At 31.7% G+C, this 144,179-nt stretch overlaps 2 protein-coding genes and 1 long non-coding RNA gene across 6 annotated transcripts in view; 1 reads left to right on the top strand and 2 right to left on the bottom strand.

Moving 5' to 3' along the window:
* LOC143047264 (akirin-2-like) overlaps positions 1–2,215 on the bottom strand; it is a 9,559-nt gene extending 7,344 nt beyond the window's left edge. The window contains exon 1 of the mRNA XM_076220291.1: positions 1,795–2,215. Within this exon, the coding sequence (XP_076076406.1) occupies positions 1,795–1,981 (187 nt within the window). The 5' untranslated portion in view covers positions 1,982–2,215. The remainder of the gene's footprint in view (positions 1–1,794) is intronic.
* A 47,920-nt stretch (positions 2,216–50,135) lies between these two features.
* Positions 50,136–103,917, top strand: LOC143047259 (E3 ubiquitin-protein ligase SHPRH-like). 4 transcript variants are annotated; one of them, XM_076220283.1, is made up of 32 exons: positions 50,136–50,225; positions 56,861–57,405; positions 60,589–60,793; positions 61,489–61,692; positions 62,520–62,598; positions 64,530–64,653; positions 64,960–65,673; positions 67,098–67,205; positions 68,412–68,538; positions 69,038–69,117; positions 70,633–70,677; positions 71,576–71,654; positions 72,220–72,383; positions 73,485–73,592; positions 74,054–74,119; positions 74,709–74,791; positions 77,492–77,618; positions 78,050–78,226; positions 78,587–78,694; positions 79,119–79,261; positions 79,852–80,025; positions 80,565–80,633; positions 81,906–82,024; positions 82,485–82,555; positions 90,075–90,218; positions 90,555–90,656; positions 91,590–91,856; positions 92,269–92,361; positions 93,671–93,757; positions 100,085–100,263; positions 100,659–101,069; positions 101,100–103,917. In XM_076220283.1, exons 2-32 carry the CDS (start codon positions 56,887–56,889, stop codon positions 101,191–101,193), a joined length of 5,070 nt encoding a protein of 1,689 aa, XP_076076398.1. In that variant the 5' UTR covers positions 50,136–50,225; positions 56,861–56,886; the 3' UTR covers positions 101,194–103,917. The 4 variants fall into 4 exon arrangements, with proteins under 4 accessions (XP_076076398.1, XP_076076397.1, XP_076076400.1 ...); XM_076220282.1 differs by having other exon boundaries at positions 100,659–103,917; XM_076220285.1 differs by lacking the exon at positions 50,136–50,225 and having other exon boundaries at positions 57,011–57,143; positions 100,659–103,917.
* Positions 103,918–125,316: 21,399 nt separating this feature from the next.
* Positions 125,317–130,879, bottom strand: LOC143047266 (uncharacterized). Its single transcript, XR_012969474.1, has 2 exons — positions 130,739–130,879; positions 125,317–128,641 (listed from the first exon to the last, which is right to left on the bottom strand). It is a non-coding gene; the product is annotated as an uncharacterized LOC143047266 (long non-coding RNA).
* Positions 130,880–144,179: the final 13,300 nt, after the last annotated feature.

A 144,179-nucleotide genomic window follows, 5' to 3' on the forward strand; every position in this document is an offset into this window, starting at 1 on the left:
ATCTGTAAATATTATAAATTTTAAAGTTTATAATATAATATTTTGAATGTTATTAATTACAGGCCCTAGTTCATAACCCCTAGCAATATTATGTAACATCAAGTATCAAGAAACTTGATGGAAGGCCATTCTATTGAATTGATGGGATCTCCTGTAGTTGGTGATCGCAATACTGGTATACCAGTATTGTCCACAATACTGGTATAAAAATTTTGTACCAGTATTGTAACTTTTTATAAAAAAACAGCAATACTGGTACATTGCTGATATACCAGTATTGTAGTTGTATTGTTGACTAGACTATATTGAAGATCAAAGGGAAATTAAATGAACTCAAAATGATTATAGAGGATAATTGTGAAATCAACTAGTTAAAAGTCATTACTATACTTGCACAAATAAAGGATTATTGAAATTAACTCATAACATCATTATTATTTAAACAATTGCTAATAATTTTATCATATTTCTATATTTTATTTAATTCAATAAAGATAAAATAAAATAAAAGCTTGTTATTATCTGAGTAATAATTAAATAAATTCAAGCAAATTATTAGACTTTAACACTGTAAATTCAGCATTTACATGTATGCTATCACATATTTTGACAGATATTTTAATACATGTATACATTTTTTGTGTCCTAAGATCATATGCATTTGTTTGTCTTTATTTTCTTATTAATCTTTGACAATCTTTGACAACAAAAGATATCAATATTATTCATTAATTATAAAAAGTTGCTAGGGGAACCTTGTTATAATCAAATTAACTAGTTTGTCTACATGAATGTTAAGGGTTGAAGCAGTTGATTCAGAACCATGAACAATACAATTAGTAGCAGATACATGTATATCTACTGGTACAAATACTAATACTTGACCAGCATTCTGACAGTAAGATAGCTGTACAAATGCTATCTGAAATAGCTTGTAATCTAGTAAGCACTAGAGAAAGTCCACAGAGACTGAATACCTAAATACCAATATAGGAAGGGGGAGGGGTTGCAGAAATCACATCTGAAGAAGAAATAGACAATACCAATGCTGATGATACAGAAGCTTTAACAGCATTAATGTCAATATAAAATTCACTAAAATATACTACATGAATCTTGGAAAGAAAACATAGAAGAAAGTACAGAGTTTGTTAAAATGCTGGGACAGAATGGTTAAGAAAAAAACATCTGAAGATTTAAAACTTTATTTGATGACAATCACAGTGTAACATCTATGGCATCATCAGTTAAACTCAATCATTCCTAATAAAATGGTCATGTCATAATTATGTTAATTTCATTATGCATATATGTGACAGCTTTAATAAAAGATTAATTACCTATATTGTTTATTTAAAAAAAAGCACAATACTGGTACAATACTGGTATACAATACTGGTACAAAATTTTTATACCAGTATTGTGGACAATACTGGTATACCAGTATTGCGATCACCAACTACAGGAGATCCAATTGATGAGATGAGCAATAATTATTTGAAGAGTTCAACTGGAAAATAAACAAAGTGGTTGTTTTCCAATCAGAGGTGTCCTTTTGACTTGGTGCCGAAGAGGAAGTGTCAGGAATAATTTTTGGTGGTATGTCTGAAGTGAAGCCGAGGTGATGTTGGATTGGACTGTTTACATGGTATCAATTCAATGCCCCAAGGGATATAGAAATGCCATAATAATACATGAAAATTTCTTATTGTTTACTTCTCGGCATTTTTAATGTCGATTAAAATTCAATGCGACTCCTTTGTTTACACTTTACAGCCTTTGATAATTTCTTACCCGATGTCAATTTCTGACCAACTTCTCCAAACGGCGATGGATTTACTTGATGTTGCTTCGTTGGTGGGGTGGACGGCGACATAGTCATTGGCATACATCTACGTCTCTTTGGTGTTGTTTGTCCAGGACTGTGTATAGGATCGAATTCAAGATTCCTTTTCAAAGTTAATGTTGCTCCGCAAGCCATTTTTTATGACTGTAATTCAGTTTCGATAGGTGCCCAATAAAAATTGTATATGCAACTGACCTTCTATAAACAGAAGGTCAAAAACGATTCCCAGACGAAAAATAAATGTTTAAAGATAATATAAGAGGATAATATTGCTGTTTGGCTTGAATTTGAAGCCGATGATTGTTGATTTTTTTTACCGGATTCACTACCATCTAGTAAATATGGCCGTTTCCAGAATCAAAACAATCAAGCCTCGTTTTCAACAAAAACATAAAATTATTTGAACATGCCCCGAACTTGTCCTATAATACCGATATAAGAAATCGTTTCTCGTTACGAGCTCAAATTCTTCTTCCTTCCTGCAAAATTGCAAAAATTATTTATTTTCATGAAAAAAATATTAAACACCGTGAAAATCTCATAATAAAGGTATGCCAAATAGCAGTTTGGTATTGTTGTTAATTACAAATAATGTAGATAACTTTTTGTTATTTTTCTTCATGTCATGTGCCTGTAAACACACGCGCACATTATATTTGCGTTGCTGAACTTTTCACCGACTGCATATTAGTTGGCATAGATGGTTGAAATAGAAATGAGAAATTGTTCTCGGTATTACGTTTTCATTGAATTTATTACCATTCGTTTTTTAATAATATGACGCGTCTGAAGCCATCGCAATAATGTCCCTTTCTTTAATAGTATTACTCCTTGTTTTTCCAACATTCAAAAATCTAACAAATCAATACAGGAACAGGAGGAATACTTGAATTACCATAAGATTATAAATCGTATCGGGTTGTAAAAACATTAAGTTGGTTTAATAACATTGGGTTATTAATGTCCGCAAAAAAAATAATCATCAAAGAGCAGTTTGACTACAAAAAAATATTTAAAAATAACGACAACACCACATGTCTTTGTCTCACTAATATGATATCATGTTGGTTTGGCTTGTTTTATTTTGTTGTTGTCGAAAACCTATTGTGTTTTATTTCCTCCTCAAAATGGAATGTCTTTATCATTGAATAAATAAATTTCGAAAAAAAAATTTCCAAACGAAATATTAAAAGTCGTACTGATCTTAATGAAATTGTTTCCCAAAAAATAGAAAGAAGGAGGAAATAAATGGAGAAATCAATGAAAACTGAATATTGACTAATAAAACAACGTAAATGAGATCTAGGTCAGATGAAACAGGTAGGAGGACTTTAAGTTTTATATACAATCGTTCCATATGTCAAATATTGACACCACATTTTAATTGAATGTCATAGTGATGCATCAGCTAGTAGAACTGAGAAGAGCAAAATCCCTATTTTTTTCCAAACATCACAATACATAAACCAGTATGCACATTTTTTTTGTGTGTTCAATTATTTATGCAATTGTATTTTAAATTTAAAATGTATAATTACTTTCTAATTAAAAAAAAAACTTCGTACAAGTCAGATACAAAACAAAAGTAATAATCAAAAAGCCCGTGACAGGATAGTAGGGCCTTCAGCAAGTAGCAAAACGAATACTAATAAAACTAATAGTTTAGAAGGTAGTCCGAGTGTCATATTTCATTTCATTTTTTTCAAGTTTAATGGCAAAGAGAGAGAGGGGGAAAACAAACTTTCTTTTTTCAAAGCAGAGTAGAAGGAGATTTCAAATAATATTACATTTCACGGGCGGTGTTTCTGAAATCTTATTTCAAAGCTGAGATTCTCGTTTAGTGGGGCAAAAGAATGAGATCTGAAAAATACTGGTGCTTAAATGTGATCTCTTGTATTATAGATAATAAAGAAGGTGCATATTGTTGCTATTGTTGTAAATTCTAATGTGTGTTTCGAACGTCCAATTTGCAATATTTGCCAAAATTACGGGAAACTTGTACTATGACGTCAGATTCAGTGTTCTATAGAAAGACAACTCTTTTTTTGAAAACAAATGAAAAAAAAACCATGAAAATTACTCATAACTTTTCTAAAAGGTCGGTGACATGTAGTTTTGGGCTGTATTTGAAAGATAACACAAAGCTCTTTCTTTCTTGAAATTTTTAAGAAGAAATCACTGGTAGAATTTTTTAAATACTAGAAACTTTTTTCATTCTTATGTGTTAATATTGGCGGGAACGAAATAAATCATACTTCTTAAAACCAAAACACCAATAGTCTTTAACTCTACATTCTTAAATCAATAGATATAAATATACTGATTAATGTGAGAAAAGAACTATGCTCCTAAGTTCGGTATTGTTGGATTATTTGAAATTTTAGATAACAACCGAATAATGTCCATATTTCGGAAACACACAAAACTGAGGTTGCTATAGTGACGATACGAAGTCGGTGACCCCCAATTTTTTTCATCTTATTTTATTCCTAAAGTCATGAAATACCTTCACTCAAAATTTTAAGAAAAAATCACTGGTAAAAATTAATAGGCTGTTTGGTCTAATAAGGACGGTGCATACTCGTAAATTCTTTTTGAAACATTCACGAAAATATAACTGTTGATTTGATAGCGTTCATTTATTTATTTGCCCTCGTAAACAGTTTTGTTAAAATACCGTAATCGGCAAATTCTTATCGTGAAAGAATAAGTCGGGTACACCTTTTAACATCGTGGCGCGCTTAAGTTGCACTTTTTTCTTCTCATAGAAATGATTTTAATTTTAGCATCTATCTAAAGATTAAATTATTTACACACACATAAAAATAAAATCTAATTAAAAACCGATCTCTCATCGCTCCCGTTTTCTGATATGTCGTGTGGGAGCCTCCCGTGACATATCAGAAAACGGGAGCGATGAGAGATCGGTTTTTAATTAGATTGACAAAAATAGGGATTAATGTTTATTTTGAAACACAATTAATTCACATTTATATTCAACCAAACAGATCAGGCCGAGATCCATACCTTTATAAGTTTCAAAACAGAGAAGGTGACTGAACCATTTCAGAAATTGAAAAAAATAAACAATGTATTTAACCCAGCACATACTTTATGTGTCTGTCCGAAGTCTCGTTTCTGTAGTTCGGTGGTTGTCGTTGGTTCATCTCTATCATATTTGTTGTTTTTCATAAATTGTTTTGTTATGAGTTAGGCCGTTAGTTTTCTTGTTGAATCCTTCCACATTTTTCATATCGGGACTTTTTATAGCCGACTATAAGGTACACATTTTCGTTGTTGAAGGTCGTACGATAGCATGTAATTGCTTACATATACTTTAGTTTATTTGATCCTGATGGAAAGTTAGTTATCTTATTTGCTATCATAACACATCTCCACTGTTTATATTTTAAAAAAATCCAGCACCAACAAAAAATGATGATGGTCTTTTTTTTTTATTGAACTGACAAAATTTCACCCTTACAAGAAATATGACAACAGTCGTTAGAAATATAACGATATATGAATGTATTTAGGTTAATATGGTTAAAAAAAATTACAAAGTTGAATAGCGGTACGCAATGACTACTTCTGCACGGATGAAACGGCATATATTTTATAATATTTGATATGTAGTATCTAAAAACGAATCTGGAAAAATAATGAAAAACAATTGAATATCTTGACAATGGGGCCACAGAAGACGATCGACCTCGAAATTTTCCGGTACTTAGTGGCAAGTTTTGGAGTATAACGCAAAATCTGGTCTTAATTTTGTACTTATCGGTCTAATAATTTAAAGAATTATGTTTCAGAAAATCATTTCTTAAGCGGCACCCTCATCAAATGAGTGGACATACTTTAAATTGAATGAATTCTTAACTTGTTCACTTTTTATTTCTATTTCTCTCCGCTTCGTTAGTACCCAATTTCCGGTGGCGATGATACACAGTGTTTATGGTAGATCTTATTTTACTTTTTATTTCTTTTATATTCAATCTATCACTTTAAGGGGCGGCATCAAAAGGTCAATGAAGGATAAAAAAAACTCAATTCAAATAGTTTGGGGGGTAGGGGCGGAGGTGGTAAAAATTGCTTTATTTGACATCGATTTTAGATGTATCTGTATTGGTCAATCAATTTTTTCCCAAATTAAGTTAAGAGGGAGTGGGGTGGGGTGGGGGGTCAGAGAAAAACTATATGAATTAATTTTTTTTTATCCTACATTGAACTTTTGATGTCGTCCCTTAAACATTTATACACTTCTTTAATGTAAAAAACAAAATAAAATCCTAGACTAAAATGACAAAAATGTGGCTGATGTGATGCTTTTATACACAAGATACAGAAGCAATAATGAATAAATACATTGAAAATACCTTTGTTTTTTAAATTCTATCTTCCATATAAAGGAGAAGGTCCGGTTAGGGCCGATTTTGGCCTCAAATTTTAGGTTAATCTGACGAAAGATTTTGGACACTTTTTAAATACTTAAATGTCTATTTCAGTTGATTCAATTTATTTTTGCGTAAGATTTTAACTGATTTACTTATTAAAAACGCTCCGATTCAAGCTTAAATATGAAAAATCTATCAAATATGCCCAAAAATGTCATTTTTCAGATGGTTTTTGTCAAAAATGAAATTGACCACTTTCATTTGGGACGGAAACGGTCTAAAATTTAACTAAAATGCTAAAATTATGACGATTTTAGTAATTTAGCACAACTTAATGATGCTATTACCCGATATATGTGCATTGTATGGTCAAAAACAGCCCATATTTATGTAGCAGAAACATTCAAATTTCAAATAAAAAGTTTACATTTTAACAATTTTGTAAAACTGCTGTATTTTGGGGTAAAAAAAGGGTCGTATACTAGACCTACTCCCTTCTTTTTATGAAGGAATGCCTTATTATGAGTAGTCTTTTATAAGATACAGTGGACAAGCTTTATCAATCAAATATGGATTAAAGGGCAGCATTCCTTTTGAGAAATTGCAATTTTCAGGTTGATCATTTGCGCCAAACATTATGTTTCAATGTCTCGCAAATTTTCAGAATTCCTTTGAATCAATTTGCGACAAAACACCTGTATTGCAAGGGATAGTCCATGCCATTAGTAAGTAAGGCAGCAATCATTTGATTTTCTGGGGGGGGGGGGGGGGGGAGGCTATGGTTTTTTTTTTCTGTACAAACTTTTTTTTTCGCCTGCGGCGAAAAACAATCTATTTTTTTCGCGACAAGTCGAAAACAATTTTAGTGGCAGCTGAGGGTGAAACAAACAATTTTTTTTTTCTCAGAATCAAAAACAAATTATTTTTTTCTCCAAAAACTGGAAACAAACTTTTTTTCCAAAAAAAAACCATAGCCCCCCCCAGAAAATCAAATGGTTGCTGCCTAAGAGTCTGTATGGTGACCAGCAGTGACTGCCATTAGAAATTGATGGTTACTGGATAGACTCGCTATTTATAAGTTCAAGGCGTTACTTGATATGACATCATTTCAATTTTTTATAATGTACTTAAGTCAAGAATTTTATGTTATTCTTTGCAAACAATACTTAAAATGAGCTACCGAATGGTGAACTGAAATTGTTAATTTATATGTTATTTTGGTCTCTTATGGAGAGTCGTCGCATTGGCATTCATACCACATCTTCCTATTTTTTTTATTTATACGAACGTCTTTACAGTGAACATACTGCGTAAAATTTTCATACCAATGCAAATTTCCTTCTTGTTATCGATAGCTTCTTTAGTAGAAGTAATTACAGCCTGCCCATTGTCCTAGCAATCCCATGGTGTTCGGTTTGGGATTTGTCTTTTATATTGGGTTGTTCACTAGGTTAGTGACACTTCATCATTAATCCTTTTGAGCAGTGTACATGGGATATACCGATATATATAGTTCGTCTATATAAGAGAATATATAGTACATAAGTTAGCTAGCCTACATTCAAAACTGTTCATCTTTAAAATATCAAAGGCAATGCTTACATGAATTATGACCTGCCTTTTTTTTTTGCCAAGTTGCTAACATTTAAAAAACTACAAATTACATCCTAGCCCCCTCATAAAAATCTTATGGTAGCTCCCTAAACTTGAATTTAACAAAAACAATTTTTCAACTATTTAGATTCAATTCTGCATTCGTCCTCACCATGCATGAAATATTTGCCACTGGACATTGAGCAAACATCCAATCATTCAATCAATTCAGCATACATATTAAATTAAAAAGGAATAAAATTACTGCAGAAGTCCATCTGCATTAAATATTACTTTTTTTCCATTTCCCTCAAAGAATACAAAACCCTAGTTGTTGGCCACTTTCAGCAACCATGGCAGTTAGTATATAATAGATAGAGGAATAAGGAACAAGTGCCTGGAGAGAACCACCAATCTTCAACAACAACAAAAAAACTCAAGTCAATCCTATCTTATCAAGATCTGAGTTGAATCCTCGCAATAACCAAGTTTCAGATCTGCATCAAAGTCGAAAGGCTATACTTGGTGGGGCCAACTAATTTCCATGAAAACGAGATATGCCAGTGCTGACAACTGCATACCAAATATCATTTTAATTTTATCCATAACTAGTTGTTCCCTATAAACTGACATAAAAACAACTAATATATTGTTGAAGACACCAGAAATAGCATGCCCATGTATTACTTTTCGACTCCATTCAGGCCGACAAAAACCTTCTCATTGTGTTAATTAACCATGACTGGGAGAGTCCAGGCGTAATTTTTAAAGAAATCTTCATTTGTATATGCTTAAGCATACTACCAACTCATTTTCGATTGGTCCTGATAATTTAACCCATCAAACTAGGAAAAAATGCGTTTCCATGGACCAGGGATATAAAGGGGGAAAAGGGGTTGAACACATAAAAACGGATTCATATCACATGTATATTAAGGGGCAAGCTGAAGGACGGCTACGGGTGCGGGAGTTTCTCGCTACATTGAAGACCCATTGGTGGCCTTCGGCTGTTGTCTGCTCTATGGTCGGGTTGTTGTCACTTTGACACATTCCCCATTTCCCTTCTCAATTTTATTTAATGTTGCAAATGTTTACCAAATATCATGGACTTACAATGTACTATTAAAATTATCAACCACCCGTCTTAAACACATTATTAATTAAAAACAAGAGTGCAAACGCTGAAATGTCTTGCTTTCTTTTCTAACTATTGATATTATGTTGATAGTCCTCAATACATTTGAAAGCTTTACTACAACTATCATATAAACTTAACATGATACAAGAAAGTTGACCTATCGCTTATAGTCTGAGAAAAACAAACACAAAAACCATGAATATGAGGTCAAGGTCAGATGACACCTGCCCGTTGAACATGTATACTTACAATCCACCAAATATACTAGATCTATTGCTTATAGCATCTGAGATATTGACTTGACCACCAAAAACTAACCTTCTTCACTGATCCATAAAATAAGTTCGAGGTCAAATGAAAACTGTCTGACGGGTATGAGGATCTTGACAGACAGAATCTTCGTAACATAAGGCATTTATATACAAAGTATGAAGCATCCAGATCTTCCACCTTCTAAAATATAAAGTTAGCTAACGCTGCCGCTGGATCACTATCCCTATGTCGAGCTTATTGCGACAAAAGTCGCAGGCTGGACTAAAATTAGTCTATACACACGACCAAGAATAAATGGCAGGGCTCAAATAAAACTGCAAGCGTTGTAATGTTAAGCACACGAATCTCAATTTTATAACAAACGAATAACAAGAGTGCACACACTGAAATGTCTCGCCTTCTTTACTTATCATGGATATTATGTCAGTCCTAAATATAAAGCTTTATTACAACTGCATATAAACTTGACATTTACCAAAAAACTAAACATAGACCAATGAACCATGAAAATGAGGTCAAGGTCAGATGAATAATGCCAGGCAGACATGTACAGCTAACAATTCTTTCATACAACAAATATAGATGACCTATTGTTTATAGTATAAGAAAAAGACCAAAACACAAAAAAATTAGCACTGAACCGTGGAAATGAGGTCAAGTTCAAATAGAACCTTCTCAACTGACATATCCATCATAAAACATTTCCATACAGCAAATATAGTAGACCTACTGCATATAGTATTAGAAAAAAGCCAAAAACACAAAAATTAACTATAACCACTGAACCATGAAAATGAGGTCAAGGTCAGATTACACTTTACCAGTTGGACATGTACACCTTACAATCCTTCCATACATCGAATATACTACTATTGCATATAGTATCTGAGATATGGACATGACCCCCAAAACTTAACCTTGTTCACTGATTGGACATGTGACTGACGGGAACTTCGTAACATGAGGCATCCATATACAAAGTTTGAAGCATCCAGGTGTTCCACCTTCTTAAATCTATAGCTTTTGAGAACTTAGCTTACGCCGCCCTATGTCAAGCTTTTTTCAACAAAAATCTCAGGATCGACAAAAATTTCCATGCTACTTTTTATTTCATCACTGATTATATTATATTGTTTTGTTGTTCAATTAAAGTTTGTTGATCAAACAATATTCTTGAGTCTATTTTTGTTTTGTTTTCAAAGTCTTTCGTTTTGCACAACATATTCCTGAATCTGTTGCTTTCGGATCTTTATATGTCTCTTCCCTTGCACATCTTGTTCCCGAGTCCATATGTGTTTGTAGTCTATATTCTATCACATCTAATTAAATTCCAGAGTTGTATTTTGTGACACAGTCTCTTTCTCTTAAAAATTGTGTTCTGTGTGATGATGTCCATCCTTCATTTTCACCTTTCCCCAAAAAATCCTGAATTGAACAATACATTTAAAAATAATTTCTATCACAAGGTTCTTAAATATGAAAAGGAGAATCAGTTTTCTTTTTTGCAATAATTATTCTTCATAATCAGGTTAATCATTAACAGTTTTAAGTTTGTTTTGCTGCTTATTGCAGACATGTTCTTGATTTTTATACCTTTTGGTGTCCAACATTGAACAATTACAATGTAAGCCGTCCTAAAGTTTGCTGGAACTTTGCCGCAAACTTTATAGCATACTTAGCATGCTCCCTGCACTAAAATCAGACTTCCTGCTTCTTTGAATTTGAAATAGGAGGGAGTTTTTAACGTTGGTGTTTTCATGTTAAAAGTAAATGGATGTTTTATATATGATAGATGTCTGAGTTATATATGATTCAATTAGTTCCTGGAACAGGCCATGCATCATTGATCATCTCTTTGTAAGTAAATTTAAACAGTTTTTGCATGTTAATTTGCTTTTATTGGTACAAAAATTATGTCAAAGAACCCCCATTTTGAAATAACGATTGTGTTACATTCTTATTGCCCTTAGAGAAATATCATTACAGTTGTAATCTTAAACTTTGTGGATATTAATGATGTTTTGCAGGAAAGGTCTTCAAAACAATTTGCAATTCTATATTGTTTAATCACATTTGTCAGATTTATATTTTAGATCAGATATTTTATGCTTAATGTTGTAATGCCTTAATCATGTTAATCCCAGTTTCTTTATAATTGGCCTGATAAAGACAGATATGTTCTTGATTTTTTCATACATATGAATCTGTTGAGAAATTAATCAGCTCATTCTGAATTATGCAGTGAGTAAATTAATAAATATACATGTACATGTACCTACATTGTTTTTATTGTGGTCACAACTTTTATTTCTCTCTTCACATTTCTTTAAAAATGTTATTTGATCAGAAGGTGAGCAGGTAAATATCAGTTATTGGTCATAATAATTAATTTTGATCCACATGCATGACATGTGCATCATTTTGAATAAGACGTACAGTTTTGAAAACAAATTAAATGTAAAGGTAGTCATAGGGCATCATTATCACTTGATTTGCCAGAAGATCACCGCAAACTATATAAGGCTTTCAAAGTTTGCCGGAAGTTCACCGCAAAAATTACCAGAAGTTCGCCACAAACTATATAAGGCTATCAGAGTTCGCCAGAGGTTCACCACAAATATTCGTCAGAAGTTCACCACAAACTATATAAGGCTATCAAACTTTGCGGAAAGTCTGCCGCAACCTTCATTTGCATGGTAAAAAGTCACGGTGAAGTTGCCGCAAACTATTTGCAGCAACCTTACTGCAGTGTTTGCGGCAGATCTGCCGCAACAGTTCGCCAGAAGGCTGATTTTTCAGTAAGGGAGGCAGGTGGCAAATATTTTGTTTTAAGAATACAAAATGTTTCAAATAGTAAAACTTAGCCATTCTGTGGTTCTTGGATAACAAAAAAGTTAAACCTGACAGCAAGATCAGGATCTTATTTCAGACCTATTAGCAGATCTCACTTGATGATGGTATAATATTGTATAAATTAATCCTGAAAATATAAATCCCAAAAAATTGTCTCCCTTGAAAGAAATATTTTCAGCCATGCATTTTCTCCATTTTTATCAGTATGATTGTGTGATGCACACATTTGTATATAATTATTATGTCTTCAATTGATGATTTATTAATGAAATCAAATATCTGAGCAACTAGGCTTGTTATGTCACTATAATAAATATATATAATATACATGTACTGCTAGAAATAAGGGAAATAACTGTCATCTGAATTCTTTAACAAGAAAATTTGCATACAAGGATATTTGCATAGACCGGTCTCTAAACAATGCATTTGTGTAGTGTTTTTATACTAATGCTGACTTACCTAAACATCAGGTAAATTTCTTCCCATAAAGATTTCATCCAATCATGGCTCTATCAACCTTATTTGTATTTGGCAATTTATACTCCGTTGTGAAGTTTCTTTTCTTCAGTTTAGGGAGCTACCATTTAATTTTTAGGGGGGGGGGGCTAGGATGAAATTTGAAAAAAATAGGCAGGACAGGAGTTTTGAGTAAAAAAAAAAGGCAGGATGAGACACTTGCAAAAAAAAAAAAGTCAGGACGACAATTTAGGTAAAAAAAAGTCAGGATAAACTAAAAAAAAAAAAGACAGGACCGAACAGAGTGAAAAATAAAAAGGCAGGACAGAGATTACAGCTAAAAAAAAATGCAGGACAAAATTTTTCCTCCTAGCCCCCTATCTGCTTAGTTTATTTATTGACCATGTTCAACATTATATTATGATATCTATTAAAAATAGTTTGAAGCTTTCCCTCCACACCAAATATAAGCAACACTCAAATGGCACAGAAATTAGCATTTCAGTGGCGGATCCAGAACTTTGCCTAAAAGGGGGGGGGGGGGGGGGGGGGCTGACTCACCTAAGCTCACCTAAGGGGGGGCGCTACAGTCATGCTTCAGGGATTCCCTATATAATCAACCAAATTTTCCCACGAAAATACGTTTTGGATAAACATCATGTAAATAAAAAGTGTGTTGGGAAATTGTTAACTTCTGTCATTTGATCTCTTGTGGAGAGTTGGTCTTTTTGACAATCATACCACATCTTTTTATAGATATTTAAGAGTTTGAAAATCAAACTGATACAAAAAGGTGTATTATTCATATCAAAAATTATGATTGAAAATTTTGTAATATAATTTAAGGCAAGGATAAGTTTTGTCATTTAATGGCACCTATCACTACATTCATGCGAGAAAAGGCCCTCATATTGATATAATTCATTAAAACACCACTTTTGAAAATTTCAGTTGCAGAAAATAACTAGAGGCTTTAGAGCCTGTGTCGCTCACCTTGGTCTATGTGCAAATTAAACAAAGGACATGTATCTTTTTTTTGACAAAATTGTGTTTTGGTGATGGTGATGTGTTTGTATAGATCTTACTTAACTGAAAATTTTTTCTGCTGACAATTATCTCTATCTATAATGAACTTGGCCCAGTTGTTAGTGGTAAAAATTTACAGAATTTATGAAAATTATAATAAATTGACTATAAAGGGCACTAACTCCTTAAGGGACACCAACCCAACAACGGATTACCTGAATGGTCTGAAAATTTCAGGGCAGATAGATATTCACTTAATGAACAATTCTATCTAGATTTGCTCTAAATGCTTCGGTTTCAGAGATATGAGCCAAAAGCTGCATTTTATCCTATGTACTATTTTAGCCATGGCAGCCATCTTGGTTTGCGCCGCGGTAATCGGACACATTTTTTAAATACCCTAATGATGATTGTGGATAAGTTTGGTTAAATTTGTCATAGTAGTTTCAGGAGAGGATTTTAGTAAGATTACAAAAATTTACGAAAAAATTACTATAAAGGGCAATAACTCCTTAAGCAGTCAACTGACCATTTTAGTCATGCTGACTTATTTGTAGAAATTACTTTGCCTAACATAATTGATGTTTACAGTTTATATCTATAATAAAATTCAAGATGACCAAAAACTGCAAAATTTCCTTAATATTACCAATTCAGGGGCAGCAACCTAACAACAGGTTGCCGGTTCACCTTAAAGTATCACAGCAGATAAACAGTTTTACCCCCATGTCAGATTTGCTCTAAATGCTTTGGTTTCAGACTGAGAGATATAAGCCAGAATCTACATTTTACACCTATGTTCTATTTTTAGCCATGGCGGCCTTCTTGGTTGGTAGGCCGAGTCATGGAACACATTTTTTAAACAAGATACCCCAATGATGATTGTGGCCAAGTTTGGTTTGATTTGGCCCAGTAGTTTCAGGAGAAGATTTTTGTAAAAGTGAACGACGACGGATGACGGACACCAAGTGATGAGAAAAACTCACTTGGCCCTTCAGGCCAGGTGAGATAAAAGGAACTATTAAATTGACACTTTTAACTAATTCTGCTTTCATATATGCAATTCAAACCTCAAACTTAAGCAAGGGAGTTCAATTTCAAGTGCATTTCTATTTTTAAAATAAATATTATGTCTGCTCAATTTCATAAAAAAAGTGTTTATAAGAACTTGCTCATTATTTCTTCTTTTTTTTTAAGTATAATTTTAAATTTCATATGTAAAAATACATGCTACAAGTAATTTTTAATGATCATGAAAAGGAGAAATAGCACAAATATATATCTTTATAAGTATATTCTGACAATGCTTTTTTTTCATCTGCTTTAAATGTAAGACTTGAATATTTAAAATTTGATAATACATTTAAAGCAGAAACCATTAAAGAGCTGATATCATCAACAAATTCTCTACCTAACAAATAAAAGAAAAAAATGGACAAGAATCTTGACAATTTTAGTAAATGAACAATATGCATTACAATGGTAATATAATTAAGAAATAATTACAAAACATATCAAATTGTTTGTAAATCAAATGAGACAAAAAACAAATACCATATGAATAAACTTCAGAAATACATAACTAAGAAACTCTTATAAAACTAAAGAAATCATTTCGACTATCCAATAAAGGAAACCAATCAAACCAGCAAACTAGTCAGAAATAAAGAAATCAGAACTCAGAAATGACCAATGATAAAGAAAAAATGTTAGGTCTGTTAGATTGTAGGTTAAATATTAGTATAGAAATGGCTAGTAAGTGATGTATTTCTGAATTTATAATTTGATATTTATTTGCATTAAAACATTTTTCTGCCAATTTATAATGTAGTGCACATATTCCCCTTAACATAAGATAATTAATTATGGCCATTAACACCAAATAACATCTCAAATTCATTTAATTGCCTATAACTCATCATTAACCAGACATTCAAATATGGCATTACATGTTTCTGAAAACTTTTTTTTTTTAAATTAAGCAATTTGTTGATGATGAATATCTTTGATAGTCTCAGCTAGATTAATACACTTTTTCTAAATAAGTGTATAAAATGAGGGACAAAAGATACCAAATGGACATTTAAACGCATCAATCGAAATAAACTGACAACACCATGGCCAAGAAAAAAAACCCACCTAAGCAACATGAACCCCACCAAAAATTGGGTTGATCTAAGGTACTCCGGAAGGGTAAGCAGATTCTGCTTCACATGTGACACCCGTCGTGTTGCTCATGTCAGTTTAAACCCATTAGTCTAATTGTGTAGGTCACATTCAAGAAAAGTGATTGTAGTTACTATAGAAGGAACATATTCTTTATCATCTGTGAAACGGATATTCCAAAACAAGCTGATAAGCTATAAGCTGAAATTAATCTGTTGATAAGTAAACAAAAAGGTAGGTAATCATTATGCTGAAGTTTCTGATTAACAACATATTTGTTGAATTTGGAGGTAGACTTTTTCTATAACAAGTATATATGTATTCGATCAAAATAACATAAGCAGAATTTAACTTAACATAGAAATTAGTAATTAGTTCAAAGTCGCTTGACAATGACTTACAGGGCAGGTCCTCAAAATAGTCTTCAAAATGTGATTGCAAAGTTAAACTTTTCTTAAATTTGTTAATTATTGCAAAGTCAAAATGTTTTTAATTTGTTAAATATATTGACCTAAAAATATATTTTTCTTGTATTCTGAACACTTTCATTCAATCCTTAAGAGAACATACTTGCTACTCCCAAATGGAGCTCATAGTTCTGTTGTTTGAAGTACAATCCGCTACAAAGACAGTCTGATTAAAACCAGTCCCTACTGCAAGTGAATGGTGGGGCTGGTTTTAATCAGACTTCAAAAAAGAAAGATTACACACAAAAAGCATCATAAATAACAATAATATCATTAACTTATTAAAATATGTGATTCAAAAGTCAAAACTTTTCTTAAACTTGTAAAATTATATTGCAAAGTCAAAATTTTCTTTAATTTGTTAAATTATATTGACCTACAAATATATTTTTCTTGTATTCTGAACACTTTCATTAATTCCTTAAGGGAACATACTTGCTCCTCCCCAATGGAGCTCATAGTTCTGTTGTTTGAAGTACAATCTGCTACAAAGTCAGTCTGATTAAAACCAGTCCCTATACTGCAAGAAAATGGTGGGGCTGGTTTCAATCAGACTGCAAAAAAGAAAGATTACACACTAAACGCAACATAAATAACAATGATATCATCCATTTATTAAAATATGTGATTCAAAAGTCAAAACGTTTCTTCAACTTGTAAAATTATAATGTAGGTCAAAATTTTCTTTAAAGTCATATGAAACGAGTGAGTGGTGAAAAATAATGTTTATCCAATTCTTGAACCAATGCATGTATATATCATAAACTTAGTCCTCTGTGCTAGATTTTTTAATTTTTTACGCAAATATATCGTATAATCTACATTTTTTTTTCTCTCTGTCTGTTATGATTTAACAAATATGGCTGCTCATTAAATGCCGTGTTTTAAAGCCGAAGTTTTCCGTGTGTCACCTTATAGTAAACAAATAACAAAAAGCATGGGCATTGAGCACGTGTTTAACATGTACAATCAGATAATTGTTTATTTTAATGACAGATCCATGCGTATTGCGATCACCGGATTTTTACGAGGAGGGTTACGCTCAGGTCACTATGCATACGGAAAATATGTCGGCGAATTGCTTCCTGGAAGCAAGCAATTGGAAATAAGTAAACTTCTGCTGAATGTGGACAAATTGAAAAATTTTCCTCAGAAAAAAAGTATATGTACATAGGTTGTATAGTGAAAACTATCCATTTAGTTATAAAAAACATGTGCATATTTTTTTTTAATTTGAGGTTTCTTATGACTTTAATTTGTTAAATTATATTGCAAAGTCAAACTTTTCTTTAATTTGTCAAAGTATATTGCAAAGTCAAAATGTTTTAAATCAAAATTTTCTTTAATTTGTTAAATTATATTGCAAAGTCAAACTTTTCTTTAATTTGTCAAAGTATATTACAAAGTAAATGTTTTTAATTTGTTAAATTATATTGACCTAAATATATATATTTTTGTTTTATTCTGAACACTTTCATTAATTCCTTAAGGGAACATTCTCGCTACTCCCCAATGGAGCTCATAGTTCTGATGTTTGAAGTACAATCTGCTACAAAGACAGTCTGATTAAAACCAGTCCCTTCTGCAAGTGAATGATGGGGCTGGTTTTAATCAGACTGCAAAAAAGAAAGATTTTTACACATAAAAAGCATTATAAATAACAAAAATAATATCATTCATTAAAATATGTGATTTAAAAGTCAAAACTTTTCTTAAACTTGTAAAATTATATTGCAAAGTCAAAATTTTCTTTAATTTGTTAAATTATATTGACCTAAAAATATATTTTTCTTGTATTCTGAACACTTTCATTAATTCCTTAAGGGAACATACTTGCTACTCCCCAATGGAGCTTATAGTTCTGTTGTTTGAAGTACAATCTGCTACAAAGACAGTCTGATTAAAACCAGTCCCTACTGCAAGTGAATGATGGGACTGGTTTCAATCAGACTGCAAAAAAGAAAGATTACACACAAAAAGCATAATAAATAACAACAATTTCATTCTTTAATTAAATCTTGTGATTCCAAAGTCAAACTTTTCTTATTTGTAAAATTATTTTGCAAAGTCAAAATTTTCTTTAATTTGTTAAATTATATTGACCTACAAATATATTTTTCTTGTATTCTGAACACTTTCATTAATTCCTTAAGGGAACATACTTGCTACTCCCCAATGGAGCTTATAGTTCTGTTGTTTGAAGTATAATCTGCTACAAAGACAGTCTGATTAAAACCAGTCCCTACTGCAAGTGAATGGTGGGGCTGGTTTCAATCAGACTGCAAAAAAGAAAGATTACACACAAAAAGCATAATAAATAAAAATTTCATTCATTAATTAAAACTTGTGATTCCAAAGTCAAACTTTTTTTATTTGTAAAATTATATTGCAAAGTCAAAATTTTCATTAATTTGTTAAATTATATTGACTTAAAAATACTTTTTTCTTGTATTCTGAACACTTTCATTAATTGTTTGAAGTACAATCTGCTACAAAGACATTCTGATTAAAACCAGTCCCTACTGCAAGTGAATGGTGGGGCTGATTTTAATCAGACTGCAAAAAAGAAAGATTACACACAAAAAGCATCATAAATAACAATAATATCATTCATTTATTAAAATATGTGATACAAGTCAAAACTTTTCTTAAACTTGTAAAATTATATTGCAAGGTCAAAACTTTTTTTAATTTGTTAAATTATATTGACCTACAAATATATTTTTCTTGTATTCTGAAAACTTTCATTCAATCCTTAAGAGAACATACTTGCTACACCCCAATGGAGATTATAGTTCTGTTGTTTGAAGTACAATCTGCTACAAAGACAGTCTGATTAAAACCCGACCCTACTGCAAGTGAATGATGGGACTGGTTTCAATCAGACTGCAAAAAGAAGAAAGATTACACACACAAAACATAATAAATAACAACAATTTCATTCTTAAATTAAATCTTGTGATTCCAAAGTCAAACTTTTCTTAAACTTGTAAAATTATATTGCAAAGTCAAAATTTTCTTTAATTTGTGAAATCATATTGACTTAAAAATATAATTTTCTTGTATTATGAACGCTTTCATTAATTCCTTAAGGGAACATACTTGCTTTAATTTGTTAAATTATGTTGACCTAAAAATATATTTTTCTTGTATTCTGAACACTTTTATTCAATCCTTAAGAGAACATACTTGCTCCTCCCCAATGGAGCTCATAGTTCTGTTGTTTGAAGTACAATCTGCTACAAAGACAGTCTGATTAAAACCAGTCCCTTCTGCAAGTGAATGTTGGGGCTGGTTTTAATCAGACTGCAAAAAAGAAAGATTACACACAAAAAGCATTATAAATAACAATAATATCATTCATTTATTAAAATATGCGATTCAAAAGTCAAAACTTTTCTTAAACTTGTAAAATTATATTGCAAAGTATTGCAAAGTCAAAATTTTCTTTAATTTGTAAAATTATATTGACCTAAAAATATATTTTTCTTGTATTCTGACCACTTTCATTCATTCCTTAAGAGAACATACTTGCTACTCCCCAATGGAGCTTATAGTTCTGATGTTTGAAGTACAATCTGCTACAAAGACAGTCTGATTAAAACCAGTCCCTACTGCAAGTGAATGGTGGGGCTGGTTTTAATCAGACTGCAAAAAAGAAAGATTACACACAAAAAGCACTATAAATAACAATAATATCATTCATTTATTAAAATATGTGATTCAAAAGTCAAAACTTTTCTTAAACTTGTAAAATTATATTGCAAACTCAAAATTTTCTTTAATTTGTTAAATTATGTTGGCCTAAAAATATATTTTTCTTGTATTCTGAACACTTTTATTCAATCCTTAAGAGAACATACTTGCTCCTCCCCAATGGAGCTCATAGTTCTGTTGTCTGAAGTACAATCTGCTACAAAGACAGTCTGATTAAAACCAGTCCCTACTGCAAGTGAATGGTGGGGCTGGTTTCAATCAGACTGCAAAAAAGAAAGATTACACACAAAAAGCATAATAAATAACAACAATTTCATTCTTTAATTAAATCTTGTGATTCCAAAGTCAAACTTTTTTTATTTGTAAAATTATATTGCAAAGTCAAAATTTTCATTAATTTGTTAAATTATATTGACTTAAAAATACTTTTTTCTTGTATTCTAAACACTTTCATTAATTGTTTGAAGTACAATCTGCTACAAAGACAGTCTGATTAAAACCAGTCCCTACTGCAAGTGAATGTTGGGGCTGATTTTAATCAGACTGCAAAAAAGAAAGATTACACACAAAAAGCATCATAAATAACAATAATATCATTCATTTATTAAAATATGTGATTCAAGTCAAAACTTTTCTTAAACTTGTAAAATTATATTGCAAAGTCAAAATTTTCTTTAATTTGTGAAATTATATTGACCTACAAATATATTTTTCTTGTATTCTGAACACTTTCATTAATTCCTTAAGGGAACATACTTGCTACTCCCCAATGGAGCTTATAGTTCTGTTGTTTGAAGTACAATCTGCTACAAAGACAGTCTGATTAAAACCCGACCCTACTGCAAGTGAATGATGGGACTGGTTTCAATCAGACTGCAAAAAAGAAAGATTACACACAAAAAGCATAATAAATAACAACAATTTCATTCTTAAATTAAATCTTGTGATTCCAAAGTCAAACTTTTCTTAAACTTGTAAAATTATATTGCAAAGTCAAAATTTTCTTTAATTTGTGAAATCATATTGACCTAAAAATATAATTTTCTTGTATTCTGAACGCTTTCATTAATTCCTTAAGGGAACATACTTGCTACTCCCAAATAGAGCTCATAGTTCTGTTGTTTGAAGTACAATCTGCTACAAAGACAGTCTGATTAAAACCAGTCCCTACTGCAAGTGAATGATGGGACTGGTTTCAATCAGACTGCAAAAAAGAAAGATTACACACAAAACGCATCATAAATAACAATGATATCATTCATTTATTAAAATATGTGATTCAAAAGTCAAAACTTTTTTTAAACTTGTAAAATTATATTGCAAACTCAAAATTTTCCTTAATTTGTTAAATTATGTTGACCTAAAAATATATTTTTCTTGTATTCTGAACACTTTTATTCAATCCTTAAGAGAACATACTTGCTCCTCCCCAATGGAGCTCATAGTTCTGTTGTTTGAAGTACAATCTGCTACAAAGACAGTCTGATTAAAACCAGTCCCTTCTGCAAGTGAATGTTGGGGCTGGTTTTAATCAGACTGCAAAAAAGAAAGATTACACACAAAAAGCATTATAAATAACAATAATATCATTCATTTATTAAAATATGTGATTCAAAAGTCAAAACTTTTCTTAAACTTGTAAAATTATATTGCAAAGTCAAAATTTTCTTTAATTTGTTAAATTATATTGACCTAAAAATATATTTTTCTTGTATTCTGACCACTTTCATTCATTCCTTAAGAGAACATACTTGCTACTCCCCAATGGAGCTTATAGTTCTGATGTTTGAAGTACAATCTGCTACATTAAGACAGTCTGATTAAAACCAGTCCCTACTGCAAGTGAATGGTGGGGCTGGTTTTAATCATACTGCAAAAAAGAAAGATTACACACAAAAAGCATCATAAGTAACAATAATATCATTCATTTATTAAAATATGTCATTCAAAAGTCACAACTTTTCTTAAACTTGTAAAATTATATTGCAAAGTCAATATTTTCTTTAATTTGTTAAATTATATTGACCTAAAAATATATTTTTCTTTGATTCTGACCACTTTCATTCATTCCTTAAGAGAACATACTTGCTACTCCCCAATGGAGGTCATAGTTCTGTTGTTTGAAGTACAATCTGCTACAAAGACAGTCTGATTAAAAACAGTCCCTACTGCAAGTAAATGGTGGGGCTGGTTTTAATCAGACTGCAAAAAAGAATTATTACACACAAAAAGAATCATGAAAAACAATAATATCACTCATTTATTAAAATATGTGATTCAAAAGTCAAAATTTTTCTCAAACTTGTAAAATTATATTGCAAAGTCAATATTTTCTTTAATTTGTTAAATTATATTGACCTAAAAATATATTTTTCTTTGATTCTGACCACTTTCATTCATTCCTTAAGAGAACATACTTGCTACTCCCCAATGGAGGTCATAGTTCTGTTGTTTGAAGTACAATCTGCTACAAAGACAGTCTGATTAAAAACAGTCCCTACTGCAAGTAAATGGTGGGGCTGGTTTTAATCAGACTGCAAAAAAGAATTATTACACACAAAAAGAATCATGAAAAACAATAATATCACTCATTTATTAAAATATGTGATTCAAAAGTCAAAACTTTTCTTAAACTTGTAAAATTATATTGCAAAGTCAAAATTTTCTTTAATTTGTTAAATTATATTGACCTAAAAATATATTTTTCTTGTATTCTGACCACTTTCATTCATTCCTTAAGAGAACATACTTGCTACTCCCCAATTGAGCTTATAGTTCTGATGTTTGAAGTACAATCTGCTACAAAGACAGTCTGATTAAAACCAGTCCCTACTGCAAGTGAATGATGGGACTGGTTTCAATCAGACTGCAAAAAAGAAAGATTACACACAAAAAGCATAATAAATAACAACAATTTCATTCTTTAATTAAATCTTGTGATTCCAAAGTCAAACTTTTCTTATTTGTAAAATTATATTGCAAAGTCAAAATTTTCTTTAATTTGTTAAATTATATTGACCTAAAAATATATTTTTCTTGTATTCTGACCACTTTCATTCATTCCTTAAGAGAACATACTTGCTACTCCCCAATTGAGCTTATAGTTCTGATGTTTGAAGTACAATCTGCTACAAAGACAGTCTGATTAAAACCAGTCCCTACTGCAAGTGAATGATGGGACTGGTTTCAATCAGACTGCAAAAAAGAAAGATTACACACAAAAAGCATAATAAATAACAACAATTTCATTCTTTAATTAAATCTTGTGATTCCAAAGTCAAACTTTTCTTATTTGTAAAATTATATTGCAAAGTCAAAATTTTCTTTAATTTGTTAAATTATATTGACCTACAAATATATTTTTCTTGTATTCTGAACACTTTCATTATTTCCTTAAGGGAACATACTTGTTACTCCCCAATGGAGCTTATAGTTCTGTTGTTTGAAGTACAATCTGCTACAAAGACAGTCTGATTAAAACCAGTCCCTACTGCAAGTGAATGGTGGGGCTGGTTTCAATCAGACTGCAAAAAAGAAAGATTACACACAAAAAGCATAATAAATAACAATTTCATCCATTAATTAAAACTTGTGATTCCAAAGTCAAACTTTTTATTTGTAAAATTATATTGCAAAGTCAAAATTTTCATTAATTTGTTAAATTATATTGACTTAAAATACTTTTTTCTTGTATTCTAAACACTTTCATTAATTGTTTGAAGTACAATCTGCTACAAAGACAGTCTGATTAAAACCAGTCCCTACTGCAAGTGAATGATGGGACTGGTTTCAATCAGACTGCAAAAAAGAAAGATTACACACAAAAAGCATCATAAATAACAATAATATCATTCATTTATTAAAATATGTGATTCAAGTCAAAACTTTTCTTAAACTTGTAAAATTATATTGCAAAGTCAAAATTTTCTTTAATTTGTGAAATTATATTGACCTACAAATATATTTTTCTTATATTCTGAACACTTTCATTAATTCCTTAAGGGAACATACTTGCTACTCCCCAATGGAGCTTATAGTTCTGTTGTTTGAAGTACAATCTGCTACAAAGACAGTCTGATTAAAACCAGTCCCTACTGCAAGTGAATGATGGGACTGGTTTCAATCAGACTGCAAAAAAGAAAGATTACACACAAAAAGCATAATAAATAACAATTTCATTCATTAATTAAAACTTGTGATTCCAAAGTCAAACTTTTCTTATTTGTAAAATTATATTGCAAAGTCAAAATTTTCTTTAATTTGTTAAATTATATTGACCTAAAAATATATTTTTCTTTTATACTCACCACTTTCATTAATTCCTTAAGAGAACATACTTGTGTTTTCATATGTTCATGTTACCGCTGCAACTCGTCTGCCGAATAGATTTGATGATCGCCCAGGGATTGTAAAATTCAGTCTAAGAAATAAAGATGAAAAGGTCAAAGTTTTTGAGAAATAAAATGAAACTTAAAGACAATGAAATTTACAAAAATGTATACATTAAAAGCAGCAAGTCGCGTGTGGAACGTATAATAGAGATGAACGCTCGTGCTGTTCTTAGAAATCTGCCACAGGGTAAATCGTTCCGTGTTGACGCAAATGGTCGTATTAAACCAAAGAACAACCAATCACCGCCAACTGAAAATCAGCAAAATGAAAACGAGAACCCACATCCATATGACCAGAACCGGCCCATTTCATCTATTAAACTCGGACACATTAATGTTGGGGGATGGACTAGAGAAAATTGTGATTTAAGAAGAGGCATCATCAATGCAATTGAATGTGATATAATTTCGGTGTGCGAGACTCACTTAAAAGCGCAAGACAATATTTTTATTGCGGGTTATAGATGGTTCGGATTTAATAGAACAGAAATACATATCAATGCACCAAAAGCCTCGGGAGGAGTTGGAATCTTTGTGAAAGATCTGATATTTAAAATTTTCAATGTTTCGGTAATTGACAAGTCGGTCGATGGAATACTTGGACTAAAATTCGAAAGCCGCAATACAGATTTCAGTTTTATAGTTTTCGCATGTTATTTGCCTCCTGAAAATTCAAACAGAGGACGTGATGCCCAAGGATTTTTCGCACATTTGCTTGCTCAAATTTACATAAATAATGATAGCGATGACTTTTTTCTTCTTGGTGACTTTAATTCACGAATTGGATCCCTGTCCGAACTGTTATTCGAGACCGATGAAATTGCAAAAAGAATCCAAATAGACAAGTGTATTAACCAGCACGGGCATGAATTTATGGAATTTCTAAACGAATCAAAATTTTGTGTACTGAACGGTAGATTTGCCGACGGGGATAATTTTACTTCAATTTCGAAGAAAGGAAAAGCGGTAGTTGATTTCATATGTGTCCCGCAGGATATTTTTCAAGATATAAGTTACTTCAAGGTGTTAACGGTTCAATCGATTGTTGATGACTTTCAATTACACGATCTTATAGGTGCCAAGTCTAAATTGCCTGATCACTCAGCTATTGTGGCGGAATTCAATATCATGCGTCACTGCATCGCAACACAAACAAAAGAAAAACGCAACTCAAATCTTCGTTATAAACTTAATCAGATACCGTTAGATTTTATGACTAGTGATATTCAACGGTCTGCCTTACTTACTTTAATAGAAAACATCGAGCGTTGTAGAGAAACTCAGGATAATATTGATAAAATCTACAATGAATTGTGCGAAATAATTTTTTCAGAGATGAACGATAAAATTCCAAAATTCGAGGATAATAGCTCTAAGAAACGTTACAAACACAGAAAACCGTATTGGAATGACAATTTGATGAGTCTTTGGAACAAGATGTCGATTAAGGAAAAGGAATTCACCCACTGTAAAGGAAATCGTAATACAAGAGCGTCATTACGGAACAGTTATATACAAGCCAGAGATATTTTCGATAAAACACTGCGACGAACCGAAAGAACATATAGAAAAATGAAAGCGGTAGATATTGAAGCTATGACTACGAAAAAACCGAACGACTTTTGGGAAAAAATTCGCAACCTCGGACCGAGAAATCACAAGTCTATACCAATAGAAATTGTCGACGAAAGTGGGAATATAGAAACAGATGAGCAATTAGTGTTGGATAAATGGCGGATTGACTTTGAAAATTTGTACACCGGAAGCAATAGTGACGAATTTGATTATGAACACTATAGAACTGTCATGTCACACAAATATCTACTAGAGACTAACATGGAGGATCCTTTATTTATACAGAATGAATACTTGAACCGAAACATTACATTAGATGAAATCCACGATATCGTTATGCACTCAAAATCAAAGTCGGCCAGTGGTTTCGACGAAATCCCGTACATTGTACTGAAGTTTCCGATTGTGATAGAGACTATATTAAAACTATTTCAACTCATTTTGGACACTAGCCTTATACCGTCAATTTGGAGAAAATCTGTGATATGTCCGATACTTAAAGATCCTTCATCGGATGCACGAATGCCTATGAACTACAGAGGTGTAAGCCTGTTGTCTTGCATAAGCAAATTATATAGTGCTTTTATGAATAAAAGGATAACATTCTACTTAGAAAACGAGGACATACTGGCAGACGAACAGAACGGCTTTAGGAAAGATCGATCTTGTGAGGATCACATTTACACACTCAATTCTATCGTCCGCAACAATAAATCACTCTTTGTGGCGTTTATTGACCTCAGAAAATGTTTTGACTTCATAGACAGGGATATGATGCTATATAAGCTACTTAAAAACAACATTGATGGCAAACTGTATAACTCTATCAAAAGCATTTATCAGAATTCCGAATCCTGCGTCCGATTAAATGGCAAGCTTACAAGTTGGGTTGACTGTAAATCCGGTGTAAAACAAGGGGACAATTTATCACCAACACTTTTCTCTATATTTATTAATGATTTGGTTAATGAACTGAACGATCTAGGTGTAGGAATCGATTTAGCTGATAAGAACTTGTCAGTTTTATTGTACGCTGATGATATTGCACTGATAGCTAAATCAGAATTGGACCTGCAGTGTATGTTGGATAAACTTCATCGGTGGTGTAAACAATGGCGAGTCTTGATTAATACTGACAAATCGAAATGTATCCACTTTCGAAATGGGAAATCCAAACAAACAGAATATAATTTTAGTGTTGGTAGAAATTCTTTAGAAATAGTGAATCAGTATAAGTACTTAGGTGTAACATTTAGCTATAATGGCAATTTTTTATTGAATGCGGAAATACTTGCTAAAAGTGCTGGCCGAGGACTTGGACACATAATTGGTCAAATACACGGATTCAAAGACTTTGGATATAAATCGTATGAGAAATTGTTTAATTCTTGCATTGTTCCTATACTTGATTACTCGTCTGGTGTATGGGGGTATCGGAAATATCAATCAATAGACAACATTCAGAATCGAGCTATTCGGTACTATTTGGGAGTTCATAGGTACGCACCAAATCTTGCTATACACCGAGATATTGGTTGGATCCCGAGTCAATATAGACACTGGAAAAATATGGTTAGATATTGGAATAGACTAATTCGATTTGACAGAAACCGCATTACAAGAATAGCATTCGACTTTGATTATGAACGATGTGAAAATAATTGGTGTAGCGATTTAAAGGATATTTTCTACAAGCTTGAATTAGGACATTATTACGAACTGAAATTACAGGTTGATATGTCATTGGTGGAACTTAACATTTCTCGTTTTTATTCAGACATTTGGAGTAATTCTATCGAAAGCGTCTCAAAATTACGTACCTATAAGACATTCAAAACTATTTTCGAAACTGAACACTATATTGAATTAAATTTAAGTAAAATTGAACGGTCGTACTTGGCACAGTTAAGATGTGGAATTTTACCATTAAGAGTTGAAACAGGCAGATATTCAAGTGAAAAACCTGAAGAAAGACTTTGTATTTTTTGTAATCTTCAAGAAGCCGAAACTGAACTACACTTTATCTTTAATTGTCCGCTTTATTTGAATTGTCGAAATAACATTTTTGGTGAACTTTTAACTACAGAACTCTTCTTAGTATGGCAAGCCGTTCTCGTCAAAACTATGTTTAAACCCTTTTTTCGAAAAAAATACACACTGAGAATTGAAAACCTAAAATAACACACTGAGAAATTGAAATTACACACTGAGATTTAAAAAAATAAAAAACACACTGAGAATTCAAAATTACACACTGAGATTTTAAAAAGACACACTGAGATGAAATAAATTGAAAAACACACACGGAGAATTGTTAATTACACACTGAGATTTCAAAAATACGCACTGAGATTAATATGCAAATTACTAATGAATATTCATGAGATGAATAATTCAACAGATTTATATCTTGATCTCAAGAACTCTTGTCATTATAATGAAATGCGATTCCTTCAACCAACATTCGTAATAAATTTTAAGACTTAACATCGCTCATATTCATTTGTTGCCTATAATTCAGATCATTACTACCAGTAATTAAACATGTGTCCCTTTTCAAAGTCTTCCCACAGTTTCCCTGATTTCGCTAGTTAATCTTTTATATTTTTGTTACGTTTATATGCTATAATAGACACTTGAGTAAAGATTTCACTGCATTCTTTTGCAGATTGTTCCAATGTTTTCTTATAATTTTAATAAAGTTTTTCACCATTTGGTTATATTTTGTAATAAGAGTAAGTGGGTATTTTTCTTGTTCTTGTATTTCTAAAGTTTTTTTTTATTAATAATTTGGAACCATTAATCGAAGGACTAACGAGTTTTGTCCCCTTGTTGTTTTAAGCTTGTAATAGATTCAGATTAAGTATGCTAATTAGATATTTGCGCATAAAGAGTGCGCACAAATCTCAGTGTGTAATTTTAAATTCTCAGTGTGTAATTTTAAATTCTCAGTGTGTAATTTCAAATTTTCAGTGTGTGTTTTCAGTTTATATATTCTCAGTGTGTCTTTTTGAAATCTCAGTGTGTAATTTTCAATTCTCAGTGTGTAATTTTCAATTCTCAGTGTGCGTTTTTCATTTTTGTAATCTCAGTGCGTCTTTATGAAATCTCAGTGTGTAATTTTTAATTCTCAGTGTGTAATTTTCAATTCTCAGTGTGTAATTCTCAATTCTCAATGTGCGTTTTGAAGTTTTTAAATCTCAGTGTGCTTTGTTATAATTCTCAGTGTGTAAATTTTTCGAAAAATGGTTTAAACATAGTTTTGACGTAAACGGCTTGCCATATCTTAGATCTGAATCATGAACAAAAACTGAACATTTTAATGTCTCTTCACACAAGAAAATTAGCAAAATATATCGTTCGTGCATTTCATATCCGACGTCAGGTGCTATATAATCTATGAACATTTAATTTTTGTGTATATTTATTCTAACTTTTTGAACTTTAATTTCAAATGATTTGAGAAATTGTGTATATATACATGTATAACGTGATTATGTTTAACCTTACTGATATTTTAAAAAGGTGACTTATAGGTCCAATGGGCCGGGTGTAACTTTGACTATAAACTTTGTAATTGTATTATATTTATGTTCACAAGTCACTATAATAAACAAATTACTTACTTACTTACTTAATTGCTACTCCTCAATGGAGCTCATAGTTCTGTTGTTTGAAGTACAATCTGCTACAAAGACAGTCTGGTTAAAACCAGTCCCTACTGCAAGTAAATGGTGGGGCTAGTTTTAATCAGACTGCAAAAAAGAATTATTACACACAAAAAGCATCATAAATAACAATAATATCATTAATTTATTAAAATATGTGATTCAAAAGTCAAAACTTTTCTTAAACTTGTAAAATTATATTGCATAGTCAAAATTTTCCTTAATTTGTTATATTATATTGACCTAAAAATATACTTTCCTTTTATTCTGAACACTGTCATTCATTCCTTAAGAGAACATACTTGCTACTCCTCAATGGAGCTCATAGTTCTGTTGTTTGAATTACAATCTGCTACAAAGACAGTCTGGTTAAAACCAGTCCCTACTGCAAGTGAATGGTGGGGCTGGTTTCAATCAGACTGCAAAAAAGAAAGATTACACACAAAAAGCATCATAAATAACAATAATATCATTAATTTATTAAAATATGTGATTCAAAAGTCAAAACTTTTCTTAAACTTGTAAAATTATATTGCAAAGTCAAAATTTTCCTTAATTTGTTAAATTACATTGACTATAAAATATATTTTTCTTTTATTCTGAACACTGTCATTCATTCCTTAAGAGAACATACTTGCTACTCCCCAATTGAGCTCATAGTTCTGTTGTTTGAAGTACAATGTGTTACAAAGGCAGTCTGATTAAAACCAGTCCGTACTGCAAGTGAATGATGGGATTGGTTTTAATCAGACTGCAAAAAAGAAAGAGTGCACACAAAATACATAATAAATAACAATTTCATTCATTAATTAAAACTTGTGATTCAAAAGTCAAACTTTTCTTATTTGTAAAATTATATTGCAAAGTCAAAATTTTCTTTAATTTGTTAAATTATATTGGTCTAAAAATATATTTTCCTTTTATTCTGAACACTTTCATTCATTCATTAAGAGTCAATACTTGCTCCCCAATGGAGGTCATAGTTCTGTTGTTTGAAGTACAATCTGCTACAAAGACAATCTGATTAAAACCAGTCCCTACTGCAAGTGAATGATGGGATTGGTTTTAATCAGACTGCAAAAAAGAAAGAGTGCACACAAAATACATAATAAATAACAATTTCATTCATTAATTAAAACTTGTGATTCAAAAGTCAAACTTTTCTTATTTGTAAAATTATATTGCAAAGTCAAAATTTTCTTTAATTTGTTATATTATATTGGTCTAAAAATATATTTTCCTTTTATTCTGAACACTTTCATTCATTCATTAAGAGTCAATACTTGCACCCCAATGGAGGTCATAGTTCTGTTGTTTGAAGTACAATCTGCTACAAAGACAATCTGATTAAAACCAGTCCCTACTGCAAGTGAATGGTGGGGCTGGTTTTAATCAGACTGCAAAAAAGAAAGAGTGCACACAAAATACATAATAAATAACAATTTCATTCATTAACTAAAACTTGTGATTCAAAAGTCAAACTTTTCTTATTTGTAAAATTATATTGCAAAGTCAAAATTTTCTTTAATTTGTTAAATTATATTGGTCTAAAAATATATTTTCCTTTTATTCTGAACACTTTCATTCATTCATTAAGAGTCAATACTTGCTCCCCAATGGAGGTCATAGTTCTGTTGTTTGAAGTACAATCTGCTACAAAGACAGTCTGATTAAAACCAGTCCCTACTGCAAGTGAATGATGGGATTGGTTTTAATCAGACTGCAAAAAAGAAAGAGTGCACACAAAATACATAATAAATAACAATTTCATTCATTAATTAAAACTTGTGATTCAAAAGTCAAACTTTTCTTATTTGTAAAATTATATTGCAAAGTCAAAATTTTCTTTAATTTGTTAAATTATATTGGTCTAAAAATATATTTTCCTTTGATTCTGAACACTTTCATTCATTCATTAAGAGTCAATACTTGCTCCCCAATGGAGGTCATAGTTCTGTTGTTTGAAGTACAATCTGCTACAAAGACAGTCTGATTAAAACCAGTCCCTACTGCAAGTGAATGATGGGGCTGGTTTTAATCAGACTGCAAAAAAGAAAGATTACACACAAAAAGCATAAAAAAATAACAATTTCATTCATTAATTAAAACTTGTGATTCAAAAGTCAATCTTTTCTCTTTGTAAAATTATATTGCAAAGTCAAAATTTTCTTTAATTTGTTAAATTATATCGACCTAAAAATATATTTATCATTTATTCCGAACACTGTCATTCATTCCTTAAGAGAACATACTTGCTACTCCTCAATTGAGCTCATAATTCTGTTGTTTGAAGTACAATCTGCTACAAAGACAGTCTGATCAAAACCAGTCCCTACTGCAAGTGAATAATGGGACTGGTTTTAATCAGACTGCAAAAAAGAATTATTACACACAAAATGCATAATAAATAACAATTTCATTCATTAATTAAAACTTGTGATTCCAAAGTCAAACTTTTCTTATTTGTAAAATTTTATTGCAAAGTCAAAATTTTCTTTAATTTGTTAAATTATATTGGCCTAAAAATATATTTTTCTTTTATTCTGAACACTTTCATTAATTCCTTAAGGGAACATACTTGCTACTCCCCAATGGAGCTCATAGTTCTGTTGTTTGAAGTACAACTTTAAATAACACATCGTTGTGAACATCATTAATTTATTTTAAAATATGATTGCAGTCAATTTTGTAAAATTATATGGCAAGCAAAAACACTGTTGAAGATCCTGGTGAATAAGGAAAAAAATGGGGCAGAATTTTTATATTTTTTGTAAACCTTAAAGGACAGATTAGGTTACAAGCACGTCAGAAAACAATCAATTTATCAACTTGTGTCAATTAAAATTCAATTTACTAGAAATTAAGAGAATAAAAACAACCATAATATCAGCAAGGCAGCATAGCATTTAAATGTGTATGCTTATGTATGCTATTAGTAGTGTTATAGTGATGATGCTATGTTAATTCATGCCATGCTTGTGTTTTCTTGTGATTTAAATTGCAAACCAAAGGTTACAATCCATTTTGCTTTCAAACAGATTGTAAACACTGACAAGCAAAAGTATGCGTAACACTGAACTTAACATTATGGAGTGCTTTACAATCATAGATTTTAACTTTGAAATGATTTCTCAAAACCTTTTAAAATATCACTGTTAATAATTGTTTGATTGAATTTTGTGCACCTACCTATAGGTTGAGAGTACAAAGCAATATGAGCTTTATAACTAATACAAAAGAAATTTTGGATTGTTGTCATACGTCATACTAATAACATTCTGGTGTACAAGACCTGTAGCATTCATCTACGGGAAAGCAGGAAATGGTTGCATCCATGCTTTATTCATGAATTCATAATTTATAAAATTAAAACCCATCTGGTGGTCAACATATCTGAGATCATTTATATCTAATTTAAGCATTTTTTTTTTACAGTGGATTGGAAAACAAGTTATTGCAACTTATATTAATCCTCTTTCTACTTTGCGGGTGCAAGTGCTGCCTTGAAGCGGCATTAGCCTGCGCTCTTCTCGAAATATACAAGGGTTTCCTTTTCTTGCAAGAGATATGGGTCCCTCTGAACACAGGTCAGCCATTAATGGTCGACAAGCAATACTCGCAAATGGTTTCAAGGGAGAACTGAAAATTCATTTATAGTAACATCGGATTTTTATCAAGCAAATGTAAATTAGTCAAGTTGAGAAATCCAGAGATTATCCGAGAACTTCCACTAGGCAAAAAAATTAATGTGTGTGTTTCCTATTACAGTCTTTAAAAAATAGGGTAGGTAGGTAGGTATTTTTTTTATTTTACATTTTGTTTTTACACTGAGTCTATAGGAGGGACATTCTGACTTTAACGGTGCTTATTGAAAAATTACAAAATAAACTTTAGGGTAGACTATTCTCGAGCTTGAAAAATACGGTATGTACCATAATAGGAAACATGCATCTTTTTTTATTTGGCCTTACCAATTTCTAAGAAATAACAAAAATCACAATTAGTTTTGACAAAATATAACAACTATACATGGGTTCCTGATTTGGTACAAGCATATTAACAAAAAAACTATTTTATCTATTATATATAGAATATGATTTTGTAAAACAATCTTTTCTTATTTCCCCTCTTTTTAGTTTAATTTAGTAAAGATGTATTCAGCTATTTGGGAAATATTTTAAATATGGGAGATAACTCAGGTTTTCAATCATTATGAAATTATTTCTTCCTTGCTTAATCTGTGCTTAATAAAAATGTAATCACTATATATACTTACCATTCCTTCACCAAATTGCTTTCCTTTATGGCTTGCTGTCTCTTCATTTGTCAATCGGTCATACTGCTTATTCAAATTCCATCTAAAAAAAGTAGTTAAGCAGGTTCCTTAGGAACAAAAAAGGATATAGCTGTCAATGAATTTTCTAATTCAAAAGTACTCTCTTTACAAATTAAGCCATAGTCTATATCATTCATTGTATTTAGATGGTTCATGAAATCATTTGATTGGTTCAAGGATGTTTATAATCAAGACGGAATCTTGAAAGGGGGATGTGGGGGGTTAACAATATATTTTGAAGGAAAAAACAATTCTGGGTTTTTGCCACTAAATTTAAATGGTTAACCAAAGGTCTAATCTATGAAGAGTGCATACGCTGAAATGTCTCGCCTTCTTTACTAACCATTGATATTATGTTAATAGTTTTGATATAAAGCTTTAATACAACTATCACATAAACTTATTAAATGAGGTCAAGGTCAAATAAAACCTGAGATACTGACAAGAACTTCATAAAACATTTCCACAAATATAGTAGATCTATTACATACAGTATATAAAACAAGAGTGCACACCCTGAAATGTCTAGCCTTCTTTACAAACCATTAATATATATGTTGATAGTCCTAAATATACAGCTTCACTACAACGTCAAAAACGAGAATCGAGAAACACTCATAAACCATGTGCACATCAACAAAAGAAAACCACTTAACAACAGGTTCCTGACTTTTGACAGGTGCAAACAATTGCAGTGGGTTTAAACATTTACAGCTATTCCAAACAAACATATAGCAAGCACGTTGACCAAAGGTTTGCTTTGCATGCTTTTATAGTAAAGCTGTAACACGCTCCATCCTCCACCCTGACCTGATTATTAAACATCACAACATATAGAAACACTATATGTTACACTTTGTAAATACAGCTGTTTCTCAAACCACGCCTCTTTTGGGGAGATTTTGAATATTCATAGATAATTAATTTTGTTTACATACTGGTTCCCAGTTCTGATCTGTAGGTTGCATCTCATAGAGACATAACTTAGGAATGTTACCAGTAAATATACATGTGAATATTGTTTATTTTGAAATCTGTGGTAACCCTACAGTCGAGCAGGGGTAGTTAAGAAATTTAGTGTTAGTTTAAACTCTTAGAAGTTCGGGGCATATAAATGTTGAAAATATGCCTCACAGCCTGAGCTCACAGCCCTATAATTTGACCTTTGAAAAAAATAGCAGTGCATTATAAACTTTCATGTTTCCATTCTAGGGTTTGATTTTTTTCAAAACTTCATAGTAAAAGTGGTACAATTTAAGCTGTAAAGGGAGTTCCTATGGGAAAATGCATTGTCAATATTTACAGAAATGCAAAAATAGTTTAAAGGTTAAAGGTAACATAAACAGATTTAGAAAAAACATTACTTGCACTTTATACATGCATTAGTTACAATAAATTACGTTAATAAAACCTAACACTTCAATTTATGGCCATTATTCAATCAAAATAACAGAGAATGTATATATAGTATATGTATATAAACTAGAGGCTCTTAAGAGCCTGTGTAGCTCACCTTGGTCTATGTGCATAATATAAACAAAGGACACAGATGGATTCATAACAAAATTGTGTTTTGGTGATGGCGATGTGTTTGTAGATCTTACTTTACTGAACATTCTTGCTGCTTACAATTATCTCTATCTATAATGAACTTGGCTCAGTAGTTACAGTGAAAAAATATTTTGTAAAAATCGCAATAGTTCCTGAAGGGGTCAATTGACCATCATGGTCATGTTGACTTATTTGTAGATCTTACTTTGCTGAACATTATTGCTGTTTACAGTTTATCTCAATCTATAATAATATTCAAGATAATAACCAAAAGCTGAAAAATTTTCTTAAAATTATCAATTCTGGTGCAGCAACCCAACAACATGAACAACAAGTTGCCCGATTGGTCTTAAAATTTCAGGGCTAGATCTAGACTTAATAAACAATTTTATCTCTGTCTGATTTGCTCTGAATGCTTTGGTTTCAGAGATGTGAGCCAAAAACTGCATTTTACCCTATGTACTATTTTTTTGCCACAGCGGCCATCTAAGTTTGCGGGTGGGGTCATCGGACACATTTTGTAAACAAGATACCCTAATAATGATTGTGGACAAGTTTGGTTAAATTTGTCATACTAGTTTCAGAGAAGATTTTTGTAAAAGATTACAAAAATTTACGAAAAATTGTTAACAAGAGTTCACAAGCTGAAATATCTCGCCTTCTTTACTTATCATTGATATTATGATGATAATCCTAAATATAAAGCTTTATTACAACTGTGACATAAACTTAACATTAACAAAAAAACAACATTGACCAATGAACCATGCCAGGCAGACATGTGCAGCTAACAATTCTTCAATACAACAAATAAAGTTGACCTACTGCTTATACTTTAAGAAAAACAGACCAAAACACAAAAACTTAACACTGACCACTGAACCATGAAAATGAGGTCAAGGTCAGATGACACCTACCAGCCATAAATGTACACCTTAAAACAATCATTCCAAACACCAAATATAGTAGATGTATCGCATACAGTATAAGAATAAATTGTTATCACAGAGATGTGTCTCTTTTTTTTGTAATTTCGATAATGCAAATGTTGAAATTAAAATAGCAACACTTTAATAACATGTATGTTTTGCAAATATTCAGTCAATGAACCATGACTGAAAGTATATGGCTAAAAAATTTCCATGGAAATGAGATGTATCAATGCTAATACAACTGCATACCAAATACCATTGACTTATCACAAACTAATGCATGTAAACTAAGCAACATTTCAAGTCAATAAACCATGACCGAGGAGTAGGGGCCAAAAAAACTCCGTGGAAATGAAATGTGCCAATGCTAATGCAACTGCATACTAAATACCATAGACTTTTCATAAATAGTTCCATTTTAACAAACCTAAACACATACTTAGTCTAATACATGTAAACTAAACAAAATTTCAAAGTCAATAAACCATGACCGAGGGTGTGACACCATATAATCTCCATGGAAATGAGATATGCCAATGCTTATGCAACTGCATACCAATTATCATTAACTTACCACTGGTGGTTCCCTATAAACTGACCTTATCACAAACTAATACATGAAAAATAAGTAATACTTCAAAGTCAAAAGACCATAACTGAGGGGCCAGGGCAAAATAATCTCCATGGTAATGAGATGTACCAATACTAATACAACTGCATATATAAACCAAATATCTTTGACTAAGTACTTCTAGTGGTTCAACATAAACTAGACCTAATCACAAACTTGTACATTGTTGTCACCATCGCCGCCTCCAGAAACAGCATACCTATGTCATGGCTGCCAAGTCTAACGCATTTTCCTTTGATCTATTGTTTTTTTCTCTTTGATCTTTTCAAGTTTGGACAAATCTTATGCATTTGCTTCATGAAAAGTTGGCAGAACTGCTATGTCTCGCTTTTTGACTCTTGTCAAGCGAGACAAAAACAGACCAAAATACAAAAACTTGACTATAACCACTGAACCATGAAAATGAGGTAAAGGTCAGATGACACTTAGCAGCTAGACATGTACACCTTAATACAATCATTCCAAACACCAAATATAGTAGACCTATTGCATATAGTATTAGAAAAAAAGACCAAAACACAAAAACTTAACTGTAACCACTGAACCATGAAAATGAGGTTAAGGTCAGATGACACCTGCCATTTGGACATGTACAACTTACAATCATTCCATACACTGAATATACTACTCCTATTGCTTATCATAGTATCTGAGATATGGACTTGACCACCATAACTTAACCTTGTTCACTGATCCATGAAATGAGGTCGAGGTCAATTGAAAACTGTCTGTAAGCATGATGACCTTGCAAGGTAGGCAAATATCAAATATAGTTAGCCTATTACTTATAATAAGAGAGAATTTAACATTACAAACAATCTTAACTTTTTTTTGCAAGAAGTAACTGAACCATGAAAATGAGGTCAAGGACATTGGACATGTAAATGACAGAAACTTCGTTACACAAGGCATCCATATACAAAGTATGAAGCATCAAGGTCTTCCACCTTCTAAAATATAAATCTTTTGAGAACTTAGCTAATGCCCCCGCCGGATCACTATGATCCCTATGTCTAACAAAAATCAGTACTGTTGTGTTTTCATGTTATTCATGAAATTATCTCCCTTCATTTAAAACTTACCTACAATGGATCTCTCACTTGCTCTATAGCTATAATTTGGTGTTTCATTTACCAAACTCTCATATATCCCTCATAGTTTAGCCATTGAATAATGCTGAAAAAGTAACAAAAAAAATCATGTAGGACCAACTTCAAACAAAAAACAAATCGGTATTGCAATGATTCATACAGGTATTTCAAAGACTTTTCCGTGACACACAATATTTTCACAAAGTGAGTTAAAATAGAATGGAAGAAGATCAGACTTCATGTAATATCATAATCTGAAATTACAAGTAGCAATAGGCCATAGGTACTTGGGTACAGGACAATATTTTTAAGCCCTCCCCCTTTTTTTTCCAAAATCCATCACTTTTTATATATATATTCTATTCATTTCAGTTATTATCGGGCTTTTCTGTGTTCTATGAACATAAATTTAGCTGAGTCAATATCAATATAGTATTAATTCAATTATAAGGCCACGGTTTTTTTATTTGTTGGTTTACGGATCCGCCGACCCGATTTTGCCGATTTTCAGAATAAAAATAAAATTGACTTTTCATGCTTTTTTATTCCCGCCGACCCTTTTAAATGCATTATCCCTGAAAAACAATTAAATTTTTCTTTATTATGAAATGAAATGCATTAATCATTAACAAAGTTGACTGTAACCCTTTCTGTTGTGAAAAATAATTTACGTTTCTAAAAATAGACAAATCAGTTATAACTGACCTTGAAATGTCTTTTGCGCAAATAATTTTGTGGAACGAAACCTGTGTTTAAAACCACTTACAAAATAAGTTCGTTTCCCGTATTTGTCATCAGTTCGTAAGATGCATCATCTCAGAGAAATAGACTTGTCCAAATGTGGACAGGTGGAATACATCAATTAAAGTACTGAATATTAACAAATCATTTGAAATTTTCATGTTTCATAGATAACAAAAAATATCGATCATTGGGATAAAAACCGGATTGCATGACAACTGATTAACCCGATATTGTCGTTTTTCCAGTGGACGAGTCTATTACGTTTTTCGACACGTGTGTTGAAACTTATTTTTGTACGACGTTTTTATATTTTTTCCTTATCAGTTTTTGTGCTTGAAGATCATTATTCACCAAGTTTTCTGGAATTGATTGAGAGCTACGCGAATCTGTTTTTCTTGTTTGTGAAATGACGATTTAATTTCGTCTTTGTCCGTGCAACCCCCCTTTTTTACAGGAAATTATTAAACGATGTCATGCGATGTTCATGATCACTGATCAATAATATTTCAACGAACTTATGTTAAGAAATGATGACAAAACAGCATATAAGACCAACATTTTGTTAGTAAGGTGAAATATATATTTTATTTTGCGTATTTTTTCTGTTTTGAAAGATATTTTTTTTCTTTTTTTTTCCGACCGACCGACCCGACTTTTCTATGCGAAAAATCCGTAAACCAACAAATTAAAAAACCGTGGCCTAATATATTGCTATAATTTTGTTATGTCACATATATATTATGTGTATTGCAAATGTATATTGTTCATAATGATATTTTTTGTATGCTATATGCCCTCCTGAGGCCCTAATTTGGTGAATAAAAATATTCTATTCTAATTCTATACTATTTTCAATAACTTGTATTTGCTATATACTATTAATTCAAAGTTTACTATCCACAGCCGTCGCTGATATATTATTTCTATATCAATGACTGCGGTGGATAACAGATTAAGGAAAAAAGGGGGAGGGCTAAAAAAAAGTCCTGTACTCAAGTACCTATGGCAGGCCAACATGATCAAAGTAGGCCATCACATGAAAATGTATATGCTTTTCGATGTTTCATTTCTATTTAGTAAAATTATAACTTATTTTCATTTCTTTAATGTTTATTTGCTCTTATTATATGCTATAAAAGCAGCAGTAGTTTACATATTATGCCCCTCTATTTTCATGGAATATGAATTGATAAGGAGCTAAAACACATTATAAATTAAGTGAAAATTTAATAAATATAAAGAATTATTATCATTCAAAATTTTTTAACACAAAAATATAATTCAATTTGATCATATATTATATATATATATACTGAACCGCAAAAGAAACGTCACAGTAATTTAAGGCAAACATTTATATGGAAGAATAAATGCTATATTCTTTATTGAATGGGCGTATAAATACCCTTATTATTTAACAAATTCGCATCATTTTAGTTCATTTACTGTTCATTGATAAAGTTTTTCACTACAATATCACAGATTTAATCAATTCAGGTCCACCATTAGCGTTGAGTACGTGGACGGTCATTTGTACTGTTTGTTGCATTGTGGTGTTCATGTAGACGTTGGATGGTGCTTATATTGTAGTTCATAAGTGCGGGCCCACTAACTGACCTAAAAGGGGGCCCACTCCAGTCATGCTTCAGTGATTCCCTATATAAGCAACCAAATTTTTTCCCTAAAAGGGGGGGCCCGCCCCCCCCCCTAAATCCGCCTCTGATGATGACACAAACACTTCGCACCTCTTAAATACCTTTATAGAGGCACAGATTCAACGTGCATCTCATCATCATGAAATGTGAGACCGCTATTAGAACAACTGAATTAATGAACGCAGTCAGCCGTAACGGAGATTTAAACATAATCTTCGCATCATTCTTGTATGACATCATAAAGATTGCATCTTTTAATATGTTGTTCTTAAAGTACTGCTTGTTTTGATTTGCTTATGTAGAGGGTTGTTTGAATAAGTAACTTTTAATATTTTTTTCAAATTCAAAATTCGACATTTTTTGAAAATGACTCATATGGTAAAAACATGTCCAAGAATTGTTGTAATAATGGGACCCCTCAGGTTCTTTTATACAAGTTGTTCCAAATATAATGAATTTTCCCCTTTAAAATTAAAAAAATCTAAGTTTTTCTTTTTTCTTTCGAAAACTGTAAAATGACCCTTTCCTGAGGAAAAGTCCCTCATTTAAGGTTCATCACAACCTTTTGGCTAATATGGCCGTATTTACACCACAAATTTTCCTCTGATTAAAGACAAGCCTATGCACCTGCAAAAGTTTTAAGGGATGGCAGGTAATAGATATATAAATTTTAAATGCATTTTATGTTTTAGAAAATTATAAACTACTAGATTTTGCTATCCAGTTTTTTCGTCCCTGCAGAAGGTGCCAAAATAAATTAAGTTGGGTTTTGAGAATCTCCCCTCGTATAATACATGTTGTGAGTAGTATTGATTTAAAAGGACAATAGATGGACAATAGACATCTGCAGACAATAGGTGATTTAAACTGCTAATTGAGTGGACCTTCAGGTGTTTGTTTAATTTGCTATCGTCTGCAGACTGGAAAAACTGGACATCAAAATTCAGGTACGTTTTTAATTTTCTGAAACGTATACTACATGTAACTTTTATGTATCTTATTCTAGTTCCTGCCATGCCTTAAGGTTTATGTACCCTTCTGTAGCCATTTTTGTACGAATTTTTCAAACCTCAATTGTATCAAAACTAAAGATATAATAAATAACAGAGATAGGCCATTTAGTACATGTTCCAAGGGGAAACTTGATGCAAAGCATTATTTTTTACGGTTTCATAGCATATGATAGAAAAAGAGGATTTTGTGGCAAATAAATCAAGATTTTTATAGAAAATCCACAGCCTTTAATACAGAGATTTTTGTTATAAAATTTGAAACATAAATTACTCTGACACTTGATTTTCTATGATGTGCTTGTGTTTATTTAAAAAAAAAAGAAGTTCTAAGTAACCTGTAAATTCCAAAACACCTCGTGCTGAGTCACTAAAGTCGAGCGCACCCTAAAAGGTGTACTTGATTTTGGCCATATTTATACTTGTCTTAACCAATAACTACATTTATAAACTTGTTTTAAGGAAATCAATGCTAGCACTGCATGCAATAATCCTATATCTATCAGTCATCAAATTGCCAAATATGAGAGTACAAGGATAAAGGCTGTGGATTTTCTATAAAAATCTTGATTTATTTGCCACAAAGTCCTCTTTTTCTATTAAATGCAATGGAACAGTAAAAAATAATGCTTTGCATCAAGTTTCCCCTTGGAATATGTACAAAATGGCCTATCTCTATTATTCATTATATCTGTAGTTTTGATACAATTGAAGTTTGAAAAGTTCGTACAAAAATGGCTACAGAAGGGTACATAAACCTTAAAACTTTCCTAGATGTACCCGTTTGTCTGTACTCATAGTAAATTTTGAGGTGTAAACACGGCCATATTTTGCAATTCCTTATGATGAATCTTAAATGCAATTAAACAAAAAATGATAATGCTTTTCCCGAAGTTTTCTCTTGCTACATGTACAAAATGGCCCATCTCTATTTTTCATTATCGTTGCTGTATTGATACTATTGCTATTTGAAAATTTCACTATTCACATGGCTACATAAGGGGTCATAAGCCTTAATGCATCTATACGTTCCTTCGGGTAACATTTAGCTTTAAACTTCTGTGGGAGGATTACATATGTTGCCCATTTATAAGACTGTAAGACCTATAATGTCACTTTCGTTCCTTTTAAAAATAAGTATGAACACAATTTTACTTACCTTTCGTTATTTTGTTCGTGTGTTTCAGATTCGAAAATGTTGTTTCCTTTGTGAATAAGACATTAACTCTCGAGAATTTTCTATCGATGCTAAACGTAAAATGTGTGTTTCAAATTTCAAAAGTTGCATGCGCAATGTGGTTAATAGAATCTCGGATAAAGGTAACTTTCGCTTAATTTGACCTTGACCACTGACAAAGGTTCATTCGATTTGATTGTTTTTAAAATTGATCAATGATAAATTGATTGTCCTTCAGCTTGCAAGATATTTTTCAAATGTAGCAGAAACTTAACAATTATAGAAGAAGAAAAAATTGGGGGTTTAGGAAAGGGACATCTATTGATCTAAATATAAATATATATAATAGTTAAACGTCTGATGATCTGTATCGTACGTACCCCTAATGTAAGAGAACAGATTTTATAAGTCGTGTTTTTATCCATAAAGCAAAAATAATCTGGGAAAATATATATACCTTGTATGTGTGGCTTAAAAAGTTTCAAAGATTACATCAAGTCTTTTTCTTCTCTAAAATATGTCCGACTTGTTTGTCTAAGGACAAAGGAATTTTGTTAAACATTTCGGCGGGAAGTTTTCCACTGGTCAATAATTGAGGGTCATAAAACATCAAACCAATGAGAACCAACAAAACAAGACACAACCTCGACACGAAAACAACTCACAAATTCATTCGACCAAAGCCTTGTTGATCAATTTAATATCGATCTCAAATCGACCATAATAAGGTAACTTGAACACAAATTATAATAAAGAACGAACATTCATTTTAAATCCATATACTCAACTTAAGAAGCGTTTTTTTTTCATATATTATTTATTTTTAATAGCATTACATGTATATACATATCGAGGTCTTGACTTCAATACGGACTAACAGGCGAATTTGTTCTTGACAGACGTACACCTGATATCTAGATTTCATAACGGCAACCAGATTTGAATCTATATAGAAATAATCATATATTTAAATATTATTTCCTGACACAATTTGAACAACTTCAGTTGCTAGCTGACAATTTACAAGTGACCTTTCTTTTCAGCAAAACAAAGACATTTTTGAGTCCGTACAATCTTATATCAGAATAACACAAAGATTTAAAACAATCAATTAACGTTCTAAATTTCTACTTTACAACCTTTCACTCCAGTCCAGTTGTTTCATTATTATTTCTTATTATATGTATTTTTTTCTTCTTTTTATTTCTAATTTTTGTTTGAAGTATGTATTACATGCATTACTACTATGTTTTTTCTTCTTTTTTTCGCCATTATCTAATGTACTTTGTGTTTATATTTATATTGGGAGAGGACGTCTCTAATGTTGTTATAACTTGTGTCCAATCCCTTTTGGTACTTATGCAAATAAAATATGTTTAAACTTAACTACAAGGGAAAATGTGTATAATATACTTACTCAATAGACACACTTCCGACAACAGTAGACCAAAGTTCTCACCTTACCCAGAGACATATATATATATATATATATCTCTGCCTTACCTTACCTACGTATTATGTTATTCTTGTCTAGAATATGCATGAATATAAATAAGGCCGTTAGTTTTCTCGTTTGAATTGTTTTACATTGTCTTATCGGGGCCTTTTATAGCTGACTAGGCGGTATGGGCTTTGCTCATTGTTGAAGGCCGTACGGTGATCTATAGTATACAAATATAGCCTTTGCATGAGGTCGATACAAGGATATATTGATCTGAAAGAAGTATATTGACTGAGGACGATATATCCTGTATTGACCTCATACAAAGGCTATGTTTGTTATATTATTAATTTCCGACCATATTTGTTCATGTTGTTTCAAAATCGTCATTTGATTTTGTTGGAATTTTATAGATATTATAGTGTCTCCTTGACAATACCAGCATTAAAGTTCTTATTTCATTTCCCTTTTTTTTTTCTTTTCTTTTTTTTTTTTTTTACATCTTATGTATTTGAAGATTTTTTTCGTCAAATAATCGATCACAGATATCCTTTGTTTCAAAACGTTTTTAAAACAATATCCTGAAATTCATTACATGACGTCACAAAGTATTTCGGTTTTTAGATATTCTAAAAATAACCGTGCAATATGCTTTTTGCTGTACAATATGCATTTTGCTATCTGCCGTTTTCTATCTATCTTCGAAAATATAGTTTAACAAACTTTGTTAAAATATACGAATTAATAGTATTATATTATATGCTTAGCAATATATGCATCTGTCGAGTTATTGTATTCTTAATTTTGAATGTGTTTTTAATTTGATAGATGTTTTTCTGTTCTGTTAAATTGTTTCTTTTAAACACGATGATGACTGCTGTAACAATATTTGGACTATTTTATTTATTATGTCTGTTTAGTTCACGCATCATTGTAAATATACCATAATTTGATGAGACTGTGGTTCAAAGTGAGAGGTTTAGCGCTATAAAACCAGGTTTAATCCACCATTTTTTTACATTTGAAAATAACTGTATCAAGTCAGGTGTATGACAGTTGTTGTCCATTCGTTTTTATGTGTTTTGTCATTTGATTTTGCCATGTGATTAGGGACTTCCCGAGTTTGATTTTCCTCTGAAATCAGTAATTTTGTGTTTACTTTTTCCTACCAATTTACACTTTCGTATGTATACATAAGTATTTTTTTACATGCACAAAATACATGTACCTCTAAGAGTGTTCCAGCAATACAACGGATATAATGGGTTGCTGTCTGCATGTAATGTTGATAAAAAAAATTCTAACATGCATATTGGTTATAATCATATTAAAGCATAATTTAAAACATGCAAAATTCATTAACAAACGCAATATTGTGTCAACGAAGCGTAAAGTATAAAAAGGTGTAATGACAACGAAGCGTACACAACATGAAAATAAAGACACTTATGTACCCTTCTGTTGATTCAATGCTAAACATATGGAAAATTTATAGAAAATCCACAGCCTTTATCCTTGTACTCTCATATTTGGCAATGACTGATAGGTATAGGATTATTGCATGCAGTGCTAGCATTGATTTCCTAAAAACAAGTTTATTAATGTAGTTATTGGTTAAAAAAAAAAATAACGTAATCAGAGATCAATATTTTAATTAGATTGACCAAGCACGTTTTATCATTGATATCGTCGTGCGTTTTTCAATGTTTTTATATAAAAATGTCACATATTTGAAAAACCTTTTAGTAACTAATGAGTATTATGGCAAAGAATATATTGGAGCAAAATATCCGAAGAATAGATATTGGATTTTCTTTAAAATTATTATTTTTTGACTGTCTGAACTCATTGTTGGTCATTGTTACATGGTGTGTTAAATTCGAACGCGTCAACGTCCGGTTTCATCTGTATCGGGGTTATACAGGGTGTTTCTAAATGTGAACTACCCGATTGCTGTCTTTCCCTTTTGTTTTTTGTTCACATCGGAATCAAGTTTTTTTTCGTTTATATTGTTTCGTATATATAAGAAGATGTGATATGAGTGCCAATGAGACAACTCTCCACCCAAAGTCACAATTTATAAAAGTCAACCAAGTCCATTATAGGTCAAACTGTGTCATGCTCATAGGTGTTGCTCGTGGTTTACGGTCGTACCACACTACCTAAGATGTAGAACTTATATTGCGTTACGAAGGGGTGTCGTTTTAACTGCACGAACCGCCATAAAATATGCATAGACCACAATATTGTTAAGAAAGTCAGCTTTTTATAATGAAAGAAACTTGCATATGAAGCCTCAAAAACTGCAAAACGGAAAACTAGGGAGACGGGTTTGAGAAAACAGAGCAATGAAAACAACTGCCTCTGCTTGTAGGAAATAGATGATGTTTCAGTTCCTTCCGTGCAATACATTATATGGTACTAAGAGTTCTAAAAAAAGAAATTTTGATACTTGAACTTTCTTTGATAGTTTTTCTTCGCTTCGACATTGCCACCCCGTGTCAAATTTAGCCGACAACCCGCATGTTTCGTTCTACACGGTGTTATTTTTCTCTAATCTTTGTCCTTGTTTTTAAGTAAATAGAAATCTATGAAATTTAAACACAAGGTTTATGACCACAAAAGGAAGGTTGGGATTGATTTTGGGAGTTTTGGTCACAACAGTTTAGGAATAAGTGGCCAAAAAAGGGCCCAAATAAGCATTTTCTTGGTTTTCGCACAATAACTAGTATAAGTAAATAGAAATCTATGAAATTTAAACACACAAGGTTTATGACCATAAAAGGAAGGTTGGGTTTGATTTTGGGAGTTTTGGTCCCAACAGTTTAGGAATAAGGGGCCCAAAGGGTCCAAAATTAAACTTTGTTTGATTTCATCAAAAATTGAATAATTGGGGTTCTTTGATATGCCGAATCCAACTGTGTATGTAGATTCTTAATTTTTGGTCCCGTTTTCAAATTGGTCTACATTAAGGTCCCAGGGTTCAAAATTATACTGATGATTTTAACAAAAATTGAATTCTTGGGGTTCTTTGATATGCTGAATCTAAACATGTACTTAAAGTTTTGATTATGGGCCCAGTTTTCAAGTTGGTCAAAATTGGGGTCCAAAATTAAACTTTGTTTGATATCAACAAAAATTGAATTCTTGGGGTTCTTTGATATGCTGAATCTAAACATGTATTAAGATTTTTGCTTATGGGGCCAGTTTTCAAGTTGGTCCAAATCGTGGTCCAAAATTAAACTTTGTTTGATATCAACAAAAATTGAATCCTTGGGGTTCTTTGATATACTGAATCTAAACATGTATTTAGATTTTTGATTTTAGGCCCGGTTTTCAAGTTGGTCCAAATCGGGGTCCAAAATTAAACTTTGTTTGATTCAACAAGAATTGAATTTATGGGGTTCTTTGATATATGCTGAATCTAACCATGTATTTAGATTTTGATATTTGGGCCCGGTTTTCAAATTGGTCCACATAGAGGTCTAAAGGGTCCAAAATTGAACTTTATTTGATTTCATCAAAAATTGAATTCTTGGGGTTCTTTGATATGCTGAATCTTACCATGTATTTAGATTTTGGATATTGGACCATAATAGGTAAATGTCCAATTTAAAATTTTTAAGTTTTTAAGTTTAAGTTCTTAGACCATATTCATTTTGTGTCAGAAACCTATGTTGTGTCAACTATTTAATCACAATCCAAATTCAGAGCTGTATCAAGCTTGAATGTTGTGTCCATACTTGCCCCAACTGTTCAGGGTTCGAACTCTGCGGTCGGATAAAGCTGCGCCCTGCGGAGCATATGGTTGTTTCTTTAGTAACGAGACTCTATAATTTATATTTTTACATAAATTGTTTTTTTAGCGCTTATATATGGAGGACTCTAAAGTGCGATGGTACTCTAAAGTGCGATGGTCACGCTAAAGTGCGATGGTCTACGCTAAAGTACGATGGTGTATCACGGCGTGACGCTGAAGTGCGATGGTTGTTTTGTTTATTAACGTACGGTTGTATATCACGCTAAAGTGCAATGAACCAATATAGTAAGGTTCGAGGGATTATAGCTAATTTCCTAATACTTGTAGAGTAAGACTTTTTAGTCAGCTTGCTTGCATGTATGCAATATTCGCCAAACTTTCTTCTTCTTCGTAATGAGTACCAATAGATAAAGGTAGATGTTGTATGAGTGCCAATGAGACAACTTTTCATCCAACTGCATTACAAATTTATAAAAGTAAACCATTATAAGTCAAGATACAGCCTTCAACACAAAGGCATCACTACATGTTATATTTTCCTACACTGTACAAAATAATGTTTTAGCGGACAATTTATGATTTACGCATGAATTTACTAAAAACGAACGAAAAGGTGAGAATTCAATGAACTTAAATCCATTCTTAAGCGAGCATGAAGAATTTGACCAAAACGATGTCCTATATAATAATACACTGGGACATTACTAATTTGGGTACTAATTTGTGTTTTGAATAATGACAGAGATTCACATTTTAGATCATAAACGGGTCCGTGTGTTGACATTGTAATATTATTTCTTGCCTTGTATTATGACCATGCCTACTTCCTACTGAATCAGGCAATAAGTCTATTAAATATTTGAACGGGAACCGCAAAGTAGAAAAAAAAACTGCAACATAAACAATAATTTCAATTATCCGTTATAGCTTCTAACATAGAAACAAGATCAAGGATACTTTTGTATCTCATCTGTATAGTAAAATGGTCGACTGCAGGACATAAGTCTTTCCAGAACCCGGAAAAAAACATTTACTTCAGCCAACAAAGCACGGTTAGGTTTAAGTTAAGTTAGTCATGGAAATTTCGTTTAAAGTTATTAATCAAATACATTTTTTTGTATTTTAAACATTTATCTTTCGGCATGTTCAGTTTTCGTTTGTAAACGACTGTTCTCTTCATAATTCATTGTACGTTTATTACGTCTATACTTTCGCGGACAATTGCACTTTAGCGTGTGTAGGCATCGTACTTTAGCGTAGACCATCGCACTTTAGCGTGACCATCGTACTTTAGCGTCCCCATCGCACTTTAGAGTCCTACATATATATTTGACATATTTGTTAGGCAATAAAATATATGCCCCAAACCACGCTCGGATTTCCTATAGATCATTTTTATTTAGTTTTATCATTTCTTCAAAGCTTAAAGTAGCGGTTTTGGATTTCAATTATTTGTTGTTTTTTTCCTGAAGAGACTTTAGTTTTTAGTCGACTTAATGCACGTATGTGCGGTTAATGATGCCAATAAACTAATAAATTTTCTACAGCATAAAGCATAGAAGATTTAAGATCTTCTATGTTCTTATGATGTATGGAACACAGCGAGTAAATAGATTAGAGTGTGGTTTGGTCCTTCATTTCTGTATTTTCACTTTTTTTGCATAATTTTCTTTGAATTATTTTTGTACTCTAGCCCTTAACAAGAGTTCTCTACCTCGCTGTATTTTGTAAAAAGGAGCCGTCTCGGGTTTTTTTTTTGTGCTTAGATATTGGACATCAGAGATGTGCTTGTCAGTTGAATCCACTCTTGATGTAAAGACAAATGTTTAATTATTCCTCTCAAGACTTATCTGGGAACAATTTATCAATATACATGTTCCTGAACTCATAATATTTAAAAAAAAATGCTCTCGAGTTTTGTTTTTTTTTAATATGTTTTTTTTCTTCAAGTAATTTGCTAAAATACATGCGTTTTATCAAGGATTTGTATAGTATACAAATCCTTGGTTTTATTTACTTCTCATTATTTAATTATAATTTAATTCTTCGAAGAAACATAAAGATATTTCTTCTTGCATAATAACCGATGTAGAACTCCTTCCAACATTATAATAAGATAAGGTAAATTTTGGGGTCCGAGGATAAAAAAGATTATCAAAAAGAAATCAAAACCAATAATTATGTTACTTACACGGATTTGTTAAACGTTTTTTGTATTTATTTATTGATTAACCACCGGAAGTAATATTGCACAACCTGTTCCGGCCGGTAAGGAATGCAAATTTCAGAAGTGAAAACACAATTTATATATATGACATCGTTTAATCGGTAAGTGCAGTGTCAACCAAAAAAAGATTTTGTAAGGGAGAGATGATTTTTTTTTACATCAATTTAAAATAAACATTGAAAATAGGGAATGAATACACCTTATCGCTATTTGTCCGCCATTACTGGTCAGTCTGGTGTAACCGTAGTCCAAATAATAGACCACTTTCGAGTTTATCCGTCACCGGCAAAAACTCGTCAATTATGCACGCCTTTATGACGTCATTTACCAGATAGAGGGGGTCGCTTGTATCCCTGCACTATTTACGTTCATCAAGCGTCTTAGTGATCGTCTTTGTGCAGGATAAACTAGAAATAATGGTTGCTCTGTAGGTACTTACTGACAATTCCCTAATGACAGCAGTGTTGATTGTCAATTTTGAGAATTCAATTTGCCGAATAATTCGTATAATATAGATTATAGTTTTCCAACCACTTGCTCAACATTGGAAGGGAAGTGACGACGCCCCAAAACGCACACATGACGGTGATAAAAGCGCGTATAATTGACGAGTTTTTTCCGGTGACGGATGAACTCGAAAGTGGTCTATTATGACGTCTGGCAAGGCTATTTTAATTTTTTTCTGGGACGCCTTCCTGCGACGTCAATGTGGGATCAAAAAAAGTCAAAATCGAAAAATACCCACAGCAGACGGCATGATTATCTGGACTAGTGTAACCGGAGAGCACGAATTTCATTACAAAATTGCTTGTTATATGGATAGTCGACCTTCGTATGGATAGAAACAAGTGCCTGTGCCTAATCCTTCTAATCTATGCCGGCACGCGACAGTCAAGGTATGCGAGATTTCTAATGTAATTAAACAATTGTATTTTCTGTCTATTGATTATCAGTTTATATCTGAATGCTTGAAACAAATGGAAGATTAAAATCAAAATCAAAACGTTGTTAATTCTTTTAATTACTCTGTACATTTAAATCAATTTTTAAAAACAACTATATTTGATTTTGACTTCCGTTTTTTATCAGTAAATAAATATTTAATTTACTAAAAGAGATATAATTGTGTAACAATAAACGGAGACTAACGCTGAATAAATTAAGGTAGTTTAAAGAAAAGTGTCACGTCTCAAAGTTTTTTATACAAGTAAAAAAGAAAATATTATTCACTATCTGTTATGCTAATAAGTCTACGCCATTTCCATTTTACGATTACAAAATAAAAGTTTTAAAAAGCAAAAGGTTGTTGTTAATGCTTTCAATTGCATTAAAGTTTTATAAAAAAAAATCTGTACTTGATTATGACCTCGGGTTTTTTTTATCGGTAATTCAGGGATCTCCATGGATGAAAATTGAACGATGGAGGAACTTTCACCATCATAAATTGTATCTACGCCGTACAGCGTAGCGCGATCGAAAGTATTTCATCCCTCCACATAAGGATAAGTGAACATGCTAATTCATTGCTTATTTCAATTATATTTATTTGAATTTTCATTATAAATACTATGTAAAAGTATATATATTTTCAATAATTGCCGTTTGTAATTCTTCAAAGGCCAAGCCCTCATACCCCCTCCCTTTCCCTTAGTCGAGAATGACCAATAGCTATCACAAAGGTCCCAATGTAGTTTTCTTGCTATTTTTGGTAATTGTTATGGGGTTAAAATTCATGTGGAGCTTATTTTTCACGGACATTGTCAAATTCAGAATTCATGAACCCATTACCGGTATGGCTGGTTTGCAGCAACGACAAAACGAGTCGTACGGGTTATGTAAAAGGTTAAAAAGATTTGTAAAGCAACGTTGTCAAATGAAAAGGTTTTTAATTACTTTATCTAGCAAATAGATGCTATGCAACATGCATCTTTCGAGTCTGAATAGAAACCGGAAACGCGGATGTATCAATTTGATTGTAAACTACGAAATGAATTCAGAATTATGATACAATATTTATTTACAGGAAATATTAAAAGTTTTTACTTTTCAACTTTTAAAGTAATTCTATATTATTGTTACAGTACAGCAAAACTCCAGTTATTTGCGATGAAATAATAATTACTATTTTACGTCTTATTTTGTACTTCTTAAAAAGGGGGATGCTGATTGCGTAAGTCAAAATAAAAGCACGTGTTCTACTTGTTAAACTTTGTAACTGGACTATTAATTTATTTATTTAATCTGAATTATCATAAGCATTTGCGGAAACTTAATTAAATAATTCGACAAATGAATCGTCTATCTTCAGATAATATTCTCCTGTCTGCTTTGTTTGATCTACCTGTACAAGGCCTAAAATAAAATATTGTTTGTTTCCCCAATCCCGACCGACCCTGCAAAATTGGTGCTACTCATAAAATTTTATTGTCAAATTCTAAGTGAAATATTATTTTATTCATTTTAGATTTTCAGGCTTGCCAGATCGTCCGATAATGTAAAGCTTTTTGGAAAAATAAAATTATTTCCCTACCTACCTACCCACACCTTGCTTGGCAGGGTAGGGATTGGGGAAACAAACAATATTTTAATTTAGGCCCAAGCTCAGGTACAAGTGATTAGCGATCTTAATCCGGATATCCCTCAGGTGTTAGAACTGGATTATACTATAAAGAAAGCCTGAAGGTTATGCAATTACATGCATTTGATTATAATTGCTAAAAAAATGGCGTCAGGCTATAAAAACGATCACAGATTTGAACGATGGCGCAAGTCATTTAACGATGGCGCAAGACATTTGAACGATGGCGCAAGTCGTTTGACGATGGTGCAAGAAATTTGAACGATGGTGGGGCGCCATCGTTAAACAGGCCATGGAGATCCCTGTAATTTATATAACTTACGAAAAGAGACATACTTGCGTGAAAATAAACGGAAATTAACGCTGAAGGTATAAAATGTGAGAAAGAAAGAAAATTACGTGTGTTAAAACTTGTATATGCAAGAAAAAAAGAAAATACTTTTCACCATTCCTTATGCTTAATAAGTCTACGGCATTTTCTCTTCACGATTTGTTAGCATTACTTTAGGATAAATAATACATTTCGGCTACAACAGGAATACTTCTATAGCTGCATCAACTCGTCGTTGCATAATATTCATTTATGCACAATGAATGTAAACTTTTGTGTTGTATTTAGAACAGTGATCTTTAAATATTTTTAAAACAATTAATTGCCGTGGGAAGACGATACGCATCTCAGTGATCAACAGTGCGTAGTTGAACTTGAACTTGACTTTGCTCACAATATTGAATGCTAAAAATAGTGACATCAATTTTGTCCACGAGATTTTTATTTGGCGGGAAATAGTATCATTATTGATAAAATATAATTGTATAAAAGTTTACGTTTTCTGAAGACTTTATTTTTAGGTCATGCAGTGTTTTCCATTCGGCATTTAAGCCGGGTGTGCCGACCACCTTCTTTTGTAAGCCGACCACCTTTCTATTTTAGGAGGTGGTCGGCTTTTTTTTTCAAATTTCGGATTTTTTTCGGTTCCGTACCGTTAAAATTTGAATACTATTTGCGCCTCGCTGATTTGTTTTCATTGACAAAGATGGCGTCCAATCGTCAAATTTCAATGTTTTCATTTATCAATCGGGGTACAAAAAAGGCAGATGACGATGATGATAAAGAAAATACTAGACCAAATAAGTTAAATAAAATTGATAGTAATGTTGAAGTTGTGGAAATTGAACAAAAATCAACCAAACAACGGAAAAGACACGCAAGTGAAGACAAATATGAGCAAGACTTCAAATGGCTTATAGTCACAGAGGAAGGATACTACTGTTCTATGGGCCAAAAATACGGCACAAAAGCAAGAAACAGGACATAAAATTGTAAATGAAAGAAGAGAGAAAAGAGATAAATTGTTGAAAAAAATCAAATCAAAGAATATTTGACAATTAATATGACTACGTCTATTTATGTTTTTTCAGCTCCATTAAATGTGAATATTATACTAATCTTTTTTTTGTGACCCTCACGTGCACCCACAGTAAATTAAAAAAAAACCCGGGTGAACATTTAAAAAAAAACCACCCGGTTGCAAGTGATTTTTTTAAAACACCCACCTTCCCTTAGTGAAAAAAGGAAAACACTGTCATGGTTCTAGAGGCTTCCTCACAAATTTGTATAAAATCCAATATGGCGTTCATGACGTGTTTACTTTTGCACTTGTGAAAAAAATATTTCTTACAAAAGTCAGATTTCTCTTGTCAAAAGGGATTTATATTTACATTGCAATAAATTATTCAGAAGGAGGTACATTCTGTTCAGAGTATATTTCTGATTCTGTGAGTATTTAGAGTTTTATTAAATTCTCCCAACAGCAACGTACTGATCTTGTCAACCGAGTCTTATAAATTCAAACCATTTGAAGTAAAAGGGCATCTTATTCACTTGGTTAAGGAAGATAATAAATAAAGACAACAATTTATCAAGAAATAGTTCTTTTTTATTCAGTAAAAACAAAATCTTGTCTGGAAGATTGTAAATTTGCAACTTCCGTCGTTCCGGGGCCATTTCCTGTCAGAAAAAACATTGAAAATATCCAATTGCGCATGGATTTGAAAAAATTTAGCTGAATATTCTTATCCGATTTGCCGATATATTCTTTTATCCGATATTCGATAACACAATGAAATTAACATTAAACATGTAGGGAAGGGTTTGGCGTTTTGAAATAATATTACAATAGCCAATATATTCGTTTAGCCGATATCTGAATTTTTTCGGAAATCGTCAAAAAAAAGTTTAGGGTCGGGATTTTGGTTGGAAAAGAATAGGGTAGGTCGGGTAACTGGAAACACACATATTTTTTTTTGGCCTTATTAAAGTTTGTTTTTTTAAAGTTAACCACGCAATCTACACATTTGAAATATTACAATCTACTGTTGCAAACCTTTCCATAGGTGCTATCCAGCACTTTGATTTTTATTCCCAAAACACAAGTTTCCATTTTTGAAAAAAAGTGCCTGAAAACAAAAGGATTGATAAATCTAAATTAATACACGTAAATTGAGCACAAACAACTGATACATGGCCTTCACTGGACAAGTCAAACTATTCATGTGACCATGCTATGACATCCAGTTAAAAAAAAATAACCTGCCTTCCTGGTCTGTTTACAAAGGGTAGAACCGGGAAGGGGAAACAGATATTCTTTTAAATGTGGCCTCTTTTAAAAATTCAATTTTTCTCAGTGCTCTAGCTAGAAATCAAAAGGGGCAGGGTGCCAGTGGAGGGCAGGGCACTTTTTATGATAAGAAAAGGCACTGGTCATTTTTTTGTCTACGTTTCTGTGTGTATCACGAGTTAACGAATCTCTTTTTTTACTGTATATGTTGTTTTTTTTAAATAAAGATGCTTTTCAACTATAGTCTTTATTTCATCGTTTGTGTAGTTATGAATGATATAGTACATCTTCATCAACATATTATGTTTTTACAGTTTAACTTCACTCTACCCATTATCAAAAGAATATGTGTTTTTTTTTTATCTATATAGGAATAACAGCTTTTAATACATCATATGATAAAAAATGAGAGCATTACTAATTTAACAATGTTTAGAACATGCATTGCTAAAAGTATAATTATCAAGTAGAAATTGCAATATATATTTTTTAATATGTTCAAAGACAGTTTATATCTTTAAGGTAACATTATTATGTTATTATATATTCAATTGGTAAATTATTCCTTTTTTTGATACTAGATAATATTTTTAGAGCACAAATTTGTAATACATGTGTAAGGTAAAACAGGGGAAGTAACTCCAAAATCAATTTCCACCACGTTTGGGTTAATTAAAAACTGTGCTTGTCGCTAACAAGTTGAGATGGAAGGCATTTCTGTAAAGGCATAGTTTTATTTTGATGACTTAAATTCAATTCTAAAGTCATGAAAGTCTTCATTTATATACGCTCTTCCATTGTGACTTGGAGATCGAAAATGCCGACCCAAGCTAAACACACTCGCTGACACATTCATCAAAAGTATGACAAAAAGATACATTGTCCTAATTAAATTACCTAGTTATTAACACCTTTGACATGATTAACCAGGGGGCAATCACACAGGTGTCATATATGTAATTAACTTGGAGATCAGAAATCGATGAAATTTTTTTTACCAAAACGGCACAAGATAATTTGGGGAAAAAGACGTCAGGGCAGAAGGGCGCGGATGCGGCTGAGGGCACCCAGGGCGCGGCGCCCTTCTATTTTGGGCTAGTGATACCACTGTTTCTTCCTCAAAAAAAAAAGTAAAGAAAATGCCTACCTACCTTCCCACTGTCTCTATCAAGTTTGGGTAGGGTTTGAGCAAACCAAAATATTTTTAAGTGTTGCCCCAATTGTTTTCTTTTGATTTTAAGAAAATTTAGATTTGTATCTAAACAAATAGTCTTCATGATTACATGTATATACATGTAATTAACTTTCCAGTCCATAAGCCCAAACTCCTTTTTTGAAAATTTGAGTTGAATTCTGTTGGCTTGTACATGTAGTTAAGAATTTTACGAATCTGAAGGCAACTTTACAAGCCAATGTCATAGGATTTTTGGTTGGTAAGAGTGAAGACGGAACAAATTAAACAAGAGATGAGTCTTACATGTACCACTTCCTTGTTTATATGTAATAAAATACACATGTTTTTTTATTTTATCTCCAGGTTTGGAATAAAGTGTTAATGTAAATATGGGGAAAAGAAAGAAGGCAGTGCCAAAAAGAGCAGACGAAGAAAAAAGAAGATGTTTAACATGGAATTTGTTAGATGGGGCCTCTGGTTCCCTGTCAATATATTCAGACAATGATTCTGAACTCTTGAAGGAACAGGTTGAAGCTGGGGTCAAATCCTCTCAGCCCAGTACTTCATCGGGTGTGGAGTCTCAAGAGGAAAGTTCAGCAGTCAATGACTCTTACGTTCAGTCAGTGTTGAACTTGTATCTGGAAAAGTGTGTACATTGTGTTACAATTCAGCAAGAGCTAAGAATAAAATCAAATGAATGGTGTAAACAAATTGCCACATTCTCGTTGACAATTTCGGAGGAAAAGCCTCTTTTTGAATTAAAAGACGATTGTTTTAGTCGGACAGAAGAATTTTGGTTATATGTTGGTTGTGATGGGTGCAAAAGTTTCATTTATATAGAAGAAAAAACTGCAAATGGACTAAAGAAATGTAAATTTTGGGGCATATCTTGTTCTTTACCTACTGAGGTACTTCATTTATAGATGTAAGAAAGATTTGGTAAAAGTGCCAATGACACAACTCTCCATTTAAGTCTCAATTTATAAAGTAAACCATTATCAAATGATTATAGGTCAAAGTACGGTCTTCAACATGGAGCCATGGGTCACACCGAAAAACAAGCTATAAATTAAGGGCCCCAAAAGTTACTAGATGTAAAAAGCATTCTAACGGGAAAACCAACAGTCTAATCTAAATAAAAAACGAGAAACACTTATGAACCACATCAACAAACGACAACTACTGAACATCAGATTCCTGACTCAAGACAGGTGCAAACAATTTTTATACGACCGCAAAATTTGAGAATTTTTTCGTCGTATATTGCTATCACGTTGGCGTCGTCGTCGTCGTCGTCCTGCGTCCGAATACTTTTAGTTTTCGCACTCTAACTTTAGTAAAAGTGAATGGAAATCTATGAAATTTTAACACAAGGTTTATGACCACAAAAGGAAGGTTGGTATTGATTTTGGGAGTTTTGGTCCCAACATTTTAGGAATTAGGGGCCAAAAAGGGCCCAAATAAGCATTTTCTTGGTTTTCGCACTATAACTTTAGTTTAAGTTAATAGAAATCTATGAAATTTTGACACAAGGTTTATGACCACAAAAGAACGGTTGGGATTGATTTTGGGAGTTTTGGTTTCAACAGTTTAGGAATTAGGGGCCAAAAAAGGGCCCAAATAAGCATTATTCTTGGTTTTCGCACAATAACTTTAGTTTAAGTAAATAGAAATCAATGAAATTTAAACACAATGTTAATGACTACAAAAGGAAGGTTGGTATTGATTTTGGGAGTTTAGGTCCCAACAGTTTAGGAATCAGGGGCCAAAAAGGGACCCAAATAAGCATTTTTCTTGGTTTTCGCACCATAACGTTAGTATAAGTAAATAGAAATCTATGAAATTTAAACACAAGGTTTATGACCATAAAAGGAAGGTTGGTATTGATTTTGGGAGTTTTGGTCCCAACAGAATAAGGGGCCCAAAGGGTCCAAAATTAAACTTTGTTTGATTTCATCAAAATTGAATAATTGGGGTTCTTTGATATGCCGAATCTAACTGTCATGACTGTGTATGTAGATTCTTAACCTTTGGTCCCCTTTTCAAATTGGTCTACATTAAGGTCCAAAGGGTCCAAAATTAAACTTAGTTTGATTTTGACAAAAAATGAATCAGTTAGGTTCTTTGATATGCTGAATCTAAAAATGTACTTAGATTCTTGATTATTGGCCCAGTTTTCAAGTTGGTCCAAATCGGGGTCCAAAATTAAACTTTGTTTGATTTCATCAAAAATTGAATAAATGGGGTTCTTTGATATACCAAATCTAACTGTGTATGTAGATTCTTCATTTTTGGTCCTGTTTTCAAATTGGTCTACACTAAAGTCCAAAGGGTCCAAAATTAAACTTAGTCTGATTTTAACAAAAATTGAAATCTTGGGGTTCTTTGATATGCTGAATCCAAAAATGTACTTAGATTTTTTATTATGGGCCCAGTTTTCAAGTTGGTCCAAATCAGGATCCAAAATTATTATATTAAGTATTGTGCAATAGCAAGTCTTTTCAATTGCACAGTATTGCGCAATGGCAAGAAATATCTAATTGCACAATATTGTGAAATAGCAAATTTTTTTTAATTAGAGTTATCTTTCTTTGTCCAGAATAGTAAGCAAGAAATATCTAATTGCAAAATATTGTGCAATAGCAAGATTTTTTTTAATTGGAGTTATCTTTCTTTGTCCAGAATCAACTTAAATCTTTGTTATATACAATATACAATGTATATTCACTTTTTACTACCAACTGATAAATTAAAATAATCTTTACCATTCAGTGATAACAAGCAGTTTTTTTTACATCTTAATATTTTATGATGTATTTAAATGAGTAGTTATTGTTGCAAACTCCATTAGAAATTTTAATTGAGATTAGTTTTGGAATAAGGGAAAGGGGAATGTGATTAAAAAAATTGGGTTCAATTTTTCTCATTTGAAATTTCATAAATAAAAAAGAAAATTTCTTCAAACATTTTTTTGAGAGGATTAATATTCAACAACATAGTGAATTGCTCTAAGAGAAAACAAAAATTTTAAGTTCATTAGAACACATTCATTCTGTGTCAGAAACCTATGCTGTGTCAACTATTTAATCACAATCCAAATTTAGAGCTGAATCCAGCTTGAATGTTGTGTCCATACTTGCCCCAACTGTTCAGGGTTCAACCTCTGCGGTCGTATAAAGCTACGCCCTGCGGAGCATCTGGTTTATAATTTATTTTTTAAGGTTTTAATGGTTAAAAAAACCTTCACCATTATCTGAAACAATAGTGTAACATCACAACAAAGAAAGACGCACTATAAAATATCAATTGAAATGACTTAACTCAATCAGAAGATGTAATAACACTAGTGAACATACATGTACCAGTACACTGAACCAAAAAAAAATTATATTTATTTACACATGTACGTACATGTAGTCCTTTTCAGTTGTTTAAAAATCAGTCAAAATCTGCTTATCATTGCAATTTATGCATTTATATATAAAAAAAAATAGGTATGGTAAGATTGCCAATGAGACACAGAAATTATGCCCTCCCTAAGGTAATGTACACATGTAAATAAACATTATAAAAAGCATAAATAACATATTTATCTTCCGAATTCTGTGCTTAAAATTTCAATAAGCTCACGGCCTAGGTTGTTTTAAAAGATAAATGTTCATTGTTGATATTATGATATAATAGGTCTTTATATCTTTAAAGTAAATCTTCAAATCTGGATTAGTTTCCTGTGAAGATTATTAACTTATGGATAGCAATCACTCAGTGTTATGTAGCTTTTTAGCTCTTTAATTTACTTATATTCTTGCAGCATACTCAACATTAGGATTTTATCTAGTTACACGACAAAGGAAATCATAGTATATATATGTACATGTATATGAAATCAAAGTGGCATGATTGCCAAAAAGATAACTTTCCACCACAATTCAAATGAAGTGGATGTAAGCAATTAAAGGCAATCTACATCCTTCAACAATGAGAAGAAACCAGACTGTATAACTATACAATGTCAGCTATATAAGGACCGGATATGAAAAAATATAAAACCATTGAATTGATAACGTTATATATTTATTATTCATTTGTAGGTTTTGGGCGGTTTTGAAGCCGACAGAATATTTCAGTTGGTATTGGACAGATATGATCGGAATCGTCAGTCGATGGACATAGTTATATACCTTAGACAGGCTGCCCTTGTTGATTTGAAGTTTGCATGTGAACCTCTGAAAATGAAAAAGCATAGCTCGGCTGTTCAGAATGTTATTGGTCATTTCTTTGGAGTTAAACACCCTGGTAATACATGTAATATGTTTTGATTTGTTGGTAATATATGCATAAAATACTTTTAAACAATTTATTTATAAGAACTTCATGAGTAAAAAGTAATGTGAATATAAGTAATCACTTCTAAGATTCCTTTTATAAAAAACATTAATAATTATAGAAAATCACAAAAATCTCTACATACTGTAAATTCAGAAATGATTGGTCCATGAAAGGAAGCCATAGAAATTTGAAAGTTATATGAAAACTCATTTCTTTTATTTTTGTGCTATTTTCACATTTTCTGACCGGTGTGAGAAAAATGTTTCTCCTCACTAGTGAAAAATCTGTTCTCTGCAAATTATTAGTCTAAATTTGATTATGACGTCTAAATGTTTTGTTTTCTTCTGAATTTTCCTATTGTGTTGTCATGAAAAAAGGCGACCATGTCTGATGACGTCGCATATAAAGAACACAAGTTTCTGAAAATCTTTGAAAAAGAAAGATAAAAATAATTAGAGAAACAGATTCCGACACTATAACTCGTGTATTACGATATTTCTCCACTCTCAACAGTTATATTTTAGTTATTTAAAGAGCTTGGCAAGCCTCACGCTTTAAAAAATTAAATTTAACTGTCTCGAGTGGAGAAATATCGTAATACACTTGTTGCAGTGTAGGAATCTATATTGATATAATAACACAATTTAAGAAATCTGTTGCAGAATACATGAGTGAATTCACAAGAAAACATGATATAGAAGGTCTGTATCTGTCTGTCAAGGAACATCATGGAGTAGAGTATGTAGAGGAGGCAACAGTTGATATCCAACATCCTTGTCTGATTCCTAGTTTGAGACAATACCAGAAAGAGGCTGTTAGATGGATGATGAGACAGGAGTCGGATACAAATATCCATCATGGCAAAGGTAAATAGCAACCTGACTGTGTGAGGGCTTCATAGCCAGTCAAGGTCGTTCAAAACTTCCATCATCTTAAATAGCAACAAGTTAGAGGGATTGTCTGATGGAAGCATGGCAAACACAAATAAACTCTTTTATGTCAAAGATATATAGACCTTTTTCTATTGATACCATAATGCAACTAGAATCAATTTGAATATTTTAACATGTATACTATGCAAAACATTCAAAGTCAATGAATTATGCAAAGTCAAATAACCTGATAACTCCATAGAAATGATACCAGCAAATGCCTATACAACTCATACCAAATAACCTAATAACTCCATAGAAATGATACCAGCAAATGCCTATACAACTCATACCAAATAACCTGATAACTCCATAGAAATGATACCAGCAAATGCCTATACAACTCATACCAAATATAACTGAATTAACATTAGTGGTTCATCTTATAGAAATAAAACATCTTTAGAAATAAGATGTGGTATAATTGCCATGAGACAGCTCTCCACCAGAGAAAAAAATACTGAGAATTATCATTTATCGGTTACCATATGGCCTTAATCAATGAGCAAAATCCATACCACAAAGCACAACAATATACAAAAAAACAAATATGACATACTAATGAATAAAACTTAAAGGCTCCTGTCAGACTTAGGTTATGCTTTAGCCTCATAAAATAAGTGGCAGGGTTAAACTTATTTGCTGACATTTGCAAACCAATTTATTTTATAGCACACGATATATGTATTATTTAAGCAGTAATGTGATGGTAAATGCAATATTTTGTATTATTGTACATGTGTGTATATTATACATTACAGATGCAGACTTACACATGCTGTATAGTGTTATACAACTGCCTGATGGTACAGAATTATATTACAATAAATCAGTAGGATGGTATGTATAAATAATGTTAGAAAAAGAAATAATATTATGATAGAAAAAGAAATAATATTATGATAGAGACAAATCAAATCATCTAGCTAGACATCTCTGTGAATTTTACATCCTGCACCGCCAAGCAGATTCCCTTCTTTGGCACGGTTTTTGGGTAAAGATTGCATGAAATGCAATCAAAACCCTATGTTACTGACTTGATATCTAAATCCTCCAAGACTTATCACTACCTTTTTGATTCAAAAAATATAGTGCATTGATTATAACATTCTATACATTCCATCCATGAAAATTTTCAGAAATTTATCAATTTAATATATGCTCAGATATTCAAGTCACAAAATAATGCTACACCTGTCAAGAAAATTACCTAACTTTTGCAAAGGTGCAGGAATCTTATATCTGTTCTAAAAATATAAATGAAGTCATTGTTTAAGTCATCTTAAAAATGGAGTTATCTCCCATTGTTCAGAATTGTAGTTGAATCAACTAAACCAATGTTTTATACAATAAAATATTAAACTTTACTTCCCACTCATAAATTAAATTAGTCTTTACACTGCTCAGTGCTTACAAGCACTTTGATTAAAACTTTTTTTCTTCTGATCTGGAAAGACCAAGGGGACATGCATATTTCTATATTCTGGAGTGGTCATCTCTGGGTTGGTTATTGTTTGCCAAATATGTGTTTTACATGAAGAATTGAGACATTACTCATTAGGATATTGAATAAGATGCAGACTTCAGAAAATTGTTTAAGGTTCTTTCACCTCAAGTAATGACACATTTTAGCTTCTATGGCAAAGAGTTGCTTTATATGTTTCATTATTGTTATGCTACGAAATTTTCCTTTGATCTTACTGACTGATAATTTCCTTTCTTACCACAGTAGAGTGAGTAGAGTGATATTAAAAATTATTGCTAGAAACTAAGGTATCACGTGCTGTTGTCAATGAAATTAATAAGGTAGTCATAGGTAAAATAGCGATAAACAGATTATCATTGGTCATCTCAACTCTTCTCTCACTTTCGATGTTGAGGATCAAGAAAGAAAATCAATCTGTTTGGGATGATCTATAATTACCATTTTTAGCTCACCTGGCCCAAAGGGCCAAGTGAGCTTTTTCTCATCACTTGGCGTCCGTCGTCCGTTGTCGTCGTCGTCGTTAACATTTTACATTTTGAACTTCTTCTAAAGAACCACTGAATGGAATGAAACCAAACATGGCATGAATATTCCTTATGAGGTGCTGACCAAGTGTTGCTACTTTGTAGCCAATCCATCATCCAAGATGGCCGCCAGTGGGGAACTTAGTTTAACATAGGACCCTATGGGAAATGCATACAAATGACTTCTTTTAGAGAACCACTGAATGGAATGAAACCAAACATAGCATGAATGTTTCTTATGAGGTGCTGACCAAGTGTTGTTACTTTGTAGCTGATCCATCATCCAAGATGGCTGCCAGTGAGGGACTTAGTTTAACATAGGACCCTATGGGAAATGCATACAAAAGACTTCTTTTAGAGAACTGTTGAATGGAATGAAACCAAACATGGCATGAATGTTCCTTATGAGGTGATGACCAAGTGTTGTTACTTTGTAGCTGATCCGTCATCCAAGATGACCGCTAGCAGGGGACTTAGTTTAACATAGGACTCTGTGGGAAATGCATACAAATGACTTCTTTTAGAGAACCACTGAATGGAATGAAATCAAACATAGCATAAATGTTTCTTATGAGATGCTGACTAAGTTTTGTAACTTTGTAGCCAAATTTTATCTTTTTTTATATGATTTCAAAAACCCAAGTAGAGTCAGGTGAGCGATACAGGCTCTTGAGAGCCTCTAGTATTATACTGTTAGAAATTGTAAATGATATAAATACATGTAAGTTTATAATCATCAGGTAAACGTTTTGTTGTTACAGTTTGACATTAAAGAAATTCCCTCCCACAGAAAGACTTCCAGGCGGTATATTGGCTGATGAAATGGGGCTCGGAAAGACTGTTGAAGTATTAGCTTGTATTATACTAAATCCTAGGACTGACATGGTGTGTATTTTAAAACAGTTAAATTTCTCATGCATAGAATTTAATGAGCATACAGCTCTTTGTACTTCAATTTTTAGACGTTCTACAAGAATGAAGTACAAATTTTCTATAGGCTTGTATGCAGACTTAAGCAAAACCTAAAATCAACATGAAAATACAATTTATCATCAATCCTCAAAAATGTATATCTACTAAAATAAATGAATCCAGCATACATTTATATTGTTCTATTATCATATGCTTAAATATCTCAGTATCAGCTGATTTTAGTAATATATATATTTAAAGTCTGCCTTGTTTATTTAGATGGAAACAAAGACAGACGTAAAAGAAATTCAATCTGTTAATCCAGAGACATTAAATGGTTCTTCAGGTGAAGCCAAAGACCAACCTGTAGACATTCCAAGTACAAACGATACTAATAATACATTTGTTTCTTCAAATTCAGTTCAAAATATCAGTGATCAAACTATTGAAAATAATGACAAAACATCCTGTGTGTCATCACAAGAGGAAGTAATTGACAATCGACTGTCTCGCAGTGAATCTGTAAATGGTAGCTTATTGGATTGTGTTAAGACATCTTCTGAAGTATCTGTATCATGTGATAAACAATGTGAAACTGGATTAGGTATTGTTCAAGAAGAACATAATAACCAGTCTACCTCAGGTTGTGAATTGAAAAATAATGATAAGTCTAGTGAAAACTCTATGGAGGATGAAAATAAAGTTATTAAATCAAATTCTAGAAGGAAAGGAAGCAGAAAAAATAGTACTGAACTCAAAGAGGAAGAAATGGAATTCAGAAATATCTTTGACAGTCAGAAAGATGTTGGACCAAAAGAATTTTTTGAGTGTATCTGTGGAACAAAAGAAAGTAAAGCATTTGATCATAAAGACACCAAAAGCAATATACAGTGTATTCAGTGTGGACTATGGCAACATGCAGAATGTGTGAACTTTAACCTTCATGACCCATCCAGGCCAGAGTTCATGTGTCCGCACTGTTTAGTGAGAAATGTATGTGTTTGATGGTATAGCTGCCATTTTTTAATCGGGGTTTTGTCATTAGGATTTCAGTTAAATAATTTAAATGTCATACAAAATTCATGGAAAGGTTTAAAAGTTAGAACCAGAAGAGTTGTTTTCCGTTTGCAATAAAAGGAGATGCAAACAATGATAAGAATGTTATGATGTATGATGCAGTGTTCTCCCCAGGCCGTTTTAGCGTTGCAGTATTGCGACGCTATATTTTTTCCCCGTGATGCTATAATAATTTCCACGACGCTATAATTATTTTCAAGATGCTATTTTTCTTGTTTCAATATCGTAAATCCATGTCCTAAATTTTGAACTTTCATCTGAGTGCTGATTACGATCATAAAAAATATATCACCTTTAATTGTAATCCCTTCAAGTCGGACAATAGAGGCAATTAAGAGTGATAAAATAGGTTTTAATTGCCCTTTGGTTGATAACTGTTTGGATGCGAATACCCCTAGCTGACATTTGTAACTAATACCACGTGATCTGCAATCGGCAACTTCGACATGGAAAAAATGCAATCACAAAATCATAAAACAATTCAAAATCTACGTTTTTTATTACGGAATTTCAAAGATTGAAACGATTTTTCTCTTTAAAAAACTTTAAAAAAGAGGTTTGGTCGTTTATTTTTGCAACTTTTCAAATTATATACATTCTTTCTTTTCCGGTACTACTTGTCTATCGAGAGCGAAAATTTTGATTTTGAGCTAAATAAGTTTAATACTTCTTTAGAAAGTAATCATAATTGGCTTTAGTTAATGTTTAATCCATTTAATGCATTAAAAGCGTCATATTTATTCCCAATCTCTTGTCAAACATTGTTTATTTTCGGACTCAATCTCATGAATTTTTCTTTGGCCGCCTTTGCACATTGTTGTGTAAACTACGGATCGGAACTGGACCAGATATGACAAAAATCTGCATTTTCACGATAATTACTTCAGATGCACAAATGGCACAGAAAAAAAGTACCAATAAAGAAAACTACGCATTAAAGACTATTTGTTAGATAACTTTGTTAAAAATATATATCATTTTTGATGTAAGGATTAGAAACAACTGGGACTAATTCATTGAGTACCATATCATGAAACAATGAACATGATGAATTTCATAGACATGATAAAACAAAAACAAAAACATTTTTTCATTGTTATAGTTTAATTGTATTCTCAGTTATGAATTGAACAATATAAACATATAAATATATATAACATAAAGAAATAGAGTATCGCGGCGCCGCGACAAATGACATTGAAAAAAATACAGTTATTTTTTTTTATGCCAAATGTGATGCTATCCAAAATTTCTGGGAAGAACACTGTATGATGAGTATAATGTCAGTGTTTTGTAAATTGTTATATCAAACTATAAATAACTATATTTTTTTTTTCCAGAAGCCACTGAAGTCAACTGCCACTTTGATTATCTCCCCTTCATCAATCTGTCATCAGTGGGTGGATGAGATCATGAAACATATACATGACCAAACATTAAAAGTTTTTGTAAGTTGTATTAATTTATAATCCTTTGAAATATACATTTTTTCCATGTTATTTATGCAAGTTTTCAATAGAAGTTATTCTTTTCCTTAAGGTGGCTCGGGCGTATTCGAAGTTTCTATCAGAAGTGCCGTATTTTTGGTTATTTTATTCTTTAAAGAAAATGAATCAAATTGGTCGAAAAAAAATAGGGGGTCACGGACCATTTAAGCTCAAAATTTTACTTTTAAACAGGTATGTAAAAGGGACCACTTTTCAATGAAATGATAGGGGAAATAGAGGTGTTGACATATTTTTTTCGGAATATCAAAAAAACGTTCTATGACAATTGTTCCAAATCTGTAATATTAAAAGCTGGAATACAGCTTCAAAGAATGAGCCAATAAAAAACATAGGTCACCGATAAGGGAAAAAAAATATTTTGCCTTACAACCCAAATTTTGGCGGGAAAATGGTAAAAATGGGTGAAATGTCATTTTGACCCTTTAAAAAATACCGATAATAACGAAAATATTCTATTAGTCACATAACTACAATGTTTTAATATTTCTAATCAATCAAAATATGAAAAAAAATTACGACAAATACTTTTGTAATTCATGCGTGAAATTATGCGCAGTCGAATAGTCCCAAGCCACCTTAAGCAGTTACAATTTTGTAAAATGTTTCATTTAAAATAGGGGGGGGGGAATATTTACCTGGTGTTTATTAAAAAAAATTACAGTGCATTTTCTTTATAATATTAGTAATAAAAATAATAAATCTTTTATAGCTGGTAACACAGCATTATAGCTATACAACTAATCTTCCATGAGCCCCCCTGAAAGGCAAAAATATAAAACATAACCTGCAAAAATTAAGAATACAGAAAACATGTATGATAATTACAGAAGAGAAATTGTACTGCATTAACAAAGAAAAAATGGTTAGAATAGAAAATTTTATGTTGTCAATTTATTTTCGACTTTATTATGAGTTGGAATGTAGGTTTGGTATCTATCGCACTTTAATATCTTTCTAAATATATTAATGATTTACAAATTTTGTGTGATAAATTGCATTTGATTATATACATAACTTTTAATAGAATTCAAATGTTTTCTCCTTGGAATGAATTTACATTTTTTTTTTAAATAAATTGTAGCACATGCACATATTTACACAGTTTTTGAAAAATAATTGAGAGCAAACTTTCCTTGCTATTCATAGGTATATAATGGAGTACATAAACAAGGATTTATACAGCCTGATACCCTGGCCAGACAAGATATTGTTATAACAACGTATGAAACTTTGAGGAAAGAGATAGATTATGTGGATCTACCACACAGTAATAGTAAGTAGTAAATAGACTTTAACCTAACATGACTAATGCATTCTTGACAGACACACTATCTTTTTTGTTCATTTTCTTTTCAAATCTAGAATTTTTTGACAAATAGAACTTCTTATTGATTATATTTGTTTATTAATGAAATGCACATTTATACCCCTGGGGGTTGAAGGCATATACAAACAATACAATACAATATACACAATATAAAAATTAACATATCAAACATCATATATAAAGTGGTAAAACAGTAATATTTATGCAGGCGTTGTGTCCACTCCCCTCAGTGCAAATGACTTTTTAATGAACGGAACTTATAGATGTGCAAATGATTTTTTCTAACTAGAGGATCTAAAAACTGTGGAAATGTTTTAAGATTTTATTATCAAAACCAAATTACTTAGTCTTTTACATGTAATAGCAGTTCTGCAAAAAGTAAAATATCAAATGTACTGAACTACAAATAAAATTTAAAATTTTCATTTTTATAATTATTTTCCAGGTGAAAGTGGACGAAAGTTCCGACACCCCAAAAGATTTATGGCTATACCCAGTCCTATAACAGCTGTAGAATGGTGGCGGGTAAGTAATTTAAGTAGTGCTTATAGACCACCTTTCATCATTTGTTCATTGCTGTCCATTTTGCAATAAAGCAAACTTTCAGATTAGAACTTTGATTTTGTATAATTTGAATTAGTTCTCTTTGATTCTATATATTGAAAAAAAGCAGATTAATTATACCCCGCTTTAAAAAAGTTGGGGGTATACTGTTTTACCTCTGTCCATCTGTCAGTCCATCCATCAGTCAGTCCGTCCCATGAATATTTTTGTCGCATTTTTCTCAGGAACTACTTGACAAGGATTTCTGAAATTTGGTTTCAGGGTTTATATAAGTAAGTTATACCGTGTGATGGGTTTTCACATTCATCACTTAACAACTTGCTGTTTACCGAACACTTGTATCATTTTACACATGATAGCCAACTTGAAAATTTTGGTCGCATTTTTCTCAGGAATTACTTAACAAGGATTTCTGAAATTTGGTTTCAGGGTTTATATAAGTTAGTTATACCGTGTGATGTGTTTTCACATTCATCACTTAACAACTTGCTGTTTACCGAACACTTGTATCATTTTACACATGATAGCCAACTTGAAAATTTTTGTTGCATTTTTCTCAGGAATGACTTAACAAGGATTTCTGAAATTGGGTTTCAGGGTTTATATAAGTAAGTTATACCGTGTGATGAGTTTTCAGATTCATCACTCAACAGCTTACTGTTTACAGAACACTTGTATCATTTTACACATGATAGCCAACTTTCGTCACATTTTTCTCAGGAACTAAAATACAAGGATTTCTGAAATTTGGTTTCTAGGTTTATATAAGTCGGCTATACTATGTCATGGGTTTTCAGATTCATTACTCAACTTCCTTTTCACCAAACACTTCAGTCCAGTCTGCACCAAAAACTTTTTCAACTACTAGTCCGAAGACCAATATTCTGACCTTTTTCTTATTGGGCCAAACAAAATTTTGCAAAAACTTACTAGTCCGAATGAAATTTTACTAGTCTGGGGCATCAGACTAGTGGCTAACTGTGCAGACCACTTGTATCATTTACACATTATAGCAAACTTACGTAACATTTTTCTTAGAAACTAGAATACAAGGATTTCTGAAATTTAGTTTCTGGGTTTATATAAGTCGCCTATACTGTGTGATGGGTTTTCAGATTCATCACTTAACTTCCTGTTTACCGAAATATTTCAGCAGGGGTATCATCATTACTTGTTTGTTAAAAATAACCTGTGATTTTCTTTAGCCAAAATATTTTCTCTACATACATATATTTTGATATGGTAAGTATTTTATTTGTAATTAACGATTTTAGCTGAACCATATATAAGCATAAATTTGGAAGATATTTTAGAAAATTCTGTTCAGTGTTGGAGATTTGGACTTTTCTCAAAAGCGAAACTACTTTTAAGATCAGGAAAGTCCTTACTAACCATTATATAAATACTGTCACTTTTAAAAGTTTGTGTATACATGGTAGATTTATATTATATACCTGTTTTCTTTATTGTTTACAGATTTGTCTAGATGAAGCTCAGATGGTAGAGTGTACAACAACAAAGGTATTAAACTGGTTGTTCTATCTTTTTTGACATTTATTAAAATCTCATACATTTAACTCTCATTTCTATTCAAAATACAAGAGTTGGTTTAAAAAAAAACATACAACTAAGATTGGTTGTAAGTCATGAACTATTCAGTATACTAAGGATCAATCTTAGTCGTAATATAAAAATAAGGAGATGTGGTATGATTGTCAATGAAACAACTATCAACTTAAGTTCAAATGAAGTGGATGTAAGCAATTATAAGGTAACAGTACGACCTTCAACAAATGAGAAAAACCAATACTGTATGAGTTCCTGACATGAAAAATATGAAACAGATCAATTGAGAAAAAATAACTGCCCAATTTTTAACAAAACGATTTATGAAAAAAACCATTATGACAGATATGGCCCAACTACAACCACTGAACTACAGTCTCCTGACTTGGAACAGGCACATACAGAATGTTGCGGGGTTTGTTATGTTTGTGAGCTCACCCTAAACTGGGACAGGGGTAAGTTTTTTCAATATGACTTTAAGAAATAGCTCACAACATTGAAAAGAAGGTTTTATTTAGACTTGGAAGTATTTTCATTTACAATTTAATTTCTTACTTTCCTTGTTAGTAAATTGATTAAATGTGTTTTGCAGCAATAAGAAATTAAAAGAGATATTCTTCACTACTGAAAAAATTGACGTAAATTATCTGACGAAGAGAAATTTCAGTAAATATTGGTGTCATGTACTAAAAAATTATTTATTGCATGAAAAAATTGAAAATTTTCCTAAAACATTCATGTCTTTGGACACACAAACATATTATGCTTTTCTTTCTCTTCACACATACCTTATCATAATTCTGGTATGTAATTTAAATACCTATTAGGCAAAGTATTTTTGTATTTGTTTTAGACAGCTTTGATGGCTCTGAGATTGACAGCTGTCAACAGATGGTGTGTTACTGGTACCCCAATTCAAAGAAGCGTAGAAGGTATCAGATGCAAAATTCTGCAGTTATCTACAGCCTTGATATGTGTTTGTAAAGGCCTGTTTATACAGATTTAAACAATATTTCAATTTATCCAGTACACACACAATATGCATATTTAAAATCTTTAAAAATGAGTTTGGGGTATTGAGACCTTTTTTTAGCACAAGAAAACTCAATTTTTGAAAACGATATCAAATTTCCAACTACTGCATTTTATTGCACGAATTCAAGAAAAAAATGTATTATAGAAGATTTCTTATGACATCACAATTACATGATTATGACATGCATGTCGTTTTCATCAAAATGGAGATAAAAGTAGAATTTGTGCAATTTTCACCCATTGTGGAAACACTAAATAATTTTATAAAGTAAAATTTCCCAATTGATGAACTACCATAGGAACAAACCATGATGCTATAAATTAGTTCATGTAAATCTCCAATTTATAAATTTGTTTCATAAACACCCTTAATCATAGTATTGATATGATAAAATCAGGATCTTGTATGGTAACTGTGCACTAATGTATGGGCCAAATATTGCCCCTTCTCCTTTGTTTCAGATTTGTATGGACTATTCCTATTCCTGGGTATAGATCCATTCTGGGTAAAGCAATGGTTTGAGACGATTTTGTTTAAACCCTTGTGTCATGGAGTTACCAAGCCACTGTATGATACAGTGTCATCTATATTGTGGAGAACAGCCAAGAAAGATGTTATTGAACAGGTAAGCTACATCTTTTTATAGCTAATTTCTTAATGCATGTAGAGCAAGACTTTGGTTAGCTTGATTTCTTTGTATATTGTACAATTGTAATTGGGATAACTTCCAATTAAAATTTTAATATCATATATACAGGTTTGTGATTATGGACTTTCCCAATTGATCTTCCTCTAAGTTCAGTATTTTTGTGATTTTACCTTTTAACTATGCCTATATATATTGTTATAGGATGTAAATCTTTATACAAAGCTTGGGTAAACATTTATACAAACAAAGCAAGCAAGCCAACCAAATTTTTACTCTTTAGAATTAGGAAATTAGCTCTAATTGATTAGAAATTTCATTGCTTATTGTATATAATACTGTTAACCCACTTTTTTGAGGGGAAATACTTTATTAAGTGATTATCCCTTTGTAGTACACTTCACGGTGTTATAATTTACTTGATCTAATTGAATAAGACAAGATCCAGGTTGTTGTCAGCTCTTTGGTCAGGTTGTTGTCTCTTTGACATATTCCCCATTTCCATTCTCAATTTTATTTACATAATTGCATCAATTTATTTTATTTGTTATTTTTCTACTCAAAAACATTAACAGGATTATAGTTAGCAAAAACAAATTATTTTTTTTTCCCATGTTTTTTCATTATCATTGTTATTATAGTAATTTATCAGGTAAATTAAATATGATTGCAGGAAGCAATGGTTCTGAATAATGATAAGAGCCTTATACTTGTTAATACATTACTAAACCAATGGCCTCTGACTGCCTCTATGTTCTTGGTATTAACACTTGCCATGAATGTAGGTGTTAGTGTATCCAATCCTGTAGACTTTAAATATGGTTTATGCTGCTTCTCCACTCAGAAAGCATCATTTACAGTGGAGAGCAAGGAAATAAACTCACAGATACCAGGATTAATATTTTTACGCCAAATTAGTGTTTCATCTAGAAAAGATCAGTGATGCTTGAATCTAAAAAGTTAAAAAGGGGAAATAAGGACAAAGTTAAATAAAAATGCATTGAACATTGTAGTTGGCTGTGCATAAAAAATAATGTGTTTCATATAAAAGCTTTGTAAGTACTTGTATTTGTATTACAGATAAACATACCAGAACAAACAGAGCACGTTCATTGGCTGACCTTTTCTCCTGTTGAAGACCATTTCTACAGACGACAGTATCATGACTGTGTTAGAGACTGTATGAAGGTAATTTATATAGGGAAATTAACTGTCAACTAGTTTAATTACCTATATAATTTATATTTTAACCTATTTTTGACCTAGACAGATTTTTTTAAAGGGAATTCAAAAATGCAATTTGATAATAGATATAAGAAGTTTTTCTAAATACTTTGCATAGATAAAATGTGTTTTTTAAACCAGCTTCAAATCTTTAAAGAAAATCATGGGCAAATTATTGAAATTATTAAAAACTTTTAATCGTAAATGCTGCATAGAAAACAGGATAAAACATGGATTCATTATTATTTATTGAATACCAATTTTCATGAATTCTGTTGTGTCCTAGTAGGTGGTTGCTCATGTGGCTATCCTCTTGTTTGCTATTTATAAAATGAATAATGACATAAACTTCTAAAAGTACAATTTTCATAGATTTAGATTATATTTGAAATAAATATACAGAATACAGAAAATATGTATTTCAGAAATTAAGTAAATGGGCAGACAACTCTACAAAGTTGAGCAGCTTAGACAGACAGACAATGAACCAGGTAGTGTATTATACATATAAAACTAAGGACATATGGTATGATAGGAAATGAAAATGCTATCTGCCAAAATGAAAATGAAATGAATGTAAGCACTTATAAGCATTTGTACGTCATTCAACAATGAGAAAAACCCATACCTGATAGTTGGCTATAAAAACAGCCAAGTAGTATCATTAGGTCAATTTCTATGTGAAATAGTGGAGTCTATTGTTTATTTCCATTCATGGTAAAAATTTAGATTCTACAAAACTGTCATAATGGTTTAATAGGATTTATCCACTTATGAAGTCAAAATAGCTGATAATTCAAATTAAAGTAATTGAGTTTACTAGGTATTTAACAATTTAAAAAAAGATAAAAAAAATAAAATTGGTAGGATTAATGACTAGATGAAAATTCAGAGTGCAATTATCTGAATGGGTATGAGGGGAGGGGAATTGTGCAAGACACATTTGAAAAAATATAAATGTGTATATCAAGATTTCTTTTCGAAAAAATAATTATTAAACCGATAAATAGATAGAAGCTCTAAAATTATTCTCTTACTATGAAAACTAATTTGTTAAACCTATAATCTTTTTGATTTCAGCTGTTGTATCCATTATTGAGGTTAAGACAAGCTTGTTGTCATCCCCAGGCAGTCAGAGGAGAATTTCTACCTCTACAGAAAAGGTAAAATATATTCAGAAAACTATAATATTGTTTGTCATTATTCAATTGATGACTTAATTTTTGCTTTATTCACTTTTCACAATTATTATACGACCGCAAAATTTGAAAAAATTTTCGTCGTATATTGCTATCACGTTGGCGTCGGCGTCGTCGTCGTCGTCCGAATACTTTTAGTTTCCGCACTCTAACTTTAGTAAAAGTGAATAGAAATCTATGAAATTTTAACACAAGGTTTATGACCACAAAAGGAAGGTTGGGATTGATTTTGGGAGTTTTAGTCCCAACATTTTAGGAATTAGGGGCCAAAAAGGGCCCAAATAAGCATTTTCTTGGTTTTCGCACTATAACTTTAGTTTAAGTAAATAGAAATCTATGAAATTTTGACATAAGGTTTATGACCACAAAAGAAAGGTTGGGATTGATTTTGGGAGTTTTGGTTCCAACAGTTTAGGAATTAGGGGCCAAAAAAGGGCCCAAATAAGCATTATTCTTGGTTTTCGCACAATTACTTTAGTTTAAGTAAATAGAAATCAATGAAATTTAAACACAATGTTTATGACCACAAAAGGAAGGTTGGTATTGATTTTGGGAGTTTAGGTCCCAACAGTTTAGGAATTAGGGGCCAAAAAGGGACCCAAATAAGCATTTTTTTTTATTTTCGCACCATAACTTTAGTATAAGTAAATAGAAATCTATGAAATTTAAATACAAGGTTTATGACCATAAAAGGAAGGTTGGTATTGATTTTGGGAGTTTTGGTCCCAACAGTTTAGGAATAAAGGGCCCAAAGGGTCCAGATTTAAACTTTGTTTGATTTTATCAAAAATTGAATAATTGGGGTTCTTTGATATGCCGAATCTAGCTGTGTATGTAGATTCTTAATTTTTGGTCCCGTTTTCAAATTGGTCTACATTAAGGTCCAAAGGGTCCAAAATTAAACTTAGTTTGATTTTAACAAAAATTGAATCCTATGGGTTCTTTGATATGCTGAATCTAAAAATGTACTTAGATTTTTTATTATTGGCCCAGTTTTCAAGTTGGTCCAAATCGGGGTCCAAAATTAAACTTTGTTTGATTTCATCAAAAATTGAATAATTGGGGTTCTTTGATATGCCAAATCTAACTGTGTATGTAGATTCTTAATTTTTGGTCCCGTTTTCAAATTGGTATACATTAACGTCCAAAGGGTCCAAAATTAAACTAAGTTTGATTTTAACAAAAATTAAGTTCTTGGGCTTATTTGATATGCTTTATCTAAATATGTACTTTGATTTTTGATTATGGGCCCAGTTTTCAAGTTGGTCCAAATCAGGATTCCATATCAAGTATTGTGCAATAGCAAGAAATTTTCAATTGCACAGTATTGCACAATAGCAAGAAATATCTAATTGCACAATATTGTGCAATAGCAATTAATTTTCAATTGGAGTTATCTTTCTTTGTATAGAATAGTAGTTGATAATATATGTTGGAAATTTACCAGACATGACTATGATGTCATTTTCTATTTTTATTTGCCAATAACTTTATGTAAATAACTTCATTGGAAATTTGCCAATATAAAATGTTGCTGATGAAGTTTTTTTTATTGTTTTATACAATAAACAATGTATATTCACTTTTACTACCAACCAATCTTTACCATTCAGTGATAACAAGCACTTTATTTTACATTTTAATATCTTATGATGTATTTAAAAGAGTAGTTATTGTTGCAAACTCCATTAGAAATTTGAATTGATATCAGTATTGGAAAAAGGGAAACGGGGATGTGAAAAAAAGGGGGGGGGTTTAAATTTTTCTCATTTCAGATTTCATAAATAAAAAGAAAATTTCTTCAAACATTTTTTTGAGAGGATTAATATTCAACAGCATAGTGAATTGCTCAAAGGCAAAAAAAACAACTTTTAAGTTCATTAGACCACATTCATTCTGTGTCAGAAACCTATGCTGTGTCAACTATTTAATTTTAGATTTAAAAAGTTTGAAGAAATCTTTAATTGATTTGTAAAATCTTGACATTTGTTTTGTGTAAAAAAAAACCATATAATGTCAAAAATTTGATCACAATCCAAATTCAGAGCTGTATCACGCTTGAATGTTTTGTCCATACTTGCCCCAACTGTTCAGGGTTCGACCTCTGCGGTCGTATAAAGCTGCGCCCTGCGGAGCACCTGGTTTATTTTTAGATTGAAAAAAAGTTATGTATTTCTGCTTTATGATGTTCTTAATAAAAGAATTTTTGAATGTTCATTTGTAACCAGCAAAGAAATTCAATTAGAACACTTGGTTGATGATAAGATGTTTTATAAAATAATTCGTATTAACAATCTGACATGAATCTAAAATGTATCCATGTATACCAGTGTTCCATGTATACCAGTGTTCTTTCAATTTGTAAACAAAACAATGATGTCATTCTTACACTTCATAGAGTACATGGCATGTGCTGGACATCACAATTGAACATATGATGTCAGAACGACACAAAGATCAAAATAGTCGTTTCTGTTGATGTTGATTCAAGAAATTCAATAAAGTCATTTGAAAAATATGATTATATGTATTTGTACACTTTTTAATCTATTAACTATGAAACTGTTGGTTTTCAAGAAAGAATAAGGTTCTCAATTTTCCTAAAATGAAAAAAATATGTTTTGATGTGACTGTGAAATCCATATTCTGTTTTATGTATTTCAGTACAATGACAATGGAAGAGCTTTTAGAATCATTGACAAAGAAAGCAAAAACTGAATGTGAGGAAGCTCATAGGCAAATAGTAGCAGCATTGAATGGTCAAGCAGGGTTACATATCATTAAGGAACAGGTAAGAAATTCACAGACTGCTGTACTTCATAGAAGATTTCATACAGATATTCTGAATTATTTTTTCTTGAATATGAGAGAAAGATATCTGTAAAAGCAGAAATTATTGCACGCATTTATGAATGCGATTTTGGTAGACTATGCAAATTTGTGTGTTTAATTATTATGATTTTAGAATGCAATATATAAATATGGAGATGTGGTATGATTGCTAATGACACTATTATCCACCAAAGTTCTTCAACTGATGATAACTTATTATTGAAATATTCACCCTGTTGCATTATTTGCATTTATTAAAAAAAACAATGCAATAATTTATGGATAAACAGTATTCATTGAATGACCTAAAAATTTACCTTACCATAAAAATGATTTGTTAAAGTGTGAAATATACTAGTGTATGACCACATATTATTTCCTGTCCTACAGTATCTAGAGGCAGTAGATGGATACAGAGAGGTATTGAGGTCAGTAGAGGAACACAAAGAGGAGTTACGTACTGATGAGTTACAACAGTTACATGCCTTACATAATCTACAGGAAATAATGGCATTGAAACCTAAAGGACTGGCACCAACACTCAGAGATGATCAGTTGTCAGATCAAGTAAGTATAGGTTTTTGTCATGTTCAGTGGGTTGCATACAAAATATACAGGGTAATTTGTACTTTGTTGATTATTTAAAGTTCTGGTTTACATATACCGACAAAATCCATGAAAATTGGTATCCTACAAATAATAATGTGTCATCAGAAGCATCTAATTGATTAATTGACAACTTTTCTAGACTACGAGAAATGTAGAGTTTATATATGATAAAGACGAAATTAATAGTATTGTGTTGAATAATTTATGTAGATTTTAACAAAAAAAAAAATTGGGGATGGTGTAGTTGCTGTGATTTTGAATATTATCAGTTATATATAATTAATTACTTTTAAGAATAAATTATTGTACATTTTACAGGCAAAAGATATAAGACACAAATATATGGCCAGAGCAGAGGCCAAGGTAACACAGGCTCAGCAGCATCTGAAGTCTGTACAGGATAATCTTAACCAAGTCAAAGATGAGGTAATTAATCACTTTTGTTTTTTGATGACCAAAAGTATGTTTAAAGTAATTAATGATATTGTTTTTAGAGTTGTTGTTTTATTTTGATAGATATTTTCAATAAATAATGTATAAAAGGGGAGTATCTATGCCTGTTTTCACTCAAAAAGGATATTTACCAACTACTTCCTAAATAGTATTTAGTGAAATCGGATCTTTCTTAAAAGTACACATAAATAAATCTATGGAAAGAGCATACCAAATATACAGTTGATGACTGAATGCCAGCATTTTTTTCTTGAACACAAAGTCAAAGAATGATACTTAGTTGTTAAGGATTTTTTAATTAGAACTGAGAATCAATAATAAAAGTAAAATATTATCAAAGGCATGAAGGGATCTTCTTCAAAGTTTATTTTACCTTGTACTTGCTATTGTTTCCCAGTTTGCAGAAGGATCAGAGTGGTGGCTAGAACTGATAGATCATTCTGTTGATAGAGGTATTCATGAGGATCTTGTTGATCATGTCAAATCTGACTTATCTGACAACGCTGGAGAGTTAGGACCACACATATCTATAGCTAATGTGTAAGTAACGGACACCAAAATATGACAGCACTGTAGATTAAACACAAAGCAGATACTTTTATTTTTATGTGCAACTTGTAGACCTCAGTTTTAATGCCCCACCTACGATAGTAGAGGGGCATTATGTTTTCTGGTCTGTGCGTCCGTTCGTCTGTCCTGCTTCATGTTAAAGTTTTTGGTCAAGGTAGTTTTTGATGAAGTAGAAGTCCAATCAACTTGAAACTTAGTATACATGTTCCCTTTGATAAGATCATTCTAATTTTAATGCCAAATTAGAGAATTTATTCCAATTTCACGGTCCACTAAACATAGAAAATGATAGTGCGAGTGGGGCATCCGTGTACTGTGGACACATACTTGTTATTTGATGTTATCAAACTGATAAATCTAGTATAGACAAAAAGCTTACATGAATATTTCAGTACACAAGCATTATATTGGAAAAAAGTTAGCAGTAATTTTCACTGGAATTCAAGCAAATTATCTATCAATTAAAAAGAAATATCTTTGCGCAAAGTTGAGGAAATATTGATTGTATATAACTGAAATTTCCAGTTCTTGTTTTACAATGTTTTATCTTTTAATTTTAGGTTTCATGACACGAGAGGTTTGGAATTAGTTTTAGAACAGAGACTAGAGACCCTGGAATCTGCACGAGAGAAACTGATGACATCATTAAATATGCTGAGTCAGGGACTCACTCCTGCCATGATGAATGAGACTGTTGAATGCTGTTTGAGACCAGTGGGTGAAATATCTGGAAAGTAAGTTATACAAAACATATACATATATAGCTGTTTCAGTTGACAGGATAACATAAAATGTAAAATGTCTATGTCTCATCAAGTTCAGGCTAACTAGCTTTCACTTTTTGGGTTGGAATATTCACATTGTTGAAATTTTTCAGTTTTAGTTACTTCCCACTGTTTAAATCTTAATTTAATGGTAGAAAATATTAACAAATTGATGAAATCATAAGAAGAGGGAAAATTATTGATTGTTTTCCGTTGATGTTAAATTTTCAATCTGCGCACCATGTCAAAACCAAACCTGGTATTTAACTTTAATAATTAACATGTAGAGTAGTAACATCATGTACCAGATTTTAGATACTAACAATTGTTGATGTGTCCAAACCCTTAGTAGACAGGTATAGGTAACTTATATCTGCTACTGATTTCAAATTCTTCCCTTAAAAAAATGAAGAGTTTAACATTTGGATTTGTGTAGGTCATAGATAGATATAAATGTGATCATCAGAAACAATATGGAGACTTAAATTTATTTATTTATTTATTTACAGATGTCAGTTTTGTGAGACAGACAAGCACTTCCAGGACTTTGAATCCAAGTTATATTCTTTTACAGAGCAGTAAGTATTGATATTTCTAAAATTGTCTGCCTCATCAAGATAAACAGGTTACCTGTATAATGGGGGGGGGGGGGGGGGTGTGGGGGGGGGGGGGGGAGGGGGGGTCCTGATCCCGAAATCCCAGGCTTAAAAACACCAAATTCCGAAATCCTGGGCTTAAAAAACACCAAATTCTGAGGCCCCAAAATTCACAGAAAAAAAATCCAGGATCCTGAAAGGGTCAATCCCGAAATCCCGAGCTTAAAAACACCCGATCCCGGAGTCCCGATAAGGTCCTATCCCCTCTCTATAATAACTCCTAATAATGCATCCTTTATTCATTTTAAAGCATTTTTTTTTTAGAAAGAAAAGTAAATTATTTTGTATTTACATATGAAGATATGGGGTAAATATTAATGAAAATAAGAAGCAAACAGCCACTCAACCAACAAATCAAATAAATCCAAAGGTCAACATACAATTTTGATGAAATATAGGAGTCTGTGTGACAAAAAAATTATGAACAAGAATGGTCGTAACTATACTGCATTGTTCATAACTGACGACCAATCTTAGTCGTAAGTTTTTTTTTAAACTGACTTCAGGCGTGTAAAAAATATATTGAGCTCTTTTTGTCTCGAGTGTAAAAAAAAAAAAGGAAAATAAATTTAACAGAAAAAATGAAAAATCAGCCATCATGACAGTGTGATAAAGGTGCTTGGATGTTACAAAATTTGACTTTATTTGATATAATATTTACATTGAAATATTTTATAGGTTAGCCTATACCTACAAATGACAAAGATACTTAAATTCATTTTTATCCCCCACCTACAATAGTAGAGGGGCATTATGTTTTCTGGTCTGTGTGTCCGTTCGCTCTTTCTTCCATCCTTTTGTTTGTCCATCCATTCATTTGTTTGTCTGTCCGTCTGTCCCGCTTCAGGTTAAAATTTTTGGTCAAGGTAGTTTTTGATGAAGACTTCAAACTTAGTACACATGTTCCCTATGATATGATCTTTCTAATTTTAATGCCAAATAAGTACCCCAATGTCACGGTCCACTGAACATGTATAGAAAATGATAGTGCGAGTGGGGCATTCATGTACTGGGGACACATTCTTGTTGATATATTAAGTATGCACACCTTAATATTTTTAGGCACTACTTAATGTGTGGAAGCAATGCACAGAGACCATGCAAGAGCTGTATAGCCAGTCAAGGTCGTGAAAAACTTCTATTTGTTGTACAGAGACTGTTCCTAATAATAAATGTATACTTACTGTATTGTAGAGGTGTAGTTATGTCAGGGGACCAGTACCAGGTAGGAACCAGACGACAGGGAACCTGGGCAGATAGTCAGGTGGAGAAATCACTGAAGTCTTTACTTGGTTTTGCCAAACATCAAAGATGTAAGTGAATTCAATACATAAATTAATCATTTATCTGCTTTAACAGAAAATAATGTATTTGGAAGGGCAAGAAATGGAATACCCCAGATTTTGAATCTACCCTTTAAGATAGGATATGAGACACCACAGATAAAAAAAAATGTTTTCTCTACATGTACATCATATGAATGAATTGATCATAGGATAGCTTCTTTCTGAATTTTCAAGGATTATGCTGGATCTACATACATTTATAAGTAAAAAAGGTCAATTTCTAGGAATCACAGAGAAAATTTGATGTCATCTATACATCCTATAATAGAAATGATAAAGTTGAATTGGATGAACTCAAAATTATAAATTCAAACAATCCCAAATAATAGGGATACCCTCATTTCTGCTAGTTTTGTTACATTTCTATAAAATATCAAGCACTATACAGAATTGGTTGTAAACCTCTGGTTGCTTCTTTTAATTTCAGTTAACAGGGATGTAATCAACTCTGGTGTAACACACATAAAGGTCTTTGATTTTATGAAGAAAGAATTTAAGGTTAGTTCAATGATCTGGAAATATCATTAATTATTGTGTCTTTTTAGCTCACCTGGCCCAAAGGGCCAAGTGAGCTTTTCTCATCACTTGGCGTCCGGCGTCCGTCGTCGTCCGTCGTCGTCGTCGTCGTCGTCCGTCGTCGTCCTGCGTTAACTTTTACAAAAATCTTCTCCTCTGAAACTACTGGGCCAAATTTAACCAAACTTGGCCACAATCATCATTGGGGTATCTAGTTTAAAAAATGTGTCCGGTGACCTGGCCAACCAACCAAGATGGCCGCCATGGCTAAAAATAGAACATAGGGGTAAAATGCAGTTTTTGGCTTATAACTCAAAAACCAAAGCATTTAGAGCAAATCTGACATGGGGTAATATTGTTCAACAGGTCAAGATCTATCTGCCCTGAAATTTTCAGATGAATCGGACATTTCGTTGTTGGGTTGCTGCCCCTGAAATGGTAATTTTAAGGAAATTTTGCTGTTTTTGGTTATTATCTTGAATATTATTATAGATAGAGATAAACTGTAAACAGCAATAATGTTCAGCAAAGTAAGATCTACAAATAAGGCAACATGATCAAAATGGTCAGTTGACCACTTTAGGAGTTATTGCCCTTTATAGTCAATTTTTAACCATTTTTCGTAAATCTTAGTAATCTTTTAGAAAAATCTTCTCCTCTGAAACTACTGGGTCAAATTTAACCAAACTTGGCCATAATCATCATTAGGGTATCTAGTTTAAAAAATGTGTCCGGTGCCCCGCCCAACCAACCAAGAAGGCCGCCATGGCTAAAAATAGAACATAGGGGTAAAATGCAGTTTTTGGCTTATAACTCAAAAACCAAAGCATTTAGAGCAAATCTGACACACTGTAAAATTGTTCATCAGGTCAAGATCTATCTGCCCTGAAATTTTCAGATGAATCGGACATTCCGTTGTTGGGTTGCTGCCCCTGAAATGGTAATTTTAAGGAAATTTTGCTGTTTTTGGTTATTATCTTGAATATTATTATAGATAGAGATAAACTGTAAACAACAATAATGTTCAGCAAAGTAAGATCTACAAATAAGTCAACATGACCAAAATGGTCAGTTGACCTCTTTAGGAGTTATTGCCCTTTATAGTAAATTTTTAACCATTTTTAGCTCACCTGGCCCAAAGGGCCAAGTGAGCTTTTCCCATCACTTGGCGTCCGTCGTCCGTCGTCCGTCGTCCGTCGTCTGTCGTCCGTCGTCTGGCGTCGTTAACTTTTACAAAAATCTTCTCCTCTGAAACTACTGGGCCAAATTACACCAAACTTGGCCAAAATCATCATTGGGGTATCTAGTTTAAAAAATGTGTCCGGTGACCCGGCCAACCATCCAAGATGGCCGCCATGGCTAAAAATAGAACATAGGGGTAAAATGCAGTTTTTGGCTTATAACTCAAAAACCAAAGCATTTAGAGCAAATCTGACTGGTAAACTTGTGTAACAGGTCAAGATCTATCTGCCCTGAAATTTTCAGATGAATCGGATAACCCGTTGTTGGGTTGCTGCCCCTGAATTAGTAATTTTAAGGAAATTTTGCTGTTTTTGGTTATTATCTTGAATATTATTATAGATAGAGATAAACAGTAAACAGCAATAATGTTCAGCAAAGTAAGATTTACAAATAAGTCAACATGACCGAAATGATCAGTTGACCCCTTTAGGAGTTATTGCCCTTTATAGTCAATTTTTAACCATTTTTCGTAAATCTTAATAATCTTTTACAAAAATCTTCTCCTCTGAAACTACTGGGCCAAATTTATCCAAACTTGGCCACAATTATCTTTGAGGTATCTAGTTTAAAAAATGTGTCCGGTGACCCGGCCAACCAACCAAGATGGCCGCCACGGCTAAAAATAGAACATAGGGGTAAAATGCAGTTTTTGGCTTATAACTTAAAAACCAAAGCATTTAGAGCAAATCTGACATTTGGTAAAATTGTTTATCAGGTCAAGATCTATCTACCCTGAAATTTTCAGATGAATCTGACAACCTGTTGTTGGGTTGCTGCCCCTGAATTGGTAATTTTAAGGAAATTTTGCTGTTTTTGGTTATTATCTTGTATATTATTATAGATAGAGATAAACTGTAAACAGCCATTATGTTCAGCAAAGTAAGATTTACAAATAAGTCAACATGACCGAAATGGTCAGTTGACCCCTTTAGGAGTTATTGCCCTTTATAGTCAATTTTTAACCATTTTTCGTAAATCTTAGTAATCTTTTACAAAAATCTTCTCCTCTGAAACTACTGGGCCAAATTAATCCAAACTTATCCACAATCATCTTTGGGGTATCTAGTTTAAAAAATGTGTCTGATGACCCAGCCATCCAACCAAGATGGCCGCCATGGCTAAAAATAGAACATAGGGGTAAAATGCAGTTTTTGGCTTATAACTCAAAAACCAAAGCGTTTAGAGCAAATCTGACAGGTGCTTAATTGTTTATCAGGTCAAGATCTATCTGCCCTGAAATTTTCAGATAAATCGGACAACCAGTTGTTGGGTTCCTGCCCCTGAATTGGTCATTTTAAGGAAATTTTACTGTTTTTGGTTATTATCTTGAAAATTATTATAGATAAAAATAAACTGTAAACAGCAATAATGTTCAGCAAAGTAAGATTTACAAATAAGTCAACATGACCGAAATGGTCAGTTGACCCATATAGGAGTTATTGCCCTTTATAGTCAATTTTTAACCATTTTTCGTAAATCTTAGTAATCTTTTACAAAAATCTTCTCCTCTGAAACTACTGGGCCAAATTAATCCAAACTTATCCACAATCATCTTTGGGGTATCTAGTTTAAAAAATGTGTCCGATGACCCGGCCATCCAACCAAGATGGCCGCCATGGCTAAAAATAGAACATAGGGGTAAAATGCAGTTTTTGGCTTATAACTCAAAAACCAAAGCGTTTAGAGCAAATCTGACATGGGGGTTAATTTGTTTATCAGGTCAAGATCTATCTGCCCCGAAATTTTCAGATGAATCTGACAACCCGTTGTTGGGTTGCTGCCCCTAAATTGGTAATTTTAAGGAAATTTTGCTGTTTTTGGTTATTGTCTTGAATATTATTATAGATAGAGATAAACTGTAAACAGCAATAATGTTCAGCAAAGTAAGATTTACAAATAAGTCAACATGACCGAAATGGTCAATTGACCCCCTAAGGAGTTATTGTCCTTTATAGTCAATTTTCAACAATTTTTATAAAATTTGTAAATTTTTACTAACATTTTCCACTGAAACTACTGGGCCAAGTTCATTATAGATGGAGATAATTGTAAGCAGCAAGGATGTTCAGTAAAGTAAGATGTACAAACACATCACCATCACCAAAATACAATTTTGTCATGAATCCATCTGCTTCCTTTGTTTAATAGTCACATAGACCAAGGTGAGCGACACAGGCTCTTTAGAGCCTCTAGTTCGTAAATCTCAGTAATCTTTTAGAAAAATCTTCTCTGATGAAACTACTGGGCCAAATTAATCCAAACTTGGCCATAATCATCATTGGGGTATTTTGTTTTAAAAATGTGTCTGGTAACTCGGCCAACAAACCAAGATGGCGGCCATAGCTAAAATTAGAACATGGGGATAAAATGCAGTTTTTGGCATATAATTCAAAAACCTGGGATAATTCCAATATAAAGTATTGGTATTGAATTAATATTTAAGAAATATTTGAACCATACCATTTACTTAGAATGAAGACCATGTTTTCAGTGTCATGAGTTTTAGTTAGTTGTACTTTGTTGTTTAAAATTTTCTTTGTGGTAATAAGATATAGCAAAAAGAAACTCTTCAATGAAAAGTTAAAATTATACTGCATTTCCTTTTGTGAACAGTCTGGACAAGGTACAATATATGTTTGTGATAGAGTTTGCATAAGTTAAAATATAATGAGGACACACAAACTGCTTAGCATTTTCAGATATATTATCATGTAGATAAATAGGATTTATATAATTATATGAAAAATCTGATTAGCTAGCATTCTAAATTTAGAATGTAAAATTAAAGTATAAAATAATAATGATGATGAAAGGGAAGAATACAGATAAAGGACAGCAAATAATATTAACAGTGATTGAAATAGCTTAGTGATTATTTTGCTGTTTATATTTATTTTACTGTGTTGTGCAGTTGAAAATAAAGTAGCATACAATTAAAATTAAATGTATCTAATTTACAAACACATGTAAATTTAGCATTTTTTGCATGTTCCCAACATTGGCAACAAATTATGTCAATGTTGTTGTCGAGAAAACTTTTTTGTAAAAGAGAAGGATGAAGTTAAAACAAGTTTTTAATGGATATATTTAAATGTTTAATGAATAATCATTATAGTTGCATTTAAATAAATTAAAAATATTTGAAGCATTTGTGTTCTGTTGTAACTTAATTGTGAACTGATATATACTTTATTTGTAGCTCTACAAATTGAAAATTAAAAGATGTTCTTGCTATTATTTTTATAATTTCTAATAATATCTGACTATGTAAAAATAGGATCTATTAGTGATAGATCAATGAAATTGTGTACAAAACGGATTGCTGTCAGTTCATATCAGTTTGGGGAATTATATGAGGCCCTGCCCCTTTGGTCATGACCATGATCTAGTGACTTTAAAGTAGCAATTATTATGGCCCAGCAAGAAAGTTGTGGGGGCCATATATTTTTACCCTTGTCCGTCATTCCATCATTCCACAACAAACCTTTCATACATACTTTTTTAGCTCACCTGGCCCAAAGGGCCAAGTGAGCTTTTCTCATCACTTTGCGTCCGGCGTCCGTCGTCCGTCGTCCGTCGTCCGTCGTCGTCCCGCGTTAGCTTTTACAAAAATCTTCTCCTCTGAAACTACTGGGCCAAATCAAACCAAACTTGGCCACAATCATCATTGGGGTATCTAGTTTAAAAAATGTGTGGCGTGACCCGTTCAACCAACCAAGATGGCCGCCACGGCTAAAAATAGAAGATAGGGGTAAAATGAAGTTTTTGGCTTATAACTCAAAAACCAAAGCATTTAGAGCAAATCTGACAGGGGGTAAAAATGTTTATCAGATCAAGATCTATCTGCCCTGAAATTTTCAGATCAATTGGTCAATCGGTTGTTGGGTTGCTGCCCCTGAATCGGTAATTTTGAGGAAATTTTGCTGTTTTTGGTTATTATCTTGAATATTATTATAGATAGAGATAAACTGTAAACAGCAATAATGTTCAGCAAAGTAAGATCTAACAAATAAGTCAACATGACCAAAATGGTCAGTTGACCCGTTTAGGAGTTATTGCCCTTTATAGTCAATTTTTAACCATTTTTCGTTAATTAAAGTAATCTTTTACAAAAATCTTCTCCTCTGAAACTACTGGGCCAAATTAATCCAAACTTGGCCACAATCATCTTTGGGGTATCTAGTTAAAAAAATGTGTGGCGTGACCTGGTCAACCAACCAAGATGGCTGCCACGGCTAAAAATAGAACAAAGGGGTAAAATGCAGTTTTTGGCTTATAACTCAAAAACCAAAGCATTTTGAGGAAATCTGACAGGGATAAAAATGTTTATCAGGTCAAGATCTATCTGCCCTGAAATTTTCAGATGAATCGGTCAATTGATTGATGGGTTGCTGCCCCTGAATTGGTAATTTTGAGGAAATTTTGCTGTTTTTGGTTATTATCTTGAATATTATTATAGATAGAGATAAACTGTAAACAGCAATAATGTTCAGCAAAGTAAGATCTACAAATAAGTCAACATGACCAAAATGGTCAGTTGACCCGTTTAGGAGGTATTGCCCTTTATAGTCAATTTTTAACCATTTTTCGTAAATTAAAGTAATCTTTTACAAAAATCTTCTCCTCTGAAACTACTGGGCCAAATTAATCCAAACTTGGCCACAATCATCTTTGGGGTATCTAGTTTAAAAAATGTGTGGCATGACCTGGTCAACCAACCAAGATGGCCTCCACTGCTAAAAATAGAACATAGGGGTAAAATGCAGTTTTTGGCTTATAACTCAAAAACCAAAGCATTTTGAGGAAATCTGACATGGGATAAAAATGTTTATCAGGTCAAGATCTATCTGCCCTGAAATTTTCAGATGAATCGGTCAATTGGTTGTTGGGTTGCTGCCCCTGAATTGGTAATTTTGAGGAAATTTTGCTGTTTTTGGTTATTATCTTGAATATTATTATAGATAGAGATAAATTGTAAACAGCAATAATGTTCAGCAAAGTAAGATCTACAAATAAGTCAACATGATCAAAATGGTCAGTTGACCCCTTTAGGAGTTATTGCCCTTTATAGTCAATCTTTAACCATTTTTCATAAATCTAAGTAATCTTTTACAAAATCTCCACTGAAACTACTAGGCCACAATCATCTTTGGGGTATCTAGTTTGAAAAATGTGTCCGATGACCTGGCCATTCAACCAAGATGGCCGCCACGGCTAAAAATAGAACATAGGGGTAAAATGCAGTTTTTGGCTTATAACTATGAAACCAAAGCATCTAGAGCAAATCTGACAAGAAGTTAAATTGTTAATCAAGTCAATATCTATCTGCCCTGAATTTTTCAGATGAATTGGACAACTGGTTGTTGGGTTGCTGCCCTCCAATTGGTAATTTTTAAAGAAATTTTGCCGTTTTTGGTTATCTTGAATACTATTATAGATAGCGATAAACTGTAAACAGCAATAATGTTCAGCAAAGTAAGATCTACAAATAAGTCAACATGACCTAAATGGTCAATTGACCCCTTAAGGAGTTATTGCCCTTTATAGTCAAGTTTTAACAATTTTCATTAATTTGGTAAATTTATGTAAATTTTTACCAAATATAGTTCTCTGTTACTAATTGGCAAAGTTCATTATAGATATAATTGTAAGAAGCAAAATCGTTCAGTAAAGTAAGAACTTCAAACACATCACCATCACCAAAATACAATTTTGTCATGAATCCATTTGTGTCCTTTGTTTAATATGCACATAGACCAAGGTGAGCGACACAGGCTCTTTAGAGCCTCTAGTTAGTAAACTCAGAATTGTTAAACCAGTAAATTGAAATATTGAAAAGTACAGAATTTATTATTTAAAAGAAATAATGGGGAACAAAAAAAAATAGCTGTGGTATGATTGCCAATGAGACAACTCTCAACCAGATACCATATTATGTTAGATGTTTTCAAACAACTATAGGTCGTGGCATAGCCTCAATAATGAACAAAACCCATATAGCATTGTTCATTTTGCATATAGAATTAAGAGTTATGAGTAAAATGATACTGAAGGTGTAAATTATAAAAACAAGCTGTGGATTTATTGATTTATTGTTGGCTTTGAGTGACAATTTCAGCAAGGCTATACCATAGCTGCCAGTAGGAAGAAAGATCAGCATTTTAAAGAACATTTTATTATTCAGATTTAAAAAAAAAACATTTACTGTGGAGAAGTCAAATGTTAACAACAGATATATTCACAACAACTTTTATTTTAGGGATTAAGAGCTGTGTGGATGTCCCTTAGGGAACAGGTATCCAGTGTAGATGAGTTAGAAATGGCTACTACCCGACTGAGGCTGAGGTTTCCAGATGAAGCAGAGCCAACTACAGCACAGATGAATATCATAGAACCAGTTACAGTAAGATTTTGTTTTTATATTTTAAGCTTTATCTCTGTTCTTGTGTTTTTCTTTGTCCAAGGATCAAAAGAATCCTATGAAATTTCATCGTTTAATGCAAAAATGAAGAGAAAGATATTTCATTGGTTAAATTTTCAGTGTAAAGAATATTGAATGAATAATTTTCATTTGAAGAAATTGTTCCAAGTTAAAATTGTAAATATATTTAATAGCAGATTTTGTTTTTTCATTGAATATTGAAAAATTGAAATGATTTTCAACACTAATGCTACACATGAATTGATTATGTGTCAGACAAAAAAAGCATCAAATAATGATATTTTTTAAATTTGACAGATAGAACAACATAGACAGAAACTGAAAGCTGATCAAATTGTAGGAAGGTGTGAATTGAGAAAGAAACTAGGACAGCTGTTATACCTGAAGAATCTTGCAAAGGTATGTTTAGAAAAATAAGTTTGTTTGACTGTCCAGCCCAACTTTTTTGCAGAATTTTGAAGAAAAAAATCTGATCAAATGCAAATATATTAGTAGGCAGGATTTTTTGAGAGATTTTCCAAGTATTATGCGCCTTCAAACTTGAGATTTTTCACCCAACTCAGTTCCTTCCTTGTTCTTCTAACTCTTCTTATACATTTCATTGTTGTAACCTGAATTGCAGGGTGTCAATTGGATGTTCTAGGTCATTGATTTTATTTTAAGCAGTTATTCCCCTTTGATCTGCAAAAAAATATTGCCATATCCTAAACCTATCATTTTATTGCATCAACAATAATTTGGTATTACTTTTATAAATGTATTGTATATATTTCTTTGCTGGGTCTTGTCAAAAATATTCTTTGAATATTTGCTTTGACTGAAATGATTTGAAAAACAATCAACCAATCAACTTTTAGCAAAGTTTTAAAGAAAAATGATACAAGATAAATTCAAATCTTCTAGTGACCATAACAAATCAAAAGAAATTAAGTGTCTACTCAATGTCAATCAGGGTTCTCACTAAGGGATTCCATGAGTCCTGGACTCATCAAAATCTGTCTGGACTCACCATTTTCAAAACTGGTGAGTCCACAGATTTATCAAGATTGAAATATTTTGTATAAACTGAACACAGTTAAACACAAATATCATCATTTTATAGCAAAAGTTTAAAAGTGATATGAATTTGATTTGATTTCATTGCTCTGTTAGGAAATGGAAACTAAAATATTACTTTATATTGCAATGAAATATTTTCTTCTTGCTGCTGGACTCATCATACCTAAAAATGATGAGTCCCTGGACTAGCCTTCAAAAATCCTTACCGAGAACCCTGGTCAATGTTTATCATTTTTATTAACTCCAAAATTTTGATTTATTTTTATTTTTTAGACACAGGGTGACAATGAGGATGGACACAATCCAGAACCATGTCCTATATGTCAAAGAGAACTAGGGGTAGAATGGAGTGTGATGCATTGTGGTCATTGTTATTGTTTGGACTGTATGAGAATATTATTAGAACAGTACAGTTTTGGCGGGAAAAATCGTGTTGTTAAATGTGCCATCTGCCGAGAGAAGACATATAGAAGTGATGTGTCTTATGTTAGTACCAAGAAGTCAGAAGACTCGGATGATGTCCAGAATTTTAATGTTAAGGTATTTTGCACTCATAAATTGGTGTATATTGGACTCATTGAAATTCAGAGGAAAATTCAAAATGGAGATTCCTAAGCAAATGGCAAAATCAAAAATTCAAACACACCAAACAAATGAAAATCAACTGGCATATATTCCTGACTTTGTACAGGCATTATTATATGTAGTAAATGGTGGATTATACCTGGTTTTATAGCTAGCTAAACCTCTCACTTGTATGAGAGTTGTATAAAATTCCATTATATTTACAACAATGTGTCAAAAACAGAGGTACAGCAGTCAAAATTATATGGTATTATATGATTGGTCAATTTATTGTGACAAAAATCTTAAAGATAATAATTTTGAATAATTTACATGTATGGTCATTTATGATTTATCTAACCAATTTATTTTTTATTTTAAATCTTAGGGAAGTCATTCTACCAAAGTTCAAGGAATTGTGAAGCAGATGATAAAAATTCACCACAAAGATCCTGAAGCAAAAATCCTTGTGTTTTCAACAGTAAGTATCTTGCTGCTTTCAACACTTATAAAATATTATAAACCAAGTAATTTTCAGGAGTGCAACTTTTAATTTTAAAAATGGTGCAAATTTAAATCTTCACAAAAAGGTCTTATTTGGATCTTTTCTTATTCGTATACATCAAAAATGTTTGAAAGTCATACAAAAATATGTTGCCCCAAATTCATTTAAAAGGGCTAATGGGAAAATATGCTGGTAAACAGTATCTTACATTGAAATAAACATTATGAAAGGAGTATATTATTCTATTGCACATTGTTTTTTTTTTTTAAGGAAAACAAATCAAATCAATCAAAGATATTAAAGACGATACAGAAAGACACATAAATAGTTAAGATAATTTTATGATTTGTATATGGTGTTAAACTGGCACTTCATCTAATATTATTGCAAACCCTATGATAGTTTTCCATAGATTCACCTGCAAGTTACCTGTCCGATTTAAACTTTTGCAAGTTCTTTTGTCCATCTAACAAATACAACAGGTATTGTTCATTGTGAAGTTTATTCAACAGGACCTTTAAATTTCTTCCAAGAGAAATCTATCACTCATTAATTAATTTACCTGAACAAAAAATTGAACTGTCAATGATGAAAATACATGTTTGTTGATTTCTGATCAAATTACAATATTTTACCCATTAAAATTTGCTTTTTTAGTGTGTTCACAAATAAAAATTTGAAAATGATAATGCTTAAAATTAAGATCTTCATAAATAAATTTGTTATAACGAAACAACCACAAAAAACATGCATATTCTTTGGAACAGTTGTAAAAGAAATCAGAAATAAACTTTTTATAATTGAATCAGTGTTAATATTGAACAGATTGAAAATATATTATTGATATTGAATAAATACTGTATCACATGCAGTTTATGTGAGTTTATACATGTATTTCAATCAACAAAGAGGATACATTAATTAATGAGTGGTAGATTTCTCCTAGAAGAAATTTAAATGTCCCAAATGAATAAACTACACAGAGAACAAAAGCTATTGTATTGATTCAATGGGACAGGTAAACTTACAAAAGTTTAAATACCTTGGTCAAATGCAAATGACTCTGTGGTAAACTTCCATTTGGTTCGCAATAAATACCAAGGTAATTCCGTGTCATGATTACAAATATCAAACGTAGGTGTTTGTACCAGAGTTTGTCTTGTAAATCTAGTGACAATTTAGGTCAGATGTAGTATTGTAAAATTATACTGTTCAAAACTAATTTCATCAAATTTTAAAAATATTTTATTTACTGGTATGATAGCAAAGTCATAATATTTTTCAGTGGACAGATGTACTGAATGTTTTATCTACAGCGCTTACAGAAAACAATGTGGAACACAGAATGTTGTATCATGGAGCTAAATTTCAGGTATTTATTATATAAATCCCAAGTTTCTTCTTGGTGTAAAATTATCAGAATATTAAAAGAGCAGAAATGTCTAAAGGGGAGATTTGAATTACATTTTATTCTGTTTTTAAACGACCGCAAAAATTGAAAATTTTTTTGGTCGTATATTGGTATCACGTCTGTGTCGTCGTCGTCGTCGTCGTCCGAATACTTTTAGTTTTCGCACTCTAACTTTAGTAAAAGTGAATAGAAATCTATGAAATTTTAACACAAGGTTTATGACCACAAAAGGAAGGTTGGGATTGATTTTGGGAGTTTTGGTTCCAACATTTTAGGAATTAGGGGCCAAAAAGGCCCAAATAAGCATTTTCATGGTTTTCGCACTATAACTTTAGTTTAAGTAAATAGAAATCTATGAAACTTTGACACAAGATTTATGACCACAAAAGGAAGGTTGGGATTGATTTTGGGAGTTTTGGTCCCAACAGTTTAGGAATTAAGGGCCACAAAAGGGCCCAAATAAGCATTATTCTTGGTTTTCGCACAATAACTTTAGTATAAGTAAATAGAAATCAATGAAATTTAAACCCAAGGTTTATGACCACAAAAGGAAGGTTGGGATCGATTTTGGGACTTGAGGTCCGAACAGTTTAGGAATTAGGGTCCAAAAAGGGGCACAAATAAGCATTATTCTTGGTTTTCGCACCATAACTTTAGTATAAGTAAATAGAAATCTATGAAATTTAAACACAAGGTTTATGACCATAAAAGGAAGGTTGGGTTTGATTTTGGGAGTTTTGATTTCATCAAAAATTGAATGATTGGGGCTCTTTGATATGCAAAATCTAACTGTGTATGTAGATTCTTAATTTTTGGTCCCGTTTTCAAATTGGTCTACATTAAAGTCCAAAGGGTCCAAAATTAAACCTAAGTTTGATTTTAACAAAAATTGAATTCTTGGGCTTTTTTGATATGCTGAATCTAAACATGTACTTAGATTTTTGATTATGGGCCCAGTTTTCAAGTTGGTTCAAATCAGGATCCAAAATTATTATATTAAATATTGTGCAATAGCAAGAAATTTTCAATTGCACAGTATTCAGCAATAGCAAGAAATCTTCAATTGCACAGTATTGTGCAATAGCAAGAAATTTTCAATTGCGCAATAGCAAGAAATCTTCAATTGCACAGTATGGTGCAATAGCAAATATTTTCAATTGCACAGTATTGCGCAATAACAAGAAATATCTAATTGCACAATATTGTGCAATGGCAAGAAATTTTCAATTGGAGTTATCTGTCTTTGTCTAGAATAGTAGTTGAATCCACTTAAATCATTGTTTTATACAATATACAATGTATATTCACTTTTACTACCAACTGATAAATTAAAACAATCTTTACCATTCAGTGATAACAAGCACTTTATTTTACATTTTAATATTTTATGATGTATTTAAATGAGTAGTTATTGTTGCAAACTCCATTAGAAATTTGAATTGAGATCAGTTTTGGAAAAAGGGAAAGGGGGATGTGAAAAAAAAAATGGGGGTCAGTTACATTTTCTCATTTCAGATTTCATAAATAGAAAGAAAATTTCTTCAAACATTTTTTTGAGAGGACTAATATTCAACAGCATAGTGAATTGCTCAAAGGCAAAAAAAATATTTTAAGTTCATTAGACCACATTCATTCTGTGTCAGAAACCTATGCTGTGTCAACTATTTAATCACAATCCAAATTTAGAGCTGAATCCAGCTTGAATGTTGTGTCCATACTTGCCCCAACCGTTCAGGGTTCATCCTCTGCCGTCGTATAAAGCTGCGCCCTGCGGAGCATCTGGTTTGCAAATATTTTATGCTCTCCTTCATCTGCGTTATGTTAATATATAATTCTTATATGATTTGCATATTAGGGTATACGTTGATATGATTGGTTGAGAGGACTTCTGGTAGATGTTCTTGACCTTGTTTATTTTTCGTTGGACGAAGTTGACCAAACTTCTTTTTGTAAACAAGATGGCGGCAATAATAACACAATCCAGGTGGATGTTACAATATTTTTTCTCACTTCGCATTAATCGTTAAATTACATAATAAACATGAAACATTTATTTCAATGATAAAAAAAGAGTTTTTGTGGTTGATTTAAATCAGAGAGAAAATTTCATGGAGTACATATTTTTGCGGTAACCAACAAATATATTTATGTGCCAGGCCAATTAAATGACACAATTATACTATTTACTTGTGATAGATAATAATAATAATGAAAATTTATAAAACGCCCTATATAAAAAATAAAAATTACTCTAAGGCGCTGTACATACACATGGTAATTAAAACATATCAATGACAATAACATAAAACATAAAAAAATACATCATGTCTGATTCAAATACTGAAATAAAAAATGCCTACCATGAAATAAAAGGTCAATACGAAATACATGTTAAAACAAAGAATAAAAAATAACAATATAGAATAAAAGCATGCAGAACAAGCAAAAACTCAATACAAAGAGTAAAAAGCCCGTAAAAGAGAAAAGAATTCAATCTAATTAAAAGCAATACGATAAATATGAGTTTTTAACTGTATTTTAAAACACTCTAGGGACTTGCATTGTCTTAAACTGTTCGGGAGATTGTTCCATAGAGATGCCGCTACCCAATCAAATTGTCTTTCACCGTATGTCTTCGTTCTCACTTTTGGAACGGTGAGTAGTTTTGTGGAACTTGAACGCAAAGATCGGTTTGGCACGTGTAGATTGACTAGTTCCCGGATGTAAGCAGGGCCAATGTCATTCATAGCGCAGTACACATAAGTCAGTATTTTGTATTGTGGTCTATATTGGACGGGTAACCAATGTAAATCAGCAAGTATCGGTGTAATATGTTCATGTTTTCTTGTCCTGGTGATAAGACGAGCTGCTGTATTTTGTACTTTTTGTAATCTGTTCAATGTAGTCTTGTTGATACCGTTCAGCAGAATATTCCCATAATCAAGTCTGGATGTTACTACACTGTTCACAAGTGTTTTGCAAGCAGTTGTTGTTATGAAGTTGCGAATGCGTCCAATATTACGGATGTGAAAATGACAGGATGTTACTATGGCAGAAACTTGCCGTTCCATCGTTAGGTGTTGATCAAAATATACACCTGGGTTTTTCACGCAGGATACACTACTTATAACAGTATTGCCGACTTTGAGTTGGAGATTTGGTACACTAGCCTTCAGATGTTTCGGTGTGAATATGATAAGTTCGGTTTTATCTTGATTCAGTTTTAACATATTTGTTGACATCCATGAACTAATGTCAGAAAGACATAGTTCAAGTTTCGAAAAATAGTTTTCCCAGTTGTCTAGTGGCTTGATAACCATGTAAACTTGTGTGTCGTCCGCATAGCAGTGATATGTCATGCCATGGCGACGGCATATTTCACCTATTGGCTTAGAGAAAAGACAGTACAATTTCGGGCCAAGCACGGAACCTATGTTAGATGACATTTCTTCTATGTAGTTGTTCCAATCACCACACGCTGATGTCTATTCGTCAAATACGATTTAATCCATTCGAGAGCGCAACCATTTATGCCATATGAAAATGACAGACGTTCTAGAAGAATTCTGTGATCTATAACATCGAATGCAGCGGAAAGGTCCAATAGCATCAATACTACTGATGACTGTTTATCTAAAGCTGCATTGATATCATGATGTACTCTCGCTAATGCAGTTTCAGTTGAATGGCGTGGTCTGTATGCTGACTGAAGTGGATCACACAATGAGTTCGAGTCCAAATGAACATCTAGTCTCTTATCAACTACCTTTTCTAGAGTTTTCGAAATAATGGGTAAATTGGACACTGGTCTGTAATTTTTGTAAATTTCGGAATCAAGTCCAGGTTTTTTCAGAAGAGGTCTCACAAGAGCCTGTTTAAAGTCTGACGGCACGATGTTCTCATCAAATGACGCATTGACGATTTCTGAAATAAGTGGCACGACAACATCGGACACTGTTTCAAGAGGTTCGACGGAATAGGATCAAGCTCGCAGGACTTATTCAGGGCTTTTTGAATGATAGTTCGTATCTCATCATTGGTTGTGTGTTTGAATGACAACAAAGGTGTACCAGTGAATTCAACATCAGCCTGTAAAAATGCAATGTTATCACCATTCACTACGTTTTGGTCTCTTAGTCCATCTCTTATTGTTACAACCTTATTGACGAAAAAATCAGCAAATGAGTTTGACAGTTCTAAATCAGAGGATGAACTTGGCAACGGGGTTTGTTGTTGTTTACGGTTACCCATGAGATGTTTTGTTAGTTTAAATAACTGTTTGTGGTCGTTTCCACAATTCTCAATTTTAGAGGAGTAATAGGTTTCTTTGGCGATATACAACAGTTCTACACTTTTCTTTAAAAATTTGATGATGGACTTCCAATTTCGAATCCCTCCATTTTCTCTCCGCTTTTTGCTTATCTCTTTTGGCATTATTAAGATCGTCTGAATACCATTCTGTATTAGGTCTTAAAACAACTGATTTGATCGTGACTGGTGCATGTTTATCAAAGATATTGGATAAATTACCGCGATAATGTTCCACTTGTTGCTCTAGGGAACTATCTATTCCAGTACATGAAAAACAATCTACAATGTCCTTTTTAAATGCCGTCATGTCGATCTCTCTACACTTTCTCAAAGAAATATCCTTGCGCATACTCTTTGGTTTCTGGCATGTTAGCGTTGCATGAACAGAAAAATGGTCACACGCTAGGTTACCTTGTGCATCACTGATGTTAGGACGCCGAACGTTTGGAACTCCGTTTAATATCTGACTGTCTTTGTTCTATTAATAAGGTCTAAGATATGCCCACGTTCCTGTGTGGCATCTTTAACATGTTGTGTAAGGTTACGATCCTTAAGGCTCTGATGGAAACGTAATGCGTCTGGATTGCTGAGATTATCTAGGTGGAAATTGAAATCTCCGGTGAAAAGAACGTTATGCGCAGGTACAAGAATAGTATTTTGATCAAGGTTTGATTCCCATTCCTCAAAGAAAACAGTATTGCGAAAACCATTAGATTTGGATGGTGGGGGTCTGTATATTACACACAGACGAATATTGAGATCTCCAGAATGTACAGAGAACTCCATATGCTCAAAGTGAGTAAAATGTTTTTCATGGACGTTCAATCGTTTTATGCCAATACCCCCTTTGAACAAAAGTGCTATTCCACCGCCTCGACGATTACTACGACTGTGATGAATTATGCTGTACCCAGATGGTACTAGGTCTTGAATAACACCTTCATCAACGTCAGATCCAAGCCACGATTCCGTGATAGCCAGAATATCTAAATCATGAGAAGTCACAAAATCACAAATGGCAAGAGCCTTGTTTTTGACAGATCTGCAGTTTAGAGTGGCAAACAACATGTTACTTTTAGGATTAGTTCTGTTATTGGGAATGATATTCACTGATGCAAGAGTTATTGGGCGATCGGAGTTTCTTCCTGTGTATGCTCCAACTGGTCTGTGACCTACACATGTCATGATATTACTTGTTGACTCTGTATCAGTAGGTGTGCTTACTATTATACGATTAGAGTCACAGCTGTTTAGATTTACGATGTTATTTAAGTTTATGCCACTTTGACTATATTTATTTACCTTGAAATATCTATTGCCTGTCAGAGCTGTAATGTGTCGTATCACACGCGTTCCTGCCCGTGTACCTCGTCTGGTCCGACGTGACGATGTGGCGAGTAACGTTCGTCCTAAACAGCTTAATGGCTGAGTGATCACCGATGTTATTGTATTTAACAATGTCATGATTAATTATCAAGCTGAATCACAATAAATGTTTTTCAAAATCCACAATTAAGTTCATAGGTAGTAATAGATTGTAACACTGCAAAAAGTTTCATTAGTTTGCGTTGTTAATTCACACAAATTTCAATAATAAATTCACTGTAATGGGAGCAGCCACTAAGCGCTAACCACTACTCACATCATAGAGGTAGAGGTTAGAGTGTGGGAAAATAAATTCCTAACCTCCTATTTAAAGAATTATAAAGATTAAAAGTGTTTTTAAAGGAATTTATTAGTGTATAAACTGAACCAAATCACTCACAAACATATCATAAAAGTCTTTTAGACTTCTATTTGTTTGTGAGTGAATTGGTTTAGTTTATACATTAATAAATTCCTTTAATAAAGGGTTTAATCCTATATTAAGCTGAGTTGCTGTAGCATAGTGATCAATCAATAATTGAAGTGTTGAGTTATTTATACATTTGTAGGAAAGTGTATGTAATTTATCAGTTGTAAAACTTACTTTTGCAGCAAAATTTGGCATCATTTAAAGAAGACAAACACATTACAGCCTTACTGCTTCCCATACAGTCAGGATCTAATGGTTTGAATCTGATAGAGGCTACATATGTTATCTTAGTGGAACCTATTCTTAATCCTGCACAGGAACTTCAGGCCATTGGTCGTGTTCATAGGATTGGGCAAACTAAGTAAGTTTACCAAAGAACTTACTGTACTCAGGGACTCTTATGGTTATTTAGCATAGAAGTTCATAATTGCAATAAGAATTGTATATTTTTGCTGAAGTCTTGCAATCATTTAGTCAGCAACTCAAATATCACAATAAAACCAAATAGACAACTAAAGGCCTAGAAATAGTCATCAAACAGTATTATATCAAAAGAAGAGTTATTGTAGGGGAAATTTCAGAATTCCCCATAAAGCTACTTATAGGTGAACAGGAATATATAGTCTGTATTAAAATATATGTACAACTGCTATAGTTTGACATCAATGCCCTCGCTCGAATAAGAACAAACAAGTCTTATTTAAATGTAAAATTTGCTTCAAATTTAACTGCATTGTTCATATCATAATTTTTTAGGCCTACAGAAGTCCATAGATTCCTAGTAAGAGCTACTATTGAACAAAAGATGTACAGCATGTTAAAGTCTATAGAGACCAAAGCTACTAGTCATGATACAGAGGAAAATTCCCTTACGATAGGAGACCTTACCTCACTTTTGTCTGAAGAACAAAGAGATCAGGATCAAGCAGATGAGGAACCAGAGGAACCAGTTCAAAATCTTGCAGAAGAAATACCAGGACAGGAGGAAGTACCAGTTCAAAATCTTCCAGAAGATGAACCAGTACAGGCAGACGAACAAGTTCAAAATCTTGGGGGAAATGTCCCAATAGAAAATGCTGTTACAGAACAAGAAGTTGACAATCAAAGTTTTCAAACCCCATTGGAAACTATTGAAACAGATGAAGTAGGAGACAATACTCCTTCAAGGTCAGAAGTAGGAGACAATACTCCTTCAAGGTCAGAAGTGAACAGCTTCACTGTGAATATGTCGTCTGAAAACAGTGTTAATATAGAATCAGTTGACAATTTAGTTGCAAATGCACAACTCTGAATAGTCCCAAGTTAAAATTCAGTGAAAACTTTTTTGTGCATGTAACCAGTTGATAATTTGTCTAAAGACAATTTACAAACTGAAGACATGTTGCATGTTGAACATGCTATTACTGAAGAACTAGCAATTGATGGTTTTACCTATTTCCAACCAGTAAGGCCGGAATTAATTCATATACATGGGTTAAATTGTGCAAATAGCATGGATTAAGGTTGCATTTCTGTTAATATTGACAATGCAATTTCCTAAAACTGTACCACTTTTACTATGAAGTTTTGAAAAAAATCTTATCCTAGAATTGAAAGTTCATATGCACCACATTTTTTTTCAAAGGTCAAAATATAGGGCTGTGCAGCATATTTTCAATGTTTTTATGCCCTGAACTTCTCAGAGTTTAAACTTGCACTAATTTTCTTAACTACCCCTACCTCGAATGAAAGGTTCCACAGGTTTCAAAGTAAACAATATGCACATGTTTATTTACTGGTAACATTTCCAAGTTATGTCTCTGTGTGATGGAACACAGAGAGCATAACTGGGAACCAGTATGTAAACAAAATTTATTTTCTATGAATATTCAAGATCTCCCCAAAAGAGGCCTGTTTGAGAAACAGCTGTATTTACAAAGTGCAACCTTAAATGAAATATCATTCAGAAATCTGTGAAACAGTTACATACGATGCTATGGAAACACTTTAAATGTAGTAAAGCTAGAGCTACATAGAAAGCATTGTGGTAGATGAGCATGTAGGGAGATAGTATTATGTATTCATTTATTTTCATTGGTAACAATTTTTGTGGTTAAAAAAAAAATGAAATTCCTAAATTTTTCATAGTATCATTATTATTTTTTTAAATGTCTTAAAATTTTAAGTATTTCTCACTTTAATGTCATATCATCTATGAAAATAATTGCTTTTGAATATAAATGAATCAGATCTTTTTTTTAATTGATACATACTGTAGAAATTGTTATTGTAAAACTACTTTATTATAATCATGTTAAGTGGCATAAGTAAACAAGAGATAAAATTAGAATTGATATAAAAATGTCAATATATGGTTGAAAAATGGCAAAAATATTATGGTAAAGCTCCTTTAATAGTGGCAAATGTTGAATTATTGCACTAGTGGCATTATTTTTTTAACTGGCAAAATTCAATTTTCAAATTTAGCTCAAGATGGCATATTTAAAAATTGACATTGACCATTATCAGGACCATTGAACATCCTTTGGTTAAAGCTTTTTCTATATGGATGGTTGAATATCCTTATATATACCTGAAATAAGCTGTGTAGGAAAAATTCCTATTTTTTTTAGTATTAGTCAGGATTTTCACTGATACATTCAGCAATACAACAACAATTGAACATTATATTAAAGTTTCTTTAAAAGAAAGAATTTAGCTGTTACTTATTCTGCAGATTTTAAAAACTTATTTACCTAAGTGTGGCATAATTGACCTATATTAAAAAAAAATCATTAGTAACAAATGCAAACAGTAATTTTCTTTCATAGTTTTAAAATTATCTTTTTCAAAGAAAATAATTTCCATACATAAAATGAAATCATTTTCAAGAAATGGAAATTTTATTTTTGAGTTTTAAAATTATCTTTAAAAAAAAGTACATTGTAGTTATATGAGATTTTTTATTGTCCCATTTTTTCAACTAATTTTAAGAGTCTTTTTTTATCCATTTTAGTTCCCTTCTGTATATAAATGAACCATTTGGGTCATTCCATGTCCGACATTTAAGATTTAAAAATAATAATTATTCATGATTAAAATGAACTATTTGGTGGGTATAGACTAGAAAGTGGCTCTTGTACTTGAAATATAAAGATTTCTCTAATACAGAATAATTGCACTATGCAGTTGTCCTTTCTCATTAGCAATTGATAAATTCTCTATATTTGTATCCTTCAAATAATATAATTGAATGGAAAAAAAGTGATAAACTGAACAATATACAATTTCATTAAGGAGTAGATATGTTCTGTTGAAGTATGAGAAGCAACTCCAAGGAAATTACAAGTCTCTACAGCCTATCCATTTATCTTCAGGTGTTAGAGCTTGGACGTATGCTTCTGCTTTTGTTTTATTTGTCTGTAAAGTATTACATTTACTGTTTAGCCTATTTTTGATAATACCCACAAGCCTTAAAATAATGTAAAAGAAGTGGCTTCAAAATTACTGTGATAAGCTAAGCAAGTAATGAATAATCTTCACAAAGTAAATATTGAATGAGTTAGTGATCAGACTGATCTTTCATTCTGTGTGGTATCTGTTTGAAACCGGCTGTCAAGAAGTAGTTGAGTAAATTGCAGGCCTAGTTATCATGTAAAAAATCTGTACTGCCTTTTTTTCCCCCTCAAAGCCTTACACTAATTTCCCGTAAATGGCTTCTAAATTAGTGTGATAAAGCTAGTGATGAATATTTTTCACAAAGTAAATATTACAATAGCTATCGATCAGACTGATCTTTCATAACCTGTGGTATCTGTTTTACACCCGCTGTCCAGGAGTAAATGTGTACACTGTAGGTCTATTTTTCATATTACCAGTCTCTGCCTCCTATCCATTTAACTTCAGGTGTTAGAGCCTGGGTGTATGCTTCTCCTTTTGTTTTCTGTATTTAAAAAAACATGAAGGCCTCGATTATTTATAATTTAAACAAATAATTGGTTAAATTTAAGCAGCGATCGTTAATTTTTCATGGTCAGCCTTAAACTGATATAAATGGCTTTAAAATAAGTGTAATAAGCAAAGCAAGTAATGAATGTTTTTCACAAAGTAAATATTAAATGAGCTAGTGTCAGTAATAATATTTCATTCTTCTTGGTATCTGTTTTACATCTGCTGTCCAGGAGTAGTTGATTAATTTGCTTTTGTCTTTTATCAGCAGCAATAATTAAATGTTTTATGCTCCTAACTTTAAAAAAAAATATAACTGACCTCATTACTAAGTTAAAAAAGATTCAATAGTGCATAAAAAAAATTGTCACAAAATTGTACACTACAATTTTATGAGACTTTCCTTAAGTCAAAATTTGATTATAATTTGTTTGAACCTTTTAAGCTGATTGGACATTCTTGTAATTTTCAAATTAATGAGAAAATCCAAGCTTCCATGACTTCATCCTCTATTAATTGACTGATAAGAGTGCTTGTTCTTTAAGTTATCATAATTATGGTTCTTTTAAACGTTTTTACACACACTATGCTCCACATCTAACTCATTAATTTTTTCTTTAATGTCATTACCAAACAGCATATCAGTCACTGGTTTTGTATTGTCATATAGAGCTTTATACTATGGTTGAATGTCCCCCTTAGTTAAACTCCTTTGTCTAGATGTTATTTCACTGTAACTGACTTGAAATAACTGATAAAGTATCACTACATGTAACTGCATATGTCTGAAGTTCCTCTTTAGTCATTCCTTCCTGCTTAGATTATTTGTCAACAAACATATCTATCATGTTCATTAACGGACATGCTGCTTTAGACAGTAGATTTTCAAAACAGGCTGTACGAGTCTTGGTGAAGAATTTAAAAAAAAATCAAAATTTAAGATAAAAAAAATAAATCAAGTGTAACATTCACATAAAGTTTTTAACATATTTTATAAAGAGGCATATTTTAACTGACTATTAGTGCATAATCATTTAAATTTTATTTCAAAATATAAAAACCTTAACATCCTTATAATAAGTATAATAATAATGTAAATACTGCATACACAAATACGATTTAATATTGAATTTGGTGACTGAATAGAAGTTATAAAATATAAAGCTACAATGTGATGCTATTTAAATCATGCAGTGCTATACCATGTCTGCTGATGGCAAAGTCCACGCAAACAGCATTTTTTTTTACAGTTAAAATATTAAAGCATGCAATCCAAGAGTTTAAATGCCTTGCTTGCCAACTTTGTTTGGTTGTTTGCTCATGCATTGTAATTAAGATTGACACCTTAATTCAATGGGTAGGTGGAGTTACACGAAGGTTTGATTGGTCAAGGAATATTAAATTGTTTCCAATATAATATCCATTGTCCAATCAACTCTTATTATACAACTGCAAAAATTGAAAATAGGGTCTATTTAATCACACTCCAAATTCAGAGCTGTATCAAGCTTAAATTTTGTGTCCATACTTGCACAAACTGTTCATGGTTCAACCTCTGTGGTCGTATAAAGCTGCGCCCTGCGTAGCATCTGGTTTATGTAGTAAACAAACTGTTACTCCACCTCTCCATTGAATTTAGGTTTCAATCTTAATTACAATGCATGAGCAAACAACCAAACAAAGTTGGCAAGCAAGACATTTAAACTCTTTGATTGCATGTATTAATAATTTAACTGTAAATGTAGTCCGATGTTTCCACTGTTCCTTTTCTCATCTGGATCAATAAAAATCCAATCTTTTGTCTCAATATCAAGACCGCAGCAACCTTCAACGAGAGAAGTTCCATCAGTCGGATGTAGCCCTTCTTGTATAATATCTCAAGCTAACAGCTTCACATGCCTTATTCTTAGATGTCATTTGTTTCCAAATACCTAAACTAATAGTATTGATTAAGTACATTGACACTAATTGATATAGATGTACATTGTTGTTCTAAATGATATTTTTACACCATTTATTATATATACTTCTCATAACTACTGCAAATTTTTAATCTTATGATACTCTCAGCATATATTTTTTTAAAACAGCAGCTAGTGGTCAGACTGGGAAAATAATATCTAATATTCTTTATGGCTTTGTTAATACACCTTCTTGTCAAATAATTGGCATGTACCTCATATATCAAGATTACATTTCTGTAGAAAATAGAATAATGAAAAATCAAACATGATTTTACATCCTCTCTCAAGTAGAAGTTAACAAACTTCCAGATGTCCTTTCTCTTCAGCAGATTGAGAAGGTAATATCTTACATTTTGTGGGGCATTTTTGTTACAACCTTTAAAAAAAAATTGATGTGTATATTTTATATCAGATTTCTTGATTAGAAGGAATGATTGCACTGCATTCTGTTTTTAATGGAACTAGTTTCTACTGCCTTTCCAATTAACCTTCGATGTTAGAGATTGGGCTTATGCTTCTTCGTTTGTTGGCATTTCCTGTATTTAAAAAAAACGAAGGCCTCATATATATACTATTCATACAAATAATTGGTTATGTTAAAGCAGAAATCATTAATTTTTCCACGTTTATTGTAATAAGTCTTTTAACATATTTTATAGAGAGGCATATTTTAACTGATTATTAGTGCATAATCATTTAAATTCTATTTCAAAATATATAAAAAATCTTAACATCCTTATAATAAATATAATATTAGTGTAAATACTGCATACACAAATACGATTTAATATTGAATTTGGTGACTGAATAGAAGTTTTAAAATATATAGCTTCAATTTTATACTATTTAAATCATGCAGTGCTAATTACCATGTCTGCTGATAGTGCAGTCCACACAAACAGCGTTTTTTTTTTTAAATGTAGTCAGATGTTTCTACTTGTTCCTTTTCTCACCTGGATCAATAAAAATCCAATCTTTTGTCTCAATATCAAGGCCACATCGACCTTCAACAAGAGAAATTCCATCAGTCGGATGTCGCCCTTCTGGTATAACATCCCCAGCTAGCAGCTTCACATGCCTTATTCTTTGATGTCATTTGTTTCCAAATACCTAAATAATAATATTGATTTAGTACATTTACACTTAACATTTAGATAGTATGTACATTGTTGTTCTAAATGGTATTTTCACATCAGGTATTATATGTACTTCTCATCACTACTGCAAATTTTTAATCTAATGATACTCTCAGCATATAGGTTCAAACTCCAGGTTCAATAAAATATATTTTTTTAACACATCAGCTAGTGGTCAGACTGGGAAAAAAATATCTAACATTTTTTATGGATTTCTTGATACACCTTCTTATCAATTAATTGGCATGTACCTCATATATCAAGATAATGTTTCTGTAGAAAATGGAATAATCAAAAATCAAACATGATTTTTACATCCTTTCTCAAGTAGTAGTCGATACACTTCCACATGTCTTTTCTCTTCAGCAGATTGAGGAGGTAATATCTAACATTTTGTGGGGCCTTTTTGTTACACCCTTATAAAAATAATTAAAATAATAAAATATATTTTTTAGATACATCAGCTAGTGGTAAGACTGGGAAAATAATATCTAAACATTCTTTATGGCATTTTTGATACACCTTCTTATCAAGTAATGTACCTCATATATCAAGATTACATTTCTGTAGAAAATAGAATAATCAAAAATCAAACATGATCTTATATCCTCTCTCAAGTAGGAGTCTACACACCTCCAGGTGTCCTTTCTCTTCAGCAGATTGAGAAGGTAATATCTAACATTCTTGGTTGCCTCTTTGTTATACCCTCTTAAAAGTAATTGACGTGTATATCTAATATCAAGTTTTCTTGATTAAAAGGAATAAATGCACTGTGTTCTATTTTTAATGTAACCAGTTTCTGCTTCCTTTCCAATTTACCTTCAGGTGTTAGAGATTGGGCTTATGCTTCTTCTTTTGTTGGCATTTCCTGTATTTAACAAAAATGAAGGCCTCATATATATACTATTCATACAAATAATTGGTTATGTTAAAGCAGAAATCATTAATTTTTCCACGGTTATTGTAATAATGCTTTTAACATATTTTATAGAGAGGCATATTTTAACTGATTATTAGTGCATAATTATTTAAATTCTATTTCAAAATATAAAAATCTTAACATTCTTATAATAAATATAATAATAATGTAAATACACAAATAGGATTTATAATAAATATAATAATAATGTAAATACACAAATAGGATTTTTATTGAATTTGGTGACTGAATACAAGTTTTAAAATATATAGCTTCAATTTTATACTATTTAAATCATGCAGTGCTATACCATGTCTGCTGATAGTGCAGTCCACACAAACAGCAGGTTTTTTTAAAATGTAGTCAGATGTTTCTACTTGTTCCTTTTCTCACCTGGATCAATAAAAATCCACTCTTTTGTCTCAATATCAAGGCCACATCGACCTTTAACAAGAGAAATTCCATCAGTCGGATGTCGCCTTTCTGGTATAACATCCCCAGCTAGCAGCTTCACATGCCTTATTCTTTGATGTCATTTGTTTCCAAATACCTAAAATAATAGTATTGATTTAGTACATTTACACTTAACATTTAGATAGTATGTACATTGTTGTTCTAAATGGTATTTTCACATCAGGTATTATATGTACTTCTCATTACTACTGCAAATTTTTAATCTTATGATACTCTTAGCATATAGGTTCAAACTCCAGGTTCAATAACATATATTTTTTTAACACATTTAAAAAAATATCTAACATTTTTTATGGATTTTTTGATACACCTTCTTATCAATTAATTGGCATGTACCTCATATATCAAGATTACGTTTCTGTAGAAAATGGAATAATCAAAAATCAAACATGATTTTTACATCCTTTCTCAAGTAGAAGTCGACACACTTCCACATGTCTTTTCTCTTCAGCAGATTGAGGAGGTAATATCTAACATTTTGTGGGGCCTTTTTGTTACACCCTTTTAAAAATAATTAAAATAATAAAATATATTTTTTAAATACATCAGCTAGTGGTAAGACTGGGAAAATAATATCTAAACATTCTTTATGGCATTTTTGATACACCTTCTTATCAAGTAATGTACCTCATATATCAAGATTACATTTCTGTAGAAAATAGAATAATCACAAATCAAACATGATCTTATATCCTCTCTCAAATAGGAGTCTACACACCTCCAGGTGTCCTTTCTCTTCAGCAGATTGAGAAGGTAATATCTAACATTCTTGGTTGCCTCTTTGTTATACCCTCTTAAAAGTAATTGACGTGTATATCTAATATCAAGTTTTCTTGATTAAAAGGAATAAATGCACTGTGTTCTATTTTTAATGTAACCAGTTTCTGCTTCCTTTCCAATTTACCTTCAGGTGTTAGAGATTGGGCTTATGCTTCTTCTTTTGTTGGCATTTCCTGTATTTAACAAAAATGAAAGCCTCATATATATACTATTCATACAAATAATTGGTTATGTTAAAGCAGAAATCATTAATTTTTCCACGGTTATTGTAATAATGTTTTTAACATATTTTATAGAGAGGCATATTTTAACTGATTATTAGTGCATAATTATTTAAATTCTATTTCAAAATATAATAATGTAAATACACAAATAGGATTTTATATTGAATTTGGTGACTGAATACAAGTTTTAAAATATATAGCTTCAATTTTATACTATTTAAATCATGCAGTGCTATACCATGTCTGCTGATAGTGCAGTCCACACAAACAGCGGGTTTTTTTAAAATGTAGTCAGATGTTTCTACTTGTTCCTTTTCTCACCTGGATCAATAAAAATCCACTCTTTTGTCTCAATATCAAGGCCACATCGACCTTTAACAAGAGAAATTCCATCAGTCGGATGTCGCCTTTCTGATATAACATCCCCAGCTAGCTGCTTCACAGGCCTTATTCTTTGATGTCATTTGTTTCCAAATACCTAAAATAATAGTATTGATTTAGTACATTTACACTTAACATTTAGATAGTATGTACATTGTTGTTCTAAATGGTATTTTCACATCAGGTACTATATGTACTTCTCATTACTACTGCAAATTTTTAATCTTATGATACTCTTAGCATATAGGTTCAAACTCCAGGTTCAATAACATATATTTTTTTAACACATTTAAAAAAATATCTAACATTTTTTATGGATTTTTTGATACACCTTCTTATCAATTAATTGGCATGTACCTCATATATCAAGATTACGTTTCTGTAGAAAATGGAATAATCAAAAATCAAACATGATTTTTACATCCTTTCTCAAGTAGAAGTCGACACACTTCCACATGTCTTTTCTCTTCAGCAGATTGAGGAGGTAATATCTAACATTTTGTGGGGCCTTTTTGTTACACCCTTTTAAAAATAATTAAAATAATAAAATATATTTTTTAAATACATCAGCTAGTGGTCAGACTGGGAAAATAATATCTAAACATTCTTTATGGCATTTTTGATACACCTTCTTATCAAATAATGTACCTCATATATCAAGATTACATTTCTGTAGAAAATAGAATAATCAAAAATCAAACATGATCTTACATCCTCTCTCAAGTAGGAGTCTACAGACCTCCAGATGTCCTTTCTCTTCAGCAGATTGAGGAGGTAATATCCAACATTCTTGGTTGCCTCTTTGTTATACCCTCTTAAAAGTAATTGACTGTATATCTAATATCAAGATTTCTTGATTAAAAGGAATAAATGCACTGTGTTCTATTTTTTAATGTAACCAGTTTCTACTTCCTTTCCAATTTACCTTCAGGTGTTAGAGATTGGGCATATGCTTCTGCTTTTGTTGTTATATTTTCTCTATTTTAAAATATGAAGGCCTCCTTTATTTACCATTCATACAAATAATTGGTTATGTTAAAGCAGAAATTATTAATTTTTCCATGTTCATAGTAATAATGCTTTTAACATATTTTATAGAGAGGCATATTTTAACTGATTATTAGTGCATAATTATTTAAATTCTATTTTAAAATATAAAAACCTTAACATCCTGATAATAAGTATAATGATAATTTAAATACTTTCATACACAAATAGGATTTAACATTTAGTTTGATGACTGAATAGAAGTTTTAAAGTATATAGCTACAATGTGATACTATTTAAATCATGCAGTGCTATACCATGTCTGCTGATGGTGCGGTCCACACAAGCAGCACTTTTTTTAATGTAGTCAGATATTTCCACTTGTTTCTTTTCTCACCTGGATCAAAACAATTCCAATCTTTTGTCACAATATCTAGGCCACAGCGACCTTCCACAAGAGAAATTCCATCAGTCGGATGTCGCCCTTCTGGTATAACATCCCCAGTTAGCAGCTTCACATGCCTTATTCTTTGATGTCATTTGTTTCCAAATACCTAAAATAATAGTATTGATTTAGTACATTTACACCTAACATTGAGATAGTATGTACATTGTTGTTGTAAATGATTTTTTTACACCATGTATAATATATATACTTCTGATAACTACTGCAAATTTTCAATCTTATGATACTCTCAGCATATAGGTTCAAATCTCAGGTTCAATAAAATATTTTTTTTTAAACACAGCAGCTTGTGGTCACACTGGGAAAATAATATCTAATATACTTTATGGCATTTTTGATACACCTTTTTATCAAATAATTGGCATGTACCTCATATATCAAGATTACATTCCTGTAGAAAATGGTATAATCAAAAATTAAACATGATTTTACATCCTTTCTCAAGTAGAAGTCGAGACACTTCCACATGTCTTTTCTCTTCAGCAGATTAAGGAGGTAATATCTTACATTTTGTGGGGCCTTTTTGTTACACCCTTTTAAAAGTAATAGACATTTATATCTTATATCAAGATTTCTTGATAAAAAGGAATTATTGCACTGTGTTCTATCTTGAATGGAACCAGTTTCTGCTGCCTTTCCAATTTACCTGCAAGTGTTAGAGGTTGGGTGTATGCTTTTGCTTTTGTTGACATATTTTCTGTATTTAAAAAAAAATGAAGGCCATGTTTATATACCATTCAAACTATACTGCAAATTTTTCATCTTATGGTACTCTCAGCACATAGGTTCAATGAAATATATTAAACACATCAGCTAGTGGTCAGACTAAGAAGATAATATCTACAATTCTTAATTGCGTTTTTGTTACTTTCTCTGTTGGCATGTACCTCATATACCAAGATTAAATTTCTGTAGAAAATGGAATAATCAAAAATCAAACATGATTTTACATCCTCTCTCAAGTAGGAGTCTACAGACCTCCAGATGTCCTTTCTCTTCAGCAGATTGAGGAAAATATATCTAACATTCTTTATGGCCTTTTTTTTTTTTGGCCCTCTATTAAGTAATTTATGTGTAAGTCTTATATCAAGATTTCTGGTATAAGAAAAATAATTGGGACTTAGGGGTAATCTCTTTTATTCTTTGTGTTACATCCTCTCTCAGTAGAAGTCGACACACTTCCAGATGTCCTTTCTCTTCGTCAGATTAAGGAGGTAATATCTAACATTTTTAATGGTCTTTATTTTTTGCCCTCTATTAAGTAATTTATGTGTATGTCTTATATCAAGATTTCTGGTATAAGAGGAATAATCGGGACTGAAGGGGGTAATATCTATTATTCTTTGTGTTACATCCTCTCTCAAGTAGAAGTCGACAGACCTCCAGGTGTTCTTTCTTATCAGCAAAAGATGAATTCTCTATGTCTTTACACTTGGAATAATATATTTATATTAAAAAAACAAGTATAATTAAATGAGCAGCATGAGACTAAAAGTAAATTGATTATAAAAAAAATGTCTGTAGAAACATTGATTTAATAAAAATATTTTTGCAAATTTGTTATAATGATAAAAGTAAAAAAAAATAAGTACAATGAGAAGAGTAAAATGAGAGCCAACTTTAAATAATGCCAATAAATATTTCTTACATTAAAGAAGATATTAGATTTGTATACTGTGGATTCATTTAGTTTCGTGAGTACCAATTTTCGTGGACGGAGAAAAACTTGCATACTCTTGGATATTTCTTGGTTTTCTAAGTCTACGGTACATATAATCATAAAGAAAATTTGTAATTCATTGGACATTAAAGTTTGTAGTTTCCCTTTACCCTTGAAATCCACATTAATTGGTATCCAATGAATAATAAGGAATCCACACAAACTAGTTCTTACTGACTTAAAATGTTAACACACCCTCACCAATGGATAATTCTTAATTTATGATGTATGAAATAGAAGGTTTATATTATATACATATTGATTATATATTTTTTAACATGTTGATGTCTTTTTGTTGTTAATTACAGAGAACAAATGTTTGTAAATCTAGACTCAAGTTAATTGTATGGATTATAGTTGTAAAAAAATTACTGTGGATTCATTTATTTTTCGGTGGAATTTAATTATGTGGATTAAGGAACTTACAATTACTTTGATATTTAATTTCGTAGTTTTGTGGGAGTTTTCCTCCAATAATGCAAGCCAATAAAAACATTAAATTCATCATACATCCACCAAATCCACAAAAATTGGTATTCAATGAGTAATGATGAATCCACAGTAATTGTTTAAAAGGCATTTCATATATTCGTATAGAAATTGTAATTTTGCTTTGACAAATTGTTTCAAAGAATCTTAAAAAATTTTGATTAATAGTTTAAATCTTATTTTAGAATAATAGTCTTAAGAGTCTGCATTTGAACTGTAGTCATACTGCATAAGTGAATCATTTTATAATTATCTCTGGTTAATTTTATTGATTCTGTCATGCTCAGGTGCTGAACTTCTAGTATTCCAATGTGTGACCTGAAATTAAAAAGAAGGACACGTACCGAAGAGACGTTCTGAATTTTAGGGTGATGTCTCTGAATTTATTGAAACATATCCTGTCTCTTTTTTTATGTATTGACTTTGAATTCAGAATTTTTAGTAATGTTTTTATATTTGCAGAAAATAACAAAATACTAAGTTTCACACAACAACAAAATTAGCATTTTGAATTTTAAAAGCATTATTTTCCTAAAATTGCAATTTTAATTCATCTCACTTTTTTGTCCATTTCTCAAAAGTTGCAATGATAAATACATTTTAAAATTTCTGAATTTGTAGTATTTTGTTATTGTGATTCTTGTAAAAAAGATTAGTTTTTCTATTTGTATTTTTACAATGTTACCATAATACACATAATTCCATTCTGGTGTTTATGCTAGCAATAATCACTCATTTTAGTGTCAGATATTTTTTACACCACCTTGTTGAAGGATCGGGTACAGAATCAGTAGCTCTTTCTCCCTAATAACTCATCACTATTTTTAAACATTATTATTGTACTTTGTGCTAACAATTATATTTTTTAAATGGCAAAAGATCCATTTATATAGAAAAATGTAACAATAAATCATTATTCGAGGATGTACATCTAAAATAAGTATTGAAATTTGATAAACATATTAGTATCTATTCACTTTGAAATCAACATCTTCACTGTGTAAATTTCTGCTTTATGATGTACAATTGATAAGCAGTGTGTTAGTGTTAAAGTAATTCATTTTTAACAAGGAATGATTTTGCCTCAGTTTTTATACGACCGCAAATTTTGAAAAAATTTTCGTCGTATATTGCTATCACGTTGGCGTCGGCGTCGTCGTCGTCGTCGTCGTCCGGCGTCCGAATACTTTTAGTTTTCGCACTCTAACTTTAGTAAAAGTGAATGGAAATCTATGAAATTTTAACACAAGGCTTATGACCACAAAAGGAAGGTTGGTATTGATTTTGGGAGTTTTGGTCCCAACATTTTAGGAATTAGGGGCCAAAAAGGGCCCAAATAAGCATTTTCTTGGTTTTCGCACTATAACTTTAGTTTAAGTTAATAGAAATCTATGAAATTTTGACACAAGGTTTATGACCACAAAAGAACGGTTGGGATTGATTTTGGGAGTTTTGGTCTCAACAGTTTAGGAATTAAGGGCCAAAAAAGGGCCCAAATAAGCATTATTCTTGGTTTTCGCACAATAACATTAGTTTAAGTAAATAGAAATCAATGAAATTTAAACACAATGTTAATGACTACAAAAGGAAGGTTGGTATTGATTTTGGGAGTTTAGGTCCCAACAGTTTAGGAATTAGGGGCCAAAAAGGGACCCAAATAAGCATTTTTCTTGGTTTTCGCACCATAACGTTAGTATAAGTAAATAGAAATCTATGAAATTTAAACACAAGGTTTATGACCATAAAAGAAAGGTTGGGTTTGATTTTGGGAGTTTTGGTCCCAACATAATAAGGGGCCCAAAGGGTCCAAAATTAAACTTTTGTTTGATTTCATCAAAATTGAATAATTGGGGTTCTTTGATATGCTGAATCTAACTGTCATGACTGTGTATGTAGATTCTTAACTTTTGGTCCCGTTTTCAAATTGGTCTACATTAAGGTCCAAAGGGTCCAAAATTAAACTTAGTTTGATTTTGACAAAAAATGAATCAGTTAGGTTCTTTGATATGCTGAATCTAAAAATGTACTTAGATTCTTGATTATTGGCCCAGTTTTCAAGTTGGTCCAAATCGGGGTCCAAAATTAAACTTTGTTTGATTTCATCAAAAATTGAATAAATGAGGTTCTTTGATATACCAAATCTAACTGTGTATGTAGATTCTTCATTTTTGGTCCTGTTTTCAAATTGGTCTACACTAAAGTCCAAAGGGTCCAAAATTAAACTTAGTCTGATTTTAACAAAAATTGAAATCTTGAAGTTCTTTGATATGCTGAATCCAAAAATGTACTTAGATTTTTTATTATGGGCCCAGTTTTCAAGTTGGTCCAAATCAGGATCTAAAATTATTATATTAAGTATTGTGCAATAGCAAGTCTTTTCAATTGCACAGTATTGCGCAATGGCAAGAAATATCTAATTGCACAATATTGTGAAATATCAAATTTTTTTTTAATTAGAGTTATCTTTCTTTGTCCAGAATAGTAAGCAAGAAATATCTAATTGCAAAATATTGTGCAATAGCAAGATTTTTTTTTAATTGGAGTTATCTTTCTTTGTCCAGAATCAACCTTAATCTTTGTTATATACAATATACAATGTATATTCACTTTTTACTACCAACTGATAAATTAAAATAATCTTTACCATTCAGTGATAACAAGCAGTTTTTTTACATCTTAATATTTTATGATGTATTTAAATGAGTAGTTATTGTTGCAAACTCCATTAGAAATTTTAATTGAGATTAGTTTTGGAATAAGGGAAAGGGGGATGTGATTAAAAAAAATGGGTTCAATTTTTCTCATTTGAAATTTCATAAATAAAAAAGAAAATTTCTTCAAACATTTTTTTGAGAGGATTAATATTCAACAGCATAGTGAATTGCTCTAAGAGAAACAAAAATTTTAAGTTCATTAGAACACATTCATTCTGTGTCAGAAACCTATGCTGTGTCAACTATTTAATCACAATCCAAATTTAGAGCTGAATCCAGCTTGAATGTTGTGTCCATACTTGCCCTAACCGTTCAGGGTTCAACCTCTGCGGTCGTATAAAGCTACGCCCTGCGGAGCATCTGGTTATGAATAAAAACATTGCATATATAGATCAGTCTTTGTTCAGTTTCCTGACTCCTGTCTGAAAGGAGAACAGCATCATATTTTCTATGTCTTTACCATGTTTACATCCAACAATAAAATTAAACAGTGGGAAAAGATACTAGAGGGACTTTCAAACTCATAAGTTGATAAAAAATGCCATGGTTAAAAAAAGAAAAAGACAAACAGACAAACATAGAAAACTAAAGATCAACATGAACCCACGAAAATCTGGGAGTCGTGATCTCATATGCTCTAGAAGGATAAGCAGATCCTGCTCCACGTGTTGCACCGGTTGTGTTGCTCATTTAATTACAAACAAGATAATGTGGTAGGTCACATTAGTAAAGTAAAGTAAAGTAATCTTTATTTAAAGTCGGGTTGCATATATATGTTACAGCAAATAGGTGAAATTAGGAATTACATGTAATTACTAAAATTTAGGAATTACATGTAATCCCCGATGTACTTAGTAAATACAAGTAATTCCTGAAACGGCCCAGTTATTACCAGTAATTACTAATTTTAAAATGAATTTTTACACCTATTTACTAACTGTTAAAACAATGTTGTAAATATGATAAGCTGATCAAAACTTATGGTAATTCTAGCTATAGAAGATCAGTGAGTACTCTTAAAAAGTGATCAGCCTAAAACTTACCTTTTTGTTATAACAGCATTAGCTACGAGATATAAAATAAATTAAATATGATTTTTATTTGTTTGTTAAATCATTAATGAAAATTATATAGTGACATTATAATTCACTTTTAGCAGTCAATCTGGTTCTATTTTACTAAAATAAGCAGAGAAACATGGTTGATGATTTTTGCACTTGCAAGTGAATAATTGGACCTCATTGAATACGTATTCATGTGACCTTCAACACCTAGCTGGAGATAGGTTACCGATGTATTCAGATTTAAAATTGTAAGGGTTTCACAGAACCCAGTATCTCGCCTACTTGAGCTATTAGTCACAGGCTCAACAAAAATGGGGGAAAATATCAAATCTTTTGACTAGTGCTGTAAGAGGCTTCTGTCCAAATTTGGTTAAAATCCAGGATGGTTTATGAAATCTAATAAACGTTTTAAAAAATTTAACCGCAGAGTGTATGTAATGTTGACTGGGGGAAAAAAACAAGTCCATTTATAAGGAATATACGAAAAGGGATTTGTTTTACAAACTTTACTTCTGGATATTATCTTATGATCATAAACAAGCTTCTGTCCAAGTTTTAGTAGAAATCCAGGATATTCTGAGAAAGTTATCAAAATTTTAAAAAATTTAACCACAATGTGAATGTATAATGTTAACTGGCATATAAGTCCGTAAACTACGGAAAAACTTGATTTTATTTTCACAAAATTTACTTCTTGAAAATTATCTCAAAATTGTAGTCAAGCTTCTGTTCACGTTTTGTAGAAATCCAGGATAATTTAAGAAAGTTACCAAATTTAAAGACCTTTAACCACATAGTGAATACTTGTGGATGATGCTGACGACAAAATGGTTTGCTGTATCTCCTAATGCCTGATGGAGATTGCAATATAAAGAAATTATGAGATTTTAAGAATTATTCAACCAAATTTGGCATTATCAAAAAGTAAAATCAAAAAAATACTGAACTTAGAGGAAGATCAATTGGGAAAGTCCATAATCACATGGCAAAAGCAAATAACAAAACGCATTAAAAACGAATGGACAAAAACTGTCATATTCCTGACTTGGTACAGGCATTTTCAAATGTAGAAAATGATGGATTAAACCTGGTTCTATAGCGCTAACCCTCTCACTTTAATGACAGTCTCATCAATTTCCGATATTTTTACATTGATGCGTTAAATAAACAGACACAATAAATATAATAGTCAAAATATGGGTACATCAGTCATCATCGTTTAACAATTTTAAAAGGAACAATTTAACATAAAAAAAGAGCTGGCAAAGTTGCCTATAAACTTCTCACAAATGTATATCGCAATTTTGGATTGATATCATTGTCTTGCATGCTGCAAATGATATTAAGGGAGTTTCAATACTTTTAAAACAACCATTTTTCAGTTTCGATTCACAACAACTAAAGGTGTGCTTTATATTCATTAATCCTTGATTAAGTCAGCCCTAAAATACCTACCCTTTTACTTTCTTATTTGGTATCTTGGATTATATCTTTAATTTTAAAACAAAAATATCAAGTTAGTAAATAGCTGTAAAAATGACAAAGAAAATCAGTGAATACCAGTAATCACTGAAACAACTGGTAAATACATGTAATTACTAAATTGGCTAGTAATTACAGGTATTCACTGAAATGTTTAGTAATTACGTGTAATTCCTAATTTCACCTATTTACTGTAACATATACATAATAACAAAGAACATGAGCTCTTAAGAGCTCTTTAACCGACTGATATTAATAAACAAAACATACATGTAATAACATCAGATACGCATACAACACAAACATACAGACATACAGCACATATATATATATATTAATGCATAGATAGCATATGCAGAATAAAAGCTAAATATATCACATTCGGGAAATGGGACGATATTGTAGTTACAATATTAGGAAAATAGCTTGTTAGATGGTTATGATGATATGAAATATTGTCCGAAAATTGAGACACATATTAATTATGTATTTGGTGGCCAATAACTGTATTGTAAGGACATATATTAATTAATGTATTTGTTAGGACGTCTGGTGACAAATAATTGCCCCCTAAGTACGTCATTTTGGTCTCTGTTGAATGGTAGCCTTACTTGTAATTATTCTATATCCTTTTACCTTTATAAAAGATTCAAATTTTGACCATATAATGGCAAAAACTATTTCAAAATTTAAAAGTTGGAACTATTATCAAATTATCTAGTATATGTGTCCCAGTTAAATGAACAAGCACAATGTTCGAGTTTCAGCATTTTATTACTTCTAAGGGTATGCAGTATTTGAATCTATAGATATCTGTCTAACCTTGATATGTTATGACACGTTATCAAGTCTTAGATACAATCATTTTATCAATGCTCTTCAACTTCGTACTTTATTTTGGCCTTTTAAACTTTTTTGGAGTCGAGCGTCACTGGTGTGTCTTTTGTAGACGAAACGCGCGTCTGGCGTATATACAAAATTTAGTCCTGGTATCTATGATGAGTTTATTTATACAGTTTCACACCTTTTTTAGAGACTTTTTCTATGAGTCGAATTTTTTCCAAGAGTAAGTAGTAAGTGAGCCTTTTCCCGTATATCTTTAAATCTAGAGGCTAATTAGGTTTATCAATAGTTCATTTCCTGTCAAGAGCCAGCACAGACTTTTTTAAGTACCTTATCCTTGGTAAGATTTAAAATATTTACAAAAAGGCAATAAATGCATTATTTGATTCTTTGTTAGGTTGTATCGAAGACACGATAATTGTATGACCTTTCTAAAACAAGAAACCTGCACAGTAGTTAAATGGTAGTGTGTTGCTATTAGCCACATAAGTGTACTATACTGAGGTTTTATTACTAAATAAGACTAATACTTGTCACTGGTAGCGTATCTTTGATTGGTTATAAGGTTAAACTATACAATTTAATTGTTACACATTATTTGTCCATTAGGCATTTATTACACAACATTTTGGTTTCACGTTGATAGTTGTCGCATTGACATTCAAATCACATCTTCTTTTTTTTTTTTTTATCTTCTATAGAATTAGTTACTTTCACAAATTTTAAATTCGTCATCTCGTTTATCAAATTACGTAAAGAAAGTACTTTGTATTTCAATCCCTCCTTTTGTCTGTATTTTGAAGAGAGTAGGAGTAAGGAAATATATAAATGAATAATTTTTTTTTTTACAAATTTTTTACAGTGAGTAATATGACAAAGGAGTAGGTGTAATGTTAACTTATAGCACCAGCAATTATGATGTGTCACACACCAGGAAAATATAAACTAAAAAAATCACCATGTGTATTTCCTGAAATATATTTTTTTGTTATACAATGCTTATATGTGACCCAATAAAGGGATATAGACAATTTTGATGACGTAATTTCCATTTATCGGTCTATATACAATCTTGTGTTTCTCATAGGAACTTCTAAATCCGATTGTTAGATATTGATTTCTGGGTTCTGATATTTTACCTTTCGATCTTTTATGTTATTTATCTCAGGGGAGGTGTAGTCATAGTCATTTGAATCATTCGTCGATAGATCCTACTAAAAGTGTTTTTTTTTTAAGTTGAAAACGATACTAAGTGTCCTGGAAACAAACATTATTTTTTTTATAAACGAGGAAAACAGAGATGTTATTCTTATGTCTAACATTTGAAAAATATATGTGTCAGGTCACAGAGTTAGAACATTTTGTCATCTGGCGGTTTTCCATTTACATCATGATAATTGTTTCGTTTTTTCGTCGTTTTTTTTTTTGGTGTTTAGCCGTGGTGTTTTCCATTTTCTTTGAATTATGTTTTTTGAATGTCTTTTTGAAATCTTTGACCTCTTTTTTACCAACTTACAACCATTAAGAAATAAAAAAAAACTATACTTGTATATAATATAATTTGATTAACTAGTATATATTTTTATACGACCGCAAAAATTGAAAAAAATTTTGGTCGTATATTGGTATGACGTTGGCGCCGTCGTCGTCGTCCGAATACATTTGGTTTTCGCAATATAACAAGTATAAGTAAATAGAAATCTATGAAATTTAAAGACAAGGTTTATGACCAGAAAAGGAAGGTTGGGATTGATTTTGGGAGTTTTGGTCCAAACAGTTTAGGAATTAAGGGCCAAAAGGGTCCAAAATTAAACTTTGTTTGATTTTATCAAAAAATTAATTATTGGGGTTCTTTGATATGCCAAATCTAACCGCGTATTTAGAGTTTTAATTTTTATACGACCGCAAAAATTTTAATTTTTCGTCGTATATTGCTATCACGTTGGCGTCGTCGTCGTCGTCGTCGTCCGAATACTTTTAGTTTTCGCACTCTAACTTTAGTAAAAGTGAATAGAAATCAATGAAATTTTAACACAAGGTTTATGACCACAAAAGAAAGGTTGGGATTGATTCTGGGAGTTTTGGTCCCAATATTTTAGGAATTAGGGGCCAAAAAGGGCCCAAAGAAGCATTTTCTTGGTTTTCGCACTATAACTTTAGTTTAAGTAAATAGAAATCTATGAAATTTTGACACAAGGTTTATGACCAGAAAATGAAGGTTGGAATTGATTTTGGGAGTTTTGGTTCCTACAGTTTAGGAATTAGGGGCCAAAAAAGGGCCCAAATAAGCATTATTCTTGGTTTTCGCACAATAACTTTAGTATGAGTAAATAGAAATCTATGAAATTTAAACACAAGGTTTATGACCACAAAAGGAAGGTTGGAATTGATTTTGGGAGTTTTGGTTCCTACAGTTTAGGAATTAGGGGCCAAAAAAGGGCCCAAATAAGCATTATTCTTGGTTTTCGCACAATAACTTTAGTATGAGTAAATAGAAATCTATGAAATTTAAACACAATGTTTATGTCTATAAAGGGAAGGTTGTGTTTGATTTTGGGAGTTTTGGTCCCAACAGTTTAGGAATAAGGGCCCCAAAGGGTCCAAAATTGAACTTTGTTTGATTTCTTCAAAAATTGAATAATTGGGGTTCTTTGATATACCGAGTCTAACTGTGTATGTAGATTCTTAATTTTTGGTCCCGTTTTCAAATTGGTCTACATTAAGGTCCAAAGGGTCCAAAATTAAACTTAGTTTGATTTTAACAAAAATTTAATCCTTGGGGTTCTTTGATATGCTGAATCTAAAAATGTACTCAGATTTTTTATTATTGACCCAGTTTTTAAGTTGGTCCAAATCGGGGTCCAAAATTAAACTGTGTTCGATTTCATCAAAAATTGAATAATTGGGGCTCTTTGATATGCCAAATCTAACTGTGTATGTAGATTCTTAATTTTTGGTCCCGTTATCAAATTGGTCTACATTAAAGTCCAAAGGGTCCAAAATTAAACTCAGTTTGATTTTAACAAACATTGAATTCTTGGGCTTTTTTGATATGCTGAATCTAAACATGTACTTAGATTTTTGATTATGGGCTCAGTTTTCAAGTTGGTTCAAATCAGGATCGTAAATTATTATATTAAGTTTTGTGCAATAGCAAGAAATTTTCAATTGCACAGTATTCACCAATAGCAAGAAATCTTCAATTGCACAGTATTGTGCAATAGCAAGAAATTTTCAATTGCACAGTATTGCGCAATAGCAAGAAATTTTCAATTGCACAGTATTGTGCAATAGCAAATATTTTCAATTACTCAGTATTGCGCAATAGCAAGAAATATCTAATTGCAATTTCAATTGGAGTTATCTTTCTTTGTCCAGAATAGTAGTTGAATTAACTTAAATCTTTGTTTTATACAATACAGATATATAATTGTCCAGAATAGTAGTTGAATCAACTTAAATCATTGTTTTATACAATATACAATGTATATTCACTTTTTCTACCAACTGATAAATTAAAACAATCTTTACCATTCAGTGATAACAAGCACTTTATTTTACATTTTAATATTTTATGATGTATTTAAATGAGTAGTTATTGTTGCAAACTCCATTAGAAATTTGAATTGAGATCAGTTTTGGAAAAAGGGAAAGGGGGATGTGAAAACAAATGGGGGTGGGGGGTTAAATTTTTCTTATTTCAGATTTCATAAATAAAAAGAAAATTTCTTCAAACATTTTTTTGAGAGGATTAATATTCAACAGCATAGTGAATTGCTCAAAGGCAAAAAAATATTTTAAGTTCATTAGACCACATTCATTCTGTGTCAGAAACCTATGCTGTGTCAACTATTTAATCACAATCCAAATTTAGAGCTGAATCCAGCTTGAATGTTGTGTCCATAATTGCCCCAACCGTTCAGGGTTCAACCTCTGCGGTCGTATAAAGCTGCGCCCTGCGGAGCATCTGGTTGATCCTGTTTTCAAATTGGTCGACATTAAGGTCCAAAGGGTCCAAAATTAAACTTAGTTTGATTTTAACAAAAATTTAATTCATGGGGTTGTTTGATATACTGAATTTAATCAGGTACTTAGATTTTTGATTATGGGCCCAGTTTTCTAGTTGGTCTAAATCGGGGTCCAAAATTAAACTTTGTTTGATTTCAACAAAAATTGAATATATGGGGTTCTTCAATATGCTGAATCTAACCATGTATTTAGATTTTTAATATTTGGGCTCGGTTATTAAATTGGTCCAAATTGAGGTCTAAAGGGTCTCAAATTGAAAATTATTTGATTTTATCAAAAATTGAATTCTTGGAGTTCTATGATATGCTAAATCTAACCATGTATTTAGATTTTGGATATTGGTAAATGTCCAGTTTAAAAGTTTTAAGTTTTAAGTTTAAGTTCTTATACCACATTCATTCTGTGTCAGAAACCTATGTTATGTCAACTATTTAATCACAATCCAAATTCAGAGCTCTATCAAGCTTAAATGTTGTGTCTATACTTGCCCCAACCGTTCAAGGTTCTACCTCTGCGGTCGTATAAAGCTGCGCCCTGCGGAGCATCTGGTCGAATTTATTTTAAGCATTCTATGCACTTAGTCTTATAGTGTCTTTTAAAAAGAAATAATTCAAATCGTTTTTACATGAGTGATAGTCAATTTCGAAATTAGCACATTAATTGTATATTTTGTTTATTTACAAAATACTTTCATTATCAGTTTCTACGTATATTCTATTTCCCACATGACAAAAAAGGGATACCATGAATATATATATGCCTTGATTCTATCTTACGGAGTCTATCTAACATCTAGTGAATTATATGTTTCAATAAACATATACCATTAAAAAGTAGATTTAAGGGTGCAGGAGAACAACCCCCTTATGGAGCTTCATATGTAATACATGTATAGACTGTTTTTTACAAGTATCAATCCAAAGATTTGCTTGCCAGTGCCCTCTCCTCTGTTTTCAAAATCCTTGAACCGCACCTGACAGGGATTTCGTTACCACAAATTACTTAAAACCTCTAAGTAATGTTCAGTTTAATTTACCACAAATTACTTAAAACCTCTAAGTAATGTTCAGTTTAATGCATAATTAACTTTTGGCGCCACCCAACACTGATCCAGAAAGTTTTATATGTAGGGATTCAATATCGTCATTGGCAACTGTTGGTTGACACACACAGAAAAGATTGGATCCTATGTTGCGGCCAAGGGCTTCTTCAAGCTTATATGTCCGAAAAATGCACTAAATCATCGTATTTTGATAATATATCCAACATGTGCTGAAGTTGAAGCCTATGATGCACTCTTATGAAGAGATTTAATTAGTAATTAGTAGCAAGACTTTTGAAATCCATTAAACCTACTTACTTATTTACTAACTGCCCTTGTAGGGCAGAGGATCCACTTAAGAACAAACAGAATTATGAGTATTTGAAATTTTAAGAGTAAAGTAGAAATTAAGAACCATATTTGTCGAATGCCAACAAAATTTGTATAGATGTTTTCGTAGTGAAAATTGTATCTTAAAATTATATATATCTAATAGTTATCAAAGATACCAGGATTATAATTTAGTACGCCAGTCTACATAAGACTCATCATTGACGCTTATATCAAAACTTTTATAAAGCCGAACAAGTACGAAGTTGAAGAGCATTGAGGATCCAAAATTCCCAAAAGTTGTGCCAAAATACGACTAAGGTAATCTATTCCTGGGATAAGAAAATCGTTAGTTTTTCAAAAATTTCAAAGTTTTTTTAAATACAGGAGTTCCAGGAAAGTATCGGTTTTAATTATACACGAGTTAAAATAAAGACAACTAATTAATATTAATCTTTATTTGTCATATAAGTAACATTATACTTGTGACAGAAACAAAAGTAACAACATCAATAAAATAACCAAGTTGAACACACACACACACATATATATATATACAAGTAAAACTAACTTAGAGCCCCCTGTTCTGAGCTAAGTCTGTTTTATAAAGGAACCTGGGTTTTTTTTTCACTTGGTTAATATTATTAATACTTTCTAAAAATGATCATGGTAATAAATTGGAACAAATACAACAAATTCAATAGTAAAATTAAAAGCGTATCTGAAAATGTTAATTATTTCACTAATAACAACAAATAAATGAAATAAATTCTAAGAAAAATTTAAAGGTGGACAGATTTGCACATTAAAAACAAATTGTAATGATATAAATTGCGTTGAAGTTATGAAAATAAAAAATCTTTTTTTGTATCGAAAAATATATCATTGCATGTGAAAATAAAAATGTTTTAGTTATTGCAATGACCGCTTTTCTTTTTAATAAAAAATACCCCAAAACATCATGAATGGATGCTTCCTCAACTACCAGAAGACACAATTATTCATGACTATCTTCAATGGCATGCAACACGTAAATAAGCAACAACACAAACTTTCTTCGATTTAGTCTACAAATAATGGAAATATTATTATCCCCAATGTCAGAGCGATAGTCTTTTCATAAATGAAGAATTGAAAAAGAATGGAAATGAAAAATATATAGGATATTAAAGTTGAATTCTTTAAAATGAAAAAGGAAGAAGATTAGGGAATACGTCAAATAGACAGCAACCGCACAACATAGTTAATCAATTTAATCATAGGACATCTAGAGGTAAAACTCTGTTTTCTAGATTTCACTCTGTACAGCAAGACAATCTCATAATCTCAAAGAATCTAAAAACACTGTGAATTAACAGAAACTTTTAAAAATTTTGCCACCCAACAATTGATGAATATGTAATTGGGAACTATTTCGGACCTGTAGGGAATTTGTTATACCCATTCAAACTTATTGAACTGTACATAAATATGCATGGAACCGGAAATACGAAGAATTCATACTTCCTGACATATATTTAATCAAAAAGTTGCATTACAACAGATTTGTAAATGTTTTAAATGTGCGTAGACAGCGAAGACCAAAAGCGATTTCGGTGACCCTAATTATATCATTTCATTGGAATAGAAAAAAATAAAGTTCTTATGTCTCAGTGTATACATTTCAGTTGTTTGCAAAATTCTTGGCGAATGAATTTACGTTTTTACCAAATTGTCTGCAAAAGACGAATTATTTTCATAACAACGTGGACAAGACCATTTCTTGGCGCGCTCAGGATTTCAATTGACTGGATCGGATTAGGTGATCGTTCGTATACATGTAACGGCTCACTCGTTATTTCGTACTTGTTAAAGACATTTAAACTGTGGGGTCGCCAAAGTTCTAAACGCCTAAATCAAATAATACGAATAACTAGCAGTGGACTAAACCTTGTGCGTTGATTTGAATGTTGAATACTTAAACTTTCCCGCTCTTTCTGTATCGTTCGAGATGACTCGTTTCCCCGAGTCTTTCAAATTATTGCTAATAATACAACTGTGCTATTCGGATGCACTCAAACTGCATTGACCGTATAGTATAGCCCTGTTAATGACGGCTACAATACAGTACGTTTCTGTAGATCCCCCCCCTAAATATAGCGGACGGAATATATCATCTTCTCCTTCACAGGCAATTGTCTAAGTATTTGTTTCTCTATACACCTTTATATTATGAGACAAGTGCCTGTTGGTATACAGGAAAACAAATTCTTAGACAAGTGCCTGTGTTCTACTTCTTTAAAGGTACAAGCAAGAATAAATTTAGTAGGCGGAATGGAGAAACAGGAGAGGGGGGGGGGGGGGGGGGTTCAAACTGTCGTTACCCATGACGTCGATACAGAATATAAGTTCGCGGATATTTTACGTTCTTCCGCTTTAAATATTGAAAAATGTTGGTAAACCCCCAAAAAATCATTTGGAAACATACAAAGAGAATAACCATACATTGTATTAAAATATATATCAGTTTCTTTCTGAATGATAAAACACTTTTTACTGCTTTGATCATATGAAGACAATTCCAATGTAAATCCAGTAAATAAGTGCATGCTAACATATTATTTAGGACAAATGTTTTTTTTAATGGAAGTGGTAAGGAGTCTTTAAGTGTATTTGTAGTATTTTACCAAATAAAACATCATAGCCGTTGGTATTTCACATATCTATTTCAATTATTCTCTCTCTCTCACACACACACATACATACACACACCCTCACAGACACATACACTTTCACACATGTATGTATAAATACGAATCCATTTCAATATTTCTGTTTACACATATGAATAAATACTCTTTGCATCGCACATGTCGCATAGACAATCATGTCGAGCAGATATGATTTATTGCTTGTAATATCTGACGACCAACCTGGTCAAGTTATCCTGAATATAAACATTTGGTATGCTCAATATTTTCACACGAAATTCATCACCTGCATTCAATTTTGCTCCGTCTGGTAAACCCAAATTTATAAATGCAGAATTTGAATCATTGGAAGGAAATTGAGCCCTGCTACACACATTTCTTTTCTTGTTGTTGCTACGATTATAGTTTATACACACCAGAGCACTCCGTCCAATAGAATTGTTTAATTGTAAAGCAACTGACAACGAGAGTTCAAAGCTACCGGACATTTGAACATCGAACTTCTGTCCTCGTGTATTGTAAGATAAACTATCACATTTCGCATCCACAAATGGAATATATGAAGAATTATCCGGCAACGAGTTTAGTTCTGTTTGATTCAACTTGAAAACGCAAAGTTCGGAATGAGTTTCGGATGTTTCATTTCTTGGCCTGTTCATGACATAACATATAGTGAATGAAATGCAGACACAAAGAATCACAATAAACATATAAAATCCTACATTCTTCATTAAATCCAGAGTTTTCTGATGTGCTGTTACAATAGGATCTGACAGCTGAATGTTATCGCTAGATACACAGTTCTGAGAGGAAGAAAGCACATTGTTTTTCTGTTTAAGTTCTTGGGACGAATTTAAACTGCTTTTACTTAAGTTTTTGTTTTCGAGCTTTTTATTTGGGCATAATTCGTTGACTATGTTTACACTGCTGGAAGATATTTTGTTAGAGACAGGTCGATGACTTTCGTTCATGTCATTCAGTGAATTTCGGATGTTCTCTGCCATTTTCTCTTGATTGTAAAGCCACGCTTAGATCACACCAATGCTGGAAAGATGTAGATCGACAACTTATCACCAATCTATAATTTAAAATTGTTAGTTGAAACATTGAATAAGTATTTCAGATTCCATATATTTATGTATTGAATAGTGTTGCTTTTTTTTATACGCCCGTCAAAATTTTGACGGGACGTATTATGGTATACAAATGTCCGGTGTCCGTCCGTCTGTCTGTCTGTCTGTCTGTCCGGCGTAAACATGTCGCACCGTAACTTGAGAACGACTTATCCAAATTTCATGAAACTTAATACAGTTGTTTCTTATAATGGACAAATGATCTGTATACTTTTTGGTGAAATTAAGATTTAAACTTTTTGAGTTACGGCACTTTGTAACTAAAACAGGGGTATGGTTTTTTTTTCACATGTCGCACCGTATCTCAAAAACCATTCTTGATTATTGCTTAAAACTTTACACACTTCTTAGTTATATTAATCTTAATATCTGTATACTTTTTGGTGATGATTCAAAATTTCATTTTTGAGTTATTGAGTATTTCGTAAAAAAAGGGGGAGGGTTTTTTTTACATTTCGTGCCGTATCTCAAAAACGATTTATGATTATTGCTTAAAATTTTACACACTTCTTTGTTATATTAATCTAAAGATCTGTATACTTTTTGGTGATGACTCATAATTTTATTTTTGAGTTAAAGTCATATGAAACCTCAAATTAAAAAAAAATATGCATCTGTTTTTTTATAACTAAATGGATAGTTTTCATTATAAAACTTTTGTACATATACTTTTTTCTGAGGAAAATTCTTTAATTTGTCCACATTTAGAAGAAGTTTACTTATTTTTAATTGCTTGCTTCCAGGAAGCAATTCGCCGACATATTTTCCGTATGCATAGTGACCTGAGCGTAACCCTCCTCGTAAAAATCCGGTGATCGCAATACGCATGAATCTGTCATTAAAATAAACAATTATCTGATTGTACATGTTAAACACGTGCTCAATACCCATGCTTTTTGTTATTTATTTACTATAAGGTGACAATCGGTAAACTTCGGCTTCAAAACACGGCATTTAATGAGCAGCCATATTTGTTAAATCATAACAGACAGAGAGAAAAAAAATTGACGATTATACGATATATTTGCGTAAATAATGATAAAATCGTGCACAGAGGACTTAGTTTGTGATATATACATGCATTGGTTCAAGAATTGGAAAAACATTTTTTTCATCACTCACTCGTTTCATATGACTTTAATGAGTATTTTGTAAAAAAGGGGATGTTTTTTTTTTACATGTCACGCAGTATCTCAAAAACAATTTATGATTATTGCTTGAAACTTTACACACTTCTTTGTTATATTAATCTAAAGATCTAGATACTTTTTGGTTTGATTAAAAAATTTATTTTAGTGATATTTAGTTTTTTGTAAAAAAAAACAAAAAAAAACAGGGTGTCTCAAAAACAATAAATGGTTATTGCTTAAAATTTTCTCAGAAACTATTTATGATTATTGCATAAAACTTCCACATAAGACGTCGGGCGTATCATGCGCTCATGGCTCAGCTGTATTTTTAGATTTGGTTTCGTTTATTCTATTTTATTTCCTTCTTTTTTTTTAAGGTAACGTATTGTTTTGTTTTAAAGAAAACCTACTTGCATTTGATAAGAATATCCCTACTACGTATTTTGTATATTATTTTTTGTTATTTGTTCAAAATGTTCTTGTTAGGATTTTTTTATGAATGCAAATTTTGATTTGATTGACAGTTCCTTATTTTCATAATTTTGTTGGGTTTTTTGTTGTTTTTGTTTTTGTTTTTGTTTTTTTTTTCTGCTTTAACTAAGCATGTAATTCTTATTACTTTTTTCATCAATACTAAAAATTTACCAAAAAAACATAAAATTTTAAGTTTTGAGCCATCTGTTGGATTTTTAATATGAACACATGTTTAATAAATATATACCACAGTTATTTTGCACTCAGATTTTGCACCTCAAAACAGATATGCAGATGTGTTAATAGTACTGTAAATGGAGAGCTTTTTAAAAATTGCTCTCGAGTGAATTAAAATTTCAGGTAAAATTGGCGTGCTTGAACTTTCCTTCTGTCCCTTGCTCACAAAATAATAAAACTTCTTTTAAGAGGTATACTTACCAGTGCTTCGACCGCTTCATCCGGCATCAGTAAACCACAAACATGTTTTACAAGTACTTGGTGTCTTTTATACACAAATCAATTAAAATTCCAATATAGAAGTGATTCATATGATTGTTTATATATATAGTGTGTGCATCATCATATTCATCAATTTAACCTTAAGTGGTAAATGGTACTATTGCACTCGATCAACGGAAACGATTAATTCATAAAGGAAAAATTACAATGATTTATTTTTGTGTGTTTTGATTTTAATTTATCATTTCAGTTTTTGAACTCTACCAGACTGGTCAATTTGTGGAAAACCAGTATGTTTGACTTACTTACTGCCGAAAGTGGAAAATCTGTATCTTGCGGACGTTGCAACGAGTCTTTTAGAAACCCAAAATATTGTTCCTTGAAATGATGTTTTGGGACAATATGACATAGATAATTGAAATACACTTCAATCAAATAATTATAGTTTAATTAGTTCAAACCCATGAGAAAAGTTGAGAGAAAAGTACAGTAGGTTGCGGGTAAAATGATGCAATACAAATAATACATTACCTTGAAGCACCAACTAAACGTGTGTTACCAATTGACTATATGCATTGTAGTGCAGCTAAATGACGAGTAAACGATAGTACACGTCGTTCAAAGTTTAAAACCAAGTCTCGAACATTTCCAATATAAAACCCCCGCTTACTATGAGCACGGAATCTGGTTTTCTGATGTACCCACACAACTAATTAGAATATTTATTCGCCCAGTGGCAAATACTCCACGCGAATACATTTTTTTGAGAGAGAAACAAAACAGGTATAATTTCAAGTTTATATCATACAGGGAAAAAAAGCGCTTTGTATCAGCATGCATGCGTCAGTAAGCTCTCTTTATACAGTCAAATATATATTGTTTGAAGTCATTCTAAACTTAAAATGTCTATTCATAACTATGTTTGACTGTTTGTAAATTAATAACTATTTTGACTGTTTGTCTATAGATAACTATTTTTGACTGTTTTTCTATAGATAACTATTTTTGACTGTCTGTATATAGATAACTACTTTTGACTGTCTGTATATAGATAACTACTTTTGACTGTTTGTCTATAGATAACTATTTTTGACTGTCTGTATATAGATAACTATTTTTGACTCTCTGTATATAGATAACTACTTTTGACTGTTTTTCTAAAGATAACTATTTTTGACTGTCTGTATATAGATAACTATTTTTGACTGTCTGTATATATATAACTATTTTACAGAGAGTCAAAAATAGTTAACTATTTTTGACTGTCTGTATATAGATAACTATTTTTGACTGTCTGTATATAGATAACTTTTTTTGATTGTTTGTATATAGATGTTTAGGTTAATATTGATATGAAAACAATTGCATAGTCATGCGATTTCTCTTCTTCATAAGCAAGGTAGTCAGCTATCCAAAATTTTCCGAAGTACTGGTTTTAAATTAGTTGTTTTCTCTGTCGTATGGTTCTTTCAACTACAATAAGCATAGGAGTTGCAATAACATTGTCTCTTCAAGCGTTTATTTTGTTCTTTTCTTTTGTTATTTTGTTGTGTATTAGTGTTTTATTTTGATATTGTTTAGTGTTTTTATTTTTACTCTCCTGCCAGAAGCAAACATTTGATATAAAAATATAACTTTAACACATATAATAATTGCATATCAATTTTATTGATTATGCGAAGCGGAGAGACCAATATTAAAGGTTTTAACTATTGCTTACTCCTGGGAAAAATGCATGGGAAAATGTCCGTTTTTAACAGACTACCCACTGACCCCTTAATTTTCCGTAATAGTACCAAATGCATATAGCAAAATGCTAAATACGGTGTTTTAATAAAACACACTGTAATGATTCATAAAAGTTGTGTTAGAAATGTGTTGCTTTATCCGCCCCCCTCCCCCTCCCCCAACCCCAAAACCACCCTAAAATTCAACGCTGTAAATACGATAAATCTGATAAAAAGGTCATCCGACTCGTAATCCTGGTCAAGCGACAACTTTGTTTTTGTCCGCGGAGGACTCACACATTATCCATCTCGGCATAAGAGCATTATCATTGTTACGGCATTTGTTAATAGAAAATCGAATCGAAACAGACATGATGATGATGGACGTTTGTCGAATTGCCTGTAAATATTTGTAGGGTATAATAAAGTTTTATATAGATATATTGGAAGCAAGAGTTAATAAAATATCAATATGATATAATAAAAAGTGGAAAATAAAACTTCAAAAAATGAAATTTCGGGAAATATGTGAAGTGCCATGGAATCCACCATTGACTTTAGTGAAGACGTTTATATTATTACCAAAAATAAAGTTTGGCTGTAAGAAATGTAAACAGATCATGTTAAAACGAAACAAGTTGACCATTCAGTTAAATGTAAGTATATCTTTACTTATATTAACGAATAAGGATCAGAAAGACAGAATCAAACATCTTGGAAGATGGTCTGAATGCAGTGTCTTCATTTCTGTATCCTTTAATTTTCTTAGTTATTTTCTCTATTCTTTATACTTTTTGTCTTTTATTCTCTATTCTTTATACTTTTTGCCTTTTATTCTCTATTATTTATACTTTTTGCCTCTTATTCTCTATTCTTTATACTTTTTGCCTTTTATTCTCTATTCTTTATACTTTTTGCCTTTTATTCTCTATTCTTTATACTTTTTGCCTTTTATTCTCTATTCTTTATACTTTTTGCCTTTTATTCTCTATTCTTTATACTTTTTGCCTTTTATTCTCTATTCTTTATACTTTTTGCCTTTTATTCTCTATTCTTTATACTTTTTGCCTTTTATTCTCTATTCTTTATACTTTTTGCCTTTTATTCTCTATTCTTTATACTTTTTGCCTTTTATTCTCTATTCTTTATACTTTTTGTCTTTTATTCTCTATTCTTTATACTTTTTGTCTTTTATTCTCTATTCTTTATACTTTTTGTCTTTTATTCTCTATTCTTTATACTTTTTGTCTTTTATTCTCTATTCTTTATACTTTTTGCCTTTTATTCTCTATTCTTTATACTTTTTGTCTTTTATTCTCTATTCTTTATACTTTTTGTCTTTTATTCTCTATTCTTTATACTTTTTGCCTTTTATTCTCTATTCTTTATACTTTTTGCCTTTTATTCTCTATTCTTTATACTTTTTGCCTTTTATTCTCTATTCTTTATACTTTTTGCCTTTTATTCTCTATTCTTTATACTTTTTGCCTTTTATTCTCTATTCTTTATACTTTTTGCCTTTTATTCTCTATTCTTTATACTTTTTGCCTTTTATTCTCTATTCTTTATACTTTTTGCCTTTTATTCTCTATTCTTTATACTTTTTGTCTTTTATTCTCTATTCTTTATACTTTTTGCCTTTTATTCTCTATTCTTTATACTTTTTGCCTTTTATTCTCTATTCTTTATACTTTTTGCCTTTTATTCTCTATTCTTTATACTTTTTGTCTTTTATTCTCTATTCTTTATACTTTTTGCCTTTTATTCTCTATTCTTTATACTTTTTGCCTTTTATTCTCTATTCTTTATACTTTTTGCCTTTTATTCTCTATTCTTTATACTTTTTGCCTTTTATTCTCTATTCTTTATACTTTTTGTCTTTTATTCTCTATTCTTTATACTTTTTGCCTTTTATTCTCTATTCTTTATACTTTTTGCCTTTTATTCTCTATTCTTTATACTTTTTGCCTTTTATTCTCTATTATTTATACTTTTTGCCTTTTATTCTCTATTCTTTATATGTTTTGTCTTTTATTCTCTATTCTTTATATGTTTTGTTAATCGTTTCTATTTCTTTATGGTTAAGCAAACTAATATTTCCTTATTCCTTATTTTTTGTTCATTTTTCTCTATTCTGTAAACTCCCATTCACACCCTCGTGGAATGTTATACAAAAATGAATTGATTTCATGATTATTGCTGGTTTAATGCGTACAGAAATTATTACAAGAGCATGTTAACGATCGGTATACACATCGTAGTGGTACGAATAATTAAGGAATAATTAAGGAAATGTATTTTTATGACTGGCACCACAGAAAAGACGTATACCTGCATGAGTACGTCTTTTAGCTTAAGGCTTTTTAAAACAACGAATCCATCTGATGAAATGTGGCTCTAACTCTTTAACAAAAAAGTAACATTCTCCATAGAAGTACGTTAGACATGTTCGAGTTATGTTCTTAGTCTTACAGTGTTACATGTTCATACATTCCACACAGTCCCACGTGCACAGTCCTCTCGATGGAACATGAACATTTTATAGACCATTATATGAATGAAGTGCAACAGTACTGTATATCTTTACGAATTAGAAACGCTAAAACTGAGATATGATTCAGATATAGCATAATTCAAAGAAATTTTCAGAACTTCGTCATCGAATCTATTTTCCAGAGTTTTATTTATAATACCACTCAATTCCCTTTATAGATTACATCATGATAACTCCCCCCTTTTTTCTCCTAGCTGATATATAGTTATCCACTTGACATAGTAAATTTTGATTAAAAATTTTAAAACATAACTATGTATAGATTACATAACTATTAAATTAATTTAGTAGAATCTGTTACTTCCTTAATAATTTCCAACTGATATATATCTGTAACGGGAAATCACACACCGAAAATAGAAACAGCGTCTAGATTCAAACACAAAAACATATTCAACTTGTTATAACAGGTTTAAATGGGCGAAGAATTTGGAACACGTTTTCCGGGTTTCTGATTCCAGTATATCATAATACCAGAAAGATCTAGATATTATTAAAATATTTCGGTTCTTCTGCCTGAAGGTTATATTTCAGGATTTTGAAAAAAGCCTTAGAGAGCAAACAACATAACCAAAGTAAGATAGGCCCAACAATAATGAATAGAGATTAATGGGATGCTGAAATATAAAATAATGAACAGAGATTAATGGGATGCTGAAATATAAAATAATGAACAGAGATTAATGGGATGCTGAAATATAAAATAATGAACAGAGATTAATGGGATGCTGAAATATAAAATAATGAATAGAGATTAATGGGATGCTGAAATATAAAATAATGAACAGAGATTAATGGGATGCTGAAATATAAAATAATGAACAGAGATTAATGGGATGCTGAAATATAAAATAATGAACAGAGATTAATGGGATGCTGAAATATAAAATAATGAACATAGATTAATGGGATGCTGAAATATAAAATAATGAACAGAGATTAATGGGATGCTGAAATATAAAATAATGAACATAGATTAATGGGATGCTGAAATATAAAATAATGAACAGAGATTAATGGGATGCTGAAATATAAAATAATGAACATAGATTAATGGGATGCTGAAATATAAAATAATGAATAGAGATTAATGGGATGCTGAAATATAAAATGGGATGCTGAAATATAAAATAATGAATAGAGATTAATGGGATGCTGAAATATAAAAAAAAAAGTAGAGAATAACAATTATTTTATAAAATTAGACAAAAATTTTCGTAAAAATTTCTTCATATCTGATATCAAGGTATTTACCAACAAACATATTTTGTAATAATTGTTCTCCAAGAAGATGAGCCTCATTTTCTTTTAAATAGCACGATTTAAGTATGAAATTTATGTTGTTAAGGAAAATTGCAAAAGTTAATACTTTGGACAGATTTAAAGAATCATTTGGCTTCTAATTGTTGAAAATGTTTATTTACTTTTGATTTATCAAACATTTTCCTTACGACTGTTATTTACATGCATATTAAAATTTGGACGTAAAATATTGGTCATACAAAAGACATTGTTATGAAAGATATATTTTGCATATGATAGATATTCTGTTTTTTTTTTCTTTTTTATCTATGATTGACAGAAAAAACGTCTTTCTTAATTGTGTCGTCCCATGGGCTCTCGGTCATAAAGTATTTTGAATGGTTGAGTTTTTAGTCTGATCCGATAACCGTACTTACGACAGCAAGTATAAACTGCATTCAAGTTACTTAATTATGTTGCTGCCCTTGATATATGCATTTGATACAGGTAAGATAAAGACATTTCCGCGTATATATTTAGCATACCAGTCAGTTTTTAAGGTAACATAATGGGTCTCCTAGTGTCAGCTGCATTTTGAATACAACACTTCTAGCTTACTTGTTCCTGACACGGAACGGACTTTCCGGGATAGACAATTTATACATTTATATAACTATGCATACTTTTTTGGTTTGTTATATGTTAATTAAATATATATTTTTTTTTTATATATTTGTAAAACTACTATAAGTCATTGTGCATTATTTATTATAAAAAGCTTGAGCTGCTTGAAAATATATACTTTTAAAAGAAAGTTCATATCGCAAAGGTTATTGACTGATGAGCGAATTCCGTTTTTCTCCAGATTAGTGTCTACACAGGCAAATTTTGTTCACATCAATTTCATGTGAATTTAAAATCATGTTCATTAAAATTCCTAACATATAAAAAATCTTCTCTAAAACTACTGAGTCAAAGACCAAGCTTTTACTAAATGTTCTTCAGGCTATTTAGTTTACAAATTGTATCCAAAGTTTGATCCATCGACAAACATGGCCGCCATGGCTAATAATAAAACATAGTTTTTTGGCTTGTATCTCAAAAACTAAAGCTGAGAGACTAAAATTTCTGACATTGGGTTTAATTGTTCAACAGGTGAAATCTATCAGCCCTAAAATTTTCAAAACAACCCATTTTTGGGTTGCTGCCACTGAATTTTTAAACGAAATTTTGCAGTTTTTTGTTATTATTTTGAATATCATTATAGATGGATACAAACTGTAAAGAGCAATAATGATCAATAATGCTCAGCAAAATAAGATCTACGAAAAATTGATATGACCAAAATTGTCAATTGACCACTTAAGGAGCTATCGCCCTTGAAAGACAATTTAACACAATTTGTTCATCAAGTTTGCTAACATTAAGAACTCTTCTCCTCTAAAATGCAGGTGAGTTGTGGGCTCTTGCATGAGAACCGCTTGTTTTAATTCCTATATTTTTCTGTTTTGGAGTGGGATTTTTTGGGGTTTTTTTTGTTTATATTTTCTCCCTTTTTAAGGGACGGGAGTATTGGCCCTGCTCGACTCTTTACTTTTAAACTAAATTGTTTTATTGTATTATGATTGTAATATTATAAAAACAAGAATATGCCCCATCCTCACTATCATATTCTAGTTCAGTTGATCGTGAAAATGGGGTAATATCTCTAATTTGGCATTAACATTAGAAAGATCATATCATAGGGTACATGTATACTAAGTTTCATCAAAAACTACCTAGACTAAAAACTTTAACCCGAAGCTAGACAGACGGACGAATGAACGGACGAACGGATGCACAGGCAAGAAAACATAATGCCCATAAATGGGGCATACATTTCAATTAAACACTATTAAGTTAGTCTAAGAATCTTTTCCCTTTCCAACCACACGTTGTCTGTCTAGTCTTCAACAAGCATGCGCATCCTCTAAAGTCACGTCACAATGTAGTTGACGTCAGCTTTCAGCAACAACGAGCATTATGTACCAAGGGGCTTGTAAGAGGTGTGGAATCCTTTTTGTGTGAACTTTTGTCCTTGTATGTTTTACCCAGGGGTCTGCAATGAACAGACACTTGAGAGGCCTCACTACTCCTCACTTGCTCAGACATATCAGATGGCTTTTTCAAACCTGAAATTTGTAGATGTTGTTGAAGCGACGGCCTACTCAACAACTGTTTTATTTCAAGGCCCCCCCCCCCCCCCCCCCCCTTGGGCTTGATAGCAGTGGAAATTCTTCTTCATACTTGAACACTGACATTATGAATTATTTATAAAGAAGCAGTTCAGTATATTTTTCTGGAATCTTCTTCGATCAAAATTTAATACCCGGGGAAATAATCGACAAAATAGCCCTAAAAAGTAGAAGATATTGGAAAATGTGACAAGTTATTCAATGTTTATACAATTCTGTACTATTTAAACTTATATTTCCTTCAAATTTTCTTGATTTCACTGCAGAAATGGGATGTACGTCTGTACGCTGAGCCCGCCCCGGAAGAAAAGAACGCAATGGCTGATGTTCATCGTCTTCAGAAAATATGTTTTTTTGTTATATTTTTTCAAAATATTTTCATAAAACTTTATAAAATCCCAATCTGTTTATCAAGATTTAATAGGCATTAAAAATTCACAACAAAAGGTTTTCAAATAAGAAAATAACGAAGGAAATAAAATCGGAAAAGATGCGAGTCATCTGCGTAAAATGTCAACACATATTTCACCCCCAATAAAAAACAGGTACACTTTTTTGTTCATGCTAGAGACACATAGAAACATATCTTAAATTATCGCCCATATTCTGTAGTTTCTATATGTGTATTGTCATAGAGTTTCATAAGATAACATTTTTTGTACCTATTTCGCGCATTGAACATGGAACCACCTATAGTCACATTTTTATTTCATGTCCTCGGCAAAAAAATGCTCTGGAAAATAATTTATTTTATTTTGTTTATGCTTTTGTGCAACGAGGAGATTATTGAGAATATAAATATTGGTCATTTTAATTTTCTCTGCAAATAACGACATGAGTAGCCTCCAGTCGTAACAAAAAGATAACAGGTTACTTTTCGCGGCTACCTTCTTTTCCTTACAAAGTGCACGAAATAGATCTCAAACGGCGGAAGGTCACTGATTAGAGACGGATCACATTTTGCCCTAAAAGGGACTTCCGGTTGTCCGACTGGAGCGTTTCGGGATCGACGTAAACACAGACGAATCAACATGGGAGCTACTTGTGGAAAGAAATGCAATTCTGACAGGAAGCAGCAAAGAAAGGAGATTGCTTTGATAAGGTTTGTTCAGAGACTTAGACACATATTTAATAAGAACAGAGATGTACCTTTCATTGAGCCAGGATCACACGTTCTGTAGGCCTATCAAGTGTAGCCTAATAAGTGAGGGGGAGGACAGGGGGGTACCCTTCTCCCTTCTCCCACCCCTCTTCTCCTTTCTCCTACCCCCGTTCTCCTTTCTCCCATTAGAATAAAACATTTCCTTTTGAGATATTTTTTCTCGAAATATTAGAAAAAAATTTAAAAGGAGAGATATTTTATTTTTTCTCCTTTCTCCAACGTTTTCTCCTTTCTCCCAGCCTTCCTCTCCTTTCTCCTACCCCCTTTCTCCTTTCTCCCACCCCCTTTCTCCTTTCTCCGACCCCCTTTCTCCCTGTCTCCCTTACCCCTGTCCTCTCCCTCATAAGTAACTTGACAGTGATATCACAAAATAATAAGAATACGAGTATACATCTCTCCACGATAGAAATAAAATGTCAAATGGTATTGAACAAGCCCTGTATAGATCTAAATCCTACACCGTTTCTTGATAATGTTGAGTTCAACAACGACGACTTACTTTCCGCCAGTGAAAACCCGAATCTTGTACGCGACATTCAGGGAAAAGGAGGAGAAAGTCAAACAAAAGAGGCAAAGGAAAAGGAGACAATCAACGATATAAATACATGATATGCAAAATTTGAAAAAAGACGTTGATGAACTGTTGTCTGGTACCAAATGATACACGGGACAGAAGTCGGAGACCTAAAGCAACGAAGGGCGTTAGAACAAGTATGACAATTATGTTGGCAGTCAACTCAAATATTGATATTAGTTTACCGGGAGAAGTTATCCCATCCTCAAACACATCCAATGACCACAGTTGACAGCCCCTGAGTTACCTACTATAAAAAATGGTTTATTTGGACAGTTGGATGGAACTTCAGATCAAGAAAGATAATTTGAAAAAATAAAATGTTATACTTTAATACTTTGTTTGTATATAGATATAAGAAGATGTGGTATGAGTGCGAATGAGACAACTCTCGATCTAAGTCATAATTTGTTAAAGTAAACCATTATATGCTACAGTACGGTCTTCAACCTGGAGCCTTTGTTTATACCTAAGGGAAAGCTATAAAGGGACAAAAAAAGGGCTGGTTTAAGACCATTCAAACGGGAATACCACTTATATCAAAAACCTGATCAACAAACGACAATCACTAACCATCAGGTTCCTGACTTAAAACCACAGGTGCAAACACATTCAGCGGCTTTGAACGTTATAAAAGATAGGTACCAACCTTCATCCTTACCGTGAACATTAGTGTAACATCACAACATAGAAAGACACACTATTAAATATCACTTGAAATGGCTTACACTAAATTAATAGACATAGGAAACAAACAAGTTATACACTGAACGAATGAATTTGATCTATGACACAATGCAAATACAAAATCAATAACATAAGAGGTGAGAAAATAAACAATTTCAGAATCTCAACTATATCCTTGAAACTGATATAACGATGAAAACCTTGAACAAAATGCCGCCAAATAAAATAATTTGCACAGACAAAAGAAAATTATTTTGTAGAGTAAATTTATAGTAATAACAAGCACTTATCAAAGATTACAAATAGAGAGACGAGATATTACTTTTAAAAAAAGGAACAATAAATGACAAAACAAAACATTACAAATTGTATCAACAGGTCAAATTATTAACACGAAAGTACGTTTTGGGAGTACTCGCAGTTACTGAAAACTATAGTTCAAAGTTAGTAATAAAAAAAATCATCCATCAGACACTAAAATCAACTAATAAAAACACATCCAAGGGATTTAATATATTAATGTCAATGACAGTCAAAGAAGACAACATGACTTGTGCAATGCCAGGAATAAATGTATCAACCGACAGTAGGATCGTTAGGAGCTTAGCTCTATATGAAAAATGAACGTGAGTGTGTAGTCATTTATCCCGATTGAAAAGAATACAAAAGTTATGTTTTAATTTGCTGATTACAAAAATCGATATGTTTGCCAAAGTAAACTATATTCAAAGATTTAATTACAACATAAGATAACCTTTACTAATAAGTGTGTTAAAAGGTTCGATGAGTTTACAAGGATCACATAAGTAGTGATTTCCTCACTATAAGTACAACATTACCGTAAAATTTAGAATGTGAAATACTGTTTTTAATAATTTATCTATAGGAACAGCCAAATTTACTTATCAAATATTTGTATCGATGAAAGAATTGAGTTTTTACGTTTTTTATATATAAATATATATTATTCTGAATAACCTATGTTGATACAATGGTAGACAGAAATACATACACATACATAATTATATCATAAGACATACGATGAGGTAATGGCAAATAGAGAAGAAAAGAATGCATAGGTTGGAAGGCTTACATTTTATCCAGAGAGAATATATTTGTTTATTTATGATTCTGATGACCTTACACAACTTTTTAAGTATTGATTGTTCTGAAAAATTCATAACTGCTCTAAACTTTGGAGTATTAATGTTGGTACAGAACTTTTCATCTATACATTCTTAACTTTCTTCTTAAAAATATGTACATTCTAAAATATAGTGAAATCCATCTCTAATTTCATTTCTATTACACAAGTTACATGTTCGATTTTCTCTGGGTATGTTTTCCATCTACCAGATTCAATTGCGAGCTTGTGATTTACGGTTCATAATCTACAAAGAGTCTTTATCGTCTAGCTTGTTAAAATAGTTCTCGAAAGCAAAACTTTCTTTATAAATGCAAAAGTTAATCGTTTTAGCAGGCGCGTAGCTACGTTTACGTCAAAACGCCCGGGCGTACACTTGAATTTTGGTAAAAAAAATATTTTCATCTCAATACAATAAGAAAAACTGGTTAAAGTCATTTTATAAGCCTTGCATATCTTTCTTCAGTGGCTTGTATAATTGCAAATAAAAGTAACGAAATTTATTTTTCAATCAAAAGGTATCGTATTATTCATTTGTTCATTTTCTGTCAAACTCTGAATCTACTGTGAATTTTAATTACTTTCCCTTTGTTTAAAGCTATTCATTACCTGTTGAGATTTGCATTTTTGTCGAGTCTGCAACTTTTTAGTCTCGAAAGCGAGACATAGCAATCCTAAATTCCGTCGGCAGCGTCAACATCTTGGTTCAGCATGTTGTGAAAAGTTTTTTTAAATATCAATGACTGTCAACTATTCATGAAATTTTACGACAGTTGGATATATATTTAATTTTACCGTATTTACTGATGAAAGGAATTTCTTTTTGCAGTTAACAAGTAGATACAGTCTAGGGTTTTTTGCTACACATCAATTACATTGTCTAACCTTCATCGAATTTTATGAAACTTAACAGAAGCTTTTTTATGATTAATGTCTGAACCAAAATTTTAAAAGTGTTTTTGTTTTAATTTTTCAGTTTACGGACTTATCTTTTCGCAACTAACAGACGATCTGTTTAATACTTTAAATGATAATTTTTTTAAACCTTCATAGATTGCCATGAAACTTTGGCAGAAGAAGATCATGAAAATATCTAAAGAAAATGTTTAATATTCTTAAATCCTGGAATAGACTGATAAATGGATTATTTTTTGCGGAAGCAATCATAAGCTTAGGCGAGATATAGGGTTCAACGAAACCTTTACGAATTTTCATAAGACACCCGAAAACTATCAAAATTAATTATTTCATGTCCATTAACGAAATTTGCACATGAAAAGGGGTCTTGATTGAGTGATTGCTTTACCCCATGGCTCCTTTTAAACATATTTAAAGTAACTGGTTTGGACATTTTCTCTAAAACCAAATCAACACAATGAATAAATTAATTTAAAACATAAAAGATAAACAAAATAGACTCTAAAGTATGTTGCTATGGGTGAGTTTTAATTTTATTGACAGAAATGGTATCTCATCCTTGATGACTCGTTCACTTCAGAGGGGCTTTGCCCCTCGAACCCACTACCAACAGGTGCTATGACCTTGACACGATGGGGCCCTCAGACCCCTTGCCGAGGTTCGGGCGTACACTTAAAAATGGCCTAGCTACGCCACTGTTTAGTACTAATATTTGAACTCCAAGTTTAGATAAATTGGTCTTGGAGACTAGTTCTAATCGCATATTTTAGCCAATCATAATTGTAAAAATTTTGATAAGTCCATAGGTAGGAAGGACCACATGCATTACAAATGCTGGGAATATAATTTAGTCATGAAGATCTTTGAATCATTTTCTTATTTCAGCAATAGCTTAAACACAATGTAGCATATTTTTTTCTTGTTTGCCTTTTAGTATTGTTATCCAAAATGATATCATTCTGATTTTTATATCAATATTAAGAGGGTATCGGCCGAATTTACCATATATAACATAGTATGGTGTAGTAAATCTTAATGGAGAAGGAGTTTACAAAATTTTGAATGAACTTTTTTCAGGATGTCAATATTAACATATCGCCACATTTCACAGCCATATAAAGAATTGGTTTAACAAGTTTGTCAAAAAGATCAAGTTGACAGCTAATAGAAAGATTATG

This window comes from Mytilus galloprovincialis, chromosome 10 (genome assembly GCF_965363235.1).
Source record: "Mytilus galloprovincialis chromosome 10, xbMytGall1.hap1.1, whole genome shotgun sequence".
Lineage (NCBI taxonomy): Eukaryota > Metazoa > Mollusca > Bivalvia > Mytilida > Mytilidae > Mytilus > Mytilus galloprovincialis.

Coding starts and splice junctions, on each gene's coding strand:
- LOC143047259 (XM_076220282.1), top strand. CDS start 56,887: ATGGGGAAAAGAAAGAAGGCAGTGCCAAAAAGAGCAGACGAAGAAAAA. Junction 67,206..68,411: donor ACCAAACATTAAAAGTTTTT/GTAAGTTGTATT, acceptor TGCTATTCATAG/GTATATAATGGAGTACATAA. Junction 93,758..100,084: donor ATCATGGAGCTAAATTTCAG/GTATTTATTATA, acceptor TTACTTTTGCAG/CAAAATTTGGCATCATTTAA.